Source organism: Xyrauchen texanus, chromosome 47 (assembly GCF_025860055.1).
Source record: "Xyrauchen texanus isolate HMW12.3.18 chromosome 47, RBS_HiC_50CHRs, whole genome shotgun sequence".
Taxonomy (NCBI): Eukaryota; Metazoa; Chordata; class Actinopteri; order Cypriniformes; family Catostomidae; genus Xyrauchen; species Xyrauchen texanus.
This window is the reverse complement of record NC_068322.1, coordinates 12,133,713-12,275,445: the sequence shown is the minus strand read 5'-3', so window position 1 is coordinate 12,275,445 and position 141,733 is coordinate 12,133,713. Positions and strand designations below refer to the sequence as shown.

At 37.5% G+C, this 141,733-nt stretch overlaps 7 protein-coding genes across 10 annotated transcripts in view; 2 read left to right on the top strand and 5 right to left on the bottom strand.

The window, feature by feature from the left end:
• The window catches only part of LOC127638802 (nuclear respiratory factor 1), a 22,481-nt gene extending 995 nt beyond the window's left edge, over positions 1–21,486 (top strand). Inside the window, exons 2-11 of the mRNA XM_052120544.1 lie at positions 1,967–2,216; positions 2,433–2,547; positions 2,744–2,870; positions 3,313–3,456; positions 6,124–6,282; positions 9,190–9,384; positions 12,646–12,747; positions 12,882–13,039; positions 14,698–14,822; positions 20,058–21,486. Of these exons, the coding sequence (XP_051976504.1) occupies positions 1,991–2,216; positions 2,433–2,547; positions 2,744–2,870; positions 3,313–3,456; positions 6,124–6,282; positions 9,190–9,384; positions 12,646–12,747; positions 12,882–13,039; positions 14,698–14,822; positions 20,058–20,218 (1,512 nt within the window). The 5' untranslated portion in view covers positions 1,967–1,990 and the 3' untranslated portion in view covers positions 20,219–21,486. The remainder of the gene's footprint in view (positions 1–1,966; positions 2,217–2,432; positions 2,548–2,743; positions 2,871–3,312; positions 3,457–6,123; positions 6,283–9,189; positions 9,385–12,645; positions 12,748–12,881; positions 13,040–14,697; positions 14,823–20,057) is intronic.
• A 20,859-nt stretch (positions 21,487–42,345) lies between these two features.
• LOC127638810 (ubiquitin-conjugating enzyme E2 H) lies at positions 42,346–79,696 on the bottom strand. Its single transcript, XM_052120555.1, has 7 exons — positions 79,450–79,696; positions 54,431–54,507; positions 50,863–50,937; positions 50,546–50,585; positions 48,778–48,830; positions 47,754–47,882; positions 42,346–46,059 (listed from the first exon to the last, which is right to left on the bottom strand). Exons 1-7 carry the CDS (start codon positions 79,500–79,502, stop codon positions 45,935–45,937), a joined length of 552 nt encoding a protein of 183 aa, XP_051976515.1. The 5' UTR covers positions 79,503–79,696; the 3' UTR covers positions 42,346–45,934.
• Positions 79,697–80,106: 410 nt separating this feature from the next.
• Positions 80,107–89,557, bottom strand: LOC127638803 (zinc finger C3HC-type protein 1-like). Its single transcript, XM_052120545.1, has 10 exons — positions 89,416–89,557; positions 88,804–88,891; positions 88,356–88,506; positions 88,188–88,271; positions 87,968–88,095; positions 87,674–87,822; positions 87,292–87,547; positions 81,606–81,809; positions 81,168–81,380; positions 80,107–80,949 (listed from the first exon to the last, which is right to left on the bottom strand). Exons 1-10 carry the CDS (start codon positions 89,547–89,549, stop codon positions 80,878–80,880), a joined length of 1,479 nt encoding a protein of 492 aa, XP_051976505.1. The 5' UTR covers positions 89,550–89,557; the 3' UTR covers positions 80,107–80,877.
• A 2,749-nt stretch (positions 89,558–92,306) lies between these two features.
• Positions 92,307–105,817, top strand: LOC127638804 (kelch domain-containing protein 10-like). Of its 2 annotated transcripts, XM_052120546.1 has the most exons (10): positions 92,307–92,625; positions 97,947–98,039; positions 99,159–99,380; positions 102,149–102,303; positions 102,441–102,589; positions 102,807–102,891; positions 102,997–103,063; positions 103,166–103,213; positions 103,316–103,455; positions 103,760–105,817. In XM_052120546.1, the coding sequence occupies exons 1-10, from the start codon at positions 92,541–92,543 to the stop codon at positions 103,967–103,969; spliced, it is 1,254 nt and encodes a 417-aa protein (XP_051976506.1). In that variant the 5' UTR covers positions 92,307–92,540; the 3' UTR covers positions 103,970–105,817. The 2 variants fall into 2 exon arrangements, with proteins under 2 accessions (XP_051976506.1, XP_051976507.1); XM_052120547.1 differs by lacking the exon at positions 97,947–98,039 and having other exon boundaries at positions 92,308–92,625.
• A 470-nt stretch (positions 105,818–106,287) lies between these two features.
• LOC127638799 (uncharacterized) lies at positions 106,288–116,818 on the bottom strand. Of its 2 annotated transcripts, none has more exons than XM_052120539.1 (20): positions 116,591–116,818; positions 115,314–115,469; positions 113,118–113,230; positions 112,881–112,989; positions 112,323–112,439; positions 112,150–112,211; positions 111,776–111,958; positions 111,068–111,253; positions 110,778–110,877; positions 110,476–110,617; positions 109,474–109,657; positions 109,249–109,348; positions 108,109–108,227; positions 107,970–108,007; positions 107,759–107,877; positions 107,502–107,647; positions 107,190–107,284; positions 107,036–107,114; positions 106,844–106,952; positions 106,288–106,625 (listed from the first exon to the last, which is right to left on the bottom strand). In XM_052120539.1, the coding sequence occupies exons 1-20, from the start codon at positions 116,658–116,660 to the stop codon at positions 106,552–106,554; spliced, it is 2,301 nt and encodes a 766-aa protein (XP_051976499.1). In that variant the 5' UTR covers positions 116,661–116,818; the 3' UTR covers positions 106,288–106,551. The 2 variants fall into 2 exon arrangements, with proteins under 2 accessions (XP_051976499.1, XP_051976500.1); XM_052120540.1 differs by having other exon boundaries at positions 112,881–112,978.
• Positions 116,819–118,084: 1,266 nt separating this feature from the next.
• Positions 118,085–126,985, bottom strand: LOC127638796 (smoothened homolog). The gene is made up of 12 exons (XM_052120537.1): positions 126,143–126,985; positions 125,321–125,529; positions 124,982–125,191; positions 123,423–123,595; positions 122,982–123,201; positions 122,294–122,417; positions 122,122–122,214; positions 121,894–122,002; positions 121,296–121,481; positions 121,015–121,163; positions 120,714–120,848; positions 118,085–119,836 (listed from the first exon to the last, which is right to left on the bottom strand). Exons 1-12 carry the CDS (start codon positions 126,465–126,467, stop codon positions 119,265–119,267), a joined length of 2,505 nt encoding a protein of 834 aa, XP_051976497.1. The 5' UTR covers positions 126,468–126,985; the 3' UTR covers positions 118,085–119,264.
• Positions 126,986–130,953: 3,968 nt separating this feature from the next.
• Positions 130,954–140,475, bottom strand: LOC127638808 (tetraspanin-33). Of its 2 annotated transcripts, none has more exons than XM_052120550.1 (8): positions 140,174–140,475; positions 135,719–135,773; positions 135,087–135,214; positions 134,282–134,356; positions 133,759–133,854; positions 133,487–133,615; positions 133,131–133,292; positions 130,954–132,939 (listed from the first exon to the last, which is right to left on the bottom strand). In XM_052120550.1, exons 1-8 carry the CDS (start codon positions 140,270–140,272, stop codon positions 132,838–132,840), a joined length of 846 nt encoding a protein of 281 aa, XP_051976510.1. In that variant the 5' UTR covers positions 140,273–140,475; the 3' UTR covers positions 130,954–132,837. The 2 variants fall into 2 exon arrangements, with proteins under 2 accessions (XP_051976510.1, XP_051976511.1); XM_052120551.1 differs by having other exon boundaries at positions 134,282–134,320.
• Between the last annotated feature and the right edge of the window lie 1,258 nt (positions 140,476–141,733).

Genomic DNA, 141,733 nt, shown 5'->3' with positions numbered 1-141,733 from the left:
AAAGTCTGTCTTCATTTAATGTCAAACACCCTGAAGTTAATCCACACACTGCTTGCTGTCTGTTACATTTATTACAGTGTCTTTTTATTCAATAAAACTTAAAAAGGCCCTTCTTTTGTGTCATTTAGTTTTTGTTTTTATTCAAGAATTCATTGTCTGCTTTAAATCTTTTAAATAAAGTTTCTACATTATTGCACTTTGCATAATTACTAATCTATGTAGGCCTACCAAATGCATAAGCTGTCACTTAAAAATATATTCTGGGTTCAATACAAGTAAAAGTTAATTTGACTGTAATTGTGGCATAAAATTGATAATCAAAAATGTATTGAAAATGTATGTAAAAAAAATGTGTAATAAAGTGAATGGGGCCAATCTGTAAACATTCAAATACTTACTGTTTCACCAGTATTGCCACAAGATATAAACAGTATGTAGGCCTGTGTGTTAACATGAGTTCAGTGTGATAGAAATTGCTTGCAAACCTTTTCTGTGTCAAGTTACAATAATGTGCAAAAGTTTTAGGCACTTAAGATGTTTCAGAAAAACATTTGTCTTAAGATGGTTATTTATATCTTCAGCTTTAGTGTGTCAATAGGAAATAATAATCTCCAAGAGATTACTTTTGCAAATAGAAAAGATTAGAATAGAAGAACAGGGAGAGATGGCATTGCCCTCACAGTGCCCCCCACTGAACATCGTGTCAGTCTGAGATTTCATGAAGAGACAGAAGCAGTTGAGAGAGCCTAAATAGATAGAATAACTGTGGCGAATTCTCCAAGAAGCTTGGAACATTCTATCTGCCAACAACCAAGAAAAACTGTGTGGTGCTGTTTTAAAGGTAAAGGTGGCCACACCAAACATTGATTTAGCTTGTTTATGTTTACTGGACTTTGTGTAATGTTACTTGATAAATTAAAACTATGGTATTATTTTTGAAGACATCCTCACTATACAACATTTCTCACAAGTGCTTAAATTTGCACAGTACTGTATATCCAGTTGTACAACTTTGTTGCCATGATAACGTGACACCATAAACACTAATATAATTATTAAAAAAAAAATACATCTAGAATAGACATGTTTTAATAATTAATGTATGGGATTTTATAAAATTATAAGATTTGTGTTTCTGCCTTTTAAACCCTCCAAAAATTGTCCCCATTCACTTCCATCTCTGTCCCTTGGAGGGACAAGTTGAAATGAATTTTTGTGGTATACAATATTATGCCACAAATGCTGTCAATTGAGCTTAGCTTGAATTAAACCCAGAATATTGCTTTAATTAAGATTTATTATTTGCATGTCATGTTAGGTGAATACTGAAACACTCAACTTTACAGACTCTAGCCAAACCTCCCAAAAATTAGTAGCCAAACCTCCCAAAAATTCAATATATTACTGTAAAATGTAGTGATTTGGGAAAGAAAGGTTCAGTACAACACAATAATAGTTAGTGGCCTCTAGTGGAGGGATATTAAAATATTAACTTTACAAAAAAAATAAAAAATTATGAGGTGCAATTTTGAAAACGGTTCACATAGGAACACAAGTACACATGTTTCTATGTTTTGCACCATAATTTAGTTGGCCCATCTATAAGCCCTTTTTCACTTTTTTGCCATTTGAAATGACAGCAGATGATTTGTGCAAGGCCTCTTTTAACTACCAACACATTAGACTGTATTAATAGATTACCTTGTTTGACTCATTGACTGTCATTCAGGTTTAATAGCAAGCTGATCTTTTTAACACTTTAAATAGAATTGGGAGACACTCAGATGTCTCTTTGCTATTAAAAGCTGAATAAGGTCGGTATAATAAGACAGTTGTTGTTATGTCAACTTTTTAAACTGCTCTTCAGGTGTTTACAAAATATGTGAATCTCATTTACATGATTTTAAGTATACGAGCTAGTTGCTCGTCAAGTGTGTGTGTGCTATTGTATTTGTGTATGTTTCAGTGTGTTTGGGAGAAACTGTACTGGATGATGGAAGACCACACGGTACATCAAACAGAGCACATGACCACCATCGAGGCCCATGCCGTATCTCAACAGGTCGCGCAGGTGCACGTCGCCACTTACACAGAGCACGGCATGCTAAGCGCTGATGAGGATTCGCCCTCCTCGCCCGATGACGATGCTTATGATGACACTGACATCCTCAATTCGACGGGGACAGATGAGGTCACCGCACACCTGGCAGCTGCAGGTAGGTTTCTGGCCAATCTGTAGTTGTATACTTGCCTACTTTCAAAATTTTCGACAGGTAGTTATCAAATTGACCACCAGATGGCGCACTTAAACCATGTAAATACGTGTAGTCTTCTGCTTGGGTTGGTTGTGAATGTTTTTACATTTCCAATGAGATCTCTGGTCCTTCGATTTAACCTAAACAGCTGATTTGATGCCCTTCATAATTTTTCAGGGCCTGTTGGCATGGCAGCAGCTGCTGCCGTGGCAACTGGGAAGAAACGTAAACGGCCGCACATCTTTGAGTCAAACCCCTCAATCCGTAAAAGACAACAAACTCGCCTGCTTAGGTGAGCCATATTCTTAGTATTGTTAACTGGTCTCTTTGCATTGACATTATTATGGATTGTATAACTGTGAATATTATTGGCAGCTTTGGTCAATTTATGACCTTTCTGTCTCTCTCTAGGTCTGTATCTTTGTATTTTTTTTAAAACAAATATAAAATGTATTACATATATATATATATCCTTGCTGTGTTTGCAGGAAGCTGAGAGCTACTCTAGATGAGTACACAACACGAGTTGGCCAACAGGCTATTGTTTTGTGCATCTCTCCCTCTAAACCAAATCCTGTATTTAGAGTGTTTGGAGCCGCTCCACTAGAGAATGTGGTGAGTATTTGTTTTTCGTTACATTTATATCTCTAATTCTCATTTAAAGGGACAGTTTACCCAAAAGTAAAAATTCTGTATTGCCAAGCTGTGGTCTGTGTTTCTATTAGACACTTATATTTTTATGTGATTTCAAGTTATGTTAAATGACATCAAGCGACTATTCGACAACAGAATTATTTTATTATTATTGCCGAGATTTGTAGTTACACATGACAATCCACCGAGTGAGTGTTCAGGGGCATCGAGACTAACAGTCTGCCTAACAATCTTTTGCCTTCTACAGAAGGAAGGAAGTCTGGTTTAAAACAACATGAGGATGAGTGAATGACGACAGAATTGTCATTTTGGGGTGCACTATCCCTTTTAAGTGCAGTGTCTCTCGTTTTAAACACTTTTGTGTTTTTGTTTTGGCCTGTCCTGTTTCATGTCTTGTGATTAGGTGAGGAAATACAAGGGCATGATTCTGGAGGATTTAGAGAATGCTCTGGCTGAACATGCACCCCCTGGTGGTGGAGAACTTGGCTCTGAACTTCCTCCACTGACCATTGATGGCATACCAGTGTCTGTGGACAAGATGACACAGGTAGGCACCAGGTGGCACTGTGAGGCAAGGATGCATTATTTTATGTTTTTGTATGTATTCAGTTCTCAAAACAATGCTTGTGGAGCAGTACTAAACAGAAATAAAAGTAATCAAACTGAAATCCAACCTATCTTTTTACATCAAAAGCTGAAATATACTACTTCTACTTCATATGAATAGAATTGGAGGGAGAGGGGGATAGCAAATTATTTTATTGTTATTATTATTATTTAAGTTAACATTGAAAATAATTTAGTGTAAGAAGCCAGTATATTTTGCTGCTATAAGTTTTCTGTGTTGGAGAATTTCAGAATCATGCAGCTGAAGTTGAACTGTTAATAATAGCTTAAAGGGTAATAGTGGACATGTGCATGATTTTGGAAATTGTTTATTTGTATAATTTTTCTAGTTACGTTCTGATACATTTCAACACCTGAATATTGCTCTTGATTTGAGCTTATGTCAAGAAGAACTTGTTCACAAGCAACTGTTATGTCAAATTTGTGAGCTAATCTTTTTTTCTTTTCATTTTTTGGAGTGTTTTTATTTATTTATTTTTAGTTAAATGAATATGTTCAAATAATATGCCCTCATTTAAATAAAATTGCACCTTGAAAACAACTCCAAGGCCCCTTAATTGTTGGTTTCTGACACTGCCCACTATGACTGCTTATTGTAAATTGGAGACGCCCCTCTTTATTTTTTTTCCTGTTAGAAGCCCATATAACTATTTATATGGCAGTATAACCAGTGTATTTACAAACTCACCCATTGCTCATCGCCCCTCATGGTGTTTGGGGGCGGGTTGCATACAGCTGATATCCCTCAGGATAGACATCTTGCTAGGTTTGTGGCAGTTGCAGGCAAGTTTGTGCAGGGATCATCAGGTGAGGCTTGTGCGTGCAAGTAATTATCCGGCACATTGTGGCCGAGCACAGAGCTTTCTGATTGGCTCCCAGGTGGATTAAGAGCAGAGGGAGGGATCGGGCAGCTGAGCGGTGTGTTTGGGGCATGAGATTCCTCTTAATACCTTTGCAGCATAATTAGGCCATCTGCACAAACACAAGGAAGAGCCTGCTTCTCATGATGCTGGTGTAGGCAATCTGTTGCATGGACTTTAAACGGAGTACTTAACATCAGTATTTATTTAGTTTAGTCATTTTACGTTTAAGCAGTTGCTATTAATTATATTTGTGTGTGTGTGTGTGTATATATATATATATATATATATATATATATATATATATTATAAGTGTTTTTATTTGATAAACAATATAATTGTATAGATATATTCTAAAAAGGTAATTATAAATACTTTGATTTAAATTATATGAATTAATATCTTGAAGTTGTGTAAAGTCAGGAAAATTTCTATTGTAAATATATATTTTGTAGTTTGTTTTTTTTGGGGCTAAAAATAGCTCTTTGTGAGTGCAATTTCAATTCAGAGGATTTATAAAAATAAAAACTTATCCAGTAATAATGAACAACAAAAAAAACATTTGATCATGTTAAAAGTTAATTGACAAAAATGTGTTGGATCCCTCCAATTATGATTTATATTTTAATTATTTCCATTTGGTTATATCAGATCTTTTTTTATCCCTTGTGCTAAAATCCTTCTCCCATGGCCCTCTGCCATGTTGTCGTCTGTTACTGTCCAATACCAGACTGACAGGAAGTTTGTTAATGTGTTTGTGAGAGATTGGGAGGGAGATGCTCTTTTGGGAACTGATTTATTCCTCTCAAGCCAAATTTAGCCTGTGATGTCGAGGTGAACAGACGTTGCTACAGTGCACAGGGAAGTACAATCCCTGGTTTGCCCATGCAATTATCAAGGGCACAGATTACACTGTACTAAACTCCACCCTCAACCTGAGGATGGGCCTGTCTCCGGGCTAGTGGTCTGCCACATAAAACTCAACTTGGATCTAAAACCAAGAAGACAATAATTATCTGATATTGAAAAGATAAACACAAAATTATTACAGTGCTTTTAAGGCAGAATTGCTTTGAAATTCATCAATCATTCTATTTTAATTCTAATTGAATTTCTTCCCCACAATTTTCAGCAATTTATTCAGCTAGAATCTCTTATAAACTTCTTTCAGGCTTTGTTTTGTATGTATTTTCTGTTTTAGTTATGTAAAGTAACCCTAAAACATTTATGAAATGAATGATTGAAATTATCTGATTGACTTGCATTGTTATAATGAACCCATTTAAAAACTAATAGAACTGTAATGGTTGTGTTCTTTATTGTTGTTGTATCAAAGATACACAGGTGCTCTGTGATTATGGACCAACCAGCATAAAAGTAAACTTTTTTTTTTTTCTGCATAAACTTCTTTATATTTTAGAGTTAGACTGTCTGCTGGGTTTGTTTCATTAGAGACTAGGAAATCTTTTAGAGTCATTCCTCAGTCCTCTCCATCTTTTGCAGTCAGACTGCGCTGGAACCCATAGATTGGTCTTCGTATAGAAATATAATAGACTACTTTTAGAAAGCTATATGTGTGTTGAAGTACGAATAAAAAAATCAGTGGCTTGCTTTTTTTAAACTCATTTTCACATGCATTTTTCCAGAGGGCACAGTGCTCTCTACCACTCCCAGTCTAAAATCACCTGCATTTATTGTTTGTGTATTCACCCTTTGTTCCTTTGTAGGCCCAGCTCAGAGCATTCATTCCAGAAATGCTGAAGTATTCTACAGGCCGTGGGAAGCCTGGCTGGGGGAAAGAGAGCTGTAAGCCCATCTGGTGGCCAGAGGACATTCCCTGGGCCAACGTGCGCAGTGACGTCCGGACAGAGGAGCAAAAACAGAGGGTAATGTTGACAGAAAGAGGCTCCCACTAAGGCTTGTGGATAAATTTCAGATTTATTTTTCAGGGTTTGACAAGAATACATTTTTATTGATATATTTACAATTGAAGTCAGAAGTTTACGTACACTTTGGTTGAAGTCATTAAAACAAATGTTTTACCACTCCACAGATTTCATATTAGCAAACTATAGTTTTGGCAAGTCGTTTAGGACATCTACTTTGTGGATGGCATGAGTAATTTTTCCAGCAATTGTTTACATACAGATTGTTTCACTTTTAATTGACTATCACAATTCCAGTGGATCAGAAGTTTACATACACTAAGTTAACTGTGCCTTTAAGCAGCTTGGAAAATTCCAGAAAATTATGTCAAACCTTTTAGGCAATTAGCAAATTCGCTTCTGATATGCTAATTGGAGTCAATTGGGGGTGTACCTGTGGAGGCATTTTAAGGCCTACCATCAAACTCAGTGCCTCTTTGCTTGACATAGTGGGAAAATCAAAAGAAATCAGCCAAGACCTCCGAAATACAACTGTAGACCTCCACATGTCTGATTCATCCTTGGGAGCAATTTCTAAATGCCTGAAGGTACCAACAATAGTATGCAAGTATGAACACCATGGGACCATGCAGCCATCACACCACTCAGGAAGGAGACACATTTTTGTTTCCTAGAGATGAACATAGTTTGGTGTGAAAAGTGCAAATCAATCTCAGAACAACAGCAAAGGACCTTGTGAAGATGCTGGAGGAAACTGGTAGACAAGTATCTATATCCACAGTAAAATGAGTCCTATATCGACATAACCTGAAAGGCTGCTTAGCAAGGATGAAGTGGCGGCGTGCTACAATTTGCAAGTGCACATGAGGACAAAGATCTTACTTTCTGTAGAAATGTCATGTGGTCTGATGAAACAAAATTGGAACCTTTTGGCCATAATGAACATTATTTTTGGAGGAAAAGAGTTGAGGCTTGCAAGCCGAAGAACACCATCTCAGCCGTGAAGCATGGGGGTGGCAGCATCATTCTGTGTGGGTGCTTTGCTGCCGGAGGGGCTGGTGTAATTCACAAAATAGATGGCATCATGAGAAAGTTCGGTCACAAATGGGTCTTTCAAATGGACAATGACCAAAATGGCTCGAGGACAACAAAGTCAAGGTACTGGTGTGGCCATCACAAAGCCCTGACCTCAGTCTGATTGTGGGCAGAATTGAAAAAGCATTTGTGAGCAAGGAGGTCTACAAACCTGACTCAGTTACACCAGTTCTGTCTGGAGGAATGGGCCAAAATTCCAGCACCATACTGTGACAAGCTTGTGAAAGGCTACCCAAAACATTTGACTCAAGTTAAACCATTTAAAGGCAATGCTACCAAATACTTACAAAGTGTATGTAAACTTCTGACCCACAGGGAATGTGATGAAAGTAATAAAAGCTGAAAGAAATAGTTCTCTCTACTATTATTCTGACATTTCACATTCTTAAAATAAAGTAGTGATCTTAACTGACCTAAGAGAGAATGTTTTCTATGATTAAATGTCAGGAATTGCAAACTGTAAAATTAAGCTGAGTTTAAATGTATTTGGTCAAGATGTATGCAAACGTCTGACTTCAACTGTATGTATTTGCTCTGAAATGGCTTAAAAGAATGTTTTCTTTTCCCAGTAAAACCATCATCAACCAAACACTATTAGAACCAAGTATGTCAGATTTGTAATGCAAGAAGTAATTTACAGGATAAAATTTAGTTAAAATAATAAAGGCATGTTTTTCCACACTGTTTTTCACTAAATTAACACAAGAAATAATGATGTTTAATATGTAATTATAAATGCATTTATGTAATAACTTAATCAACAGCAATATTTAGCTACATATATATTTACTAAAACTTGAATGAATCATCAAATCACAGTTTTCAAAGGATTTTGAAATGGACAGTTTGAACTGAATCATGGAAATCGAAATGAAGTATGTATATCCCAGAGACATACTAAAACATATCAGTCTTAACACTCATACTAAGACAAGGAATGTGAGATGTTAATACAAGCACAAAACTCACTGCAATATTTGAAACGTTGCTTAAAGGTGCACTAAGTACGTTTTTGCTAATTAAAAAAGTTTTACATGTAAAGACACAAATAGCATTTTTTTTTAAGAAACATTTTGAAAATTATGTATAATTATACTTACAAGAAAGCCAGAGTCAGCAGTGTAGTCCAGAGTGATTGTATGGTATTTATAAAGAGGAATAAAATCAACCAGAGTCTGAGCAGAATGAGTGCAAGTGGACAGATAAAATGTCCAAATAAGAGGACCCTGCTGGAGTCATGTAACAAACCACTTTAACCTGCAGCTCACGAACAGCAAGTGGGAACACAAGACAGTTTTCAATCAGGGCAGAGAGCTCTGGAGCCGCGGCTGCACAGTCTAGCATGCAACAATATGTGAAAATTAGTTTGGATTGGATACGAGAATGTCCATTATAGGGATGCGTGTATTATGAGACAGATAAAAACACAGACAAAAAATAACGAAACAAGATAACACATTTTGTGTTAAGTAGCAGCATTTGGTAAACAAACCTCCAGTATTCAGGATGCGGGGTGTCAGTAGAGTCCAAAACCACAAGTATTACTGGGACTAACAGGATGACTAAAGAGCTAGCTAAAATCTTACTTGGTGCACCTTTCATTTTAAATTGACAGCTACATTATAACAAATATTCATGAATATTTAATTTTGCCCAGCCCTTTCACCTATGTAGTAAGAATGCAGACTTGGACCATGATTAGGTCACACCATAATTTTGCGTATTATTCACAAAATTGCAGCTGAATTGAAACAAATGAGCTATAACTTGCATCAAATTGTCTTATTGAGGGTTTATTTCCATTGAAAACAGGTGTCATGGACGCAAGCCCTAAGGACTATCGTGAAGAACTGCTACAAGCAGCATGGGAGAGAGGACCTGCTCTACGCCTTTGAGGACCAGGTCACCACACAACAAGTTACCACACACAGCATTGCGCACCTGGTGCCATCACAGACAGTGGTGCAGACGATCAGCAATCCTGATGGAACCGTATCGCTCATACAGGTGAGCTCAGATCACTGCTGTGGGAACAGCTACACAGTTGTTTTATTGCATACTACCATTCTACTCGTACTATTTCTGCCATAGACACATATGGCAGAAGTAGTAAGAGTATTATGGGTAGTATGCCATTCCGAAGTCAGCCTCAGACAAGTCAAAATAAACTGTAAGCTTTAAAAATCAAGTTTATTGGGTATAGTTTTAATATGAAGTATAGTTTGTATTTATTAATCAAGTGTTTTTTCTAATATCTAAAAGCAAATATATATAAATATACATTTAAACAATATATATATAAATGTTCTTGAAAAAAATACCTAATAATAAAGTCAATGTAAAATAAATGTTGACTATTTGCTTTAATGCACAATTCTGGTCTTAATTTGCATAATTGTTGTGCAATTGTTGCAAATAATTCCAAAGAGCAAGGTTTGTCCTCTTAATCTTCTATCAACATGTCATTTTGCAACTCTGCCCTGTCATATAAAGATCAATTATATCCAATAAATTCCTGATAGATAAAACCATGTACTATTCTACTTTTAGCTCATTTTAAAGGGATAGTTCACACAATTTAAATTCTCTCATCATTTACTCATGTATGACTTTCTTATGCAGAACAAAGATTTTTGAATATTCGGCTCTGTTGGTCCTTTCAATGTAAGTGAATGGTGACCAGACCTTTGAAGCTCCAAAAATCACTTAAAAGGAGCATAAAAGTAATTAATTTGATTCTAGTGGTTAAATCCATGTCTACAGATGTGATATAATAGGTGTGGGGAGAAACAGATCAATATTTAAAGGGGTCATATATTGCCATTTTTGTACAAGTTAATATGAATCTTTAGGGTCTAAATGAAAACTTTGTAATATACTTTTATTAAAAATTCTCATTAGTATTTTAAGAAAACACTCATTTTACCTGCTCAAAAACAGCTCTATTTTCAGCACTGCGTTTCAGAGCATATGACTTTAAATGATAATGTGCTTTGGTCACCCGCCCCTCCGTTCTGGAGTTATTCTCCGTATAACTGTTTTTTTGACATTACTTCTTAATCAGTAACATACAAGTAAACCAGGTGTAACTTAGTGTTACCATGTTAACTGTAACACCTGCGTACACAGTTTTTAATAACACAATAACCATAACGCGTTGTTCATTATAAGCGTGGGATTATGAATTATATTGAGAACGTCAGTAACGTTATGGAAAACATGCCGTAATGTACCCTGAGTGTAAACATTAGCCACATTCATTGTGAAGCGTGCAAGCGATTTGCAAAGATTAATATAAAGGTTAATAAAGCGTTACACTTAATTCTTCTGGAGGTGCAGAGGGAATATAAATAGTTGGTACCGAATCTTTTTTCAGCAGCAGCTTCTTAGCAAAACCAGCTTTATACTGACCCTCGTTTATAAAGCAGTCTGGTGAAAAATGATTCGCGCAAACATGAACGCATTGACGTTGCTCATGGGGAATATTCCCATCGTAAACAAAACTCAGCCACTGCGTCTTCAGCGGTTCAGATTTAGGAACATCAAAATGACTGCTGTGTTCGTTATTACACTGAAGAACAGAACACCACAATCGCTTAGGCGCCATTCTGCTCCAGTGTATCAACAATGATGACGGACTATGATTGACAGCTCACTCACGAGCGAGGGCGGGTCTGTGTTGAAACACTGCTGTCAATCAACAATCCTGGGAGGGGCGTCCGACCGTATGACGTCACACAGTCGAACGGCTCGATTTGAGGCAGGGGAAAATATATAAGGAGATTAAAACAAAAACACTGGATGGATTTTTATCATAATAGGATGGTTGTGTACAGGCACAGCAACACACATTTCAGTACAATCAACTTGAAAAAGTGCATGTACCATTATATGACCCCTTTAAGTCCAGCTTGTGAAAGAAATTGAAGATGGGAGCTCAATGGGAGCTTTTATGACATCCCATTCTAAATCCATAGGCATTAATATCAAGTTGGTCCCCCCTTTGCAGCTATAACAGCTTCCACTCTTCTGGGAAGGCTATTATACAAGATTTTGTAGTGTGTCTGTTGGAATATTTGCCCATTTTTCCAGAAGAGCATTTGTGAGTTCAGACACTGACCTTGCTTTGTGCACGGGGGCACAGTCATACTGGAACAGAAAAGGGCCTTCCCCAAACTGTTTCCACAAATTTGGAAGCATAGAATTTTCCAAAATGTCTTTGTAAGCTGAGGCATTAACATTTCCCTTCAGTGGAACTAAGGGGCCTAGGCCAACCCCAGAAAAACATCCCCATAGCATTATCACTTCTCCACCTAACTTTAAAGGCACAATGCAGGCAGGAAACGTTTTCCTGGCATTCGCCAAACCCAGACTCGTCAATCAGACTGCCAGATAGAGAAGCATGATTTGTCACTCCACAGAACATGTTTCCACTGCTCCAGAGTCCAGTGGCGGCATGCTTTACACCACTCCATCCGATGCTTGGCATTTTGCTTGGTTTGTAAGGCTTGCATACAGCTGCTCTACCATGGAAACCCATGCTATGAAGCTCCCGGCGCACCGTTTTTGTGCTGATGTTAATGCCAGAGGAGGTTTGGAACTGCAGTTATTGTTTCAGCACTCGGCGACCCCGCTCTGTATCTTTACGTGGTCTGCCACTTCTTGGCTGAGAAGCTGTGGTTCCTAAACATATCCACTTTGCAATATTACCACTTAATAATTATCAAAAAATTATCAAAGAAGAAAATGTAATTTAATTTCTCAGGAATCTTCCTTATTATGGTCCAGGGACATGATTAATTGCATGAGTTATTTTATAACATTAATCTCACTGAATTAACACATTCAATCGACAGCCCTAGTACATATTGATCTGTTTCTCACCCACACATATCATATCACTTCTGAAGACAAGATCTAACCACTGGAGTAGTATAGATTACTTTTATGCTGCTTTTATGTAATTTATGGAGCTTCAAAGTTCACATTCACTTGGTTAGTGTGGCTCTACAGAGCTGAGATATTCTTTTAAAAATCTTTGTTTGTGTTCAGCAAACGAAAGTCATACACATCTGGGATGGCATTTGAGTAAATAATGAGAGATTTATTTTGGGTGAACAATACCATTAAATCCTATTGCACAAAAAAGTCCCATTATGGAAGTAAAATAGGTTGTGAATGGGTTTGTAAAATGGGCGATGTAAAAGTGTTTTTTTTATATTTTTATTTCTTTACATCCCAGCGTCTAAATGCTTCATTAATCAACAGGTTGGCACTGGAGCCACAGTAGCAACACTGGCAGATGCATCAGAGTTGCCAGGTACCATGACAGTCGCCCAGGTGAATTACTCCACAGTGACGGATGGAGAGGTAACATCAACACAAACTGAGTGTACACTTTCTAGTCTGAATATTCAGTCGACATACATACAGCATGATCACTAGTTAGTGTGCTGTACTACAGGTCATAACTCTGTTCATATCAATTCTTCTTTTTCTCTAAGGTGGAGCAAAATTGGGCCACAATACAGGGTGGTGAGATGACCATCCAATCCACGCAAGCATCCGAGGCCACGCAGGCTGTGGCCTCCTTAGCCGAAGCTGCAGTCGCTGCATCGCAAGAGATCCAGCCGGGGGCAACGGTTACCATGGCGCTCAACAGGTACTCATTGGAAGTAATTGGGTTGGAGAAAGAGTAAGTGAGAGAAAATACTCGCACAGCAGCCTTTAGTTCAGTCCCAAGCACAGGTACATGTCCCTGGGGTCTTGTTAAGGGGCTTACCTAAGCACACTCTCCTGTTTATCACAAGCTGGTTGCAGCAGCAGCCTAGAAACACAGCACCTTGGGAACAATTGGTTCCTGCAACATTCCCACAACAATTATGCAGTGGAGGCATTGTTTTGTGCTCACAGCAGCAGTGTTCATAAAGCATTAAATCTATCATTTGTTTGCTGAGCACAGTAAGAACTAGGAATGTGCAAAACAATTTTTTCGATTAGTCGGTGCGTTGCCTGAATGACTAGTTGGCTGGTTTTGGGTTAAACTGACAAAGATCTAATGCAGGTTCTTGCATTCAGAAAACAACCACTGTAGAGAGAACGAGTGAGATGCGATGGAACGGCCAGAAATGATCATCTGTATGCATAGACCAAATATCTGTAACGTTTCAGTGCACAAAACTGTCATAGTCCTCTCAAAAAATGGGGACCTACAGACTATGCAATAACCTGCAATTTGAAGTCTGACAGTAATTTTCTTGAAATCTTTGGTTAAAGATGGTGAATTAAGGCTCTATTATAGAAGCAGTGTTTTTATGACTGTAGCATCAATGCTTTAAGGGGGATGAATTTAGAGAGGTAACATCTCAGACGGTTTTGGCACGTTAAAGCCCTTTCAGAGAAGTCTTGTCTCTTAATTGATCCTCTTTAAGAGGGCATGACATGCCTTATTTATTATTTTAATATGGTTCACTTATTAGTAAAGTTTTTTGCACAAAAAAGCTGTAATATATTTGTAAATATGACCATTTTCCACCCTTATTCTGACCCTCTGTCAGAAACACTCTGTTTTGGTGCTGCTTCTTTAAGACTTGACAGTAAACGCCCACTGTTTTTATTGGCTCTCTGCTCTTGACTGACCTGTTCTCTCCTTGCCATCTCACTGCTCACCACTACTGGGCGGGGCTAAGTAATAAGGTAAAGTAGGCGTTGATATGTTGTGGAGGCAGTGAGATGCAACCACAGTCTCTACCACAGTGTGACATCACAATGTGGAGGGAGTAAAGAACAAGTCGTTTTGGCTGCTTGGTTTAAAAAAAAAAAAAAAAATGTGCAATGAGGTGGACGTTTTGAGATCTGAAACTTACGTTATGTTTTTATAGTACAATGACCTCTTATATGTTAAAAGGAAAATATGATTCCTCATGTCATGACCCCTTTAAAGCACCGCTACATAAAATATCATGAGTAACACTTTACAATAAGGTTCAGTTTGTTAACATTAGTTAACAACATTAGTAAACATGAATTACAATACTTTTACAACATTCATGAATCTTTGTTAATGTTCATTTCAACATATATTAATACATATTATTACATATAGTTGTTTTATTAGGCCCATCATTTGTAGGCCATGTACCCATTATCATTCCCTAATTTAGTGATTTCCTGCACTAGGGGGCAATAAACACCAGTTTGTCTATCAAATCCTGGATAAAACCTTTTGTACTTGCAAAATATTATGTGATTATGCAAGCTGTGCTAATGTAAGATGTGTTTATTGCCTCAGCCTAATGTGTTTTTGTGTTTGTGTTGCAGTGAAGCAGCAGCTCACGCAGTGGCGACACTAGCGGAAGCGACTCTTCAGGGCGGAGGGCAGATCGTGCTTGCAGGAGAGACAGCGGCGGCAGTCGGAGCTTTAACGGGAGTTCAGGATGCCAGTGGTACAAAATCTTGCTCTATCACACACACACTACATTCACAGTGGTGTTCCACCAATGCATTCACACACTAGCAAACAAGCACAACCTATTCATCCTATATAACCATGCCATTATCTCTCTGATATCGAAAACACTCATGCAAACATCTGACTTATGTATAATAACAAACCTGTGGAGGTATTATGCACAGTTAAAGCATGCACATACTTGATGATATATTATGAAATATTTTTATTCTGTAAACAATAAACAGGAAAGTTTGAGGTGGTCAGATGTATTCATGACGAAACATCCTTTCGTCATCATGAATTTCACGTCTCGTATAGGTGTGCACACATGTGTAAGGTGATGTGTGAGGAAGTCTGTCGAGGTCTATTGTAATCCCCAGGGTGTTTGTGGGACAGATGGTGTTTGTGTGTGACCCATGTCAGCCTCTGCACTTTTCTCTAATCCTCACATTGCCTCAACCACTAAGCGCGCCGCATATGTGCAGCACCCTCCAGTACTCTATATATACTATGAGTAGATGGTGCTTCACATGCATTAGATGCTGTGTTACAGTGCTAATGTGGACTACAGGCATTTGTTATAGCATAATGAACTGGCACATTTTAGCCACAATTGATATAAAGAGTCAAAAGATATATTTCCGATGATATGACTGGTCACCATTCCACACATTCCCTTTTTTATTTTTGCTTTGTGCTAATTGCATCCCTTAATGGTAGTTCATGACCCAAAATTGTTCTGTGTGTAGTGTCCTGGCTTTCCCCGGTGACCAAACCAAAGCCCCTCCCCGAGGAACCCTCTTGAAGGGCTTTGATCCTCTCCATTATCAGTGCAGAGTCTAATCACTGAGCCAGCTGTCAGCACCGGGAAGCCCTGTGTATGAAACACACACACTCGCATGAACTTAATAGAATAGACAGGAGCGCGGGGTGTATTTAAACATAAAAGCTGATTAGCGAGCATTATATCTACATTTAAAGAAATGAACATCAGCCTTCCACCATCTTGGTATAACAAAATGAGCACTGCTACTTCACCACCAAAATACTAGGGATACTTTGAAACAAAATAATTTTGTGATATTATAAGCAATATTATAATATTACAATGTTTGTTTTGTTTAGAGTTTTACGATCTTTTGTGTTTAATGCAACAAGTGCTTAACGTGTGCTGCATTTAGCCCTAGAATTTGTGTAGATAGAACGTAGTTATGTCAGTGTTTGTGAAAAATGTCATGAGGGTATAGCGTACCTTGGTTAAAATGTGTAATCATACAAAAACACTTGCAGTCTAGCTGTACGGAGGATCGGTACGTACATCTTTACAAATTAAACCAGTTATAGTTCTTATAGTATTCTCAATACTTCTTATAGTATTCTTTGCTCATTCTATGTTTGCACTTTGGTCAAATAATTGCTAATTCAGACTAACAAACATACTAAACCACATGTTTTGGTCCTGTGGTCCTAGGGGATTGTATACTCACTATCTCTTGATTGACCATCTGTTGATGTCTCGTTTTTTTTTTTTTTTGGTGAATGAAGACAGAGTTGCTTGATGAGAAGATGTCACTTTATATAGCACTGTACTGACTTCATCTAGAAAGGTTACTAGAGGATGCAGGGATTGAGTACTCATACGTAAACAAGCAATCTGCACTATTAAACATAATTTACGCTTCAGCTCGGGGAGCCTGGTGAGAGCGTAGGCAACAAAAGACACTTGATGGGTTGCCAGCGTTTATTGACCTTATTCAATCAGTAAAGTGGCAGTGCAGGCGCAGCTTTGAAGTGGGTAGTCTGAGGTTGTCGTGACTTATTTACGTTTCCTGGTTCAGTGCCCCTCTTTTGCGCCGTAAGCCTGGTAGTAACCCTCGATGTCAGAGTGATGGAGGGTTAGTAGGCACTTCACCCAAAAAGTAATGCTTCAGATGCTCCCCGTCAATTATTGAGACTAGATGTGATTGCGAGAAATCAAAGCATTTAGACAGATTCACTTGTAGCTGCCAGGCAGGCTCAGGATGTGGAGTGTGTAGGAACCGTTTTTTATTTGTTCTTTTTAAGGGGTAAGTCTCTGTAGTCATTGTTCACCCCAAAATGGAAAACATATTAATTTTTTGTAACACTTATAATTAACTTTAGTTAACATGAACTAATAATTAACTATTCTTTTTCAGCACATATTAATCCTGGTTAATGTTCATTTCAACATTTACTTTAATACAATTTAAAAAAATAAATAATATTGTACACCTTATATGTTAACATTAGTTAGTGCATTATGAACTGTCAATAAACAATTCAGTCTTTATAATTCAACATTAATAAAGATAAATGCATATTATAAAAATAGTTAATTTTAGTTCATGATGCCGAATGCATTTACTAATGTTAACAAATAGAATCTTATTGTAAAGTGTAAAAAAAATTAAAAATAAATCTGAAACCCATCTGAATGAATACCTTAAACAACTCGTTTCCATCACACACACCAATATATAGAGACGGATCAAAGTCTGGAGATCATGTGTCGACTGCATATGTGATCAGTCACCAAAAATGTGGAATAAGGATCCCCAATCAGTTACATTTTTACAGCAGCGACCATAGCTATTATTCTAGCACTAGATCAGATTAAGACAACACAACAGAGATGTTTTTTAATAATAACAGATTCAAAATCATGTAGTCAAGCTCTTGCATCACTCAAAAATAACCAGCCAGCCCTTGTAAAGATTCTAACCAAATTGTCAGCTCTGGAGGCACAGCATTTTAAAATGTACTTTTGCTGGGTACCTGGCCATTGTGGAATCTTAGGAAATGAATGAGCAGAATGCTGCTAAATCATTTTATACAAATCTTTAAAAGGCTCCATACCACCTCAGATCTGAAACCTACCATAATCTCTTACATCAACAAATGGCAAACAGAATGGAATTAATGAACTACAGACAAAATGCTTGAAATCAACCCTGTAGTGTCCAAAATATGCATCTTTAATTTCAGGAATGGCTGGGATCAGATCATTTACCACAGGTGCCGAATAGGACATTCCAGACTCGCACATACGTTTTTAATATCAAGATCCACCACATGTCAGAATTCAATATCTTTGAAGCATATTTAATTGGATTGTGCTGGTTTTATTTCTTTTAGGAATTAATTTGACACAGCAAACACTTTTGAAGAGATTTTTAACCAAGTCAAGCCTGAGTCAGTTTTCTTATTGAATTGTTTTTAAATACCTTATTTAGGTTAGTAATTACGCTACCTTTTAACATATTTGTACATGTTTTAAGCCATGAAAATAGCCATGGAAGCTGGCATGGCGTAAAAATCTCTAACTATTGTAAAGTGTTAATACATTTTTGCATTAAGAAAATGAATCCTGTTTTTTGTACCATTTTTGCATTTAGACATACTCAAGACAATTGACAACTAAGCACAACCACACCTCCACAACCCTCCTCCTCCAAATCTCACTGCTTTTATACATTTTAGTTTTTATTATTAAAATTAGCAACAAGAGAAAAAAAAAATCAAACAGTAAATATTATAATAATGAATAAATACTTGTTAATTGTTTTTATTTATTTATTTTTTGCATTATCATAATATTTTGGTTTTATTTATTCTGATTTTGGGTTGAAAGAGGACCCTGACATGATCTTGACAGGTTTCATAAGATTCCCCCTTAAGTTGATGTAAGAGTTCTGGGGCTATCAGATAAAATGTTTAACATATTTCCAAAGTCTGACTGGCAGGACGGTGGATTTGGTTGAAATATGAGACATTGCTTTGGACTTTGGGACAGAGTTGTACCATTGTGACTCAAAGACCATTCAGTAGTTTTGGAGCCCTTACAAAAAGAAAGTTTTCTGGCAAATCCCTTTGGCAAAGTCTGGTGAACATTTCCATGGAGTTTGCCAGGGAGCTTACTACTGCATGATGGCACCATTTCTTTTCAATATGTATAAACATGTAATTATCGTGGCCTGTGGAAACACCAGTAGTCACTGCATGGGTTAACCTACCTTCCACTTTGACCATACGAGTTTGTGGCCAGGACAGATTGGCCACCTCAATACACCCCATGTGACTGCAGCAGTAATCCAGGCTGCCCTGCTCACAGCTGGTCATGGAAAGACAGAGGTAGAGTGGGAAAGAGACAGGGGTACAACTACTGAGAGAGAGAGAGCGAAACAGAAGCTGGGAGCGGTCGCCTCAATTACTCCATTGTTCCGCATTGCAGTGTGATGCAGTAGCCCTGCCCTTGGCCTCTATCTAGAGCCAGCCCTCTCTATGTAGTGCACAGACTCGAAACAAGTAGTCTACATGGCCACTCAGCTCAACGTCCAGCCTACAGTCTTGTCCGACTGCAAAAGTGTCCTACACTCCCCTTCATCCAGCGGTCTCGGATGACAAGCTGTGTGCTGCTATCATGGCTGTCATGTGTCCCAAACCAATAGAACATCTTCAGTGGGTGCTTTGTATGCTGGTGACATCACAGTTGTAACTGCTTTGATTTGGGTGTATGATGCATCTTAAGCATCCCCAACGATTGGAATAGGAACAAAATTTTGAACTGAGTCAGATGTGTATAATGTGGAGACAAAATTGCCCCAATAGTAAATTCTCTTTTTAAATAATAAAAATATTTTATCTAACATTTTATGATTTTCATAATATTCTATCTAGCCTGACTAGTTATTGATTAAAATGGCTGAAAATAAAACACTCCCTATAACTTATTTTTTTTTAAATGTTATTATTTATATGTTCTGTAAATATATATTATAAATATAGAATTTGTAAAATATATTTAAAATTATTTAAAAAAATGTTTTATTATATTCATATATTTGTGTATTAGTTAAATATAAATATGTGTATGTGTGTGTGTGTATATATATATATATATATACACATTTTTTAATATAGTATTACAAATTTATTCCAGCATTTACTGTTATGATATCTTGTGCATTATTTAGAACTACTTTTCTATTTGTTGTCGATTTGACTTTATAGATAACTTATAATTGTTCAGATTGAGAATTGTTGATTCAAGTACAGTAGTTGATATAAGTGGGTGACATACTGTGTGTTTTTATATGGTTAGAATATAAATATCTTATGAATGTAAAAAATATTGGCTGTTAAAATACACTGGTTTGGACCAATAGAAGAAAACACATATTTCTCAACATTTGTTTTCTCATTGCAGGTCTTGTCCAGATACCAGTCAGCATGTATCAGACTGTCGTCACCAGTTTGGCGCAGGGAAATCGACCTGTTCAGGTCGCAATGGCTCCCATAGCCACACGCATTGACAATACAGTAACGCTTGACGGACAGGCGGTGGAGGTAGTGACCCTAGAACAGTGACATACACTGCCCCTGCAGATGTATGGGACAGGAAGTTCTACAAATACATAAAGGAATTAGCTGCTGGAATATATTGTAAAAAATTATATTTTAACCTGTTAACACATCTGCAGGGGTCAGAAGGTTTTTTCTGGGGGATTAACCTTGTAAAAAAATTATTGTCTTGTTTATTTTTCTGCTATAGTGTTGTTAAATTTATTAACATTAGTTCATTTTTAGCTGAAGTTTGATAAATGTACTATTGTAAAAGAGACTTAGAATAATGAACTAATTCTTTCTCTACAATTACAGCAAAAAAATCTAAATTTTCACCTTCAAGATCTTAGTGGCATAATTAGTTTTCTCCCTCCGTTTTGGTTCTTTTCTCCCCATATAAAGCATTAGTTAAGTGTGCTCTACCTTTCTCTCACAATATCACTGACCCATTTTTTTTTTTTTTTTTTTTTTCTTCAATTTTCATCTAGGTGTATATGTTGTGACCCATCTTGTGCCACAGATAGAAATGCATGTTTTTTTATTTGTCTTTTTTGTTAGACTGTATAATGTAGAATTGTCAATGAACGCAGAAATGTGAACTCTCACTCAGCGCTATCTATTGTCTTTCACTGAATTGTACTATTAATAGATGACTATAAATGTTGACTTGGCAATGACAAGGCGGAAGATGTAGCAGTCCATATCATACTTTTTATACTTCAGAAAATAAACACAACTTTACATTTTCAAGGCATATAAGCATTTTGGAAACGTATCCTACATATTATTAAACTGTTTGGGAACGTGTTTTATTTATTTGTATTTATTTTTGCGTTAATGTTTTTGTTAGATGCGCATATCCTTGAAATCATACACAAAAGGACATGTTGTAAGTGGTGTCAAGGTTTTTGAAGTCGACAGAGAATACTGGTGGCATTGTATATGCTGCAAATTAACTAAAAATGTATATTCTATGTCTCTTTCTCTGTTTTTGTTATATTGTATCTAAAATGCAACCAAATATTCATTTTATGGTACTCTTTGGCAAAAAGTCATCACCTGTATGTAAATTTACTGATTCTGCTGTTTCCTGCTCCTGGACAGTTGACATTTTTATACGCCTGAAAGAACACATCAGAAGTCAACCTTTTTATGTAAAAATTGTAAAATATATGGTTTGATGAAACCAAACTTTCCTATGTTGCTTGTGAAAATGGTGGTGACATTGTTTGGCACCACATGTCAGCATTTGTCTTAACCTTTTTATCCACTCTTGGAAATAAAATGGCAACTGTAATGGAAATTCTGTCCTCATTCAACTTTGATTTTTTTTCTTGTCAACTTTGAATGTAAGCTTTAAAAGAATATTCCGGATTCAATATAAGTTAAGCTCAATCGACAGCATTTGTGGCATTATGTTGATTACCACACAAATTCATTTCAACTCATCCCTCCTTTTCTTAAAAAAAAACAGTGAGGCACTTACAATGGGAGTGAATGCTGCAAATCTGTAAACAAAAATTCTCACCGTTTCAAAAGATGTAAATAATGTACATGTTAACATATTATTTAAAAACTTACCATTTCTTTTGTTTGGTCAAATTGAGAATCTTTTAAAAACTTACAGAAAAACAATTACTATTGCTATATGAAGAATAATAAAGGCAAGTAAAGCAATGAACTAAATAAAGGTCAGGTTGATCAAAATCTTTAAGAAGATTGAAATCGTAGTATTCAGATGCCACCCGTCTTCTGTCAAGGTCACTAGACATTGGCCGCTTGTTTTTATGAAGTTCAGTAATCCCATCATGAAAACTCACTGACCTCTTTATAAAACACATGGTCATATCTGCACCCCACCTCCAGCCTGTCAATGGAGGGGCTCTTGTTGCATCATAAGCCCTGATCCCTCCCTCCTGGATTTAAGACCTGTGTCCTTCTGCTGGGGGAGGAGGAGAGGCACAAACTAATCCATCAGGCATCCCACACATCCCAGCATCCACTTCCAGATTATCAGTGCCGAACAGCCTGATCAGAGAGAAATAGCAAGCATGCAACTCTAATCTCCCACATAGCAGCAGAAAACATCCTTTCTGAGCTGGCCACAGCGAGAGGAATGTGGAGATGTTAAGAGAGGCGTGAGAGTGTGCTGCATCTGTGTAAGCGAGAGAGTGGAGACACTGAGATAATTTCTGAAAATAATGTTTGTTTGAGGGCCACATTTTTGACAATATTCTCAGAAATATAATTAATCTTTTAATAACTGACTTGTGATTTGAAGTGGCCCTCATTATTTGAAAGGCTCATAATTGGGCCATTTCATGTTTTGCTTCAAATCTAATAATGTTAACTGGTTTCTGTAAGAGGTTTAGGGGTATGGTATGGTGAACAATATTTTAGGTCCTCACTTATGAAGCTTCTCAGGTCTGTGTGTGTTGATGGTTTCCAGGTCATAGTAGCAGCTGGCAGGAGATGCTCAGAGCATGCGTGCGTCACTCGTGAGCTCCAGATTAAGGGACTCTTATTAGCACGCTTTCTGAGAATCTCCCCGTGCCCCGCCCTCATCCTGGCCAAGTGCTCGGCCAATCTGTTCCTCTCTCTGTGTTCACAGGACAGTGTTCAGACTGAGCTGTAATCCGAATACGTAACCTCAAATCTAACTCAACATTTCAGTGTTACGTACCCAGTTTAAGAGTGATGTAATTGGTAAGACCATTGGCAAGTTCATGCTGACCTTATACATTTACGCTTTTAACCCAAAATTACTTCTAGTGCATTTATCGCCCATGAGCTTTGCATTGCTAGCCTAGCACCATTGTTCCATATAATATATATTTAATTACTAGAACTTAGTGAACTCAAACCAACCAGGCCAAAGTTACTTGTAAAGTTAACTTTTATCATTTTATGAGGGTTGGCATTAGCTCAGACAACAGTAAATGGCCGTCTGTTGGTGTTGTGTTAATCCGGGAAGTATGGGGCAGATGTATTGATTGTGTTAAGGAGAGGATATGTCTCTGACAGGGCTGAAGGCTCCAGTCTCTGCGGGGGGCTCGTTCCTCCAGCCTGGAGCTGCACAAACTCTGACTGGGGCAGAGCTTTAATCTCTACTAATCGTATCTTAATACACACTACATCCCTCTGGCCCTCTCTCTTACACACACACACATATGCGTGCATGCAAGCAGTTGATCTGAACTAATGGATTATCTCCTCTCTTATACCCAGCACCCTGCCTAATAGCCAAGACGCTATTTTTAGAAATCTATCTAAACACCCATCCATCCATCATTGGCGTAACCAAATATTCAATATCCAAACCTATATTGCTCAAAAACTATTCTGAATTTTAGGGTTACATGTTCTATAGGTAAATAGATTTATCCAAAGCAACTTACAAATGAGGAACATAAGCAATTTGTCTTACAAAAGTGAACAATATATTCAGTATCGCACCGCTAAGTTCTCACAGTGGCTGGAGTAGTAAATAAGCTAGCGCAGAAGAAAGAGACAGACAAGGATTTTTTTTAATTGTTAAATCGTAAGTGCATTTATTATGTATTGGTTAAGTGCTCTCGTAACACATGTGTTTTCAGCTGGTTCTTGCTGAGATGGTATCAGCAGATCATGTGGAGGTTGAATGGCAGAGAGAGTGAATGGCTGTAAAATGGATTTTGCCTCTTTGCAACTGGACCACCAGGCGCCGCTCGTTCATTGACAGCAGAGAGCGAGTTAGGAATTGAAGTAAGAGTGTGCTGTTCCATTGGCTGTCTTGGAGGCCAGAGTCAAAGCCTTGAATTTGATGCAGGCAGCTACTGGCAGCCAGTGGAGTGAAATCAAGAGTGGGGTGACATGAGCCCTCTGGTTGATTGAAGACTATGCATGCTGCAGCATTCTGGACCATCTGCAGTGGCTTAATCATGCTAGTTGGGAGACTGGCTAAGAGGGCATTACAGTAGTCCAGTCTTGAAATGACCAGAGCTTGGATCATGAGATGCGTAGCACATTCAGACAGGAAAGGTCTGATTTGTAAAGCACGAACCTGCAAGACCGGGCGGTTAGAGAGGTTGTGTTCAACAGACGATAGATACACATGTATATATTCTATACACAGATACTTAAGCAGGTGATGTATTTTTATTAGTCACCATCGTCATTATGATCATCATTACCACTTTTGTGCATTGATGATGTTCTCATCATCACATGCACCTCAATTCTCCTCGGCACCAAATTGTGCGCAAGAGAGATGGACCTTAATCTCATTCCACTAATGCTCTCTTTATATTAGAGTACAGACCAACCTCTGTCTCAGCTATGCACTTCCTCTCTCTCTCTCTCTCTCTCTCTCTCTCTCTCTCTCTCTGTCCCTTGCCCTCCTAACCAGGGATTACTCACTGAATGGGAGAGAGAGGTAGAAAGGGGTAGTTGGTACAGAGGTGGGGGCCTGAAAAATGCTGTGTAACCCGACCCATGCAGCCCACCTGGAGAAGGCCCACATGGACAGAGATTTCCCACAAAGCAATTACTGCAGCCGAAGTTTCGGCAAGAATCTGACACAATGTGCCTTTCTACTCCCGTTCACATATTTGCATTTGGATTTTCAGAAACAGTCAGGTAAAAACATAAAAACACAGGTGAAGAACAGTGTGAGAGTTACTAAAGATCCCGTGTTGGTTCAATGGTTCTTCAATTTTTTTCCCATCCTGTTTCCTGTCTCCACTCTTAATGTTTCCTTAAATACTACTTATAATAAGAAATAAATATGAATATAAAGATTAATTTCATCAAAGTGATTTGGTTACTGTGAAGGTTGGGGAGTTTAGAGAAAGGTTTGATCAAGGTAAAATGAACCATGTTTTTAGTAGAGTAATATTGTAGTAACCATTTTTTTTGGAAGAAACCATAGCATTAATGCAATTAACCATGATGTTACTACAGTTATAGGGTGATAATATAGTAACCATGTTGTAATTTTATGGTTACTATGATTTTACTACCAAATTACCATGGTGATATATTTACCATGATGTTTATTTTTGTAAGGGAAGTTTAGGGTTAGGGGTAGGAGTTGGGTGTCAGTGGGACTCTAAATAAACACAATAAACATGTTATAGTGATGCCCTTGTACTGTATGTTAATATTTATTTAATTGGATGTACAAATCGCATCTAACACGATTTGCACTTAGTGAAAAGAAGATGCTTTTGGTTGCTATTTATACCTTTTCACTTAGTGCAAATAGCATCTGCTATTTTTAATGTCATTGAATCTTCTGCCCAGGTTCAAATTTAGAAGCCATGTTCATGCCATAACAGTACCATTCATCCATCAACCATTCAATAACAGATGTAAAGAGAATGAATGGCACTAGGGGAAAAAATAGCACTTCAATGATAGCCAGTGTTTTCATATTGTCATTCATTCTGTATGAATAGATTGATGCAAAAGGAGATAAAGAGGACTTAATCCACCAATCCGCTCCTCACCTACATTAGCAGCCCCTGACCCAGATACAGGGCCGGCTTCTCCATTTACCTTACAAAACACAAGCTGTTTCACACAAATACCACACCACTGAGTTCTCTCTGGGTTTCAATCAAATATTTTTATTTATTCACTGTAAAAATAAATATGGACATGTTGGCCTCAGGAAATGTTGATTGCCTATAATACACATTCAAAGCTTCATTTTGGAAAAAACAGCTTACATGATAAAAAAAGGGAGGTAAAGCTTCCTTGACTTTACATTACAGCTCCCTTATCAAAATACGCACAAACTGACCTCATATTGTAAGGTTGGGTAAATGAAAAAATATTAAGAGATTAAAAGTGGCACTAAAATCAAAACCAAACATGGCAGACCCTTGTCATTCAACAGCTCATATCCAAGACTGAAGCATCAGGAGCTTTGAGACTGTGGTGTGCAAGGGGAATATTTAAATTTCAGCCCAACCTGCACTACTCTCAGTCACTCACTCAGGGGTGGAACATCATGGCGGAACCAACGGCATCACTGAAACGCAGTCAGGGTTCTAAACGTGTTCTGAATCCTTCTTCTTATCAACCATGACCGTATTATGAACCTATTCATAGCTTAGAGTTGCTTCACAGTGGAGATTTTCTCAGGTAGTAGTTGGCAAGTCTAGAACCACCGGATCTGTCTACCTCACCAGTGTGAGTTCTACCATTGCCAAATACCGTCGGAGAACGTTCTAGTCTGTCCTTGAACTCTCAAGAAGAGGAGACAAGGGCCTTTTCCTTGTCAGATGCCACAACAACATGTTGCATTTTGTATTACAGTCCAAAGAGATTTAAAAGAGCAAGATTAATAAATGTCTTAATTATGTAAGAAAAATACAATAAAGCTCAAGTAAACAGCTCATACTAAGGGAATAAATAGGCATAAAATTAGGCCTCTAGAAAGACGAAAACCCAATGGCACACCATCTTAGCCTCCAGTATAGCATTAAATGAAAAGATAGCAAACTGAAAAATAAAATTTGAAAGCACATATGATTTATTGATTGATGAAGACGCAGTTGCGTCTAAGAGGAGACACAGATAGATACGTGTCTTTATGTCCTCTACTATGATGCTTCACAGTGTCTGATGCAGACAAACCATTTTAGTGTCATAATGTGTCCACGTTTATATGCACAAATCGTCTTTGTGCAAAAACCTCATCAGATTACTATGGGGTTCCAATGCAGTGATAGAGAGGAAGATTTCCTCACAAAGAACTCCAAGATTATTGAATTTTTGGCTTCCCACAGCAAAGTTCACTTCTTATGCTATATGGCAGAAGAACTGAAAATAGATCATGACTTGTCAAAGCTGTCTGAATAGAATCAATCAAGCTGACGACCTGCTGTCTGTCCTTTAGCTACATGTACATGGTTGAATTTAGCTGCATTTCTATCTTGTCCCATATTGGCACTACACATAATTGCTCAAAGTATATATAAAAAAGCAAAAATGTGCTAGTGCCAAAACAGGCAAAGAAGAGGAACAAAAGAGCATCAGAGGGTTTCGAGTCTGTGTGGCCTATGTGATAGATGGAGAGATGGAGGAGAGACACGTGTCATCATGTGGTTCTTTCTCTGCTCTGTTTATGGCCCTTTGGTAATTCACTGATAGCGTGCTTTCACAGTGAATTCTACCAGTGCCATACACAGAACAGGAGTCTGTCAGTTTCAACCCAATGATCTCCCAGGCCAGAAAGCTGAAGACATCAGCCAGCTCAAGACTACCTGCAACCTCCAGCAACACCATTGACAGAGCAAGAGAGTAATGGGGGAGTCAAGGAGGTTTGACTTGATTTGGTCAAGGAGGTTGAGAATAACCATTATTCCTACAGGGAAAGAGAGGGAGAGATAAAGACAGAGAATGTGAAAAAGAAAGGAAACACAAAAGTGTCAGAAAGACAGCGTGCCAATTAGGATGGGATGCAGTACATATAAACCCTATTTAATTATGAAAATTTTTGAATAAGTAGAGGGAAAGATTGGATAACAGAGCATCATTGTGAGTCCACTTCATTGTCAATAAAAGCGCTCCTAATTCTTCTTAACTCATATAATTTATTCTTCTCTGTGGACCTCTGTGGATTTGATTGTAATGGCCATTGCTAATGCAAAGAATAAAGATGAAAAAATCAATCACAGCGAAGGACTTTCAAGGCCTTTGATGGATGTATTTCCAAGCTATTTCTTCTGCTGTGTTGTCGAGGAAGCACATTTGGTTCTATGGTTATCGCAATATACGTTTACAGAATCTCCATTATCCAAATGGTTTGTTTACACTTGGTCAAACACTGGTAAAGAAATTGGTTCTGGAATTATCAATGGTTTCTTTACAGTACATTTTGGATCATTACAGCCCCTTACCAAATACACAAAAATGCTGACATTATCCTGATTTGTGTGCTCAACCAGACATTTTAATTAGCCGATGAGGAGATTATCCAAAGTTATAATAACACGCAATAATGTGCTTTATGCTGAGGGTGGCACAGCATGGGCAATCATAAGAGCTTACATCTCTTTAAGAACTGAACAGCCTCTTCTTAGATTATCTTTGCAGATTATGTAAAAAGCAAAAGCTTTCACAAAAGTTCTGGATTTATTTAAAAAAGGATGATCCCTTTACAGTGAAATAGACTATATCCACTAGTTTGAGGGAGCAATACTGCATGACAGTCCACATGGGGATTCATCTCTCAGTGTCATCAAATAAACAATATGAAAAAAATGTTTCCTTCCAAACACAGCAGACAATTTCTGAGAAAATAAAGCCTGCAGAAGGAGATCCATCAGCTTCAGCTAAGAAAGATTTGAGAACAGCGAAAGGCCTGAACATCAACCAGGTCTAAAACTCCCACTGAATAAAGTGACAAGGGAGGGTTGCTGGGTTCACTTGACTTAAGAAATAAATAAATAAATAAATAAATGTTATCTACATTAAATTACTAACACACAGCACCCCAGAGAGCTTGATGCTTTTGATACCCCATATCTTTCCCTCTCTCTCTTGCCTCTGCACCACACAGATTCAGGTTATATGCCATCTGCCATGGCAGAAGCCACCAGACCAAGAGCACCCTCCTCCCTAAAGTGAATCCAGCAGCCCCACCCAGGATGGCCCTGAAACAGCTATTAGCTCATGCTCCCTCTGCTTCTGCATGAGATGGAGGCCAGATTGATTCCAGCTCCAAAATGATGTTCTAAGTGATTTTTCAGATGCTCAAATGGCTCCCGGAGCAGGACTCTTCTTGCAATTTCCTGGAATAATCAATACCTCTAAAAAGCCAAGTTGAAAAGACAGCATAGTCAAATTGGTCTGGCTCGTTTTTGTTTCCCCCACCCCTGCATAATAATGAAAGATAAATGTCTAATATGATAACATAATAACAACTTAATGGTCTATTTCCGTTTGCTTGTCTCTCCACAAAGTATAATTAAAATGGAAACCAAGAGCTGAAAAAGTTTTAAGCAAAATGCCATCACTCTTGCACAAGGGCTTCCTAAAACTACAGTGCCAAAGGCAAAGCCTTATACATAATCCTAAAGAGGTAAAAACATTTACTTTATCTAAAACAAATGCTCAATGTCTGTTAACCTCCATAGTTATCTGTAACCTGACCAAATGGGTAAGGTTTATATAAAACAACTAATTACATTTCTGTATATGTTTTTACTGTAAAAAAACAAATATAAAAAATATTATTTTATAGTTAGCTATTGTTCATATTATTATCATTATTATTATTATTTAGCCTATTTAATACAAATTTATGGAGTATTTTCTGATATAAATTTTACGTCATTCAGGTCAATCAACATTGACTGAAAGAAAACTTTTTTGTGGCATTATTTCTATAAATATTTCTATTTTTCGTTTAAGGAAACCCAAGATTATTAAGATTTTAGAGACTGATCTTGAATCCAGTGTTTTTAACCCTACATGGCATTGTGCCTGCACTGCGTCATATTCGTGCCCTAATGTTTTTACAGTGAAAACAGCCAGAGTTATCGAAGCAAACCCGTTTTTCAATGGTTTGAAGACATTCGTCTAATCATTTTTATCATCACTAATAGCAGCTCCGGTGTGCGTTGGTCACCTTTCTTTAAACTCAATGACAGTCTCAAAGCCTCCCGGTTAATCGCATTTGTCTAATTACCGAGTATCTCCTCGAGGTTCAGTTATTTCAGGAGAGGTTTGGCCAGACCAGTTCAGTCTCCCCCAAAAGGACACCCGGGGCGACTTGAGTTTCTTCAAGGTGATTGAAAGCAAAAAATCATAGTGTATAGCTTGCTGACAGACTGATTCTGAAAATAAATAAATAAATAAATAATTGGATTCTGGGAAAATGATTAGTCTATATATCCTATATAAATAGCGTATATTAATTGTGCAGCAGTCATTATAAAGTGTTGCTCCTGAGAACTCCAATAAAATTCATTTTTCAGGTTGGCTTTAAGTTTAGCAATTTAGCAAAAATTAGCAGTGTAATTATTTTAAAATAAATTGTTATAAAATAAATATCGGGTATCAGTATAAAAAACATAACCAGGCATCTTGCGGTTGATTGTGAAATATTTCGACGATCTTCATAATAACAATTTACCCGCTAAACAAATCTCTTTAAGCCTATGCAAATGATGCAGGCCTAGTAACTAAAAAGGAAAGAAGAAAAGGAAGACAATGACATGTTGTTAGATTTAACCAGAACCCTACACAAGGTGTTTATCCTGCCCTTTAGGCTACAATGGGATGCTGCGAATGCATTTTCACGCACGCGCATTACTTTTGTATATAAACTAATTATCTTATGTAGTTAACAGCTGAAAAGCATAAGCAAAAAAATAAAATAAATAAATTATCACTTTTGGTGCCTTAACAGTAACAGAGAATGCATTCAAAGGTTAATGCGCAGGTAGCATTTCAAAAAGAGCACAGTAAAGTACACGGGCTATTATGAAAAGACTAAAATAAGCATTCGTTTTCAAACAATTATTTAGGACCTTACCTGATGCGTCCGTCTCAAAAATCCTAATAAGCTATTTTTTCAGTCTCAGTTTCTTCCTTCATGTTTTTTTTTTTTTTTTTTTCGGACACTCACACACAAAAAAAGCGCTTTAAACATAACCAAAATCTAAAAGCCGGTCTTATCTCCCATATAAGTATAGATTCGAAGTGCGCGATTGCTATATGAAAAACTACTTGACCTTTCCCAAAACATGCCACGCCAGACAAATAAGTCGCCTCCACCGAGCTGCCGCTGTTTGTAAAATCATGAGTGACTCAAATAAATAGGAACAGTGACTTATCAAGCTCCTCGCCGCATAATCGTGGATTTTTCAATGAGACAAAGAAGTCAAAGCGTCGTCACTGACTTCCTGAGTATCAAATAACAAATGCAGCCCTGTTTTCCCTCCCTTACATATTCTCTCTCTCTCTCTCTCTCTCTCTCTCTCTCCTCTATTCAACCGCCTATCTCTTTTCCACCTGGAGAGTCGCTGTATACCTGTGCGACGGTTTGGAGGCTCCAGGTGCTCAAACAACTTCCCCGAATTTCAGCTTTTCTCTTCTCAACACACAAGCACAATTAAACGTCGCTATATGCACAGAAGGTACCCCGCTTGTTTAGTCTGCAACAGTGAGGATTTGCCAATGGAAAAGATAATTAGTTGGTAAGCATCTTACCCCAGTGCCGAAAGAATAATCCAACCCTCCTCTTGTCATGTACATTTTGCGATGTCACTAACTCAGGTGCTTTTTTTTCTTTAAGGGTGGAGCCGACGGGAGGCGAGGCCACCTTAAACGCAATCTGTTTGAGCTCTAGTGCAGTCTAAGCATACAGATGTCACTGAGTTACTTGATCTTCGGATTAAAAGATTTCAAACCCGAATAATTCCGGAGACGGCTTTGTTTGTTATTTTATCTCATAAAAAGTATGATGCGTACACATTTTTATTAGCAAACGACATCACTTGATAGCCTATTTGTACGGCTTGGGGATATAACTTGGTTTCGTGAAAGGCTATATTTCGTTTGGCAAGGGGGTTAAAGAAGCATTATTTGAATAAAAGTTCCAGATGGTATTGCTAATTCTTTGATTTAAACAGTGTATTTGAACTGTGTGTGGCTCATCCGTATGCTTTGAATGGACCTTATTCAGAGTGCCGTTATAGGCCTATTTATTTTTTTGACGGGAATGAAAAGCTGTGAAGGACAAAATGAACGGTCTCTTCAATGGGTTGTATACTGTAGTTTAAATGTATGTTTGGGGGTGCAGGTCATCAGATGAAACACTAAAGCATTTTTTTATTTTTATTTCAGTAGACAAAAAAAATTACAAAAAATATCGAGTGTCAAAATTGGGTGTTCACAGCCTCGTTTTCATACCCGTCAAAAATTAAGGACATTATTATGGCATAAGGCGTAAATGCCTACATTTAAAAAGAATAGAAGAGGTTTAAACTCTTTGACTACCTATTTTATAAAGGCCTACCTGATATAGGCCATATAGCCTTTTTGCTTTTATGTATTGCGAATTATTTTCTTTCTAATTTGTCCTTCAGTTTAGCAAGTATGGTCACATACTCGCACAAACATATCTTAGTCCAAATGTGAAGTGTTGTGTCAATAGAGGGCCAAGACAGGTGTGTACCTGTATACCTGCAGACAAAAGGAGCTTGGTCTCTATTAAGAGAAAGAGAGAGAGAGAGAGAGAGAGAGAGAGAGAGAGAGAGAGAGAGAGAGAGAGAGAGAGTTAAATTTCTGCAGATGATCTGGTGCTGCTGTCAGCTACTGCACAAGGGCTACAGCAGCATCTGGTCCTGTTGGAGAACTACTGTCAGAACTGGGCCCTGACAGTCAATCTGAACAAAACTATTATGATCTTCCAGGAAAAAAAGCCAGATTACAGGACACCAGATACACATTCACTCTTGGGAACACTGCAATAGAACACACCCGACACTACGACAAACTCTGTCTAAAAATGTGTGCTTCAGGGGGTTTTGGTCTGGCAGTGAATGCACTAAAAGAGAAAGCTAGAAGAGCATTTTATGCTATTAAGGGCACATTTACCCAAATAGACATTCCTGGAACAATTTGGTGTAAAATATTTGATAGTATTATTATTCCTATTGCTCTGTACGGATGTGAGGTTTAGGGGTCCGCTCTGTATGGCAGATTACTCGAGATGGGACAAACACCCCATAGAATCCCTGCATGCAGAATTCTGTAGAAACATTCTAAGAGTTCAGAGAAGAACACCTACTAAATCATGCCAGGCCAAACTAGGCAGAAACCCCCTTATTATACATACTGAAAAATTATCCCTCAAATTCTGGACACACCTAAGTTCAGGTTCCCCTAACACACTGCAACATGCCCTTAAAACTCAAAATTTGAAGCCTAAACCCAGTCCTCTTTGTCAGCTGGTTCTGAAACTCACAAACCCACTAACAACTAACAAACACCAGTTTCAGACCAGCACTGCTGAACAAAACCAAATCATAAAAGAAAGCAAAATTAATATTTGGACCATTGGAAAAATGAAGGTAAAAACAAGCAAACTGGAATATAATCAGAGCATATAATCTGGCAGAATATCTGCACACTGTTAGAGATCCAAAACAGAGACGGATCCTCTCCAAATACAGACTCAGTGATCACAGTCTGAACATAGAAAAAGTCTAACACAGACAAACATGGCTTCCAAAGGAAGAATGAGTCTGTGCTCACTGTGACACAGAAATTGTGAGAAATTTACAGAGGTGAGAGAGAAATACTTTGACAAACTCTCAAACCTCATGCCACAGTTTTCAATTCAGCAGAAACAGATAAAATGCAGGTGTTACTCGTGGAGGACAATCATGCATCAGTTGCTGCAAAATGTATGCTTGAAGAGCACATCCTCAGAAACCAGTTACTGCCTTAAAGTACTTCATTCACAGTATTATTATTATTATTATTATTTTAATGTTCATAATGTCTTGTTAAATGCTTATTTTATATTGTATTGTTATTATAGTTTTATTAATTACCTGGCACCTTATTTTAATTCTATTTTTATTGTTATTTGTTACTGTTTTATTATAATTTTTTGTCTTGTCATTGTCTGTTTTGTGTAATAATGCTTTGGCAATATTGTATGTAAACACAATCATGCTAATAAAGTACTTCAAAAATTGAAATTGAAATTGGGAGTGGGGAGGGGGTGGGAGATTTGGAATAAGAGAAAAGAGAATAAGAGAACATTTTCCTGATCATTTATCTATTTCGTGATCATTAAAATAATAACTCAAAAACGCAAATAAATAAAATATAGAAATACATCGAAAAGAAAACTCAACACAATTTAAAACACAAAAAGCGTTACATTTTTCTCTTAAAGTATAATACCTAACGCAAAACCTATCAGTAAAGTGGGTAAAGCATTGCCTTGCTTTAGTCAACACCCCCTCCCGTATGCCTTGGGTTTTAGGATCAGATGACATCATCCAGATGGCCAGTAATGAACAGGCGTTCAAACGCACCATTTCATCTGCGCTATATGCCTGCAGGCCCTACCAGCAATGAGCATCCTTATGCTCTGCAGGTTACTTGAACATTTAAAAAAATATTCTCTCGTAACCCTAAATATTATGGCATGCTGTTATAGATTTTAAGGCACCATTTGTATCAGTAGAGAAGCATAAACCTACCTTCCGATTCTGTTAATTTTACTAATAAAATGTTCATAAACAGTATACCTGCGTCGATCTATTTCTACTTCCTACTTGTTTGGCCTATTTCTGTGTAATAATCAAGGCGTTTAGACCAATACCTGTCTGTGTGTGGCCCCATGGGAGGCATAACCTAAATGACAACTGCCTAGAGGACGGAATTGCAGCAGTCAATCCTGAATCACAACTGTTATAATAAAATTAATCTGAAGTTGAGCAGGTATTTTACGCATTACCCCATGTAGGCGTCACTGCAGAGAGCATCACTCCATCCTCGATGACGACAGGACATCTTTAGACCAGCCGCAGTGCAGTCAGTGCATCACAAGACAAATACTTCACTGAGGGTGCAAGTGATGCTGCCCTCCATTGGATCGCTCTTCAAATATATACCGATCCACGTTACACACGTAACCCCAGAGTCCACTTACCTGCTGTTGATAATGGAAGTCTATACCGACACCACAGTGGAAAAAAACCGGCTCCATATTTTCAATTTATGCCCGTGGCGCTAGTCTGGCGGCTCTGGTTACATCTTTTCAAACCCAATAGCCATGGTGAAATCTATCCCAGGGCTCTTTGTTGTCCAGTCCCTGGTCGAGTCCTCCCCTCACCCGTCCACTCTTCACCTGATTAACTTCTGGAGAAGTCGAAACACGAGCCACAGATCACCTGTGCTTGGGCCACATATCAAGCCTGGAGAAGCTCTTGAATATTTAAAATAGGCCTAGTCATTTCGTTGTAGACTATCTGTCGGTCCCGGTTCCATATGACGTTTCAGCCCTCCCCACCTGCCAGCAGCGGGTATCGGGTGTAACCGGGCGGCTCTTCTGGCACACTGGCCCTCATCTAATGATACCTGATACGGGCGCGCGGAACAAAGAGCGCGCGGAAAGAGTTGGAGGCCTATGCGCGCGTGCTGGAATAGTTTACTGGTGACCAAGGGAGCATTTTATGTATTGATAAACATTAACACACTGCATAAACCTCGTCTATATTGGGGTATTTAAGACTAAAACATCGTGTCACTGGAACACATTTCAAGCCACTGTTTGCGGTTATTATTCTATTTTATAGTTACGATAACCAGTTCGTGCTAAGTAGATTTTTATTTAGTGAAGGCTTATGATTAATCCAGAGTGTGTTTTATCAAGAAATCGAATTATTATGGAGTCTGTTTCACATGAGAAAAGGCTAATTAGAACTGTTAAATCATTTGAGAAAATTAGTTTAATTTGAAGTATTTTTAAGATCCAGTTAATCATATTAACTCATTAATTTGAATTGGGAATTTGAAATATTTAATACTAAGTTTTATAGGCATAATTTAAACTAGATATATGTAAGTCTATTTCTTTTTTATTCGTAATTTATAAAATTTTTAAATATAGGCTACTGAAACAACAGATTAATCCTACACATTTTGTTCACTCATAGACGGTGTTATTAATAACAATAGAGTCTGATAATACGACAGCTATAAACAGGGAACAGTTTATATATCAGAGGTCATATTATTTATGCCCGGTTTTGCAACCCTGTAATCCGCACTATACCGGATTAGAGCGGAAATGATTCATCTTGATAAGAAAGAAAAGCGTTCTAATGCATTCAAGATGAACCACACACCATAAGAATAGCCTATGCAGAACCGTTGTAATTGCATCATTGTTTTGAATATATTTTCACAATTTGAATTAAAGAAAAAAAATAGAAAATAACAAAACATATTTGTGCGAAAAATGAGTTGAAGACTGTACTTGAATGGAATAGACTATAGTCGATTGGAAACAAAATATTATTCTAAAGAGCCGACTGAAAACAACAATGTAAATAAATACATGTATATACAATATATATATACAATATAGCCTACATATATATATACAATATATATATATATATATATATATATATATATATATATATATATATATATATATATATATATATATATATATATATACATACATACCGTTGCTAATTCAACACATTTTATTCCACTATTATTTGTGAAGAATATTTCGGAGCACCTCGTTGCTAAAAGCTTTAAAACAAGTTGCAACAACAAGCGCATAAGAATGTTCATTACTGATCTAAAGCCTTATTTTTATCATTCTGTTGGGAATGTGATGTGAAAAGAAATCGAAATTCTCACATAAGAATAGAAATAAACGTTATTTCAAAAATAATCGAAGAAGGGAAGAAAAGAGGCAAACTGGTTTATGAAGATGTTTATGCACATTATTGTTATTATATTTGAGAAAGGATCTTGCAAGTAATCAAGGCAAAGTAAAAAGCAGGTATTGACTGGCTTTTATAGAGAGAAATTATAATAACATTAGAAACAAAAATGTTATTATTTTACTATTTCATGTCCGGCATGGAGTTTATGTCCTCCATCTTCTCATCACCTTCCGTTCATAAGCAACATTTGACTAAGTTGGCATTAGAAGTCTCCATGGAGACGGTGAGTCAGAGCGTCTGCTATTTGCGCCTTTATTTCAGGCGTTTTTAATCAGACGGTCATCCATTAATAACGGAATTGGGTTGGTTTAGTAACCAAGTCTTCGACATGAGAGGCACTCAATCAGCCGTCTCACATGTCAGCACCAGGATAGCATTTTACAGCAGGAGTTTAAAAGAAAATAAGCCAGTGGTTTAGCTAGATATTTCGTTTCTTTCTTTATTTTGTTTCATTTTATTCCACTGTACAAAGATGTGGTCATATTGGCCTATCTGTATGTCCCTCTGCCATCTTGTCATATGATAATTTGATAGAACAAATGATAATCGTGGGTGTATCTACCGACTCATTTCAGTGATGAGGGTTAAAAAGGACAAGGGCTGATTAGATGGATACCTATGGATATCTATCCATTGATAAATACATCATTTTTAATGATTACAAAGCCACAATCTTAAAGACATACTCATATAATTAGTAAATAATACAATAATAATTGACCTTGGGAAGCACTCTATGAAGCATTTTCCATACCTTTTTGTATGTCTTTCCTTTGTTCACCCAAAAATGTAATTTATATCAGAATTTACTCACAATCTTGTTGTTCCAAACCAAAATGTTTTTGTTTGTTTTTTTAATGGAAGGAGATGTTAGACAGAATTTTAACCTTAGTCACCATTCGCTTTCACCACATCATTTTCAATGAAAGTGAATGGAATGGTGACTGGGTCTAATGCTGCCTTGGGAAGCTCCTACCTCATGCCACGCATTCAAGTGGGAAACAAAATACGGAAGAAGTTAAACTTTAAAAAATACACACTGAAAGTCAGTAAAAGCTCCTTTTCTGTTGTACTAATAAACATAAGTGAATAAGCCTGCATCCCTTATACATAATATATATTATTTGTATGGTATCTAACATATAATTAATGAATTTGCATAAAACAAGCCACAAAAGGTGAGTCATTAGTTGACTGTTTTTACAACAAATTAATACTATTGAAATAAAGTACATCAGTTAAAATAATATTGCAAAGTCAATGGTTTCCATAATCTTTCATGTAGATGCACCCCTTACTTCCCAACTCTAAAACTCGGGTACAACTTCGCTTAGTCATTCATGTTCTCTCTGACATCTCCTTTAGTGCTTCACGAAAGAAAGTCTTGGTTTGGAAGATATGATGACAGATGACCAACACAGTCTCAAGAAAATTCATACATATTTTTAGAGTTATTACACATGATTTCGTACAAGTTTGTTTGTATAACTTTGTACTATTTCATCACGTGCAAATACCCGGATGTCTAATGCGGAAGTAAGCGCAAGTTTCGCGAGAGGCGTTAAGGATATTATCCCCTTACCCAAATCCTTTATCTAAGCCTAGCCAATCAGTAGAGTGTGTAAACATGACAGGAAGCTGTTGTGTGACAGAACTAAGAAATTAGATGGAATCTTTGTCCAGCGACGTCATTGGCTGTAGTGAAAGTTGTACGAATTCAAATGAGTGCAGTCGTATGATAACATACGAATTAGACAAATTTTCTTTACTATTTCGCCATGAGAGTGTGTTGCAGATGACAGAATTTTAATTTTTGGGTGAACTGTCCCTTTAATTGTGCTTCTGTGTACATCACCCCAATACATTGCCTAATAAACACTGTAAGTGAAAATGATGGAGACTAACAAATATAAAACAGGGCTAATGGTATCAAGCTTCAACTGTGAGTCCATTGAACCTCAGGGACTGGTCACATGACAGTATAGCTTTGATTCTAGCCAATCACAGCAGCCGCTTGGGGCTGGGCATTACATCATATATGCCTGTAGACCTCTTGACCATGGCACTGCAGATAAAGCCTTCTAAATATTTCATTGAGGAGCTCATATTTCTCCAGAACTGGAGGTCAGGTCTTTAGAAAGCACTGGCATTCACGCTGCCACATCTCAACCCGAGTCTCATTCTCCTTGGATAGGGAAAGATTCTGCCTCAGTGAAAATGCTGAAGAAGGATCATTCTCCTGTGGTTGTTGGAAAGATCAATATGAGAGTAAAGAAGCAGTAAAACAGGAAAGGAAGCTGAATTCAGAAGCAAAGAGGAGGAAATGTATCTAGAGAATGACAGAATGGAAATTAGCAGATGAAGGGGTAGAGGTAGAGGGCAAAGCCAGGGACTGCAGATGAAAATGAGACTGTATGGCTAAATCTGGCACATTTACACGATGGACATAAGTGCTCATGTTAATTAATGTGCATTGCCTCTTTTAAAACAATAATACTAAAATGTGAGGTAGAGTAAGGCATGTAGGATTCAAGGATTAAATGTGGTTCAAAGAAACAAGAGTATCACACAGTCACAGCTGCTAAATTTCACTCAGAGCCCGAGTTAGATTAACTCTGGAAACTATTTTAATCAAAAAAGGAAGAAAAGACAAATTGCATACTTTAATTTCACCTCGCTTTCCTAAACCCGAAAGAACAAGAGAGGACAGATTGGTGCGTGACTGAGACATTTTTGGTAGAAAGGATTAAATGGCCGTATGCTACCCAAACGGTTTCCTCCCTTGTAAGAAGATTGATATCGCCCCCTACAGTCCACCAAGAGTACTACAGTTTAATTGTAATTTTTTTTTTTTTTGTGTAGCTGGAGGGATAAGCTGTTGGTGAATGAGTGTTCATATAACCTTTGGAATCATAATAATGTAAAAAATTGTATAGAATAAATATTTAAGAAATCAGACGACCCAAGTTAGCTACCGTCTATTAAATTCTAATATATATATATAGTGCTGTGAAAATGTCTTCTTTTGTGTTTTTCATACTAAATTGTTTTAGATCTTCAAACGAGATATAACATAAAACAAAGGCAACCGGAGTAAACACAAAATAAATGTTTCAAATATATATATATATATATATATATATATATATATATATATATATATATATATATATAAAATTATTTTTATTGAAGAAAAAAAAACAAAGTTATCCAACATCCATATCACCCATGTGAAAAATGAACTGCCCCCTTAAATTTAATAGCTGGTTGAGCCATCTTTAGCTGCACAACTACAACCAAATGCTTTTGATAACTGGAGATCAGTCTTTCACAACGCTGTGGTGGAATTTTGGCCCATCTTTCCGGAACTGCTTTAGTTCAGCCACATTGGAGGATTTACGAGCGCAAACTGCCCATATAAGGTCCTGTTACAGCATCTCAATCGGGTTCAAGTCAGGACTTTGACTTGGCCACTAACAAACTTTAATTTAGCTTCTTTTGAGCCATTCAGAGGTGGACTTACGCTTATGCTTTGGATCATTGTCTTGCTGCATAACCAGTTGCGCTTGAGTTTCAACTCACGGACTGATGACCGGATGTTCTCCTTTAGGATTTGTTTGAGCAGAATTCATGTTTCCCTCAATTACTGCAAGTCGCTCTGGCCCTGAAGCAGCAAAGCATCCTCACACCATGCTTGAACGTAGGTATGATGTTCTTTTTGTTGAATTCTGTGTTTGATTTACACCAGATTTAACAGGACCCTTGTCTTCCAAACAGTCCCAGTTTTGACTCATCAGTCCACAGAATATTCTCCTTAAAGGTCTGAGGATCATCAAGGGTTGTTTTGGCATATTTCAGACAAGCCTTAATGTTCTTCTGGGTTAGCAGTGGTTTTCACCCACCACACTTCCATTAATTTTTCCAGCTGATCCCCATTATGAATTAAGTTTGATAGATTTGGGGATTTATTAACTAAGGGAAAATATGTAAAAACTGTATTTTGTGTTTACTCAGATTGTCTTTGTTTTATGTTATATTTTGTTTTAATTTTGTAAACAATTTGGTATGTGATATACTCAAAAACAGAATAAATCATGATGGGGCAAATAATTTTCACAGCACTGTATATTGCTTATACAACAGTTCAATGAACAAGTACATTTAAAAAATTTGAATAACCGAGAACGGTCATAAAAACGCATTTGTGTATGGAACTACTTTATTACGCCATGGATCAGAATCTGCCGTTCCTGGTTCAGAACAAATGTGTCCAATCCTTCATTAGTAATTCAAAATGTTCACTTCAGAAATAGTATCACAGCAAGTTATTGTATAAACAAGGATAGACGGCTGGATGGGTGAGAGAGAGAGAGAGAGAGAGAGAGAGAGAGAGATATGGAGCGTGTGCAATCACCTACTTTGGCGCATCATTTGTTTTGAACCAGCAACAGCATATTCTGATCCATCGCGTAATAAAGTAGTTCCATGCACAAATGCGTTTTTATGGCCGTACTCGGTCATTTTTTAAAAAATGTACTTGTTCATTGAACTGTTGTATATAAGCAACGGCCTGAGGCCAAATCACAGCAGTGCTGCTGTAGGGCCATATCGCACTCTTGCTCGAGTGAAATTGCTTAAATATCCTACATATGCAGTAATATAATAAAAGTAAAATACTGCTTTATGCATTTTGTTTTTAAATGGCCTTCGGCACAACCTTCCTTATGTCTCCAGTACATTGTGTTTTATGGTTTAATACACTGTGATGTATAATACCTATTTTGCCAACACAAATGTGAGTCTAATGCAGAAGACTTCTAATGTTTTTGCTAAAAACCGTAAAAATAATAGTTTTTAAAAGGAATGCTTCGGGTTCAATACAAGTTAAACTCAATCGATTGCATTTGTGGCATAAAGTGGATTACCACACAAATTAATTTCGAATTATACTACATATATATCCATTTTACTATAAATGTTCCTCCCTGACCTGTAAGTGGTGATATTCATGAAGAATGTGAATCACCAAAAATAAAAGAACTCTTTTATGGTGGGCAGAGAGTGGACATTCAAAGAAAAAAAACAGACCTAAATATTGATCCGTTTTTCACTCACAAGTATCATATCAATTCTAAAGACATGGATTTTACCACTGAAGTTGTATGGATTACTTTTATGCTACCTTTATGTACTTTTTGTAGCTTTAAAATTCTGGCCACCATTCACCTGCACTGAATGGACCAACAGAGCTGAAATATTCTTGTAATAATCTTAAATTGTGTTCAGCAGAAGAAAGATTATACATATCTGTAATGGACTGAGGGTGAGTAAATTATGTGAGCATTTACATTTTTGGGTGAACTATTCTTTTAATACATGCCATTCTCTCCACTTTTTCTAAATGTATAGGTCAATATAATCCATTTACACCTGTTTTGTGTTACTTATCTGCCATCTAGTGGAGGAACAGAGTAACACCATCATACAAAGAAGGTTGGGAAGCTGATGATCTTTTTACTTTCAACAAGCCAAACTAGAACTTGTGCGGAGATCTTGGGAAGCCAGTTTATATATTTGATATGCCAATATTATAGCAGTACAAAATATTTATATAATATTTTGAAAAAGAAAAAAACAGAAAAAAAGAAGCAAAGCAGATTGTACACATATTTAATATTTTATTAAAAAAGAAGTTTACAGTTTACTGTACACAGCTATTTAAGAGATTATAATCCTATAGATAAAGAGCATTTGTCCTTTGTAACAGGCATGCCCACTTCACAATGCAAAAAGAAAAGAAATAAATGGCAAAAAAAATAAGAGAGAAAGATTAATGGATAAGGAAAGAAAAGGGGCAAATTACCATAATACCTGGGATTTTCAAAAAATGTAAAAACAAAAAAAGTGTGTATTTTTCTTTTCTTTTTATCAGCGTATCACACACTAGGTACTAAATACAGATACTACTTAAAATAAAAAAATCCATGCTGTGTGCCCACATTAGCCCCATGTCTGTGCACCCTTTTGAAGCGCAGGTATAAGGGACTAAGGGAGTGGACAGCCAGGACTGAACTAGACTCGACTCTACCCCAGACGCATGCAAAGTGCACTGGAGAGCTCTTGTCAACACAAATGCAAGAGGAAACATGATGCCATTGGCCGAGAGGGCCAGCAGGGAGAGCCCCTGAGGCCATGGAAGGCAGATCTCTATTCTTCCTTTCTCTCAGGCAAACAAACAGCTTTATACCTTGACAATAATAACTGCTATCCCCTGAATGTGTATGTGAGTGTTTGTGTGTGCACATGTGTAAGCATTGGGGGCTTAAGGGTGCAAAAAACAAAGGACAAACTGTAATTATGTATTCCACCCCACCCACTAAACTAAAAACAGAAAAACTCCCTCCCAAGAGCACACTCCAATCCCAAACACCTGTGCAGATACCCTCAACTTACTGCACGTTACCTGCTCCAAATGGGTACCCTCATTGTATTGACATGGGGAGAAAGGAATCCAAAAATTAGTAAAAGGAAAAATACATTCACAACAATTTCAATATAATTTCTAATTAAACTTGTAAATGGAAGCACACTTATACATTTGTTTATTTGAGATTCTCAGATTCTTTAGTAATTTTACTCTTTGACATGACAGATAAAAACAAAGAAAAAAATATTTTAACTAAGTTTCCACATTTTGTCTCTCGCGTTACACTTTGTTAAAGTTCAGGGGGCAAAAATAAAACTGAAATGAAAGAGAAAAGCGGAGTTTGTCATCTCGTCTGGCCCACACATAGGGTGTGTTGCTATACATTCCAAAATGTTTACCATAGCAACCAAACCACAGCTGAGAAACATTTTGTGTCTCAGACATAAGGGAAAGCTGTGTTGCATGTAAAACAAGCCGTTTCTACACGTCATGCTGCCACATTTATAAAATATATCTCTCCCTCAGACTGTGAGACACAGGTGCATTTAACCTTACGACTATTTCCAACATCTCTCACACAAATACCCCTCTTCCTTAGAAAATCTAAAACCCCATCAACAGTGTCAGACTTGAGAGAGAGGAAAATATTTTAAACTGAGATTTTCTCCATTGCACTATTCGGCCAATTCTTGACTCGGGCTAAAACTCATACTTGCCCATAAAGCATTGATTTAATTAGAAAATACAGGAAACAGGAAAGAACGCAAAAAACAAACAAAAAAAGCCACTCCGCAGGATAAATATAGGCAGCTCAGGAATAACCACATAAGCCAAATTTTGAACAGAAAAACCTTCCCTCTTCTGCATGGCATACATCAAATGGACTTTGACCCTGTTTTATTCAAATTGGACAATGAATGAATTTGCAAGGTCACTCTGTTGTCAGAATGAGAGAATTAGTGAGAATACTGAAACACACACACAAACCAAATCTGGTTCTTAATGTTTCATACCAACATGCCACGGATGATATCTGCAGGTGCTTTATGAAATTCAAAGCTCTTTAAACAGAAGATATCTGCCCTGTTATCACATCATCTCAGCAAAAAATCCACCCCCATGGTAGTAAATGTTACTCACTCCTCCCCAAAAAACACATATTGTTGCTTGTGTGTCCTAATCGATCAAGGCAGATCTAACCAAATCTAATCCATTGGATAAAATCTGTCTTCAGACAAGCAGGATTACATAACCTAAATCCATATGAACATCTACTTTGATTTCACCACCCAGAAAACTAACTAGATCTACATGAGGTCAAACAACAGCTATCATAGTTATGCACAAGCAATAGGAAAGATGATGAACTCTACAAATGTTCAGAAAAAAATCATTTCTCTTTAACATTTCTTCTAGGCTAGACCAACAAAGTCCTGCACAACTCCACTTATGCATCATACCACAATGTACAAAAAGATATTTGTAAATAAGAGTTCAAAAGAGAGAGGTGCAAGACAGGGAGGGACAAAAATAGAAAAAGACAAAAGACTTTCATACAATATTATTACAAAATAAAAGTGGGAGAAGCCAGGTTGGGCAACAGACAACACTGTTCCTCTGGTTTCTTTAGGAAAATCTTTAGAAAATTAAGATTTGCACTCCATTCTTGGTCATTTTGTGATCACCGTGGAAGTTCAGATGGCATAGAGTCATAGAATCCAGCCACGTTTTGAAGTGTAGGACTTCCACAAGGGACAACTGCCAAAAAGTTTTGAGCAAGTGGAGAAGTTGTGAGCTTCTGTTGAATCTCTGTGCACTAGCCTCTACATCTACATCCTCTTAAAAAGACGCCAAAGTCACGATTTTGGAATTTAAAGGGAGTTTAACAGATATTGTCTGCAGTAAACACACTGGAGCACTACCGTTAGCTTGACTGGTTAGCAGAAATTGTGCAGCGTTCCGTAAAATCCTGATGATCATTTCAACAAACAGCATGGAAACATCTGCATTTCCCTCCCAAGGTGAGACCCAAATAAAAATATTAAATGGGAAAAGGGGTCATAAAATGGATCCTGAATCTGCCATTCCTCTTTTGGCGCTTGCATCTTAATAAAAAAAAAAAGAAAGAAAAAAACATTTTAAAGAGAAAACAATAAAGAATAAACAAACAGGACAACCAGGGAAGCAACGATAATTCAAAATGACTTGTGCGGGAATGATAAAAAATAAATAAATCAATCAAATCATTGAGGAGGGAGGAAATGAGAAGTATGTCTGGCAAAATACGTCCAATTGCATCCTGAAGACAAGCTGAAGACTGTCCTTGCAATAGGTCTAAGCTGAGGGGACTCATATTAGAGTGAAACCAGACCCCTCGGTTGTCTCTGGTACGTTAGTAACATCACAAGGGGAAAATGGGCACCCCCACATAAATAACAGCCTCGGCATCAGTAGGCCCGTTTAGTCCATCAGTCTGCGTCGGAAAAAGGTGGATTAGGGAGGTGATGACATGCATTCCAGCTATGCAGCTACCAATGTGGAATCAAGCGAGAAACACTACAAGCCTTTCTTTTGGTGGGGTGATGGAGAGAGCGAGTGAGAGGGTGAAAGAGAGAAAAAAAACAACCACCAAGAAGTAGAGATAGCACACCTAAAGAGGGTGCCTTATTCATCGTCAATGCTAGATATCCATAAAAATCCTGGTTTAGTAATAATAACGATAAAAAAAAAATCACCTTGTTTAAATATGAATCTTTTATAGTCTGCTTCGCATGGTTAGGAAATCATATAGTCTCTGTGGTAAAGGGGAGGAACTGTCGCCCTTAACTACAACTCCATGTCCTGAGCTTCATCCTCTGAAAAGTCAGACATGGAGCTTTCTGAAGAGGAGTCACCTGCTCCTTCCTCCTGCTCTTTCAGAGCCTCCTCTGTTGCATATTTCTGGATGTATTCTGGATAGAAAGACAGAGAGAGGCAGGAAAATGGAGTCAGACACAGGAAGTGCATACTTCTATGTTACAAAAAAACTTCTGTATAACAGAAATATTGTATCACTTACCTAGGCTATGTTCAGAATGGAATACTAACATATTGCTTACTTAATTCTAAGTACTTAATAGTATAGTATAATATAATATACAGTACTGCTGCTCCCTATATGCATATTACGCAGTCTGCGTAGGCCACCAACTCCCTAGGGGGGCACCAGAAACTCCACCGGCTGCCTTTGCTCGCATATTATACGCTATTCAACGACCCGGTAGCAGTCGCGGAACACCCCGAAATGGCAGATTATGTTTTGACATCAAAAGCAGAGAAAATCTCACAACGCTTGTGCGATTTGTACAAGTTGTCAGAACGCTGGTAAAAGTGTTTAAAAGGAATGCGAAATAAGGGAAATGGGAAAATAGCTATGCTTGCCCATCGTTTTTTGCTTAAACGGGTTATGACCTTACCCTGATAAAGAAAAAGTGTTTAAAGTGGTTACATGACCTTACAGTTTGTCGACTTAATAAGCATAATCTGTGTGAGATCATATATGTAAACATGCTCACATTTCATTGTTGTCAAATGACCTCGTTATATTTGTTATGTGACCTCATTAAATGCATGTTAAAATTCAGCGGTGGTATCTAGTTATATCATAAATAAAAACGTTTTTTTTTTTTTTTTAATAGTTATATCGTGAATAAAAAAAGTTTTTAATCAAATTTGTGTTAAACGTGTTTTGTTTTTTTTCTCCCAATTTGGCATGCCCAATTCCCAATAGGCTTTTAAGTCCTTGTGGTTGTGTAGTGATTTGCCTCAATCCGGGTGGCGGAGGATGAATCCCAGCTGCCTCCGCGTCTGAGAAAGTCAACCCACACATTTTATCATGTGGCTTGTTGAGCACATTGCCATGGAAACATAGCACGCGTGGAAGATTCACACCACCCACCGCGGCATCCACGCTCAACTCACCACGCGCCCCACTGAGAACGAACCACATTTTAGAGACCACGAGGAGGTTACACCATGTGACTCTACCCTCCCTAGCAACCGGGCCAATTTGGTTACTTAGGAGACCTGGATGGAGTCACTCAGCACGCCCTCTGATTCAAACTAGCAAACTCCAAGGGTGGTAACCAGCGTCTTTTACCACCGAGCCATCCAGGCCCCCTTTAAACATGTCTCATCTTTTGGAAGTCCAATCAAATAATGTGTCATGAAAGAGATGTAAAAAATAATCACTGCTGATAATCCTTTCTTTTAATTCATCACGCTGTAAATAAAAAGGTCAAGCCAAGTCCATAATATCATGGGATAAAGGTCATATGACAACAATGTTTGAAATGTTTAGCAATGCATTCCATGCTCACACAGTGTGCTCTGGTTGTATCTTGCACATTTTGACAAATGTAATACTGTAGGTCATTCGGGTATTTCACGAATGCATAAAACATAAAATCTACTGTAGATAATGCATACAACAAATATAGTACGAGTGGTATACTGTTCCAAACATAGCCATAGACTCAAACGCACACTTTTCGGAGCAGAAGGCATCTCTGTGTGATGATCTGAAACATGGTGACAGTTAAAACCAAAAGGCCGGATGGAGGTTAAAGCAGAAGAACAGGGAGTCAATCGACAGTCTTCGAGTCACCTTTGATTTTCTGTTTGTAGTCCTCTGGCCGGTGCAGGTACATGGCTGCTGCATCCCCGTTCAGAGGGTCGATGGGGTTCGGGTAGGCCAGCAACTGTGGCAAAAATGACTCAAAGATATTGGTGAGATCTATGAGGAAAGAGAAAGGGAGCAGAGGCTTTAATACAGGGCCAGAGGTCTTGTGTTCCAAGCCCAACACACAGCACAAAATGGAGGATTTTGGTAAGTGACATGATTATGGCCTAATCTCCCTTTCAGTGTGGGGGCTCTAGCAATAGAGCGCTCTCTCTCTCTCTCTCTCTCTCTCTCTCTCTCTCTCTCATAGGCAGTACTGTATGATCTAGCCGTCACATTTCTGTACAAACACACAAACTGGACAATGGCACAAAGCAGCTGAGTACATCTATACCAAGTTAGGGATAATGTACAGTCAGCCACAAATGGCCATTATTGCAAAATAAACACAGACTGTGTGATCAGGGCCCTGCTACTTTTACATGTCTGTTTACCAGATAAATAAATGGACATTAAATATAATTTTTATATATTTTAGAGTTGAAATTGTTGTATTACACAAGAAGAAATAAACCGCAATGATCTGAGAGAAATATAATCTAGTGCAACTATGTAGGAAATCGGTTGTGTGGGACAATGGTCAAACAAACAGTTTATTAAACATATTTGACCACCGCATGCTGAATCAGGTCAATGGTATTTATAAAAGTACATCATCAGAGAAAGGAACTGAGAGGCAGAGTGTGACATCTGCACAAAACACACAGTGGAGGCATGAATGGATGGATGATTGCTGGCAGACTGGGACTGTTTAAGTGTGACTGTCAGGTGAGCTGATGCTGTTTTCTGACCTTGCAGGTATTAGCTCATTCAGAGCAGGTAAGAGGATTACAGTGCACCACTATCCTAGCGACCAGAGATTTTATTGTACTCCTCATGCAACATCAATGCAAGCTTCCTGCAGGCCTGCACTAACATAAAGGTAGATGCATGCATAGTGACTACGTACCATATAGAGCGGTCCATGTCTGGTTAATCACATCTAAACAAACGGTTCCTGACCTGGAAATAAGAGTGTTTGCATTAGACACATATCTAGAAGTGAACCTTTAAAATCTAGAGCTGTATAGGTGCTGTAGGAAACTTCAAGCATTTTGCTAACTTCAACCACATGCAAACCAGAGCAGGCAAAATGATTCAAAGGCAGAGAGCAATTCTGATTGGCTAGTGTTCTGATTGACCATAAAAGTGCAAGCCACTCCCCTCTTTTTTTTCCCAAAGAGACAGATGTGCCTTGACAGCACTTGTACATCACCCAGAAGTCTATTTGATATGTGTGCTTTTACATCTGGTAGACGTATTTCTTAGATTGTTTGCTCATCCGAAATCAACCTTGAGATGTTTCCTCTCGGATGTCAAAAGTAAAAATCAGCAGATTTCTTGACATGTTTATTATTGAGTGTTTGTAAATCTGCTCTTTTTAGGATGTTTATTAGATGTTAATTAGGATGCTATGCTTTACGGATAAAATGCTCTTAAACAGACATCTCGAAGACATACGTGTGCTATCTGGGTGATTTTTTCAGGTGATATCTGTCAGGTAAAGGGACATTTTAAGTGTGCTGTTCCAGAAAAAGAATAATAATAATAATAATTAATATACAGGACCTTTAATAATCAACCAGGCAGCTCTACTTTTTACCCATTATTTTGCACAGAACACAATATGCCACTTAGTGATATTCCATGTTCAATACAAGTTAAGCTCAGTTGACAGCATTTGTGGCATCATGTTGATAACCACAAAAAATGGATTTAGTCTTGTCCCTTCTTTTCTTTATAAAAAGCTAAATCTGTGTTGTAGCAAGGCACTTACAATGTAACTGAATGGGGGCCAATTTTTGAACATTAAAATACTCACTTTTTCAAATTTATAGCAACAAGACAAACAATATGCACATTAACATAATTTAAGTGTGATAAAATCACTTACTAACCTATTCTGTGTTACTTTATAGCCAATTTTACAACTCAATTGCCATGATGTTGTAATTTCAACAAACTGACGATTTAAACAACTTAACAGCTCAAATAATACATGAGTTAATAGAAGAATTAATGCAATTGCTTTCAAAACATTACAAGTTTTTATATGCTTTTAAACCCTCCATAAATTGTCCCCTTACACTTCCCTTGAAAGTGCCTCACTATAAAAAACGTTATTTTATTTATTTATTTTTTTAAGAAAAAGAGGGATGAGTCTAAATTAATTTGTGAAATCAACATTATGCCACAAATGCTGTCAACTGAGTGTAACTTCTATTGAACCCGAAATATTCCTTCAACAAATATGAGATAATTATTAGATGTTATGACAAGGAAGGGTACAGGTCTATTCACATCGAGTGCAAATTCGGTGTGTGAAAAGACAACAAAAGAAAACAACACAACGCATTTGGACCAAAAAGTCTCCTTGCGACGAAGCATAACTTTTACAGTAGACTACTATTATAATCATTACACTGTAATGTAATGTGAAACTGCAAGTGAAAATGAAATGTGTATTGATAGAAAAATTGTATTATGCATTAAAGCACTTTTGCTCAGATATGCAAACTTTTCTCAGAGACTGGAAATAAATTATGTCTTGCTCAGTGTGAATAGACCTTAAAAATAAGATTTTTGTTTTTGTACTCAAAACCCCTCTAAAGAGACACTAATATAAATAAACCACAATCCTGGAACTTTTTATCCTATTTAATTAAAATGTGACTTACGCTTCATCGATGTTTGGATGAAAAATCTTATTCATAAATCCTGCAGAGAGGAAAGATGTGAGTGAGATCACGGACAGAAATAATAGCATTTGATTTCACAACACTGGCTGTGCTCAACTTTTTCTCCATCACATCCAGTCGCCTTACAGCGACTATTCAGCATGACATCACATCAAAATATGTATTTATTCCATCTTACACATCTAAAGTGTGACTGTTTGAATGTGCTCTGCCCATCATTGAATGACAACACCAATTAGTGTGGCTTCAGTAAAGCACTCTTTGCCCTTTGAGATCCACATGTAGTAACACATTACCTATAGATGGCGATTTGAAGGGATATTTGTCTGGAAGATCTACTCGCACCTTCCAGACGCCTCCTTCATACGGTGCTGAAAGAGACAAATGACCGTTGAAGATATAACCCACATCTACTAAAATGTAATAAAGGCTTTGAAAAGACTAGCATTAATACCTAAATACATCTCTAAATGACTAAGCGCAAAGGTCTTTGTATTCAAAAGTGACAGTGTGTGGGTGTAGCAGTAACACTTAATAAGCTAATTATGAATTGCACATTTAAAAGGTACACACTCGTGGGTGTGTATAAATGTGTATAGGGGAAGTTTTGCTGTTGCAGTTGACATGGTCTCATCGGGGCATAGTGCAATGTGTGCTCACTCCAAGAATAGTCTCTGCAATTTGACCCTGTTTGACCAGCAGCTCTAACTAGGAAAGGTGAAGCATAGCTCTAGAGGTTGCGGTTAAGACCTGTTTCTACCAGTTAAAATGAAAAGCAAAGGAAGGCCCTTAAAGATTATATAATATGACAACTAAAAAGGAACAAGAACTGTGAAAATATCCCACCAACTGATTGTTTAACAATAAACAATGATGGCATGTCCAAAAGGAGTATTTGCATGAGGAGTGTTTAAATTTGCAAAAGTGTCATCATTGTTTCATGCGATAGCTAGGTAAAGAAATCTGTCTAGGTGAAATCTGACAATGCGCCGACTGGGAGAATCTCGCGAAACCTGTAACGAACACGTGTGTGTCATATTTCCCCACAAAATCAAAAGAAAAAAAATTGGAAATTATATTATTTTCCTCAAAGAAAATGAATCCTTTTTTAAAGATCATTTAAAAAAAGACATGTCACAAACAAGCACATTTCACCCTGAATTCTTCTTGCATTATCCAAAAAATCCTTATCATTACTGAAAAGTGAAATATATATATATATATATATATATATATATATACAGTGAGGAAAATAAGTATTTGAACACCCTGCTATTTTGCAAGTTCTCCCACTTGGAAATCATGGAGGGGTCTGAAATTGTCATCGTAGGTGCATGTCCACTGTGAGAGACATAATCTAAAAAAAAATCCAGAAATCAAAATGTATGATTTTTTAACTATTTATTTGTATGATACAGCTGCAAATAAGTATTTGAACACCTGAGAAAATCAATGTTAATATTTGGTACAGTAGCCTTTGTTTGCAATTACAGAGGTCAAACGTTTCCTGTAGTTTTTCACCAGGTTTGCACACACTGCAGGAGGGATTTTGGCCCACTCCTCCACACAGATCTTCTCTAGATCAGTCAGGTTTCTGGGCTGTCGCTGAGAAACACGGAGTTTGAGCTCCCTCCAAAGATTCTCTATTGGGTTTAGGTCTGGAGACTGGCTAGGCCACGCCAGAACCTTGGTATGCTTCTTACAGAGCCACTCCTTGGTTATCCTGGCTGTGTGCTTGGGTCATTGTCATGTTGGAAGACCCAGCCTCGACCCATCTTCAATGCTCTAACTGAGGGAAGGAGGTTGTTCCCCAAAATCTCGCAATACATGGCCCGGTCATCCTCTCCTTAATACAGTGCAGTCAGCCCTGTCCCATGTGCAGAAAAACACCCCCAAAGCATGATGCTACCACCCCCATGCTTCACAGTAGGGATGGTGTTCTTGGGATGGTACTCATCATTCTTCTTCCTCCAAACACGGTTAGTGGAATTATGACCAAAAAGTTCTATTTTGGTCTCATCTGACCACATGACTTTCTCCCATGACTCCTCTGGATCATCCAAATGGTCATTGGCAAACTTAAGACGGGCCTTGACATGTGCTGGATTAAGCAGGGGAACCTTCCGCGCCATGCATGATTTCAAACCGTGACGTCTTAGTGTATTACCAACAGTAACCTTGGAAACGGTGGTCCCAGCTCTTTTCAGGTCATTGACCAGCTCGTCCCATGTAGTTCTGGGCTGATTTCTCACCTTTCTTAGGATCATTGAGACCCCACGAGGTGAGATCTTGCATGGAGCCCCAGTCTGAGGGAGATTGGCAGTCATGTTTAGCTTCTTCCATTTTCTAATGATTGCTCCAACAGTGGACCTTTTTTCACCAAGCTGCTTGGCAATTTCCCCGTAGCCCTTTCCAGCCTTGTGGAGGTGTACAATTTTGTCTCTAGTGTTTTTGGACAGCTCTTTGGTCTTGGCCATGTTAGTAGTTGGATTCTTACTGATTGTATGGGGTGGACAGGTGTCTTTATGCAGCTAACGACCTCAAACAGGTGCATCTAATTTAGGATAATAAATGGAGTGGAGGTGGACATTTTAAAGGCAGACTAACAGGTCTTTGAGGGTCAGAATTCTAGCTGATAGACAGGTGTTCAAATACTTATTTGCAGCTGTATCATACAAATAAATAGTTAAAAAATCATACATTGTGATTTCTGGATTTTTTTTTTGATTATGTCTCTCACAGTGGACATGCACCTACGATGACAATTTCAGACCCCTCCATGATTTCCAAGTGGGAGAACATGCAAAATAGCAGGGTGTTCAAATACTTATTTTCCTCACTGTATATATATATATTATATATACATACAAACACACACCAATCAGCCACAACATTAAAACCACCTGCCTAATATTGTGTAGGTCCCCTCGTGCCACCAAAACAGCGCCAACCCGCATCTCAGAATAACATTCTGAGATGATAATCTTCTCACCACAATTGTACAGAGTGGTTATATGAGTTACCATAGATTTTGTCAGTTCGAACCAGTCTGGCCATTCTCTGTTGACTTCTCTCATCAACAAGGCTTTTCCGTCCACAGAACTGCAGCTCACTGGATGTTTTTTGTTATTGGCACCATTCTGAGTAAATTCTAGAGACCGTTGTGTGCAAAAATCCCAGGAGATCAGCAGTTACAGAAATAATCAAACCAGTCCATTTTGCACCAACAATCATCCATGCGATTATCTAATCAGCCAATCTTGTGGCAGCAGGGCATAAAATGTGATCTCGGTGATTTTGACTGTGGCATGATAGTTGGTACCAGATGAGCTGGTTTGATATTTCTGTATCTGCTGATCTCCTGGGATTTTTGCACACAACAATGCAGGTCGGCGCAGTTTTGGTGGCACGAGGGGGACCTACACAATATTAGGCAGGTGGTTTTAATGTTGTGGCTGATCGGTGTATATATAATTTAAATTATGTATCCATCATAGCAGTATTTGTTGTAATCCCTTTAATTTATGATTATTTGATAATAGAATATCATTATAATACAGTAATATTTTAACAAATACTGTAGTACAGTAATGAGAATCATCATTGAGAATAATGCAAATTGCAGAAAAACTAAAAAGTAACGCACTTGGATGCTTTACAATCATTTTCAATAATGTAACAATGGAAACAAATCTTAATTGGTCCTAAAAGCAGATTTAATTTCCTTGATGCTTAACTCTGATTCAATCTATTCTGATTTATTTAAGATGTTTTTGAGAAATGGGACCTCGACATTTTCACGAGATATTCACCCAACTGCTTGAAGCTATTGTAACAAATAATAAATAAAAAAAAAAAACTTACTTCCTTGTGGTCCATAAAACTTCACTACAAATTCGTTGAGTCCACTTAGGATTGTGACTTCATGTTTACTCTCAATGCTATACAGAGGGTGTTAAGGCAAACTCAGGAATTTTGATAGAAACTAAACCAATTAACAATGCAAAAACAAGCAATAAATCCACAATTCTCTTTAGACAAAGCATCATAAAAAGGGCAAAGGGGAAAAGTTGAATGAATTTAAATCTGTGCCAAATGAGATTGAACGATGAACTTAAAGTAATAAATAACCTCAAGTTATGAAGGGCAGGAAAAGTTATTTACCCAGTGTGTCGCAATACACAACTAGCCAGGACTCACTGAAACAGGGTTTCATCCTACAAAAGGAACAGATCAATGTGTTGGAACCGTGATGTGTCCTGTGGATTGGTGAGACTTTAACCAGTTGAGTGCTAGTCTCAAGGGTGTCTGTATCAAATCACGATTTGTCGCACTTCAGGGAAATGGGGCTGTCAATTTCATGTGGTGGTCTGCCATGGAAGCTGCTCTCTTTATCAGATTTTTGCTTGTTCTGGCTTTTCGACACCAGAATCTCAAGTTACAAGAACTTAATGACTGTATTCATGCAGAAATTTCTCTCAAACAAAATCTGACACTGAGTCATTGAATTCTATATCACAAAAAGCTATTGAAAAATCACTTTCTGTATTCTCTTGGAACCAAAAAATATTTTAAACATGAATATTTAAAAACTGAGGAAAAAACTTCCTCAGACCAGGTGTTATATGAGACTAGGAGTTCACACTTCCAAAAAAGGAAGAAATCAATTTAATCTTAAAAAAATAAACATTTACATATATCAGTTTTCAAAGAAATAGACATTTCAAACTATGTAGAAATATTCATATTTAATAATGAAGTTAAAATGTAACAAAATACTAAATCTAAAATACTAAATACTAATTATGATCTAAAAATAAATGATTTTTTAGACCATTTATTAATCCTGGTTCATGCTTGTTCACAAATATAGTATTGTTTTAGTAATTAATATTAATCGAAAATAATTATTGCTGTATAAGTATTGTTCACTGTTATTTCATGTTAAATAAAAAATTTAAAATGCAACATAAAATGTAAAATTTAATTCAAAGTTCATTGTTTGCTCTCACTTAACTGTCCGATAACATTTTTAACCTGGAAATTGTTTAAAAAAAATTTTAAGTTGCATCTAAAAATGATTAGTATCACTTTACAATAAGGTTGAATTCATTAACATGAGTAAACTACAATAGTTAAAAAAAAGAAAAAAAAATCAGCATTTACTAATTTTGGTTAATCTAATGCATTTACAAATGATTTCAAATATAACCTTACTGTAAAGTGTTACCACATGATTAATATTTCATTGTTACATTTAACTACATTTTAAACATTATCAAATTTATTCTATTTAAGTCTATTTATTCATCAATTTAAAGTGATTTACTTTTTATTAATAATTCATAAATTTTATACTGATTACATATTTTGTTAAAGGAATGTTCCAGGTTCAAAACAAGTTAAGCTTAATCGACAGCAATTGTGGCATAATATTGATTACCACAAACATTATTTTTAACTTGCTCCTCCTGGACTTGCCCCTCAATCAATATTATGCCACAAATGCTGTCAATTAAGCTTAACTTGTATTGAACCCGGAACATTCCTTTAAGTGGCACTTCACTGTAATATTTGAGAGACCTGAAAGAATGATTGTGTTAGCTGCATCTGGTTTTTAGTCTGTTCTTCAGTTACCTCTCTATGCAGCTGTGGTTACGGAGGGGTTAAGCATCAAGGGTTTATTTTTGTCATTGAAGCATCTGCAGAGGCAGGAAGAATAGTGGAAGCACCCAGGAAGAGCGTGTTTCTGCACAATGCTTTAATGGTTTTACACTTACTGATTCAAATCTGAACAAGGTAACACCTTCGCTGAAGTTACCCAACACAGAGACAGACGGCATAAACAAACACGATCCTCAAGATCAGACTGATGACTTGTGCGTAATAACCTCAATTTTTCAAAGGCTTGTTTCTTTAACACATGAGATAAGATTCCAATTAGGAATGCTGCAGTCTGGTAGCCTGTACAGGTTGCTCTCGACTAGACTTGGAAGATAAAAGAGAATTGTGAGAGTGAATCCCCAGCAACCTGTTAAAGAATCTGTGCCCAGAGCTGATATCATGAGACCTCCAGTAGTGAAGCACCACACTGTGCCATCTAGCTGGGCTCAATGACAATTGGTACTTCTCTTGGCCTGTATTTTGAGGCTGTTTTGGACAGACACAAAAGCAATCGCTCATGCATATACAGGCACACACACACATGAACACATGTACAAACACCTGAAAAGCATTCTACAGGGTTTTTTTCTCTATTCCTCATGTCTTTGAGGCACTTTTATCATCTGGCCTCATGTTTCCTCCCATCACAAGGACTGCACAGGAAAAGAGGGATTCATTCTTTCAATATAGGAGGAAAAGAACAGGTCATATTCTGCTCCACCTTCATATCATTTCCTCCACCCTTTGATCAAAGGATCTTAAGTCATCTGTTAACCTCTCTTAATTTGTACACAAGGATAATACGTCCTCCATCATTCTTTGTCTGCTGCACATTTCTCCAAGGTAATGGTGACACAGATTTAAAATAGATCATAATTAACTGTTCATAAATCCAGTACATATTAAAGGAATAGTTCTTTTATCTAACCACCCTCATGCTGCTCCAAGCCCATGTGATTTTGTTTCTTCCATGGAACACAAAAGGAGATATTTATTAGAATGTCCAAGCTACTCGTTTGCATACTTCAAAGCCCAAATGTACCATAAATATGGTCAATGTAATTTGTCCAAGTCTACTGCAGCCATACAACAGCTTTGTGTGAGGAACAGGCCAAAATTGAAGTCAGTATTTACTGAAAATATTGCCCTCTACCATGATTCTTAAATCTCATTTACACATCCATAAATTCAAACTCGGTGCATCGCACAAGGTTTGTCGCCAATGAAGCTAACCGATTGCGACTTTCCATATTTTCATTCCAAGACAACTTGCATGAAGCATGAACATTCTGTCTGACTGTCAATGTTTGGAAAACAAGAGGGTGAGTGAATGTTCATATCTGGTGAATTTATTTACCAAACACACAGGCAAGTAAAATGCTGACAAACTTCTGAAGGCACCTCTGATGCCGTTCAATACACACAACCTTTAACAGAGCGAAATGTTGCTAATCAAGCGTATACCTCAAGCCCAAGGCTCAAACCAGCCACTGACAAAACACTCCAAATGTGTTCACTTCTCACAAGAAAAGTGGACACCAGAAAGTGGCTTATTGTAAAAAAAGAAAAGTGGGTTATTGCGATAAAACAGTGTTCCAGTTTACATGCACTGTATAAGTGGCATACTCTTCACTCCCATACATATGCAGCTTTCTCCAGTCCACGGCAATGTAATTTTCCCACAATGCTTGTGTAAATAACAAACATGGGATCCGAGGAACACTTTGCTAATTTAATCTCCATTGTGCCGCTTTATTTTCAGATATTCCAGAGTTGTTGGGGTGTTTGTTTCCTTAAATTTGTATCGCAACCTACAGCTGAACTGCACTGCAATAGTGGGGATTCCCTCTTATGTAAAACTATGGATTTCCCAAATGTATGATCATATTTATGAGAGAGGGACAGTCAATATTTTACAAATGTTGCTTGTCTGAATAAACAGGAATCTTAATTTTTACGCCTGGAATGGAGAAACTATTTTAACATCACAATACCCCTGCATTTTGTAGTGCTCAATCAAGCTGTTATTAAATGCAAGATTGTGTCTAATGTAAATGCCCCTTAAGAAATTTTTGGAGAAGAATGAAAACAGGGGGCAGACATCTATTGCCAAGGGACAACAGCGAAGCAGCATGTTCTTCCTTCAGACTGTTTCATTCATCAGAGACAAATACGAAGAGCAGGTATTCTTGTTCCGCTGACAAATTATGCTAAAAGCTGGCCTTGGGGTGCAGGCAAAATATTTACCCACTACCAACAGGGTGGAAAACACAGTCTGCTTGTTAGCTCCACATTATTTACAGATAATTAAAGACAATACATCACTGGCTTTTCACAGACCTGTTCTCTTTCTGAGTGTCTATATAAGAGTGTTGTGGTCTAAACTATTCAAGTTGATGCCAAGGGCTTTGGACATTATGTCTAGAACGTTTGTAATCTGTAACCCACTTAGACACACCTCAGTCCACCTACAGTGTCAAAAACCTGGTGGAGCTCATGGCAAACATATATAAAACAGTTTGGACAGGCTCAAGTCCTCCTACAATACAAATAAGCAAAACAAGAACTTGTAATTACAATTTTTTTAAACTTCATATTAAGTGTAAAAAAAGCGCAAAACAGTGAACACTTTTGTTTTAGCAGGCTTGGATTTCGCAAGTATTTTCATTGAAGAATTCTAAGCCTTGAACCATGCCAAGCAGCTGCATGACAAATAACAACATTACAACATTTGAAACAACATAAAACAACAACATACTATATTTAACCATCATAAGGCAAGTATGTGGCTAACTAGCCACAGTCACACTAAGCTTAATAAAATTATTTCGGACACCGCAATAGCCAAGATTTTGTCACTCTGTAGTAGGGCTGGGCAATATGGCCAAAATATTATCACAATATTTTTTTCATAACGTTCGATCACGATATTTATTACAATATACATTTCATACCATTAATGGGTAAGAAAATACAATCCACATGTTTGTTAGACCTCAAGAATTAATTAAACATAACTTCCAGATGGTAAGCTGGTTATAAAGTATATTTGGATAAATAAAGTATGTGACCTCTTTTCGATTACATTTCAGCAATTTCATCATCTTCAGCAGATGTTTGACTGGACTGAAAGACTTTCTTGTGACGGTCCACACATTGCTGAATTACCAACCACCAATAAACATCACAAGAAGTAGAAACACTTTCTTGCCTGTGATAGCACTATGGATCATGTGGAACTATAAAAAAAAAAAACAGCAATGGTGTTGATGTCGGAGTTGCTGTTGTGTTCAGTCGATAGCTGTATATTGTCCTCTAGACATAGAACATTGGCTAAATATCGGAAATTAATCAATTTTTAGCGATATTGAACATTAATTTTTTCAGATAAATTTCTATAGCATTTTATCACTCAACCCTACCCTGGAGGGCTTATGTTTTTAATAGGGCTGTCAATCGATTACAATTTTTAAATCTTTTTTTAATTATATGGTGTCCCAATTAATTAATCGTGATTAATCGCATATACAAATTTGCTGAGAAAGCCCCTCGTATAACAATAAATCAATATATAATGATGAAATAACTATAGATAGTTATCTTTAAAGATATATATATATATATGTATAAAATAAAAAATATTCAGATAATTAAAATGCATTACATTCTTGTAGCAGAAGAGTTAATCATTGATAAGGCAATACAAAAAAGCGGCTTTAGAATACAATGTATTGTTTACACAAGTCAATCATTGGCATACAGTTCACAGCAATCCATTTCACAAGTGAATTTGTCAATCAGTTGGAGATTTATTATGAGGGCTTGTTTAAGGACCCCTCAATTTACACCTGCGTCAGACATGCTTGTGTAGCGTCTCGGGTGCTTTGCGTCATAAACATAAAATGTTTAGGTCTCTGTGCCAAGTTAAATATAGTTTAATACTCAATCTTTAAACGCATCTTGAGATCCCTTAATTCGCATTTGTGCTCCTTCAAGTGTTTTGAACGCAAGAACTTATGCATGTTTGTGTTGTTCTGCCAACTGAAGTGTTGTTTTCTTCAATGTATAAACTGTGCGTTGCCCATACAGATGAAATTTCACTTACTGCCCTCTAGAGTAAACACAAGGTGGTACTACAAGCTTGCATTTCTCAGGAATCATACTAATTATGGTCCGGGAGCATCGCAATTAATTGGGTAAATTTCTTTTAAGCCTTATTTTTTGTCAAATGAATTGCACCGAATTAACATGTTAAATCGACAGGCCTAGTTTTTCATAATAATAAATCACAAATAACAAATTGTTATATATAAAATGTTAAAATATACCATCTACTCACTTTCCTGCAACTATAAATACATGATCTTCTATTAGCCACACGTATTCTAGTCCTCCGAATTCACAGGTGTGACTTTGAAATTTAGCATGCAGCAGAATGCAAAATTTCTTCTCTTTCTGTTCTCCTGCATTCGTATGTGTTTGAATGGAAGTGAATGGAATGTGAAGTGTAGTTGACCATGGCTTAATGCTAGTTAAACTAAGCTAGCTACCTAGCAAGCCTCCACTAGCCAGCAAAAATCGAACATGTCTGCTTTTCGCAATACCTGTTTCCATGGTATCTGCAACTTCTCTCATTGGTGAATCCTAAGCGTAGTGTAGTACTAATCGGTCTAATTCTAAAATTATTCTAACTAAGGGCTTCTACAGAACCACATACCATCACTTAAATTCAAAGCTCATGGTAGAATTGTTTTAAAAGGTTTATATTATACATTTATTGCAAAAATCACAAATTATCCATAAAGTTAGAAAAAGGCCCTTTTGTGAAAGATGGCAAGAATTTCTATCGCTTGCTGTCATTCACTCACAGACACACACACAGCATTTTGCTCAAGTTGGACAGATGAAAGACAGGAAGTGTGGTAGTTTAGTCTGCTCAACACACTAAGAGGAAGTACACCAGTTCAATGCCGGAGAGACAGAGAAGAGGCACCTTTCATTTTAAGTTATGAAAGTTTCCATTCAACCAGTTATCGAATATGGGCCACAATTTGCATCTGGTTAAAGAGGGTAAAAAAGGCTGACGTAAAATCTGACATGAAGCCATTTATGGCCAAGTATCCCTAAAACAACTTCCTATCCCAGTGTAACCTCACACCCTTGCCCAGCTGCCTGGCTCAATGAATCGCTGTGTACTCTGCTCTATTCTGGAATACAGTAATGCTATGTGTGCAGACTCCCTCTAATGTCCCAGTGGAGCCACATGGCTGAGAATTCTAGAATTGTTCTAGAACCAGGAGTTCTAGATAGGTAGACCTATGCATTCCAACAGTGGATTACCGTGACCTCACAAGCGTAACAACTGCCACAGCAAACGGATATCCCTGTAACACAGCAACGTTTTCAAGAATGGACACTAGTCAGGAAAGTTACCCCATCACACACAAATGCACAGATAAATATGCCATTAAGGCTCTAATTTATTCTCTAATTAATTGGCACTCATTTGGTCAGCAGGCTGGGGACAGGGCTAATGGTGTGTGTGTGTGTGTGTGTGTGTGTGTGTGTGTGTGTGTGTGTGTGTGTGTGTGTGTGTGTGAGAGAGAAAGCAGATGAGTGAGGTAGGAGGGGAGGGGGATCACGTTCTACCAGTCACCTTCAGTAAAGCACAACTCAAAGCCTTAAGGGCTAAGAGTGTTTACCTGCAAGATTAGCAATCTTGTCCGCACCATGCCTCATAGTGTCAAGTTAATAATGGAGACACCCAGGGCCCGCCCTGGAAGCACATCAAGAAATTATTACTACTGGGTCTCACCATTAACATTGAGTTACATTAGAGACACACAAAACTCAAGTTAGTTCTGCAAAAACTGGACAGGAATCATTTCAGTCGGAATAACACGACATTTTAAAAAGACAAATTATAGTTTTTCTTCCTTTAATCCAACTTAAATCAGCCCTTTAAAGTGCATGTAAATGCACTCAATGGGAGCATGTCTTTACTAAACAGGCTTGTGAATCTAAAACTTAGCATGGAAATAACTAAATACATATGTATATGACCTCTACATTAGCTAGTTGTTCTGTTACCATGAACTGGTGGAAGTGCTGATGGCACTCATGCCAGTGTGTCCAGCTGACCTAATGGCTTATGTGGAAAAAAACATACACTGACCTCTAAATAAGGGAAGTTTTTGTAAAATAGCACTCAAGTGACGTGTGTGCCTTTTTAAAGAGTCAAGTTTAGTAGTTAAAGCAGCTTCAAAGCCTGAACTGGAGACAGATTCTACACAATAATGCTTGCAGTTGGCAATACTGGAGTACAAAAAGCTAGATGCAGTAAGATTATGTTTGCTCATGCTAACAGGATAAGCTTTGAGAGCTTTGAGTCCTTTGGCTCCAATAGGACATAGGTTATTTATTTCAAAACATGTGTGTGATTTGTGTGAGGGATAAATGAACACATACATCTAGTCACCTATGTACTAAAGAGAACGGGATGAGAATGAATGAGTTGCGCACTAAACAGAGTTGGAAGTAACACAATTGATTTGATCATTGATCAGTGCTTATTCCGCAAACACATTTTATCCAAAATAATAAACAACTACATCAATGGTGCATCAGTGATTTTGCAGGTGGCTTACATCTTCATAAAAGTATAAATCTGTTGCAACCTTAAGGACAGGAAATGACATCATGGAGCCTGACATGGCTCACATTTTCTGCAGTTAAAACAGTTTCAGATGTGCAAGACTCCAGCATTACTCTCTTACATTAACCAACATCATGGGACCCCAAAAAACCTTTGCTTTTAATCTAATAGTGGCAGCTGACTTCATTACCCTTCTGATTAATTTGATGTAGGCTGATTTTTCACTGCAGGGGAAATGACTGGTTCTCTAAAAATATTTCCTAAAAGCCATTTTCCTATTCAAGACAACCACACAAAAACTGATCACACACATCTTCCAAACACATTTTAAACATAATGAAAATTATAAATGAAAAAAGTTGGTAATTTGATACTGCCACGCTAAGGAATGCCACAAACCCAGTTAGCATATCAAAATTCACATACGGCACACCGTCAGGGTTGAGCGGACCACGATTTGCCAGGACGAGAAACCGAAGTAGTATTCTAATATACTGTAGTGCTAAATCTAAATCTGTTTTGATTTAAGCTACGCTGTATGAAAGCAGCTAACTTCCACTCCGATGTCACAGGTTTCTTATTTCAAAAGGAATGTTGCAATCTGAAGTAGTCTGTTAATTTAGGATGAAAACTATTATCCCAGATGTCTCAACGAAGTCAGTGAATACTGATGGATCAAATTAGACAAGGAAAGAAAAGCCTCAAAACATTTTACATATCAATGTCTGTCTGAACACACAGTTCAAAGGCATTGAAATACAAATGATATGTCCTCTCGTTTATAAAACTGCAAACTGTGCAATCCCACGTTTGACCCAAGAATGATTTGTGTGCATGTGTTGTGTAATTTAAACAAAGGCATTACATTTTTTGTGTACAGTTCAATTACATTTCCACAAAGAGCAGAAAATTCAGCAAGAAAAGAAAGTATTCTAAGAGATCATTCTGAATGAAAATGCTGTCATCAATTACCTCTTTATTGGGTAACCTATTCCTTTAATATTAGCATTTTTTATTTAGAGTATATCTAAAGTTTGCTGTCAAAATTGCATGCACTAATGGGGAAAGTTATGCTTGCAAATGCAAGTTTGAAGTGTGTTAGAAGTTCCAAGTAAACTCTAGAGACTATTGTGCTTAAAACAATACAAGGAGATCAGCACTTACAGAAATATTCAAACCAGCCCATCTGGCACCAACAATCACGTCACGGTTGAAATCACTGAGATCACATTTTCCCCCTATTCTGATGGTTGATGTGAACATTTACTGAAGCTCCTGACCCATATCTAAATGATTTTATGCATTGCACTGCTGCCACATGATTGGCTGATCATATAATCGCATGAATAAATAGGTGTACAGGTGTTCCTAATAAAGTGCTCAGTGAGTGTATATACATACACATACTTCTCAAACGTATTCAGAAAAAAATTATGTGCCAATCAATTATGAATATGTCAACTTTTTTCCAGAGTTGCAGCTGGGCGCAGCTGACAGACGGTGAATGGCAGCGCCGTTGTGCGTGTAGATTTAATTTTTTATTTATTTATTTTAAATACTGATGTACATAGAAAATCATCGGGAATGTTTTTGTATTATTATTGATGAGTGAAATAGGCATCGATTCAAGCCTAATATATACACAAAAACCCACTTTATGTGTGTTTTAGTCTATAAAGGATGATGAGTTAATAAGTTGTCTTGTAGTAACAGAGGTACTAACTACGATAATGACTTGGGGTGGGCGATATACCGGTAGAAATTTGGCAACCGGTATACATTTAGGATGATCGTCTGTATCGTGGTAATGCAAAACAGCCACCACGTGAGAATAAATGTGCACCTCATTCCATTTATGCAACACATAAGCGGTACACATTCTGCCTGAGAAATAGAGGAAGATGATGCGGCTTTAAGTGAGACTGAGAGAACTGAAGAAACAGGGTTTTCAGGTACGGACCATTTTTCAGTGGTCCCCCAAGCTAAATTTCGGGACAAAGGAGCAAATTCAAATTACATTAATCTCACATTCTGAATATGCTTCTTTTTCATCAAACACACGCATCTGTGTATAACGTGATTTTCGTGCGTGCTATCTCTGAAGCATGAAAGTGCACGTGAGTTTAGCAGGCTTCCAAATTGGGCTCCACAGACACTTGCGCTACTCAATCCGGGTTCTCTCTATTGTGGAACAAACTTAAAGATTTCGTGACCCATTTGAATTCTACAGAGGTTTGGGTTTGTTTGTCTCAACATCTCAAACGGTGAGAGAGCCTTACATTCTAACCAACACTAATGAGGAAAATGGCTAAAACAATGAGTCATACGCAAACAATTTTATGTCATCTGTCATGCAGATTCTTTTAAACTACACATCATCACCCATTATAAAATTTGGTTTGAATGATATTAGATATTTGAAAACAAACCAGCTTTGCTTTCAGATATTCAAATATTGTCTACAGAGATGACAAATCATTAAAAGCCTAATTAAGTGTTTTATAATTATAATATAGTCAACAACATCAGACTGAAATGTGTTTAACAATGTGATATGGTTGATTACCACTTTTTGTATACCACCAACTGTTTTTTTTTTATTACTCTATGTTTGTCAAGTTCCAAATAAAAAGTACATAAGAGGAAGTCATTTTTATTTATAAAAGTATTTAAGTCAATGGCTGAATTTTTTTTATAGCAATTACAATATGGTTATTTAATATATAAACCAATTTATTTATTTGACAATTTAACTATATTGTGATATATATCGTTATAGGATATAACATTTGTGATATAATATTTAGGTCATATAGCCCACCCCTATAATGACCCAACATGTATGATCAGCCTGTAAAACAGCATTTTTTTTTCTTTTGATTTCAATGGGTGCGGTTTCTCTTTCAAACGATGAGACGTGCTAACATTTGTATTTCAAAATAAAGTAACATCAGAAGCCAGATCTGTGTTTACTGGCTGCTCCAAGCAGGTTTCCCTGGGGTACAAAAGGGCAGAGTCCATCAGCATGCAGCACACCATGGCTCAAGAGAGCATATCACCTCAAACATCCTAGAGTGGACTGATAAAGTGTCCTGTGCACTCAGCTGATTACACGAAAACTCATAGTTTCACACAAATGCAATACTTCAAACTTCTCCGTCAAATAAGAGAGACTAAGCTTGACATACCCAGGCTCTAATTAGGCATTGCTTAAGCAAGACATTTCAATATAGGTCACAGAGGTAGTCACATACATCAAAGATCATCTGATTATCTGGAACAGTAGTGAACATCAGTTTATCTCTTGCATTTAGACGTTAACATTGTGTGTTTTGGACTGTTGCAAAATGCGGTTCATCTATTCTCAAAAGGAAGCCCACAAATCATCAGACAAAAAGAGGAACTTGGAGTCCATCAAATTTTGGGCAAATTGGCAAATTAACATTCATACACAAGTAATTCTTACACATAAAAACAAACTGGCATATTCATCTCAATTACATCATGTCTGAAAGTTCAAATTCGTGAATGCTTAGAATTGCCAACAACTCACCCTCCATAGGCCATTCTGTCATGCTTCAAGGGCTGAGAAAGCACTCATTCATTAGAGGAGCAGTGTATGTGTGATTGCCTGCATGCTGCAAAAAAGATCAGCCCTAAATCTAGGCACGATCGGCCGATCACCAATCACAGATTTAAGATGCATATCGGACGATTTTGATCAGCAGCCGATCGATCGGGACAGCTCCCGATAAATTGCAAAAATGATAAATTGCAAAAATGAGTGCATTTACATGTACACCAATACGCTGTTAACTAAAAATGTAATCTGGTGCTAGTAAAAATGTTAGCAGGGAAAATAATAAATCTGAATAACTGGTCCATTCAGGCCAGCAGAAAAAGTCATTACTGTTGAGCCATATTTTGTACATTGCTTGTAATTAGGGCAGCACAATTAATCAAAAGAATAATCGAAATTACAATTACGGCTACAGAACTGACTAATTGTGAAAAGTGACAATTACAGCATTCCATTTAAATTTTCAGTGGTTGAGCATTGTAACCATTGTAAATTTGCAGACATGTTTGCCGAGTACATAAGCCTATCAGTAATGGCGCAACAAAACTAGAACACTCCCAAGATAACATAACGATGAAACAGTGATAATTTAGGAATAAAGTTCTAAGCTTGTTTTTGGATATGTGGTTTACATATAAAATATGGATTGTAATTTGTCCCACACAAAAAAAGAATTGAAATGTAAATTCTGTTAATCAAAATGAATAATCCTGATAACAATATCAAGGGAAATAATCAACAATTACGCTGATCACCATGCTGATGCTGAACACCAAACATCAGTCCTATTGAGTAATTTCAGTTCAGCATACATACATTATAGAAGAAAAGAGGAGAATGATGTGGAATATGATTCATAAACAGCTGACAGACACGCAGTCAGGCACTAACACAGCAGTGGCGCGGCCATAAGACTCCACCATTGGCATATGAAAGCAGACTGGAGCATTACGGATATCAGCTCACACATAAAGAGCCTTTATCACTACAGATAAAGCCCAGGATTGGCCATCCACGTTGGGGCCTCTGCCTCAGCACCACAGGGATCCGACACACACGGGGTAGTATTTCAAATCTCCCTGGAATACTTTTGCTGCTTCCTGCGTCTTCACTCGTCTTTGCGGAACAATGGATCCACTAGGAATTCCTGCTCCGAGCTGTTCCATAACATGCATGTTCAACTCCTCCCCCTTCCTGCAAAGCTATGCACCACATACAGTACACATGATGCTGAAGTGTTATGAAGAACCTTGAGGCTGACAACAGCTGGTATTATGATGGAGTCTCCGAGCCAAGAAGCATTAGAGAAAAGCAGCATTCCTCATGGCGAGGTGTGATTCAGTGGTGGCTTGCTTCATAGCATTACTAGTCAACCAGCAACAGCCTTCCAGGGGGAATATATGCAGCTGAGCTCATACCATCAACAAATGCTGTTTACAAACAGTGATGCCTGGGTATCTCAGCGAAGGTGGGATTGCATGACCCTCTTTGTAATAGTCTAAAACTCAATCTCTTTATTTTTCTGTCCACAATTGCAGAAGCAGTTGGATAGAAATGAAACGCATTCCTGAAACTTGTTTTCCATTAATAATCTGCAACAGTTTCTTAGTATTCAAGATTAACCAAGAAAGACATTAAAAAAAATTAAAATATTTACAATTCTTGTTGCACTTAAATCCGTTTTGTATACTATTCTGATGATAGTGAAACTTTGTAGTATGGCACTTTTCGTACCACTGTCTCCTTAAGATGATTCGCTTATGTTCTCCTCTTTTGTAAGTCGCTTTGGATAAAAGCGTTTGCCAAATGAATAAATGTAAATGTAAAGACTCATGTAGGAATACAAAGACAATTAGATGAGATCAAGAAATGCTTGCATTTAAACTACACCTATGAGAGCTGCAGGCAATCCCAGTGGCCACCACTGGTACTCCCAAACAGGCCATAAACGTGCACTTATTTCTCAAACAATTACTCACAGTGAACGTAGGTTTACAATAATCATCTGTTGCCCTTTATGATCACATTCAGCACAGAGGTTCCTTGATTACAGATCAACAACTTGAGCTATGAGAAGCAAGCAAGCACTCATAGTTCTATAGCACTTCTGTTAAGAGCATACCTCCACAAACAAAGCTCTAACCCTGTCCATCAAATCAACTCACCATTGAAAGCGAGGCCTTGCCAAATTTAAAACAACTTAACGTGGTCTATGAGAAAGCCCCTTTTTCTACAACAGAGCCTTAATCATACTCGACAACAACAATTTTCCAGCAAGAAGTAATTTGTCTATTAATACTGAAAGGGATCACAGTGTGATGTGGCAAAAAACCTCAAAACATTTGATATTTAACAGTGACCATCCACTTTTTTTCCCCAGCTGCCTTGGTTTTGGGTATTTATGGGTATTTTTTCCCATAAATTCTTTCCTGAGGGATTTTATCAAATCCTTCATAAAAGAGTTCTAAGCCATGAACCATGCCTGACAGCTTGGAGGTCAATCACAATGTTACAATATAATAGAACAGTCCTAATATTTTTATTTCTAAATATGGGGGGTCCTGGGTAGTTCAGCGAGTATTGACAATGACTACCACCCCTGGAGTCATGAGATCGAATCCAGGGTGTGCCGAGTGACTCCAGCCAGATCTCCTAAGCAATCAAATTGCTAGGTTGTTAGGGAGGGTAGAGTCACATGGTGTAACCTCCTCGTGGTCTCGATTAGGGGTTCTCGCTCTCAATGGGGTGCATGGTAAATTGCGTGTAGATCGCGGAGAGTAGCATTAGCATCCACAAGCTGCGAGTCTCCGTGGTGTCATGCACAACGAGATAAAATGCACGGATTGACTGTCTCAGAACTGGAGGCAACTGAGACTTGTCCTCCACCACCCGGATTGAGGTAAGTAACTGCGCCACCACAAGGATCTACTAAGTAGATTCCAAATTGGGAGAAAATGGGATAAAATAAAAAAAATTCTCTAAATTTTATAATCCCATAATATGCTAAATGTACAGAGATAAAGATATAAAGTATAGGGTTGGGTACTGAAACAGATTTCCCAATTTGATTCTATTCCGATTCACAAGGTCTCGATTCAATTCCGATTGGATTCAATATCGATTCTTATGGGTATATTTCAGCTATTTTGTCCACTTTGCTTACATATGAAAGAAATTCTCTACCAGCTAACGGTGTTAATTACATAGGGGACCTTCTAACTAGGTACATTATGAAAATATAAATGTAATAATAAAATTGTTTATTTTACATCATTTGCACATTTTAGCTTTTTAAAATAAACAAATCCATATATTCCAAATATATAATATTTATATATATATATATATATATATATATATATATAAAATTGTGTTTACATGCAGAGTTTTAACTATTTACAAGAATTTAAATTGATTTGTTGAATACAAGCTAAAAGCAAATACTGTGTCTAGGGCTGCACGATTTGGACAAAAAGTAATATATTGTGATTGGAACTACGATTATGATGGTAATGTTTTCCACATGTTCAACTGCAAAAAGGCTACTGGGTTATTCACTCTTGAGCCTTCTTAAAAAGAACCAAACTGAGACCTTTTTTCAGTTCAACCACAAATAAATATATAAACAGTGAATCAAAGTCTTCTTCATATCCAAATGTTACCATCTACCGTGTACCTGTTTTTATAAATTTTGTGATAGGGTCTCAGCCCACTAATCATCAGTTTTTGAAACAGTAAACTTGAATATTAGGGATGCTCCAATCAGGATTTAAACATCCGATACCGATCTCCAATATGCATCTCATCAATCGATGCTGATCATTTCACTTTTTATCAGGAGCTGTCAAAACTGGTTATATGTAAGTTTTCTGCTCAATGTCACTGTTAACTAAATTTCCCTGTTGGTAAAACCATAGTTGTTGCCTAGTTTTGTTGTCAAAAATAATGTTGGTTGGTTGATAACAAAATATAATTTTAAAATATAAATGTTACTCTTTATTTTAGGCCTTAAAAACTATTAGGCTTATACAAACTATTATTTAATGTATATAAGATAGTCCTAAATAATGAGGCTTAATGTGAAACTGAAGTTGAACTGATTGGTGTAATTAAATTTTAAGTGAAAATTTTGGTTAGTTTGTCACCATTTCATTTAATTATATGTATTCATAATTTTATTATATTTGAGTTAGCAATGCATTACATTATAGTAACTAAATATTTGATATAGATTTATTATATGTATGTTCCTTTTAATTTTGTTGGATGTTGGTAATATTAGTTCCGCTTTCACTTGTTTCCGCGGGGAGTGACATGCTCTCTCGTGAGGGAAACAAATAAAAGGAGAATGAAGAGATGTTTCTGGACTCTACAGGTGTTAATGTTTATGCTGTTTGCTCAACAATCATTTAATAAAGATGTTTGAATTATACCTCATCTTGTATTCTGCGTTATTATTATGATACCTGTGCCTTGCGGAGACTGAGATGCTGCTACCGCAGAGAATAATAAAAAATGCTTCACGCCGGAACCGAACTCAGAGCACTTCTGTAACTCTTAAGCATGAGAGGGAGTTGTGCAGTACAGAACCACTCTGAAAACACTGTAATTTAATATAGCCTGAACAGAGCAGCGGAAATAATCTTTGAAGGGAGCAGACTATTTATTTATTTAAATCGCAGCCTTTGCAATTTAATTAATCGCAAAAGGTCATATCTCGGTTTCGATTTCATTTCGATTAATTGTGCAACTGTGTCTTTAAGAAAACCAGCTGTTCTGGAAATAGCACTTGTAAATAAGCACGTTAACGACAGAGGACTCTTACCTACTCCATGCCATGAATCATTAAAATTAAATATTTTTTTGTTGTTGTTTTTTATAAAAAATGTGCTGTAAAAGAACAAAGCTGTTATTAAAAGAGAGATTATTCAATGAGAAACACGCATGGAAAAAGGCAAACCAATCTCAACACTGTGCTGAACATCTTCCCCACTATACTACACAATAACTGGTGAGTAAAATCTTAACATTTACAGTGGCTAATTACGGACATTTTAGTTGCACAGCCTGAAATTTGGTTGCAAATGAAAGTGATTTCCTCTCACTGTAGTAGAGGGTTGCGCATTTATCTTGGGAATTAAGAATCGATATAAAGATCTATAACGATATAAGGAAAATATTTTTTTATATAAAGTAGTTTGAGAGTGTAGGGAGACCAACTCGATTGCATCATTCGAAGTGCATTATGGAAACGGTGTTCACAGCAGAGCTTTTTTTGGTGCACTTTGTTCACTGCACAATTTACCCTTCACTAAGCCCCGCCTTTAAAGCACTTCTGACCAATCCTGTCTTAGCAACTGTTGCCCTGCCGGCATTACGGTGCATTCGCATACAATGCGAAAACAATTTTTGCCTCGCATTGCTTGCGCAAGTTTGACTGCTGGATTAAATGTGTTTAAACTTGCGTACACGGGAGTAACGTGAACCCACAAGTATTCCTCCTTCTCTTCCAGAAAAAGACAGGAGGAGGGGCCTCTATGTCAACTTATCTTTCCGCCATCAACCATGGCCTATATCACAACGATGATGCTCTGTATCTGTTGTGGAAGTCCCAGTTACTTTGATGTTGTGTCATACAATTCCAGTTCCCTTTCGCGAGGTAAGTAGCTTACGCTATGGGAAAACTCAGTTTCTCGAGAAATATTGAAGTCTTTATGTAAAACGCATTGCAGCTGCACAGCAGACAGCAATGAGCGAGGCAGCTCGGTCATTGGCTGTGCTGCGGCAACTTGCTCGAACCAATGACGGGTTGACTCTGAACGCGCGACCAATGAGCGCGCTCGCGCACTCAGAGCCCGCCAAGATGGCCGTGGCTAAGGCTATATATTAGGCGCCCCGTCATGAGAGTTCTTTAGATTTAATTTCCTTCAGCAAAGACCTTCTCTTCGCTGGATCCTCTGGATTATTGGAGTCTTTTCGCCCGCCGTCGACAAGCCTACAGCAGAACTGCTACGAGGACGCCGGCGACTTCAGCCGCCTTCAAAGCCTTCTGCTACGCCATCCGGCGCACATCACCTTTGATATCCTTTTACTGAAAGCTACTTTGCAAGTGTTCGCCTCTGCGACGCTTTTGTCTTTTAGTGAAAGAGCAAATTCGAGGCGTTGTTTCAAATGCCTTCGACCTTTGATGCTGCATCCGACGACTGGCCGGGCTCGGCCTTCGACCCCGCGCCGTCGACATTAGCGGACACGAGCACGGGCACCAGCATGGACTCAGAGATCGTCCGCATCCTGTCTAAAGCCGTGGAAGACCTCGGGCTCGACTGGTCTTCTCCGGAAGAACCCACCCGCAGCCGGCTGGACGAGTGGTTCCTGCAGGGGCGCCGGCAGGCCCCTCGACAGAGACCCTCCCCTTTCTTCCCCGAAGTTCACGACGAACTCACAAAGTCGTGGAAAGCCCCGCACTCTGCTCGCCTGAAGCCTTCTTTCTCTTCCTCGCTCTCCTCGGTAGACGGCGCGAGAGAAAGAGGCTACGAGGGAACCCCGCCCCTCGAGGAGGCTGTGGCCAACCATCTGTGCCCACCCTCCACCGCTGGATGGAAAGCCAAAGCTTCTCATCCCTCGAAGCCCTGCCGATCTATCTCAGCTCTCGCCGGTTGCACATACGCCGCCGCCGGCCAAGCTGCTTCAGCGCTTCATTCCATGGCTGTTCTGCAAGTCTATCAGGCCAAACTTCTCCGCACCATGGACGAGTCTGGACCTGAACCTGAGGCTTTCAAGGACCTGCGCAGCGCCACTGATGTAGCCCTGCGAGCCACAAAGGCCACCGCCCAATCCATCGGCCGGGCCATGGCTAACCTGACTGTCCTTGAGCGCCATCTGTGGTTGACGCTAACAGAAATGAAGGACGCGGATACGGCGCCATTCCTCGACGCGCATATCGCTCCAAGCGGCCTGTTCGGACCGGCGGTAAGAGAGTTCGCTGAACGCTTCACTGAAGCCCGGAAGGATTCGCAGGCTATGCGTCACTTCCTGCCCAAGCGCTTCAGCTCGTCAAACCAGAAACGGACGCTCGACGCTGTTCGCGTTCCGCTAACCGAAAGCAGCCGCCTGAGCGACGGGGACCTCGGCCAAGATCGTGCTGAACCCGGAGCCTCGTAAGTCTTCCTAGCCATAGGAAAAAAAAAAAGAGAGAGTGCGTGTCTCGCAAAAGCAGGACCACTCTCTCCAAAACGTGTAAAACATTACCCAGTCCCCTTACAGGCGGCTGGAAATGTCTGTACAGCAGTCAATGGGCCAGTCACAGAACACGCTCACCTGCAATCAAACGCCGTTTTAACGGCAAAACACAGAAATCACAAAAAGAATCATTTTCTGCCTGTGTCACTAAGGGGTCACGTGTCCACACTGAAGTGCGCATTCCCACATATCAATACTGTCCAAACAGTGCCGAATACTTCCCCAGCTCAAGCTGGACGCCCCATAAATGTAGATCGTGTGCCTATTGTCATGTATGCACCACTACACACAAGCACTGTTCCCACATTTATAAACACTTCCCCAGTAAAAGCGGGAAATACTATAAAGGTAGCGCGCGTGCCTGCTGTCATGCATGCACCCCTACACACAAACACTGTATGCATGGCCAAAAACCCCCCGCTGCGAGCGGGAGGCTTTATGAAAGTGGCGTGCGTGCCTACTACAGTATATGCACCCCCACCCATAAGCGCTGCCCATACAGTTTCAAACAGTTCTCTTTCTCATGCCGCAAGCATCACAGATGCGACGCGCGAGCCCAGAAACTCCCCGCTAAGAGCGGGAAGCTTTATGAAAGTGGCGCGCGTGCCTATTACAATGTATGCACCCCCACCCGTAAACACTGTCTATACAGTTTCAAACATTTCTCCAGCTCATGCTGCGAGCATTACGAAGATAGCGCGCGTGCCTGTAATCTCACACGCACCCCTGCACTCGGCACTCAACAAAGCTGCTCAGCGCACGCCCGCGCCTCTGAGAGCTGTAAGCTCAGTGTTAGCACAAGGCGATTCGCCGGCGGGGCCCATACGTCACTGCGACACGCCCCCAGCCAGCATTCAGCCCATATCTGTGCGAGCAAAAGCCTGGGAAAAATCCTCGACATGCCGAAATGGGTTTTGAACATAATAAAACACGGTTACTCGCTTCAATTCGCCAGAGACCACCCCGCTTTTCAGCGGTGGTCGAGACGAAAGTGAGGAAAGATGTTTCACATGTCCTACGCACCGAGGTGCTCAAACTGATAGAGAAGGGCGCTATAGAATCTGTTCCTCCCTCTATGAGCGAGGCAGGTTTTTACAGCCGCTATTTTCTCGTCCCGAAAAAGGACGGTGGCCTCCGCCCCATCCTAGATCCTAGATTTGTTCAGACATCTGAACAAAGCTTTAATGATTCGCTCATTCAGAATGTTAACGACCAAACATGTCCTCGTGCAAGTTCGCCCCGGGGATTGGTTTCTCTCAGTGGATTTGAAAGACGCTTACTTTCACATTCCGATAGCGCCTCATCACAGGCCATTTCTGAGATTCGCTTTCGAGGGACAGTCATACCAGTACACAGTACTACCATTCGGCCTATCATTGGCCCCCCGTACATTCACGAAATGTATGGACGCAGCACTTTCCCCACTGAGACAGCGGGGAGTGCGAATACTGAATTACCTTGACGATTGGCTAATCCTAGCACAATCAGAGAGTCAGTTAACGACGCACAGATCTTGGATGATCAGCCATCTAGAATGCCTGGGTCTGAGAATCAATTTTGCAAAGAGCGTGCTATCCCCCAGCCAGAATATCTCATTTCTGGGAATAGTGCTAGACTCAGTGCAGATGACGGTGCGCCTCTCATCAGAGCACGCGCACGCTATTCGGCGCCTTGCAACATCATTCAGAGCGGGCGCGCGCGCCCCCGTCAAACGATTTCAAAGGATGCTCGGTCTCATGGCCTCGGCATCAGCTGTACTCCAGCTAGGATTGTTGCACATGTGTCCTCTCCAACGCTGGCTCAAGAGCCGTGTCCCCACTCACGCGTGGCGCTCGGGCCACTTTTTAATCAGAGCGAATCACGGCTGTATAAAAGCCCTGATGCCCTGGAAAGCCGTCGACTGGTATCAAACCGGCACAAATTCACGTCTTTGCACTGAATTTGTATGCATCGCGCCGTGCGAAATGCTCGCTTAGCGTTGCATGTGAACGCACCATTACTCTGACATGCGTTTGCTATTTTTCAATGAGAGACTGTGGAAGTAATGTGTGTTTGAGTACTTAAGCGGGATTTTATTAAAATAATCAAAAGTAAAACTCGTTTTTTTCCGGATCATCTGTAACAGTGAAACGAGTTACCCAGAGAAGATACCTGCAGAGCATGTGATGGATTAAACGGTGTCAGCCCTCATTCCAAAATTAACATATAACACCTGCAACAACACCTACATTTGCTCCAAGGTAAAGCAAATAACTGAACGGTAATTACTTAATGTTTTGATTCACATCAGTAAATAAACAGTTCACAGCATCAAAATAAGTGTGTTATGAGACATTTCAAATTGCTTTGTTCGCTTATGCTAATATAATTAGATGTCTAATCATGATTCAAATAAAGTTTTTCTCTTTTCAAGTGACAGTGAATCAGAATCAAGGCAAACGATAATTACAGTCTCCAAAATGTTTAATCAAATTACTATGTAATTTAACAATTCCTCTTACAAAAAACTTCAGATAAATATGAATTAAAATGTCACTCTTCATACCAGCCCACGTAAAAGTATTATCCATTCCATTTATGAGAATATTTTGCCAAAAACCGCATCCTTCACGACAATCTCCCATTCATTCCAGTTGGGAGTTCTGCCGAGCTTGTCAAACCGAGCAATTGTAACCAAGGTGACAATGACTTCATGAAACTACTATTAGAATAAAATTTAAATTACTATAAAGCAAGGCTAAATTTCAATGCTAACAACTTGATTCTAATAAATGTAGGTCAAAAAAATAAAACGTGGTAAATAAGATTAGTCAACTTTTTGGGTGCTGAGTGAAATCTTATTACTGAAGATTTCATAAGAATAAATCATTACTCACATGGTAAATTGACCTTGTTAACTACTGATGTGTACCAAAGTCAGTGAAATCGGTATGAAGTGAGCATTTCTGTTTAATTCAGCTAATTAGATCAAGATGTTTGGCAATATGAGAAAAAAATACACAAGATAAGATCCAGGTTGAGCTCAGTCCATGCTGATTATATCAGGAGGTCTTTGAGGTCCAGATAAATAAATTCACAAGACTACATCCCTCAGTGGACAGGCTAAATGAGAAGTGCAACAGACGTTACACATCATATTGGCATTATTCTATTCCATTCTGCTCTGTCAAAGCCAACAGCCAGCTCTGACCTGTTTGAGCATGTTTCAAAGGTATCTGCTGATGTCAAAGACGGGTCATCATCTCTCTCTCTCTCTCTCTCTAGCTTATGAGGTGCTTAAGACAGATCGGCACTGTGAGGTCATTCTGACATTCATTTAATGAATTCCCAGTTGAGCATACACCAGATCTGCAGCTATCTGGTGCCTGCAGCAAATTACAAAGCATGGATCGCAGTGTCTGATCATCAGACCAATACTCTTATCAGGTCCTGTTGTCTTGACTGTCCTTCATAAAGTGGTATGAATTTCAGGTTCTGGTTACAAAAGGGGAGAATGCTGTGATGACTCACATAACAAGCAAAACCAATGCAGCAAACAATAACGACACAAGGAAGACTCCAACAGACCCGGCCCACATCCCAGTTGTAAACATTTGTCCCAAGCAACAGGAGGCACTCTGGAAACCTGCTCCCAGTTGTCACATGCTTGTCTGTCTTCTCTTAAAGGATTGGGTTTTGCAAACGCTTTAAGCAATATGGAAATTTACTAGTCTACTAAAGTTGTGTCATAACTGCCTTTGCATGATTAAAAATAATTAAAATCAATTAATTTCCACTAATGTCTATGGTGGTGCAGAACTGTAAAATTATTGTTCATTTGGCAAGGCAGTCTGAACAATAAAAAAAGCTGTGGCATCCTGCTGACCAAAATAACACGGTAAGCCAAATTACATCATTACTGTATTTATCTTGGTGTGTGTATGTCTGTGCATTCCTCCTCCAAACAAATTGTATTACTTTTTGAGGAACCTATTTGGTCACACCAGCTTGCCATCAGCTGTTTTTAGTAATTAAAACCATTTACGTCCTCCACCCAAGCCCTGATCACTAACTAGGAAATAATGTCACTCCACTGTTTAGTCCCGCCCAACTGCAGTTTCCGGGTAGTAACAGACTGGCCAATCAAAAGGCAAGTTCCTACTGCTTAAGACAAAAACATAACTAGACAGCCCAAGTGCCTTTCAGAATTTTTCAAATATTTCATGTAACGTTTTACAACCGACCTGTTATATATACACACCAGGCCATTGTCATACACAATATAGAAATAACAAGAAATTCTCTCACAAATCGCAGTATAAGTTTTGAGTCGCGTGAGTACAATCTGAAACACGAAAACTTTCCTGATCTTTAAAGCAAACAAATCTATTATTTAGTTCGACACAAGGCGACATCAACGTGGAGAAACGTGGAAAACTCGAGTCACAGATGTAAAAAAAAAAAAAAAAACTTACACAAAACTGCGAGTTCTAGATGCTTAGATAGACAAAAACAAATACATAACAAAACACTGACAGCACAGGCAAACCACACTCCGAATAAAGGCATGGTTACACACAAAATAACCATGCCACATTTGACCCGGATGGGGCAAGAGTGGACGAAAAACAAATCGACAAAACTTCTGTCGTGTGTCAGTCGTGTCAAGTGAAAGTAATGGGATTATTATGTACTGGGTGACATGGAGACAAATAATACCCACACCCAAGGACTGTACAAACAACTCAACATCTCTTCTTCTCATGTCAAAAAGGCGTTAAAATCAGAGAAAGAGAGGAACAAATAATTTCGTCAACACATTTAACCCCAAACGAGAACATTCGACCTTACACAAAAGCCAAAAAAACAAGATGGATCCTCGATGCAAGAAAGAAAAACATTTGCACAGACATCATTATATTGCATACGAGGGTTATACAGTGACATTAAATCTTAAGTTTGTGTCATTTCTGATCTGTTATTATTTAAAGTGCTTTGCTGGATTATAACTGAGCGTCGTCTTACTGTGTCTTTTTATTATTATTTTTTAAATCAACAATCTGTACATGCAGATCTCCAATGTTTCGTAATGTAAAAAGAGCTAGAAAGGCTTACGCATATCTATTTTGAGCAATAATCGCTGCCAAAAACAAATCAACAAATAAATAAATAACTGTCTGTGATGTTGGTTATGCTAGCTCGCTAGCAGGCCAAATCTATTAACCGTAACATTCACTATTTTGAGCGAAAACAAGTCTGTTTTAGTCAGCCATTATTTCAATACATATATTTGAACGTTATCTGAACAAGAAACGTGTTTAAATTCAGCGGATGCCCAGAGTTAATGTGGATTTGACAGCAGTAAATGCCAAGCGACGACAAAAACACTGAGGACACAGAGCCATATTTCTGCTATAAATAATCCTCAACATTTCTGCCTTTGAGCACTGACAACGTACAAATCCTATCGAGTAAAATCAGATTTGACCGTTGAGTTTGTGAGTTATATTATTAGAGACCTGAATGCCTATCTTCGCTTTGTTGCTGGCAGCACTGACAACCATCAAAACACTTTTGTTGTCAAAAGCTGATCACCATCCAATAAACGCTTTTACTGGCTTTGACAACTGTTTTTCAAACCTGAAAAGCACGCAGAACGGTTTAAATACAGTAAGAGGTGTGTTTTCGGCCGGTTGTATCCAATATTTTAGATATTTTAGGGCTAAAGCGTTACAGAATTTGTGTTGTTTATATTTCAAAGGATACAGTTTCACCACGTCGGTGTCCATTCGTCTTTTGCCCGGACTTGGAGACGACATCTTTATGACTCCTCTTTTAGATGACCAAAGCTCAAATTTTCTGCGTCTGATTCTCGCTCCCTTGGCCTCTATCGGAATTGTATATTTTTGAACATTGGCATACGGAGAGCTGTCGCTTCGAGTTATTTTTCGCCTTCCACTTTCTGTCCGCTGCGTATAGTGCTGGTAGTCCTCTGGCCGCGCTGCTCGCTCTCTCTCTCTCTACAGATGTATATCCCTCCACCAATGACGTCATATCGACACGACGAGAGGTGCCCCTCCCAACACGGTCTTTCAGATTACGTCATAGAAAACCGACGCCTCGGTTTTGTAGTCTTGACCTATAACATTGCATTTCTTTTTTACGATAACCGTTTTACCACTGACCCATTTGTCATGACAATTGAAAGTATTAGTGGACTTCTTTTTATTATGGTCAGATGTGTTTTTTTCCCTACGCATTGTTTACCAGTGGCTCAATATTTCTAATGGTCAGTACTGGGTACTATATGTATGAATGTACTTACAATAACATTGCTTTTTTCAAGTGTTCACGCTGCAAGAGCGATGTAATGTGGAACTGAAGTAGTACATTGGGAAAACCAGTAAAAGGAATATGTTTTTATTGTTCACACTCAGATCAGAATTACAGTACATGCATAATGCAGGGAACTACAGATGGCAAAAGAAAGTGATCCAAAACCAAAGCAATTTAAATTGGCAGTCTATTTTCTAATCATGGCACATCTATTTCAGCTGGCATGTGGACATAAGACAGTTTAAGAATGGTGTTTGGTGCATTCACACTTATGGAAGTCAATTTCATACAACTACTTCAACAATGCAGAAAAGCACATGAAAATCTGCAAACACCATTTCTCCTTGGCTGAACTATAATCTGAAAAATGTCCAGTGATGATGCAACTAGCATTTCTTCCAGTGTGGGTCTAGGTGCTTCACTAAAGCTTCCCTAAATATAGGCCAGTTCAGACCCTATAAAGCCCCATGTGTAGTGAAGAGGCAAGGACTATTTGGCAGTCCCTGTGAGGTAAAGCATGCCAACCACTGGTCAGTTGATGTCCATAGGCCAAATGTGGTTAAGAGGTTTGATGATACCACCACCATGACAAGCCCAAATTTGAAAACAGTGTGCTAAAGTTTTAATTTCTCAGAAGAATTGTGCCAGGCTTTCCTGCTCCAGGGCAAGGTCAGTCAGCGCAGGTTGCTTGATCCATGTGGATTTACTGTCCCTTTCCCTACCAAATCCAATACTGTAAACAAGACTCACATGATCAAGAATCACTCTGATATGAAATCACTGTCATTACAACATAGGACAGTGTACCACCAGGATAACTTCACTAGGGCTTTCCAGTCCTCCTTTCAAGAACACGGCTTACTGAGATGGGGAGGATACCTGCCATTGTCGGAATATCGAGAATACCCTTTTCGATTTGTCATGAGGACCCTGGAGGAAACAAAGATGGGTGGTGGATGCGCAAGACAATTGATTTTTAACTCAAATAGACAAAGGGCAGCACCTGAAATTTTAAACTTACTTAGACAGTTATACATTAAATGTACTATGTCCATCAGGAACAGATATAACTGCAGTCAAAATTATCTCTTTATCTTGCAAGAACTAACCGATAAGGCTTTCATACTGTAATATTGCATTTGGTTCACCTGCGATGTACTGGCTCCTACTGGACTGATGTTCCTTTTCAAAGACAAGAAGAGGGTCATTGCGGCTTTCCAGCCAGGTTGTGGGAGTTCTGCTTCACAGCCTACAAAGACAGAGCCATCCAGATTCCACTTCTCTAGTCCCAAACACACCCAAGGACACCAGTCCCTGTGCTGGGCTACTGGGTCAAACACATTCCTGTGCAAGGGCCCCTCCTGAAACACCCACAACAAAAGCTTTTCAGTATTTCCATTGTAAAAAAACTAAACTTGATCCTCATAAAAAAAAAAGCTTTTTTTCTAGCAATATCGGAGTTTAAATGTCTTTATAATATTTATGTAATTATTCCTATGAGCCTTCTCACTACCGCTTACTAAAAACTGAGCTATATAGTAAGGAGCAATGGAGATGATACATTAACATAGACTCCTTGTCCTTACAGGGCCACTGGCAGAGGAGAGACGTGGGCGTTTTGTCTTTCGCTGTGGGCTAGAGGGCACGTCCACTGCCAGGTTCTCTCCCTGGCCCCTCCTGCGGGTCATGGGTCTTTTGCCTCTGGACAGGGGGCTGGGTAGCTCCTCATGCGGGATAGGGGAGTCCCTACTTCTGGTGCGGGGAACCAGTGGGGATGGGGTGTTTTCCGTCTATATGCAAAAGCCAAGCAAAAAACAAACCATGCAAAAAAAAAAAAAAAGGTTGAGGTTCATCAGCTTTAGAGCACTTTAATGGGCACTTTGGTTTATGTTTACATTGAAAGTTTATGATCTCAAAAAGGACAAATAAAAATGGCAGTACACACTCAGGCTATGTTCAGACTGCAGGCAAATCTGATTTTTTCTCAAATCAGATATTTTCAGGCAGACTGTCCGCACTATTAATTGCAAGTGATCAAATCAGATTTGCATGTTCAGACGTAACCAACCTGCATGGGTTGCTTTGGTAATGACGTAGGCGTACCCACGTGACGATGCTTTAAAAACAGATGCGGAAAAATGGGCTGCCTCTCGTTTGGAAGGCTTCATGCTAGGTAGGATGCATCCATTAATGGCTGCAGTATACAGTGTGTCCTACTTTAAACAATTCTCGTGGGACAAACGGAACGTAACATGGTTGCTATGACAGTACGCCACACTTTAACAAGTGCGAGCGCTATGAGTGAGAAGGGAACAAAGTTCCTCAGGTAGGGAATGTATAAGGTACATTTTAGGAGATTTATAATGATGTAAAGAGAGAAGAAAATAGATTTTAAAGGTGTAATTTTAGTCTAATACTTTATTTTTATTATATATTAAATTAATTATACATATTATATACTCTGCACCAATCAACTGATGTACTTCAATTGAGAAATATATATATTTTTTTTATATTTCCATTAAAGCAAATAATTATGGTTGTGAGTGCCCACGAAGGATACACCTCCGAATTCCTGTGAAAGGTCACATTTGAACGTTGTATTCAAAGTGTCCTACTCACTTTTCTGAAATAAGACAGCCTTGATGACGTATGCGGCCGACAAATGCGACCTCCAGAGAACGCATCCTTCCAAACGAGACACAGCCCATTGTGATGTTCCATGCTTCAGTCACCGATTTTTGACATCATCGATGTGTGTCGTGCTAAGGGTGACGCAAAGGACCATTTTAAATCCGAATTGAGCAGCCAGAGCGTCCAGACTGAGACACATCTGAAAAGAATCAGATTTCAATTGCAATTGAAACCACCTCCCGATGTGGTTTGAATCAAATTCAGAAAAATCTGATTTCATGTGTTTTTTTTTGCCGTCCAGACTATTAAAAATGCATCCGAATACAATCTGGATATGCCAAAAATCTGATCAGTGACCACTTTATTAGGAACACCTGTACACCTATTTATTCATGAGATTATCTAATCAGCCAATTGTGAGGCAGCAGTGCAATTAATACAATTATGCATATATGGGTCAGGCGCTTCAAGTAATGTTCACATCAATCATCAGAAAATGTGATCTCAGTGATTTAGACTGTGGCATGATTTTTGGTGCCATAAGTATTTCTGTAACTGCTGATCTCAGGTCAAGTGGTTTTTATTGTCGTTCAACCATATACAGTTAGTACAGTACCCTGGGGGGTGGGGTCCAGTGCTCAGTGTGGTGGTGGTGGAGATGCTGTTCCCGATCCGGACTGACTGAGGTCTCCCAGTCAGGAAGTCCAGGATCCAGTTGCAGAGGGAGGTGTCCAGGCCCAGCAGGTTCAGCTTTCAAATCAGGTGCGGAGGAATTATTGTGTTGAATGCTGAGCTGAAGTCTATGAACAGCATTCAAACATAGGAGTCCTTTTTATCTAGGTGGGTGAGGGCCAGATGGAGGGTTGTGGCGATGGCGTCGTCCGTTGAAACGGTTTGGATGATACGCAAACTGCAGTGTGTCTAGTGAGGGGGCAGCTGGGTCTTAATGTGCCTCATGACGAGCCTCTAGAAGCACTTCATGATGATGGGTGTGAGTGCGACGGGACGGTAGTCGTTGAAGCAGGACACTGAAGACTTCTTTGGCATGGGGACGATGGTGGTGGCCTTGAAGCACGTTGGAATGACGGCGCTGCTCAGAGAGATGTTGAAGATGTCGGTAAGAACATCTGCCAGCTGGTCTGCACATCCTCCGAGTACTCTGCCAGGAATGTGGTCTGGTCCAGCAGCCTTCCGTGGGTTGACTCTACGTAGAGTTTTCCTCACATCAGCCGTGGTAAGACAGAGCAAATGATCGTTGGGAGGATGGGTGGTCTTCCTCGCCACCATGTCGGTCTGTGCTTCAAACCTAGCGTGGAAGTCGTTCAGCGCATCTGGAAGGGAGGCATCTTTGTCACAGGCAACTGATGTTGTCCTGTAGTTGGTGATGGCCTGGATGCCCTTCCACATGCGCCGCATGTCACCGCTGTCCTGGAAGTGACTGGATTCTCTGGGTGTGTGCGTGCTTTGTCTCTCTGATGGCCCGGGACAGTTTGGCCCTTGCTGTTCTTAGGGCAGCCTTGTCGCCTGCTCTGAAGGCAGAGTCTCGGGTCCTCAGCAGTGCACGCACCTCCGCAGTCATCCACGGCTTCTGGTTGGAGCGTGTGGTGATGGTCTTGGAGAAGGTGACATCATCAATGCACTTGCTGATGTAGCTGGTCACTGATGCTGTGTATTCCTCCAAGTTGATAGAGTCGCCATATGTTACAGCCTCCCTGAACATGTGCCAGTCAGTACACTCAAAATGGTCTTGAAGAGCAGAGATGGCTCCTGCTGGCCAGGTTTTCACCTGCTTCTGGAGCGTTTTTGTGCGCCTGACAAGCGGTCTGTAAGCTGGAATTAGCATAACAGAGATGTGGTCCGAGTAGCCGAGGTGGGGGCGGGGCTCTGCCCGGTACGCGCCTCAGATGTTTGTGTAAACAACATCAAGCGTGTTCGCCCCTCTCGTTGCAAAGTCTGGAGAGCACTGTTTTGAGATTCGCATGGTTGAAATCTCCGGCGACAATAAACAGTCCGTCAGGGTGAGTGTTCTGCAGTTCGCTCATAGCCCCATACAGTTCACGGAGCACTTCCTTAGCATTAGCGCTGGGGGGGAATGTAAACTCCGGTTATAATAACAGTGGTGAATTCCTGTGGTAAATAAAAAGGTCTGCATCTAACAGTCACAAGCTCCACCAGTGATGAGCAGTAACTAGAGACTAGCATAGAGTTATTGCACCATTCCGTGTTGATGTTAACACACAAGCCACCACCACGAGTCTTACAGCACAGAGCTGCATTTCTGTTGGCACGAAACGAGGCGAGCTGCCTAGCTGAATGACAGAGTCCAGAACTGTGTCGCTGAGCCACGTCTCCATGAACACAAAGATGCAGCAGTCTCTAAGCTCACGCTGCGTAGTCTGCTGGAGTCGGATGTAGTCCAGTTTATTGTCCAGGGAGCAAATATTTGACAGCAGGATAGATGGGAGAGCCGGCCAGCTAGGGTTTGTTTTTAGCCTAGCATGGACCCCCACCCTCTTGCCGCACTTTTGCTTCCTCACACACCACTTATGACGTCCCCTCCCTGGGCACCGGCATCAGGCGATGCAGAGGACTGGAGGCCTATCTCCACAGCAAGCAGAGTTCGCGTAGCAACTCCTTGCAGATCATCATGCTGCTTGGTTGTTGCATGAATCTTATATTTTAACAGTGTCTGGTGATGGTAGACACGAACACCGATTGCTCCGATGTCCATGTGCTGTAAAAGTCGGGCTAAGTGACAAAAATAGCACCATTTTGGATCCGAAGTGGCCGCTGCATGCTACCACGCCGCCATCTTGGATCATCTTTGGATCTCCTGGTATTTTCATGCAAAACAATCTCAACAGTTTACTCTTGAGTGGTGCGAAACAAAAAACATCCAGTGAGCAACAGTTCTAAGGACAGAAATACCTTGTTGATGAGCGAGTTCAACGGAGAATGGCCAGACTGGTTGGAGCTATCAGAAAGGCTACGGTAACAAGGATAACCCCTCTGTTCAATTGTAGTGAGCAGAACAGCATCTCAGAATGCTCAAAACATTGAACCTTGAGACAGATGGGCTACATCAGGGGAGGATCACATCGGGTTCCAATTCTGTCAGCGAAGAACAGAAAGCTGATGCTGCAGTGGACCAGGGTGTTTTTCCACTCTTTTACTGACATGGTCTTCTGCTGTAGCCCATTCGCCTCAAGGTTTGACATGTTGTGCATTCTGAGATGCTATTCTGCTCACTCAAAGAGGGGTTATCAGTTACCGTAGACTATCTGTCAGCTGGAAATGGTCTTGACCATTCTCAAGTTGTTGCCGTCCTTAGAACTGGCGCTGACTGGCAGTTTTTTGTTTTTGGCACCATTCTGAGTAAACTTTAGAGACTGTTGTGCATGAAAATCTCAGGAGGTCAGCAGTTATAGAAACAACTGAAATAACTCAACCCAGCCCGTCTGGCACCAACAATCATGCCATGGTCAAAATCACAGAGATAAAATTGTTCCCCATTCTGATGGTTGATGTGAACAAACTAAAGATCCTGACCTGTATCGGCATGATTTTATTCACTGCACTGCTGCCACATGATTGGCTAATTATATAAATCGCATTAGTAAGTAGATGCACAGGTGCGCCTAATAAAGTGGTCACAGAGTATAAATTAATTAAGGCCCCTGCACACTTACTACAACATTGAAAAACGATCATATGTGAGGGTATTTAGAACAAAATCTGGCCAAAACAAAAGGTGTTTTTGAATTCATTTTGGTGGTTTGAAACAGGCTACCAGGGTGAACATTCAGGTAAACTTTGTACTGGCTGCTAAACACCTTACTACCATTGTTTCATGTCATTGGTAGGTGTGACCTAGAGCTCCACCTACTTTTGAGGTTGAAAGCTAATTCCCATTCAGTCAGTTAAGATAAGTCAACTGAACACACTGGTGTGCAGAGTTAATAACTTGCTGGCGCAAATTTACATCCTTACATCTGTAGGATCGTTTGTGTTGAGACATTTTCCAAGAACATGTAATGTATTTTTATTAGTCTACAAAAGGAATCAAATCTACTTGTATACTCCAAAGTGCCATTCACTAATGTGTCATCCATTAAAAAGAAATCTGCCCAAAGATATGCCCATCATAGTTTTGTCTGTATTCTACCCATTAACACTCTTTTATACACCCATTTATGCAGTAGTATCAGTGTCAAAATAAAATACAAACAGTGTAATTGGCACATATTATGGCAGCATATAACACTATAGCAACATGAATGTACAAAGCAAACATGACAAATTACACATTTTCTAGTACATTTACTGTATATTACTTAGTCAACCTTGAACAGTTATTTTTAATGATCTCATGTGAATTCCACTTTTGAGTAGAATTCACATGAGATCATTAAAAATAACTGAATGAGGCACAAAGTTATTTTATGTCATATTAGTTGATGTTTTACATGTAGTCTTGAGCGTCCTCTAAACACTCAGCACCGTGGCGTTTTGCAACCATATTGCAAACAGTATGTCACTGCTCAGCTGTTTCAAATTTGATTTTGAGCGAAGAATGGAGAAGCACTTTGCCATGAAATTGCTGGGACCTTAAGTCAAACAAATGCAACCAAGACTAACCTGCTCGGAACGAGTGGTGTCCTGACTACGCAGCTTCATGCGACATGGAGTGGGGGACTGGGATGGTGAGGGGGGAGTCCCCTTCTCCCCACCTGTGCACTGAGATGTAGTCAAAGTGGTGGAAGATGTTGGAGACTGTGGAGGGTTTTCGCCCTCCCCTAAAACATTCTCCATTTGAAAGAAGTTCCACAGCCCCACTTTCCTCAAGCAGCATGAACAGGTGAGGATGGGCAGATTCATAGCATGGAGGGCTGGGCTAAAGGGGAGCACAGAACAGCAAAGAGTGACATGTATTCCACTTCATAGAAATATGAGGTTTGTGACATCAGAATGCAGATTGTTCTGCAAAGACCATCCATTCAACAGTTTTTTTTTTTTTTACCTGGCTGCCCAACCACAAAGGGCTACAATGCATGCTGCCACTTGTACAGAGATTGGATCCGATGAGGCCTTTGTGGGAGAGCCTCCCAGCTTCACTTGCTCATCTTCAAACAGCTGTAGGAGGACACTTATAACATCTTCAGTCAATGTCTAATAAAGAGTAAGAGTAACATTCAGAGATTGAACCAAGAAAAAAAATGTATGAACGCATGAAAAATTTTCACATGCCAATTATTTGAAACAAATCATTGTTGGACTTTTCTTTAAAAATGAGTCATGAAGGAACAAGGCATACCATAGCTTTGAGCTGCTCTGGCTTCATAGCAGGCAGCTGCTGTTCTAGAAGACATGCACTTTTGAACCGGTCTAGAAAGGCACCAAGTAGCACTGTAGGCTCATTAATAGGAACCATCCAGAACCGATCTGCAAAAAAAACAAAAAACTTGTCATTTCTGATTAAGAAGCCTTACAGACACAAAGCAATCAGAAAAGTGCTTGAGAACTTCTCAAAATACCTGGACATGGATAATCTGGCCATGAACAGAATTTCTCATGTTGCGTTTGAAGTTGCTGTAGCAACTCCGAAATCCGTGCCTCATCTGAAAGAGTAAATTAGATGACAGAGAGATTTGGGTATATGAGCAGATTCAAAAACTTTTCTTGACTCTAGAATAAAAACTCACATTTCTGGAAGTCCAAGGTGGCTTGAATGGATGCACAGAGGAAAGCCTGGCAACTAGAACACTTCAGCATGTCACAGTCTACATTGATCCAGCCATACCTTGCACATCTCAATGGTGAGAGAGCACTTGGCTTTCCAGCCCACTTTAGACTGTGCTTATGTTAAGGACATATTTTAAAACATATACAGAGAAAAAACACAGAATCAGAAACATGCAACATGTTTTTTGCACATGCAATACATTTCTGTCGAGGTTTTTGATCTTCCATGTCATGTAATATCTGGTTAATTTAAAACAACTGAATGTGAGATTAAACTACATGAGGAATCCAGATGTTTTCAATCAATTTAAGACGGAAGACATATTGGTTATTGGTACAACTCTAGACACTGCTGTTTGGGGAAAAACCCCATCTAGATGTCAAAGGATCTGAATAATAAAAGGATATTGAATACGACTCCACTCTGTTGAAAAATGCTTCTTTGTTTGCTGCCTCACAAGGGGCTTCACCAAGGCCATTTGGATCCTGCTGTGAACTAAGATATAGAGAATATCAACCTAGTACTAAACATTGCAAACTTATAATGTTCCAAGCGAAACATTAATACACATTTTCCATACATTAAAAAAGAAACAGTGTCATTGCACTGTATACCATATCATATATATATATATATATATATATATATATATATATATATATATATATATATATATATATATATATATAATTATTATTATTTATTTTTTAACAAAACATGCATTATACGCTGTAGATGTGGTTAACGTACAGATTCATGCACGCGATCAATAGAATTTAGGCAAACAAATTGCGTAATATGCAGTGCATTTACACGAGCTAATTAAGCTGATGGGGAACTGCTACATACATATAATTATTTATGAATAGACAACATGCATTAGTTCACCAACATGTGCAAATCATTCATCCGTTTCCAGTTAAACTCGTCTTTTGCCATTACCGCCCCTACCCTGCTTTCTTCCCGCCGCACACACTCAATTCTTCGCAACTTCTCTCTCAGTATAGTGAAGCTCTTACCAATTTAACACGTTGTCTTCCGAGGCAATCCCTTCATTGAGAAGTTCTCGTACTTTCATAGGCGAAACTAGAGGAGATTTGCTTTGTTTTTCACCGTTTTCTGGACGATTTGTACGGCTGCCGAGCGCCGCCATGTTCGGTGTCTGCCTCTAAACCCTCCCGCTGGAAGATATACATTATCAAAATTGTTTGCACAGTTCCGCCCCTTCCCTTCAAAAATATACAGTAGTTACCGTAGTAACTTGTAATTAAACCACAATATTCCTTTAACTGTATCTCTGTTGCCGATCCGACTCTTTATGAGTAAATGTCTCAACTGGATGTCTGACACAATGGAGTTTTAAAGTGATATTCCGGGTTCAATACAAGTTAATGTTCAATTGACAGTTTTTGAGACATAATGTTGATAACCACAAACATTAATTTAGACTTTCCCTCCTTTAAAAAAAACAAAAATCTGAGTAGGCTAACAGTGAAGCACTTACAATGCAAGTGAATGGACCAGTCTATAAAAGTTTAAATACTCACTGTTTATAGTAGCCACAAGATGTAAACATGCAGTATATGCATGTAATATGCAACAATATGTGTGTTTTAGTGTAATAAAATCGCTTGCCAACCTTTCCTGTGTAAAGTTATATCCAAATTGACTACTTAGTTTCCATGGCGATGTAGGCATAAACCCTAAAACACCAGCATAAATTATTATTTAAACAACTTTACAGCTAAGTTATAAAGTTTAATCAGAATCATTAATGTAATTTCTTTTTTTTTAATTATAAGCTTCACTATTCTACCTATAAACCCTTCAAAACAATTGGCCTCATTCACTTCCATTGAGTGTACCTCACTGTAACCTCAATTTTTCCTTTTTGAAAGAAAAAGAAGTGTCGAGTTGAAAATGAAGTGCTACCTCATACATATCTGATATAATTTTATAATTATAATATAACCTTCTTAATATTTTCCAGGTCAAGTTTCAAATTTCACAAAAGTGCATGTACTACACAGTGTATTTGTGTAGGCTCATTGTAAATAATATTACTGAAATATGAAGACTAATATATATATATATATATATATATATATACATATATATATATATATATATATATATATATATATATATATATATATACTGATAACTGTTTCTTTTTTTTTTTATTGAACACAAGAACAGAACAAAAAAATAGAATATACATCTATAATGGCATTGGTAAGTACAGATAAATAAGTATTAGGCAAGGCACATATCAGTTAAAAAAAAAAAATACAGAGGGGTCTCTTTATTCCTCTTTTAAGAGCTCAAGGTCTCTTATTATTCCAGCCAATTTCTGGGCCTTTTTACTTTTTATACATTCCAACGCTGGAAAGAAATTACAAATTAAGTCTCTTTTAAATATAAAAAAAATAAGGTTTCGTCTTCATACATTTTGACTTATGAATAAAATATTTGCCCAGTATCAACATTACATTAATAAGAAAATCATTTCTTTTCTCTTCCAACATAATTCCAAACATAACATGTTCCCTAGCAAAAGTGGGCAGTGATCGAATCTTTGATTCCAACCAATAGGACATATTTTCCCAAAAAGTATTTGAAGACAGACAAGAAAAAAAAAGATGATCAGTTGTCTCTATGTCAATTTGACAAAAAGTGCAGGCATTTACTTCAAAATTAAATCGTTGTCTTAAAAATTCACTTGACGGGTATACCCCATTGAATATTTTAAAATGAGTTTCCTTAGCTTTAGGAGCCACTGGAAAGCTAATAGGCCCTGTGTTCGCAATTTTCTAATAGTTTGTTTATCATAAGATTGCAAAACACAGTTATTATACAGAAGTGTCGGATATACTATAGAATTGAAACAAGAGCGGATAAGTTTGTTGGGAAGCATTGCTCTGAGGTCATTACCATTGAAGAGAAGGGATGGAAGTTCACAAGGTCCATCAGGTATGTTGACAGAAGTGTTTTGTACAAGATTTATAAAACTTTTTGGAATCGCATTTAAGACACGCTCAAAATGTTTGCGTTCACATTGTATATTATATTTAGCACAAAAGTCTTTAGGATAACTGTTTCTAGTTAATCACACATTCATGAGTGTGAGGCCTTCATCGGACTGCTGTTCATTTAGAAGCAACAAAACAGATCACAGCTCTATAAAAAAGACATGTAAAATAAAGCAATTTGGAGAGATAAAAAAGTATAGATTTGTGATCGATTTATATATATATATATATATATATATATATATATATATATACATATATATATATACACACACACACACACACACACATACACACGTCCATTTCGGGTCATTTTGTAGAATTTCAAACTAATTTATCGAATAGTTTATAAGTAACAACAACTCATGACTGCCAGCATGTATTTTATTGCTTGAGCAATAAAATACTTTTATTTTGAAGTGTGTGTAAAAAAAAAAAAAAGTGTAATTCTTCTTCACACTCTCGGTTATGGAACGCGGAAGTAAACGTTTGTAGGGTATGCCATGAATGGGAGACCACAGCAACTATTATTTTCAATTACCTATTTGCTCCAAGACCAAAAGAAAAAAATTACTATTACATTTGAATTACTTTCCAGAAGAGGAAAAAAATAGAGAGCGATGGGTTAAGACCCTGAAATGGGAGAAGATGCCAAATTTACTGTCAATTTCTCAGCATCTGTACTAGAAACCCCATCACAGCTGTGGTAATTCGTTTTTTAAAAACTTAATCCAGCGTAATTTAAGACAAAGCATACTGTTTTAAATTTACACTCAATATTAAAAAAATTATCAAGCATAAAATTATTTTGCGAGATTTATGCTGATAAATTAGGCGGAAATGCGTCATCACAGTCTGTGAAAAAGGTCTATTATGTCTAATTATTTTCATAGCTTGTGAATTTTGTGGCCATCTTGAAGGTTTTCACCAGCGTTTCTGCCTTCACATTCATTTAATAGGACACCCGGTCAGGGCCATGTATTTCGTGTAAACGGCTCTTTCCGGGGACAATGGGCTGAGTGATGCTTTGTTTTGAGCCTGTATCTGCCGCATGAAGCCCCGTTGACTCTGAGCGCGTGTAGGTGGATGATCTCAGAGTGAATTTTGGAGCGATGTCTGCCGCAGAAGGAGCGCACAGCCCGGACAGACTCAATCAGTTTGAGCGGCTGTCTGGAAGGCCTCCGCTGAGAGCTGCAGGTCAGTGGGGATTCTGTTAATAGGTTGAATTAAGAACAAAATAATAAAAAATCCTTTAAGACGATTTAAATGTCTATCGTGTTGCAAAGATATTTTGCATTTCGCATCGTTCGCGCTGCTAGCGTCTGGCGTTAGCCTGTGTCGCTAATGGCTATGATTTGCTGACAAACTTTTAAAGTTCATGTGTATTAAATGTTAATGTATACTTATAAATAAAAGTGTGCGTTTTAGTCGCTCTTTGATGTTGGGATTGAACAAAGATATTTACTGTTATCCAAAAATTGGGCAATCAATAAATAAATAAATACTGTTAGCTTCTGGATGCAGCTTGACAACTTCATATACATTTGTCAACAACTGTCTTGATGTCTGTATAATGATTTTAATACATTTCATAAGTTATAGCTGTGTTAATTTAATGTCTTTGGAAATTAAATAGTTGCTCTGCTTGTTATTTGATATTTAAGTTTCTCTTTTCTCATTAACAACTATTTTTATTTACAGTAAATGCGTCTGTTGAAAGTTATCAAAGTGATGTTGTAATGATGAGATATGTTGAGTGATGGATTCTGTTTATACTTACGTGAAATCTACAATAAATTGAAGATCTTCAACTGTTATAGAGTGAAAACAGAGCCACTATAGGCTAATTGTTCCAAACTATTATACAGTATGTGTTGATGGTGCTTGAGCTGTCTGCCACTGGTTTCCAGTTCTGCTTCAAAATGTAATTATTTGTTCCATTCTGAATCAACAAACCTGTTTGCATTAATCTTGTGTTTGCTGCATAGTGGTCTAATTAAACCTCTTGTTAAATACAATTCATTTTGAGAGTTGTTTAATTTACTTACATAGCTAGACAAGATGAAAAAAAAAAAAAGAGGCCTGTTTTAATGTTAGGATAAATTATTTGAAATGCACGCCACCAGAAATGTTAATGGTTGTTTTTACGTAGAATAACTCCTCGCTCAACTGGGTTTATAGTTCAGGGATATATTTCACTCGGCTATTTGTTTGGAATGTAATAGTGTCACAGACCAGCATGTGGGTAAATTATACACCCCATGGGTCATTAAAAGCCTTGCTCTGTCATTATGAAGTCGGACAAATACGATTATTTAGACATACTTCAATAATTAAAATATTGTTTAAATTATTTAACATTTTATACATTTATATTTGACTGTCATTTATTCATTTTTGAAGCCTGAAAAGGAAATCATATACCCTTATTTTATTATATGACCCAAGCTAAATTTGTATAAATGACTTTGTTGTGTGCATGATGCACACATAGTGAAGTAATAAATCGTCATATTCGTGTATTTTAATTCACAAAACAAGAAGTTACCAAACATAAAATCAACAATAAAAAACTGTAAATCAACCATGCAAGCTCATTAATTATTCAAGCGCACTGCATGCTGGAAACACCAGCTTTGAAAAGTTAATTCAAATGTACTTGTTTAATTTTCCTGTGAAATTTACTAAAATTAGTAAATAATTATGACAAGATTTTTTACTTTAGGATTGAAACATAATGATGCGTTGTGCAGATAACATACAATTGTTAATAGCCTAGAATTTACTTATAAGCATTATTTTTGTATATGTAGAATCTTCCTGTTTCAAGTTCATGCTTTACTAATTTAGTCAGTGTAGAAAGATCTTAATCTTTCCAGCTAAATTGAATTCACCACAAAATACATTTTTGCCAGTGTAGTAAAACAGCCTATGGTGATTTTTTTTCACTGTAGTGTCTAAAAAAACTATTGTAAAACTGATGAAACCTGCCACATTAGAACATTAATGATATTCACACCACACATAATGTAGCCTTCAGCTCAAGCCATCTGTATCCTTCTTCCTGTTTATATATTTTGAGTGATTAAAGGCCTGTTTATACTTGCGTGAAATCCACAATGAATGGGATTTCCGTGATCTAGAGAAGTTCTCTTAACTAGCAGCATATTTGTTTCATGTAATGCAACATAATAAATGGTATGCAAAGTTGGTCATAAACATGTGTTTTGGAGCTACTGGGTATTGTACACATGCATAATGCGTACTTCTCATGCAGCTCATCGAGCTTGCCCAAATGGTAGCACAATCGTTTACCAGTTCTGTATATGAAGAGCTGGTTTATCATTTATTCACTGTAATGGACATCAAAAGAGCCCTCAGATAATGTTTTGCATTTTTGAGAATCTCAAATGTAACCATGTGACCTGCTTTTCAGTTGGTGCAATATTAATATATGCTGTCATGACCTCCCGTATGTTTTTATTTCTTTAGTGGACATCTTTAAATGTGCCTTTTGTAGGAGTTTACTGACTAAGTTTACCACCGAAGTTCTGGCTTTATTCAAGTGGTGGCAGACCATCGTTTGCATTTACATTTACTTTTATCCAAAGCGACTTACAGTGCACTTATTACAGGGACAATCCCCCCGGAGCAACCTGGAGTTAAGTGCCTTGCTCGAGGACACAATTGTGGAGTCTGTGAGGGTCGAACCAGTGACCTTCTGATTACCAGTTATGTGCTTTAGCCCACTATGCCACCACCACACTTACATTGTTTCCAAGCATTGAATTAAGACATATTGAGGAACACCCTAACTATTTTTTTCATTTGCTTCAAAAAGGCTCATTTGTCCATTTATATTTGCTGATTTCTGTATATGATGATAACTTTGCTGACCTTGTTTTAGGGTATGTAAATCTAAAAGATTCCCCAATGCATCATGTATAATTTGATCCAAAACTCATCCTCACTATCAGTTAATTTTAACAGTGAATAAATTGCAAGGTCTTAAGTAGTGGTGCACCAATCAGGAAATTTGAAGCAGATTCTTTTTTTTCTTTCTTTTTTTTAACACAAAGATTGGCCCTTTGCCACACTTTTGCAACTTTAACACTGCAGTTATTTTTTTATGCCCCTCAAAGTAAAATTACAGTAACACTTTACAAAAGGTTCCATTTGTAAACATTTAACAACAGTACAGTAATTAACATGAACTTGATGTTAGTTACAACATATATTAATACATTTTTAAAATCAAATGTTGAATTAGTTCATGCACATTAATGCACTATGTACTAAAAATTAACAATTGTATTTTTTATTATTTAACATTATTATTAATAAATGCTGTAAAAATATATTGTTCATGGTCTGTTCATGATATCTAGGCTAATGCATTAACGAATAACTACTGAAATTACTCTAGAAAAAAAACAAACCGGCATATTTATGTGAATTACATCATGTCTGAATGTTTAAATTAGTGAATGCTTAGAATTGTCAACAATTCACCCTCCAAAGTCCATGCTGTCATGCTTCCAAGGCTGAGCAAGTGCTCATTCATTAGAGTAGCAGTGTATATTAGGGGTGTAAATTGGACGTTTCATCAAGATACGATCTTATATCGATTCTCTTGACCTGCGATCCAGTATTTGCAGATACTTCAAAGTCTGCCACGATACGATTTCTATTTGATTCAATTCCATGCCCTGCGGTCGATATTTGGGTATTATGTGCCCATTTTACACAATCAATTAAAAAAATGTTGCCCTCAAATGCAACTAAAATATAATTTGAATATTTTATTGAGCTCTCTGAAAAGTGCAAATTTAGTATCCACATTGGGATATCCACAACAAAAGGTACTTCAAATGTTGACAAAAATGACTGAAAAATAACGTCTCACACAAGTGGTCATCAATTGTTTGATTACAGCTTATTTTTCAGTTTAATCCAATTCAAAGTACTTACAAACCCATGACTTGTTTCCAACTATTCATGCTGTCTGTGGTTTTCTTGGCTACAACTTCCACAGTTGTAATGAAAAATTATGTTACAGTTAACTGGGATAAATGTTAGTATGGGTGTTGATGTGTAAAGTCTTATAACCAGGGTTGGGGAGTAACAGAATACATGTAACAGGATTACATGTTTAAAATACAAAATATAAGTAACTGTATCCAACCACAGTTACAGTTTAAATCAAAAATAATTAGAATACAGTTTCATTCAAAAAGTGTTTTAATTACTGAAGAGGTGACTTTGCATTTGATTGGCATTTGTTTGATTTAATATTTAGTCCTTTCAGATGGAAAACATTTATACATATAAATGATGTGATCCAGAGTGCATTTGAACAGTGGTGAAACACTTCCTTATGATGACATTCATACAACAGACAGTGACAGTATGAAGTAAGTTTGGAGCAGAAGAAATAGAAATGAACCTTGTTTAAATTGTCATCTTTACGCTAACCTAAAATGCTATTTCTAGTAATTTTACCAGGCACAATCATATTTTTTATCAAGAAAATTCACGTTGGATCATAATCAATTTTTTCCTAGTAAGACCTTTGATGTGAGCCACTCTGCTTAAGGAGCACCCAGTTGATGTGCTCGCACTGGTCCTGTCACTGGTCTGGAGCGGGAAGCCCGGTTGACGTGCGTGCACATATAGCAGAGCGCCGTTTGATTCAAAGACCCCGTGCACATCTGTGTCCCACATGAAAAGCGTATTTAGCGCTCGTTAAATTAATTTGTGTAGGGATGTTGCTGACATGAGAGAATTAAAATAAATGTACATCTGTTAATGCATTTCTATATCGATATTTAAGCATTGTATCGATAACATCAGATCATTCAATCGTTACATCCCTACAATGTATGTGTGATTCCCTGTTTGCTGCAAAAAGGATTGGCTCGAAATCTAGGCTCGATCATGATCACTGATTTAAGACGAATATCGGCCAATTTCGATCAGTGGCTTATGGATTGTTGCACCCCTAATCTGAGTTTTGTGTTTTTCTGTTGCCATACACCTCAGGTTTCTTGTCATTCCTGGTTGTGTTTTCTGTTCTGTGTGGGCTCCATTGCACATGTACATGTTTTTCATTACATGCAATAGCATTTAGTTCCAAAGGCAGTTTATGCCCCTTTGTTTTAAAATAATCCATGTAGGTCATGTGCAGATTAGGGCTGCTATGTAGTTGTAGTTCTTTGAAGTGAGATTAATGTGTTCCATGACTGTTGCACAAATGACTGTAGGATGTGCCGAAGTGCATAAGGAATTGCAGAGGTTCAGGAGTTTTGTGCATAGAAAATGATACACCACCTCACCCAATTATTCATTTGTTTTTATTATTTAAAAAAAAAAACCTTTGACCATCTGAATACCATCTGTCAGTGATGGTAAAGGTGTTCGTCCAGTGTGTGCGTGTGTTTATTTCTTTATTTTGCCATTGTTCTTTTGTTGTTGCTGTTATTTTTTTGTCTGTCTGACTGCGGTAATTGTGGTAACAGGCTCTAAGAAGAGAGTTTGCTGGCTACAAGCTCGAAGAATCCTCGGCCAACCCTGTCCCAGTCTTCGGATCCCTAACAGGTTTTTAAGAGAAGGTGGGTAATAGGCTTGTCCGCCTTTTGAACCTAAAAAAGAAAACGCAAAGAGATCCCACAAATCTAGACCACAGCCTGTGGGGGCAAATTTGAAATTCCCCATGCTGTCCCCAGACTCCCCACCCCTCTCTTCAAAACCCCCTCTTCTTCACTGTAGTGCAAATAGGCCACAACTCTTTCGCCTGGGCTTTTTCAGCTAAACTTTCATTGGGGCAAACCTGGGGCAGGATGGCTTGGTTGCTACAAAAAAGGAAAGCATGCACCAAAGTCATCACACTGTTGCTCCCAAATCAATATAATAAGCTAATTCATTAAATCAATCATTAAAATTGATTTAGGAGCAACAGTGTGCCAACTTTGAGATATAGTCTAGTCATGCACCTGCATCAAAATATTTTTGGAGGTGCATTTTTTGATAAAAAAAAAAGGAACGGCTAAAGTTTTTGTCTAGTGTGTGTGAGAAATGTTTTTTTGATTCCTTTTGTTTCATTTATTTGTGTCTCAGTATTTTTATTTCCCTCCCATCTTTGTTAGTTCATCACTGCGATTTCTCACTCGGGTGCAACGTCCGGGTTCCAAGGCAAATTCTGTGCCAGGAAATTTGCACGGGTGAGGCTGCTGGCTTGCACGTGATGTGAGAGTAGGTTCAGTGATCTTTGGAATGGGCAGATCAATTCTTTTCAAAGATTTAATGGCAAAATGAATGGCTCAACCTCAAGATCTTTTTAAAGTTTTGTTGCCTTGTTTAGGAGTAAAAGTCTTCTCAGTTCAATTTTGTCTTACTGCTGCCTCATCTGCCTTTATTATAACTGAATTTACAATGTAGTTTATATTTAATCCTACAGGTGACTTCTGAAGAACTCTGGGGCAACTCTGTCTTCTGTCTCCTTCATTTTACAGAACCGTGGATGCATGAATATTAATGAGATTTTCTTGCTATATTAGAATATTGTTCCAGAAGCAAAGATTGGATCAAATTTTTCCCCCCATATTAAATCTTCCTTTTTACCTTTCGAAAGATAACCTGACATAATATGGACTGTTCTGATCTTCACCACTTCTGTCTAGCTGTGAATCTTTCTTGTCTCATCATCAACATGCTGCTGTCTGTTTCTATAGGTCATAGAGCCCCTCCGGCCCGGAGTGGCCATCGCTGTGTGGCCGACAACACCAATCTCTATGTGTTCGGAGGGTACAACCCTGACTACGATGAATCAGGTGGCTCAGAAAATGAAGACTATCCACTGTTCAGGGAGCTGTGGAGGTTCCGCTTTGCAACTGGGACATGGCAACAAATCCGCACAGAGGGCTTCATGCCCACCGAGCTGGCCTCAATGTCTGGTAATATGAAACTAAATTACACACTTTCATCTTTTAATTATGTTTTTAATAGAGGTCAACCGATAACTAAGCTAGTGGAAAAGGTAAAGGAAAAGATAACAATTAATCAGCTGATATACAGTGCATTCAGAGAGTATTCACACCCCTTAATTTTTTTCACATTTTGTTATGTTGCAGCCTTATTCTAAAATGCTTTGTTATTTATTTTTCTCGCATCAATAATGACATAACCAATAATGACAAAGCAAAAAACAGATTTTTGATAACATTGCAAATGTATTAAGTGATATTAATTTTTTTTTCTTTTTAAGTATTCAGACCCTTTGCTATGACACTTGAAATTTTCCTCAGGTGCATCCCATTTCTCTGGATCATCTTTGAGAGGTTCTCAAAGTTCTACACTTTGATTGGAGTCCACCTGTGGACAATTCCATTGATTGTACATGATTTGGAAAGGCACACACCTGTCTGTATTAGGTCTCACAGCTGAAAATGCATATCAGAGCAGATCTGGAGAGTTCTAAAAATTTTTTTTTAGACTGTATTGAATGTTCCCAAGAGCACAGTGGCCTCCATAATTCTTAAATGGAAAAAGTTTGGAACAGCCAGGACTCTTCCTAGAGCTGGCTGACCCATTCAAACTGAGCATTCGGATGGAGATTGGCCTTGGAAAGAGAGGTGACAAAGAAACCGATGGTCACTCTGGTTGAGTTTTAGAGATCATGTGTGGCGATGGAGAAACGTGCAGAAGGACAGCTATCACTGCAACACTCCACCGATCTGGGCTTTATGGCAGAGTGACCATACAGAAGTCTCTCCTCAGCGCAACACACAAAAAAAGCACCTAATGGACTCTAAAACTGTGAGAAACAAGATTCTCTGGTCTGACGAAATGGAAGATTGAACTGTTTAGCCTCAATTCCAAGTGTCTTGTCTGGAGGAAACCAGGCACCGCTCATCACCTGCGCAATACCATCCCTGGGACAAATGTTAAGCACACCGCCAAGACAACGTAGGAGTGGTTTAGGGAGAACTCGAGTTGAAAGTCATTGAGTGGCCCAGACTTGAACCCAATCGAACATCTCTGGAGAGACCCGAAAATGGTTGTCCACCGACAGCCCCCATGACAGAGCTTGAGAGGATCTGCAGAGAAAAAATTCAGAAAATCCCCAAATCCAGGTGTGCATAGCTTGTCGCATCAAACGGACTGTAATCGCTGCCAAACGTACTTTGTTCTGAGTACTGAGTTAAGGGCCTGAATATTTTTGTCAATGTGATATTTCTGTTTTTTCTTTTAAATAAATTTGCAATGTTATAAAAAAATTTGGGTTTTGCTTTAAAATTATGGGGTATGGAATTTAGATTAATTAGAAAAATAATATTTTAAAGCATAACAAAATGTGAAAAAAATGAAGGGGTCTGAATACTTTCTGAATACACTATATGTTAAAGTTTCTTATCTTTCCTTACTGTCACGGACATAGACATAAAGGCTACAGGAGCCAAACATTTATAAAATCCCAGGTGCAGTTTGTTGTGCAACCAAAATCCCAATATTAAACTATTTAAAAAATAAATAAATATTTGGTCCATTACGATGGACTTTTAACTATTAAAAAGCACAAAACACAGGGGATTTTATTTTGAAATGTCTGTGATTTCAGCTCATACAAACACACAAGTGACACAAAACATGCACTCTTACAATCGTCTACAATGTATCACAATATAAACTCTATAAAATAAAAGTTGTCATTTTGGCTGATAAATTCTGAGTAATTCATCAACAGTAGATCATCATTCATCAACTCTAGCTTGCCATAATTGTCCAGTAATCCAGTATTATACAAAAACAGATTTTTATTCCTTTTGTTTAGGGACTCAATCAAAGAAGGTTATTTAAATAAACATTCGATAAGATCTATATTTCATATGTATCTTTTCAATAACATCTCGTATTAATAATCATGCATTAATCCAGAAACAGTGACATGACACTTGGTTCTGTTACATTGCTCTATAAATATTCACCAAATTAAGCCTTTTATAGCCTATACTGTATATATACCAGATGAAGGGTTTTGTATGTAAATTTCTATATAAAAACTATTGGCAAGTATCACCGTTCATCTTTGCAGATAACCTTTGGTGATGAAATGCAAGCATCAGCACCAAATTATCGGTAAAACCAATATATCGTTCGACCTCTATTTTTGGGCCTTTAACACTTGTGTCCTAACAAGGCATGACACGAAGAAGCTTCAAGCGATTATCTCTTCCAATCTAATGTGGTTTTGTTCTAACCAGCAAAGACATTTTGTTGATGGCTCCACCAACAGTGAAATCTCATTGGTCCACAATTCAATTCACTTTAGTAAAGTAAATTACATCACTGTGTATTAAACATCAAATATGTTCCACTGGCTGTCTCTTTGTGCTTCAATGAACACAACTTGTTGGGTCACAACTAGTTAGGACATTGTGTATAAAAAGGGGAATGCTTTATTATTTGGGTTTATGATCTATTTATAATAATGAAAAATTAGATAAGATTTAAAGTTTAAAAATGCATTACAATCAAGTTATGATTCTTTTATGCAAAAACAAACCAAAGCATCTTTTCCTTTTTCTCATAGTAGACCCTAATGATGTATGGTAATGTATTGGTACTGTTCGACGATAGATGTGTTGAAAGGCTGCACATCTGTTTCCAGTAAGACAAGTATTTTTAATACCTCCACTGACCATCATCTGTTTGCGTCACACAGCTGTTTTGCATGGAAACAACCTTCTTGTGTTTGGCGGTACTGGAATCCCATTCGGTGAGAACAATGGAAATGACGTTCATGTCTGCAATGTTAAATACAAACGATGGTCCCTCCTCAACTGCAGGGGCAAGAAACCTAATCGAATATATGGACAGGTATAAGTTGAGCAAATTCTGTGATGTAACTTTTTGAATGATAATTGGTTAATAATAAAAAGTACAATCATCTGATGTGTTCTAGTAAACATGCTCCATTACTTTAATTGAGTTGTCCCTGTTTTTGTGCTTTGTAGGCGATGGCCATAATCAATGGCTTCTTGTACGTATTTGGAGGTACAACGGGTTACATCTACAGCACTGATCTCCACAGACTGGATCTAACAACACGAGAGTGGATTCACTTGAAACCCAACAACCCTCCAGATGACCTGCCCGAGGAGCGGTGAGTGACCTGATCTTTGGCTTGTGGTTCGCTAAAGTTAAATGATGGGTAAAGTATAAGACAAGGATGCGAACTCCAGCTGCAAAGCTATTTCACTTAGTCACGTTGGGTAAATGCAACAGCTGTCACGCTATAATGACTAAGCCATTCTATGTGTGCTGAAATTTAAAACAAGAACTGATATGACTAACGTCCCTACTACATTTGTTTCTCACAGATACAGACATGAGATAGCCCATGACGGACAGAGAATATACATCCTTGGAGGGGGAACCTCCTGGACTTCCTACCCATTAGACAAGGTACACCTGACGGTATACCTCCTAGCAGTGTTTACTTGTATAGTGAAATTCTTTTTCCTTTTTTTACTTTAAGTTATCACTCCAATGTTCCAATGTTTTCATCAGATACATGCTTATAACCTCGAAACAAATTCCTGGGAAGAAATCACAACAAAACCTCACGAAAGAATAGGTTAGAAATTAAGTTCTTTTGTATATAGACATCAGAGAGAATGGAAAAATCAAACATTCTGCATTAGGCAGTTCTTCAACAGTGTTTATTTTTTTTCTTCAGGATTCCCAGCCCCTCGTAGATGTCATAGTTGTGTGCAGATTAAAAATAGTAAGTAGTGATTGATATTAACATTGCCAACAGAGATACATCATTTTTGCGGCACACTTTTCTTATAGAGCTCATTATGATTTTGCTTTGGTTCTTTGTCAGATGTATTTATATGTGGAGGATACAATGGTGAAGTAATACTGGATGATCTGTGGAAGATCAACCTGCAGACATTCCAGTGGAATAAACTACCTGCAGTGATGCCTGAACCTGCCTACTTCCACTGTGCTGCTGTTACCCCGGTCAGTCCACATAAATCTTTAGAGCATTAAACAATTTATTCTGCAGGTAGTGAAATATCAGGGAAATCTTAAAACTGATTTCTAGGCCTTATAAACATTGAGTTTATAAGGACTTTATCATGGACTTATAAAATTGAGTTCATAAACAAATATCTAGTTATGCACAGCTTTACACTCTTTCACCGGCTAGAAAACATCTCCAGTAATTACAAACATCTGGAAAAATCATGGGAATTCATTGGGTCAAAAGGTGTGGGAACTCTTGTGTTTGGAAGAACAACCTGTCCTTCCTCTTTGCTTTCAGGCCGGTTGCATGTACATCCACGGTGGTGTGGTGAACATCCATGAGAATAAGCGGACTGGTTCCTTGTTTAAGATCTGGCTGGTGGTGCCCAGTCTGCTGGAACTGTGCTGGGAGCGTCTGCTTAAAGCCTTCCCACACCTGGCCCAACTCACCCCGATTCAGCTGCTAAATTTAGGCCTTACCCAGGAACTCATTGAACGTTTGAAATGAAGAGAAGGGGAGAAGTGCTTGTGTATACCTTTTTTTTTTCTTTTTTTTTTTGTGGAGATGGTGGACAGTACGACACTTGAGCCAACGTGCAGACAGAAAGAACATGATGGATTCTAAGGAAGCCCATCAACACAGCCCGCCTTAAAACCAAAAACTATAGGATGCCTTTTTTTTTTTTTTTGTTCACGAATGCATCATTTTAATGATTTCAAAAATATAAATCATAAACATCCAATAGAGAGAAGGTTCTTTTCTCAAACACTATGGGTCAGTGACCTTAATTTTTTATTTAATTTTTTTCCTTTCATGAGATTGTAATGTTATTTATTGGCCTTCTGTAGTGGTGTGGGGGGCTTGAGTTGTTTTTACTGATGTATTGATATTCATTTCATTTTTATGATTCACCATGAAAGTTCCCCACAGCATGAATATTATTCAATTGGCAATGATGAATTTGGGCTTTAATCTGGACAAACGCACGTTTCGCTGCTGGACACGGGATTACGCTTCAAGGTTTTATGTTACCGATTCAAGAAAATGGTGCAAAATCAGTGCTGAACAAGTGTTTCAAAGTTGAATGTTTTAGCAGTGTAACAAACATTTCTAATGGTGAGTTTGACGTTTTCTGTGAGATTGTTGATTTTAAGGTTCTTAAGATGCTGTTGCTCAGATTTGCAGATACTTCTGCACTTAATGCACAAACACAGACCAATGTTTAAACAAAAGTCATAGCAAAGCTGTTTCCATGTTTCTCTCAGCAACTCAGTTTTGTAAACCAATCGTTACATCACTGTGAACAAGGTGCTCAATTTACTTTTAATGATTTTACTGAAATAAAATATACTTTTTGTTTTTCCTTAAACTGATAATCCCTCATCCAAATCTTTTAATTATATTTGGCATATTGAAGCCAATGGCAGACACATTTAATTGATTAGTGCCTTTCCAAGCAAGACCTTATAATGTGCTAAATTGATCCGTGATATAAAGCCTTGCTAGACACACATTATTATTTTATTTAAATTATGCTCCTGGACAAGCTGACCTGAATAAAAAAAAATACATAAAAGGTGAACACTTTTTCCATCAAGCTTTACAGTGCTTGATACATTTACAGTAAATTGTTTAACAATTCATGCCTGGTCAGCATAGTGCAAATAATATTGACAAATCGTTTAAGCCTTTGTGTATATCTGTACAGTTTAACAAAAAGAAAATCTCCCTATGGATTAGCAATAATGTAGCAGAGCATCTCTTTACTATGCTGACCTGGTACAATGATCAATCTCTGAATTCAAAACATCACTGCTTGAAATGCCAAATACAGTATCTTGAACTCAAGAGTTGATGCATTTAGACTTGTTGGGTTACTTAACCTTATGGTCAGTTCTACGAACATACACATTTTATAGCCATTTAACTACATTATCAGGCACCATCATCAATTGATGTAGTTGAGAAAAAAGTTAAAGGTTCATAATTGCAATTATATTTCTGCACCTGCTGCATCCGTATATAGTTGCTGCTTATGTCTTTGTTTCTATTATGTTTTCAAAGTAGCTTATCTCTAGAATATTACAGGTCACCGGCATGCCGGTCTACACACCTTGAACTTAATTCTGCATGACTGGCTCCCTGTTTGCATGGGTCAAGACTAAGGGTGCTTTGCCATACAGGCAATGTGCAGACCATGATACTACAGCACAGCTGTATCGATTAATAAGAGTCCCTACATTTCTTTGTGTTTTTGAGACAAGGAGTCTGTTAGGACTTCAGTTGTTCAGCAAATGTTTCAAAGGTTCACACAGTTTTGTGTTTTTATGGTTGGAGAATTAATAAACTTGTTCAAACTGGTGTTGTGTTCTTAGTTTATATGTGTATATCCAATACACAGTGGGTTCAAAAAGAGATGGGATTCAAAATCAAATTTAAGCATTGAGGGGTTTTTTTAACACCAAAAAGGCTGCATGATATTTTGATGTAAAATTAATAATTATAAGATTCTGCATCATATCTAAAATGTCAAATGAGCAAATGTTACATTAATAATGTTAAATTGTTTGTTCAAAATGTTAAGATTGCCACACAGGATACGCAACATTCTTAAATCATGCTGGGATTACATGGATTACCAGGTTTTGCATAAACTTGTATACCAAATACAAAAGAGGACCTCCAATTTACAAAAAAAAAAGTGTCAACTCTCCATTTCATGCTAATAATATAATTTATGGTCAAATTAAGTTGAATTATATAGAATCTATATCAAATATGGCCACACTTTAACTTCAACACAAGTTAATGAAAAGAATGCTCAATTTATTTAATCCTGATAGGTTGCTACATCAATTCTGGTTAATTAATTTTGTGTCACATGGAATATACATTTATACATTTTCTGTGTCATAAGTATACATATAGTGAAATTGCTCTCAGCTTTAATCAAGCTCACAAATAAGAGCTCACCCTTCTTGTGCTGGAAAAAAACAACAACAAAGTGAACTATAGAATATATGAGAAACACACAATCTACAGCCATTTCAACAAGAAAAGAAAAAGGAATAGGATTAACTACATTTTTCTCAGCAGCCGAGGGGAGCAGGTGCAAAAAAGTACAAGGCCAGGAGAATGAGGTAAACAACCACCAGAGCTGTCCCTGCACAAGAATACAAAAATCAACTTGTATATTTGTTCATGCCACAGACAGTAAGGATTTAGTGTTGTAGAATGTACAATTTTAAGCAACAAAGAAAACTTGTCAACCACAGACCCATGACATCAATAAACAATACTACAGAAACTTCTCTCAAATCAAGCAATGTACATTAAGAAAATGGGTATAGGTTAGTAAATCGTTGATAAAATAATTTTTACCCTGAAAATAGTCAGACTTTCCATCCATAAATATGTAGTTGACCAGAATAACACTGAAGATGCTTGCCCAGAGGTGTAAATCACTGAATATGAGGACGAATCCAACATCCTTATGAGAAACAAACAAGCAAATTCTGAACCACACTGCAGAACTAAGTTGATAGCGCTTGTGTTATTTTGAGATTTACTTACATAAAAAGCATTGAATAAGATCAGCAAAGGTATTTGTAGCATGCACACTTGAACAGCAATGCAACTTCCCACTTCCAGGCTAGATAATAAAAAAGCATGTTAGATGCACATCGAAGTCACATAATAAAAACAGTTCTATTTTAACTGTAAATGCCTGAGACTGATGTTGTTCTGAAGAGCAAACTGGACCCCATTGACTATCTCCGGAAGCTCTGGCACCATGGCTAACACAGTAACTCCAATAAAATACTGTGACAAGAAAACACAGTTTATGACAAGATCTGTGTATTTGAAGCATTTCATGTACTTATGTAAAATATACATGCATGTTGAAATATAAATATAGAGAAGTATTTAAGTAAAGCACATTTGAAAAGTGAAATACTAAGGTTTAAAAGATACACAGGACATGGTGACAAATGATCAGAGATGAACATGTATATAACATGAAAGGTATAAGTATTACCTGCGAGACACTGGAGTTAGAAATGATTGGCTTGATGTGCTCAGTGCTGAGATCAGCACACGCTGCCATCAGTAATGTAGCCAAAATGAGCACCACCAGAGCCCTCATTCTCGACCAGTGAACCACTGCACCATGATCACTCATAACTGGTGCACAGATAAAGATCAAGACATTAAATACAGAAAGAAGAACTAAAGCTGGTTACCACATGACATAGTAACATAATACATAGTAAATGCCTGCTTGTTGATGCGCACCATGGCAGTGGCCATCACTGACATGGATGTCATAAATATGCGTATGAGTTTTCAGGGTGAAGATCAGACCAATGAGATAAGCAGCAGGTAACAGGACAGAGATAGTGTACACTAAAGGCCTGAAATCATAAGATTGGATGAGACAGTGATTTATTTGTTTTTATTTTATTTTTACTTTATGCAGTAAAAACAAGTGTGTTTCAGCACTCACTCGATGTGACTCAAAAAAAGAGGTCGGTTGTTTTCGCTCTGCAGGGAAATGTCAAGAATATTTTGCTTAGCATAAGATATAAACATTCTTTAAAATCTTTTCAATAGTCTTAAGTTGATTTATGAAGTAAAATGCATACCAGGTCATAATGGCAATTGTTACATATGAAGGGCTTTGAGGTGTTACCAGGTGAATTGTTACAGCCCTCACATATAAAGTTTCCATAAGCCTTTGAAAACAGCGTGGGGGCAAAAACACCTGTGATCAGACAAAGAGGTCAAAGATCAAACATTCTTTTAACTCATTGCTCATTCAAGTGCACATTCATGCCGACTGAAATGACAAGAGAACAACACTCGATTACAAAAATTACAGGGATGGTTCACACCAAAAGAAAAATTCACATCATTTCCTCACCCCAATGCCATCCCAGATGTGTATGACTTCATTTATTATTTGTTCTGTTGAACACAAACTTTAACAATATCTCAGCTCTGTAGGTCCATAAAATGCAAGTAAATGTCATATCAATTCTGAAGATATAGATTTGACCACTATCATATGGATTACTTTTATTATACCTTTATGTGCTTTTTGAAGCTTCAAAAATGTTGCACCCATTCACTTGCATTGTATGTCCCTACAGAGCTGAAATATTTTTCTTCAAATCTTTGTATTCAGTAGAAGAAAGTCAGTCCTACACATCTGGGATGGCACGAGGGTGAGTAAATGGAGAGAATTTTAATTTTTGGGTGAAATTTCCCTTTGGGTAAATAACCTAAAATCATTACTTATCTTTTATCAAAATTTAACAAAATCTTAATGTACAAACTTGAATATTACAACAAAAGTGATGCATTTAAATAATTCAAGATAAACTGCCCCATAAATAATAAAGAGAAAAGATTTTAAAACTCTTATTAACAATAACCAGCAATGTTATTTAAGAAGCAAAAACTATAATTAGGGGTCTCTACCTATTTTTAAAACATATTGCATTTGCTACATGACCTAATGTCAATTCCAGTACATGGCAGTAGAAAGATGCTAACCAATGCCAATTCCATTAACAAAGGTGATTTTTTTTTTTTTTAATTGGCTAATGTTTTTAATGTTTTCTGAAACTTTTGTTACAATAGAAGTTGCAAAATATTGTTGTGGAAAGTAAAAATTGTTAAATCCATGTCTGTAGTATCCATCCATAATATTCTAACCTTTACTTAAGTACTGCAAAGCACATAGGTGACTGTTTTCTAGTGTTGCAAACTGGTTCTCTCACCTCCCACTGATATGAAGAGCAGGGCTGAACTCACTCCTGCTGACCTGCTGTTGAACCTCTGCTCTCTGTGCTTACAGCCCCCAATGATCATACAGATCCCCTACAACACACTCAACCATCACGGGCAAATCAGAGAAAGAATATAGCTCAGGTTAGGGAAATTGTTTGATGTACAACATGTATGTGTGTGGGCGCAACACACAATACACAAACACTCGCTCTCACAGGTATGAAGAGGATGCAGCCCAACAGGGTGCCGGTTAGAGCAGATTTGACGATCTCTGCGTAGCACTTGTTTCCTGCGCGGTGGCCCTGCAGCAAAGCTGTGATGTAGAAAGCCATCTCCGTAATGGACCCAAAGGTGGCATTTACAACCGCACCCACTGCGAAGTTACTCTGGGCTGAAATACTACAGAGAAAACATTTTACAATAAAATGTTATTGCAATTTAAGGTTATTTATTCATATTGATTACAATAAAAAAAAAAACATGTGTAATTAATATGTTCCAGACTTGGATGAAATTTGCTCTATAGCAGTGGTTCTCAACTTTTTGAGGCCCCCTGGCCGAAACTAGACATGTCCAGTTAAATAATCAATCGTGGATCGTTTTTGTTTCAGAAAGAGTCTGTTTATAATTTGTGGGCATACATCTTAAAGTATTTTTAGCACTTTAAGTTGGATTATTACAATGGTTTTTATATTTCTTATTTTAAATTAATTCTAGTGAGTCTCGTCCCCCTGGTTGAGAATGACTGCTCTATAGACCTTATTCACGCTAGCACCAGTTTTGATTTATAATGGGCATTACGAGGCTGTGAGGGATAGACTAACAGTCTCTTTAATTGTCTGTACTGCAGTTTAAAGTGTTTTTGGATAGTTCCACAGACTAAACATTGATAAAATATCTGTTCAAGAACATTTAGTATACATAGAACTCCAGACAACATGAGTTGTGGGAAATCAGATGTGATCTAGGAGCTTCATACAGCTTTATACAGTTTGTGCTCTGAGGAGATGGTAAGTCTATCCTTCACAGCCTCGTTGTCATTCCCATTAAAATTCAAAGATGGCGCTAGCGTGAATGAGGTCATCTACAACGAACGCCGAACAATATCTCATCGTTTTGTTTCACTGAAATACATTTAAGAATTGTTGATTAATCCAATCAAAATGTGCAATTGTGCCCAAAACAACAGTACATGTACTCCATAAAAGCAATTGTACCTTGCTATTCCCATTCCAATGTAATAAGACAAGGGGATAATAGAGCTCACTGCTGTGGCAAACTTTGTCTCGGAGCTCACATAATAATTGTCTTTGTCCACATATCCAATCACCAGAGTGATAATAACCAGTGGCAGCAGGTCTGAATAAGTTTTTTTTTTTTAAAGACTTAAACAGTTAATTGGAAACAAACAAAAATAATATCTGCAATAAAGCATTATAAGAGGTATTTATTAGTACCACAATCTTTTATCTGAAATGTGAAGAACCATCTGAGAAATGGCACTTGTTATAAAGGATACTGACAGCAAACACATTTATTCCATCCACAGTGTATTTGTAGTAATACCAGTTGAAGGCATTATAACAGCAAAGCAGGACTCTGGTCTCACAGCCTTGTGGCTAAAGAATAGAAAATTTGAAAAACATTATAGTACATCCTTATATAGTTGCATATTAGTTTACAAAAGTGCTCTAGAATGGAGTAGTAACATCAAATATGCTTAACATATTTACATTTAGAGAGAGGTTTACTTCCATATAAATTAATATACAGTATAAATACAAATAAAAATAAAAGATCTGTGCTCACCTTTTTCACTGTGCGAACTATAACCTCTTCCGGTGGCATGAGCAGGATTGTGCCCAAGGTCCTGGAATTCATCTTTGAAACAGGGATGGTGAAAACTATCATCCATGACAGGAAAATGGCCAGGAAATGAATCACAGCCAGCAGGGGGTATCCAAGCACCAGCCAAACATATGTGCTTACACGACACTAATTTTAAGAGCATATTAGGAATCCTAAATTTATAGAGGTACATATGTTCACTGAATTACTGAAGGTTCATCTTAAGTAATTGGAAGCTAATAAAATATTAGTCATTTGTTTAATTATACTAGTCCAATAAACTACAAACTCTGCAGATCTTGCAAACTGATTTACAATTGACTTTATTCATGCTAACACCATCTTTGGGGAATGACAATGAGGCTATGAAGGATAGACTTACGGTCTCTTCAATGGCACGAACAGTATAAAGCTTTATAACGCTCCTAGATCACATCTGATGTCCTGCAACTCATGTTGTCTTTATGTACTAAATGTTCTTGTACAGATATTTTATAAATGTTTTGTCCGCGGAACGATCCAAAAACACTTTAAACTGCAGTACATCCCTTTGAAGAGACTGCAAGTCTATCCCTCACAGCCTCGTTGTCATTCCCATTAAAAATCAAAGATGGGGCTAACTTGAATAAGGTCTACAATGGTCATACAGCTTGATGCTGATAGTCTCACCCAGTAACGTGTCTGCTTGGGTGGCGTAGTAGTCACAGGTATTTCTGTGATGATGGTAGGAGCGGAGCGCAGCAGAGGTGTAGACTCTTTCACCTCTGAGGAATCCTTAACCTCGTCCACTTCCTCTGGAATGGCCTCGCAGTGGGGGAATTTTATACAACATTTCTTCACCAGGCTACTGCTCTGAAGGACAAAATGTGAAATTGTGCATTCACAAGAGAGAGGTCACATTCTGATTTGAGAGTGATAAAAACTCAGTTTTGAACTAGAGCAAAATATGTTTAGAAACAAAATCATACAGTACTAGGATGGAAGAGTGACATTTCCTCATTCGATGAACCTTAGGGAACTGTGAACAGTTTTGTATACCTTACCTTTTGTAATGCCTTTCCAAACGGCCATAAGAAATAACCTGACAACTGGAAACATAGTCTTCCTATCATAAAGCATAATATAACAGATTTAGGGAAGGCCACATGATCATAGTGAAGTTAAAATTTGATGATAACAATAATGACAAAAGTACCCTTGAAGATATCTGACATACCATATGGGACTCCAGCAATGGAGCAAAACATCAGCAGACTGACCAAGAAGTAAGATAAGGAGATCCACCAGCCAAAGAGTAACACATATACAACATTCCCAGCAGTGACATGAGATCCTATGAACAGATGAGATCAAAACACAAACTTCAAATAAGAGAGTACACAAAATACAGTACTGTTAATAGACTACAGTGGCTCCAAAAGCATTTGTACACTTCAGTCACTTATATTATAAATGGCATTGTATTAGATAATAAAATATAACACAAGCGATGAGACCTTTTCTCAGAACAAACTTTTCTGAGCCACTTAATTAGTCATTTTTAATGGATGCAAGTCTGTTCCCCTCAAGTTCATACAGGTGTCCGAGCAGAGAAACCACAGTAGTTGATGGACACGTTCAAAAAATATTTGACAACCAGAAAAGTGTCTAAATACTTTGTTCTAATTTTGAACAGCATCTAATACGGTTCATTTATTTTCATATATTTTTTAAGTGTGGCTTACATGTACAAATACATTTGATGCCACTATATCTATTTCGTTTTTTTACAAACCTGAATGATGTTTGATGTAGTTGAGCTCGGAATAAAGCTCCTTCACCACATCGGATCGGTCCTCAATGGGTCGCTCAGTTACATGACTCTTCCATTTCCTGAAACCAAACTTGCAAACAAAACACAAACAAAAATGGAAACATTCAATTATTCCAAGAATTTTTGGTATTTTTCTGTTTCTCTCGCAAAACAGACTGTTAATACAGGGTGGAATTTTTAATGAGCACATTTACACACCCTGTAGTTGTTGGCAAGCTTTTGTGCCTCCACCTCGTTTTCTGCTCGGATGGTTGTTCGAATACTCGCTTCCTGCCAAATGTCATCTGTGCACCTTGACTGCAGGGAATGCCCTGAAAAGAACAACTTTATCAGTAAGCATAAAACAAGAAAAGCACCCAATGTTTGTGCTGAAATGGATCTTTAATCACAACTTATAAGTGTTCGATAGCTTCATTTATATGTTGCAATTGGTCAAAAACAATGAAAATAGGGTACAAAATGGGGCCTATATACAAATCTCCAAATAAAATAATTTCCTTAAAATTGTCAGTGACAAGAGGTGCTTAACCTTCAGACAATATTGATCATAACCTTTAGGAGGTCATAACAAATATTATAAGACATTTTTTGCCCATTAATTCTAAGGTTTGCAATTTTGCTAATCTGTTACAGAATTTTGGGACACGTAAAAAAAAAAAAAGATAAGTTAGTTTTACTTTGCATATAGTTTACTGTATCTAACTTATCGTATGTTTCAAACAAAATTCAGGGTATATGCAGGTTCGAAGGAATGAAATTTATAACTTTTTAAGACTTTAAGGCCAAATAAATAAAAATTTAAGACCACTTTCGCAATAAAACAAATTAATCAATTAGCTGAAAAATACAAAACCACTGAGAATACTTGGATGTCTCTGGACATGTTTTTTATATTTTATAGTGTATTTGTTTTCTCTTTAGTTAATACAACATTAAAACTCTAAATTAATTCATTAAGAATGCACATAGCCTAAAGTATGTAGCCTATATTTTGACCCTTCTCTTCAGTCACTTGCTTTCCAACAAGACAAGATACATTAGACCAATGCTTTGGCAATGTCACCGCTTATGTCAAACATGGAAGTGGTGGCAAAAACCATGCATAAAAAGTAAACGTTTATCAGATTACGTTGATTAAATTTTTTTTCGAGGGCTCTCAGTGGCTTGAGGACTGAGGAGATCATTTCAACTCACTTTGCAGCAAAAATGTATAGTGAACATGATTACATGTTTGTTATTAACTCATTTCATTATAGAAATTGTATCGGTAAGAATATGTTTGTATTTATGATGATTTTGTCTCACTTTCATTTAATCCTGTAATCTGTCAAATCTAACAAAAATCAGCGGACTTTCTGCCACCACTTACTGCACATGCGCTGACATTTATGTAAATAAGAGGATTGGTCTATAGACACTATTCCCAGTAGTGCCTTGTTTGATTTTTAATGGGAATGGAAACAAGGCTGTGAGGGATAGACTTACCATCTCTTCAATGGCATGAACTGTAAAAAGCTCCAATATCCCATCTGATTTTCCACAAATCATGTTGTCTGGAGTTTTTGTCTACTGAGTGTCCTTAAAAATATATTTTTTCAATGTTTTGTACATGGAACGATCCAAAAACACTTTATAAATGCTGTACAGCCCACTGAAGAGACTGTACGTCTATCCTGCAGAGTCTCGTTGTTAGATACCGCTGCTGTGAATAAGATATAGCATGTGCTGAATAACATTTAGATATTTGTCTTGGCAGATACCTTTAACAAATACTTTAGCAGGTAGTAAAAGGGCAGTTCGTTTAAAAATGACATTTCTGTCATCACTGGTCACCCTTATGTCTGAATGAATGTTTTTCTGTCATGGAACAAAAAAGATGTTAAGCAAATGTTTTTGTTTCAGTCACCATTCGCTGTCACTGCATGTAGTTTTTCATTCAATGTAAGTAAATGGCGACTGATTAAATAAAAAAGCAGGTTAAATGCCTTGTGTGTGTTTGTTTACATTGTAATTTTTGACAGTTTGAATTAAACAAGCATTCCGTTAGCATGTTCCATCAATGTAAGGCTATTGGGAATTTTTGATTGCCTGGTTCAGGGAAACTGCAAGTCAGATACGTTCAAGCAGTCTGAAGGTCTATGCCAAGTTTGGTGAACATACCTTGAAAGTTGTAGGAAGAGTCAAGTTTAATTATTTTGTTTTTGTTCAGGGGTTTTATAAAACCTTGAACCAAGTCTGTAGAATAACAGCATGTTGGCTTTGCCAACAAATCAAACCACTCAAATTTGTTCCTTGACTAATTTATAAAAGTATCAGGAAACCAAATTGTACCCTATTCGTAGAACGTGCCACTTATGTAACTCAAGAGTGGACAGTCAAAGGAAAGACACTCACTGTGGGCAGAGACACATTTTGGGGTGTAATGTCCAAAATACTGGGAGGTACAAGGGGAGGGAGTATCCGGAATCTCATTGTATGCCCCAGCCACACACAGCCTGTCACATTGGGAGCTACAACGGCGACCTTTGGGGTCATGGTCCCAGATTGGCTCTAAAGGTCAGACAGAGAAAGAAACCAATGTCTAGGTGAATTTAGAACGCTCATGCTCGTTTGAGGTCTTTGGCTCGGTCCCCGAATCAGTGTGGAACTAACACAAGACTCCTGATAGTCACATGAACATCAGTCTACCACAAAATATCAGGAGTGAATCCGCTGTGTCTGATTGCATTTTTAATGGATATCATGGCCTAAGTCTCAGAAACATCTACAAAGCAACAACTTAATCCAGAAGATATTTACAACCATATTTTAACATGAGAAATCAAACGTTACATGGGTTGTTGACATGACACGTCAAGCAGTGACAGCAGTGTCCTGGAGTGTGACATACTGTGCTTCACATAAAACTATATTAAACAAATTTATTTTATTTTATTCTTAAATCACTATACATGAGGATATATGACCTCATATTAATTGAGAGAAAAGACGTACAATATGTGTACATTTAAACATGAATTTGTCACTCCACAGAACTAATTAAGTGAACTGCAATAAGGAGAATAATTGTTGATTATTTACAGCATGCAAATATACAGTATAAACATTCCCTTAAATCACAGACTATGACCTATTTAAATTTTAACGTAAAATCATAATGTTGGAATATATATGTCCACGTTCAACAAGAAATTGAATTGAAATTGCTGGTAGTTTAAAGGTCACAAAATAAGCTGGACAACACACTGGACAACATTTAAAATTAATGCAATCTTTTTTTCAGGTGGGTTTAATGTAATATTGCCTTTAATTATAAATGTTTGACATATATAGCCTATAAAAACAATAAAAAAAATAAATCAGTCTCTCTTTACAGGTGTGCCACATTTCCAAAGTTCCAGAGCAGTAACAAATCAGACTAGTATCTTACATAATGTCTAAAGTTATAGCATCGATTAACATTTGTCAATGATCTCTAATTTTAATAACTTACATTTTTAACAAAACTCCAAATCGTTTCTATAGATAAGGAAAGGCACTGGTGCCACAGGAAACAATCAAACAAACACTCCAACATACAACAAAACTCAAAACAGTCATAGTTAATGTGTACGGTCAAGTGTTTGAAACTCTTAATTAGTGCAACATCAAATACTCATTAAAATACTCGCCTGAACTCTCAGTGGACCGTCTCCGTCGACTCTCCACATCAGCGGACATCGTGTGTTTGATGAGTGCCATCCCTGCTGCAGCCGAGCACTTCTCTACCACGAGTTCATCCTTTAGACACGTCCTGCGCGTGCCACCGTCGAGAAGGGTATTGCTGTAGGCATTGCTTCAAAAAAAGGGGCGGACGCTCCAAACCACCATAGTAGATTTAGAGAGCCCCTAACCTAAACCTTTCCCTAACCTTAACCGTAAGTGGAAGTGACGCCCCCTTTTGGAGTTGGTGCACCATGCTTTTGGAATAAACACGCCCCTTTTGGAGATTTCGCCTCCATTTGAAGGTCCTCGGCCTGCTGCTACATAGACATAATAAATACATATTATGTCTATGTGCTGCTATACCCATAGATATTATATACCTACTTGCCACTGACGCCTCACGGGTACGTGGTTGTCAGCACTCTCAATGGCAACTGGATTCCTTAGTTTTGGCTTCAATAAATAAACAAATAAAATATGAAAAAATGAAATGCATCAGTAGAGAGCCTTTTTTAAAACAATATACATATAAAACAAATAGGTATAAGCAAATAAAATATAAATATGTATAATTGTATTATTTATTATGTACAACTTTATAGTAACTTTGTACAAAATTAGTTTAGAATCGAACTACTATTATTTTCTATCATCTATCTATCTATATAATGGATTTAATATATAGCAATATCTTAAAATCACATATTTTTCTGCTGAATTCATGGGTTTGCGAATCAACCATAACACAGACACAATAAACATATTTTTCATTTTATTTGTACAAACTATTTACAAAATATGACCACTCTTTTAAAACATTGCCAGCTATCAACTGATGAGATGTTATGAAGATTCAGCTCTGTAGTAAATCGGTACAGAAATAACAAAGAGAGAAAGATAAGAGTTTTTAGAAGTTTTATAATATATACTTAGTGACATCTTTAAACCCGATATAGTCTGATGTAACATGGGGTAACGAAGCATCTATTTTTTTTTTTATGAAAACAGCCTTGTAACTTTTAACATTTTACTAATTTGAATCCTTTTCTTGAACTTTTCAACACAATGTATTCATTCATGATGGTATTTCAATACTTACATATTCGGTCTGAGACTGATAGGCATGAAAACAGCAAGATTACACTCACAGACACACATGCGAAAATACTTACAATTTATTTTGTGTTGGCACTAATAGAACACTCTTTGATGAAATACTCACCCTTATGTTGGAATTAAAGCAACAGTGATGTGAAAATTATCATTGTAGTCACAGCACAAGCATCTTCATTAAACCCTTTCTTGAAATACATTCTTGAAGGACAGCTTTAATTTGTCTATGAAATGCTGCACAGATGCCATATTGATATTCACAAAGACATAAGACAAATTTAAAATATGCATATATATATATATATATATATATATATATATATATATATATATATATATATATGTAAAAGAACTGAATCATCTCAAAAATGCACAACAAGAAACAAAAACCTATGAAATCTCCATATGTGCATGACACAAAGCTTGTAAAAACCAAACATCACTCGAAAGGGTATAAGAAACAAAACTATGATATCAAAAATATGTACATTATGACAACATAAAAATGACCGGTGGAAAAACAATCTAATGTACAAATATTTTAAAAAAATTCAAAGCACTGTACAGACATTACTGGCAATGGAAATCTTTTTGTAACCATTGGCATTTCCACCTATATCTTCTTTTAAATGAATGAGAACATGCTCTTTACAATCCCTTATTCTTTGAATGAAAGAGGTGGACTTGTTTGTGATTGCACCAGGCAATTTAAATTAAAATAACAATAATAGCTATGAATAAATTCTCTTTTTTCCAAAGTACCACCGCTTCTGTCAGTTACTTTTCTTTAGGTCTAAAGAAGTGTGGCCAGTAAAGATATGATCTGTTATAGTGGGATTAAAACAAGTTATTCTACAGATGATTTTTCTCCAAACCATCATCCAAACAACAGATGATACACATTGCTTTTTCACTATGGGGACATGTGTATTTGTTTTTTTAATACTTTCTCCTATCCCAGCTAATATGCAGAGACTTTAAATAAGCCATATCATAGGTTGATTTTCCCTGAAAAGTGTGGCTCTATAGTGCTTTCAAAACATTGCTGTTGGTTTGCGCATCCTGACCAGAACGACACAGCAACATTGACTCAACCAATGGCATGAGTTTGAGGTGGGACGACATGTTTTAACCAATGGCAGATGGAAAGAGTAATGGGGAAACAGTCATTAGTTTCGTAAATCCATTTGGTGACTGTAGTGCCGCAGACAGTACACGCTTCACGTTTAAGGCAAGATCAGAAATTGTCTAGCCCCATGACAGACTAACGTGTTTAATACAAGTTGACAAAATGATGTCATAGTAGCCCAGCTAGTAAACAGAAGAAATTGGCACCACGGAACAATGCAGAATCATATATGGCATGAAAGCCCCAAGCTGCCAATTTTTGAACACATAAATGTCTGACATCTTAAGTCAAATCAAATAACTGCAATATCCTTTAAGAAAATTGGAGTCAGCAAAGCAAAATAATCCAACAAGGAAGATTTTCGCTTTTGCAAATTGAGCACCAACAACTCTTAAAAATCAAGAGTCTGTGTCCATTAGCTCAGCCTCCATAAGATTGGTTCTGGAGTGTATTGGTACACCCATCCTGCCATCCGCTCGTGGCAGAATCGCAGTCCTACCAGCATCCATTACACAAGGCTCCAGGCCAAACTGCCGGAAAACCCTATTAGGTTGCCATGATGACTGTTGGAAGCGACTCGAGTCGTCTTGCATGCTGTCCCTTAGCATCAAGGGATTGGCAAGCGGAAGGCTAGATGGTTTGTTGTGTGATTTGGAGGGAAGGTATCCCAGCCCATCGTACCTCCTCTCCTGGTAGGGAAGCGGACAAGAAGTCCTAAATTCTGGATAGGCCCCAGGAAGTATTTCCTGTTCTTCCTGGTTAGCCACCAGACTCCGGTGACCGGGCAGCTTTGGGAGGCGTGGCACCGCACTGGCGCCAAACTCTCTACAAGGGTAGGAAGGATACCCTTTATCCGTTGTAGGATGCGCCTCCTTCTTTCTCTTTTTCTTCTTCTTCTTTCTTTTCACCATTTCAGGAGAAATTTCAGCATCAACCATCCAGAGCATATTTCTCTCTTCTGGTGTCGGAACTGTAGGGAGAAATGCATGATATTAAATTATTTTAAAAATGCCATGATTTCTTTTTAGCTACTACTATTTTTTATCACTTATCATTAAACAATTATCATCAACTAGGTTTATATTGCCAGCTGGAAATAGGATTGTGCTTGCAAGGCTGCAAATAATTGCATTTAAGGCTTTGCTTCTGCATAAAAGAAATGCAGCAGCAGAGTCCCTTTGCTGTTGTCTTGTCAATCAGAGTGCGTTTACATGAACTCCAATATGCTGATAACTACCAAAAACCAGCTTATTTGAAAAATGAAGAACAGCGCAAGAACAGCAAGAACAGCGCAAGAAAAACACTTTTACATGAGACTTGAAATCATTGGATAATTCTCTGCTTTTGACATCAAAACATAAAGAGGCATGCACACAACACATATGCACATTGGATAAGCTAGAACAAGGGTTTAAATGCAACACAAAATCGGGTTAATCTGCAAAAATCTACCTGTGATGTTTTGTTTGTCTTTTGCTTTAACCTTTTATAGAAAGACTTTTAACACATTTTCATGACCTTACATGTTGTCGGCTTATTAAGCATAATCTGTTTGATGTAAGATTGTACGTGTAAATGTGTGTCACTGTGCAGTGTAAAAGTAGCTATAAATGGAAGTAAGACACCAATCACGTTTCATTATGCATATAAATATAAGAAAGAACACCAATTGCAATTCAGTATGAAAATATTACAATGATGTCATCATCATAACCTTTTTGAAAAACAAAAAAAGGTTAGGGGTTTAGAAAAGCCATAACCAGAATGTTGGAGAAATATAAATAAAGTGCTGGTTTTAATTATTGTTTAATAATGTTGTGGCTCAAAATTGGAAGTAGGGTGCCAACCAGATGTTCCAGTGGGTGTTACTGAGACGTCTTGCGGTAAGATTGCCCCTCTTCTAGCCACCATCTTAGTCACATGTTGAGCCCATGTAGATGACATTTCCATGGATGGCTCATTCAGGTCAAAGTTGATACCAGCTGTGCAAGAGTAAAAAAAAATCAAACATCAATATTTGTTCTTATGTCTACATTAGGGATCTAAATATATTTTAAACTCTAGTTTGTCCGGTTTCTTTTCACATTATCATTTTAAGTACTCTTTGGTCCAGACAATTACTCATATATGTTTAAGTGGATTTCTTACCAACAGGTCCCTCGTGAGAGACAGTGTGCATGCTGAAGGACAGCTCTTTCTCTGGATCCTTCTGCAGTTCTTTTCTCTTTGAGAATGCCTTGGCGATCATTTTACTCTTCTTGATGCGTTTTGGCTCATCATCACTACGTCCAATGATTCTTGGATTGAAGGACAATACATAATATTACACTTATTATTATTATTTCTGAAACTTAATGTCAATATAACATAATAAAAATAATACATTTAAGATAAAAATAAATATTTGGCTCTGCATGCAAGTTACCTACCGGCACCAGGTGCGTTTCCATATAAGTATAGTGGCCTTTGTCCAAACCCATGTGCTCATTGCAATGCCTGTGCCGAACATTGAGAAGAGGTTGATCTTCTCCACCAGCAGACTGGGCCTGTTCTTGATGACACACTCTGGAATGGGCTTCTTGGTCTGGTGAGCTATGGTGACATTAGCTTCACATCTGGATTAAAACATTTGATCTTTTAAATAACAGTGCTAGTAGCCATCTATGTTTTTACAATCACAAAATCTAAAAAATGTAAAGTAGTCCAGGCAAGAATACGTTCATACATGCAGTTATATCAGGTTTTTGCGTAGTCTTCATCTGAAGGAGCATGTTTGCATCTTCAACTCAAAAGCCAATTGTGGTCTGACTAACGTGTATACATGCAGAACGGTACAATTCAGCCAGACCTGGATGATTTCAGTCGGTCTAAAGCATTTACATGACATTTTTATAAGATTAATAATTGTTATAGTCCAAGTGAAATCAAACTTTTTAAAGTGCGTGTAATTGTACTGACTGTTACCGTAAATACAAATGTTAGAAAGTGCTTTCAGTTAAAAATCTGGATAGAAGATAAAGGACTCACAGTACATATTCCCTGAAGCTTTTCTCCCACTCGGCTTGATTGAAAAAGTCATAGAAATGGCAGCCAAATGTAATTAAAACAAAACCAAAGGCCAAGAATCCAAATATACCTGAGAAAAAGAGAGAGACCTTGAAAGACAGAATCTACTGAGACATAAAAATTAATTCTTGAATTTATTATTTTTAAATATAAAATTTGAATATTTAAAAAAGAAATTCCCAAACTTACCAAGCCTTAGCATGGTCTCATTGATTTTACTAGCAGCTTTTTCACTAAGCAGGCCCGGGTGGTTACTCTTAATGGAAAACAATGTCATAACCCCTGGAAAACCAAAGCATTGGATCAGTCCACACTGATCTATACATTTAGCTTCATACCATGCATAATTTATCTCTCTTACCTCTTATCAGGAAATAGCCGCCAACAACAAGAACCACCCCGATGGGAGCCAGAACAAACCCAGCACGATATCTGTAGTTCTTATAGCCGACAAAGCAAATGCCACTAACAGAATCGCCATCCACCTACAGAATATTTAACAGTGTCAAGCAACCATCAAGAATACTGTGATTTAAAATGTTCTAGAAGAAAGAGACCTATATTGGGTTTGACCAATATTAGCTACAAATAACGTGTTCACAGGTAAAGTGACTTGCTCATATAATATATGGTTTGCATAATAATTTTTATAGATTTTTTTATCCAACTCAAGAGAGAATTGCATAGAATTTGAAGCTTAACAGTAAGACATATAGTTAAAATAAAAATATATTGCCGACCATTTAGACACATTTTTGTAGATAAAAAAAGCACATTTTTGACAATTTAGTTCACAAAACACCTTTTATAAATATACTACCATATATAATAATCATAAATTATTTTCAATATTATGAAAATATTCATAATGCTTTTGTTTTTGTTGTTGTAGCATAGTGAATATTTGTTTATTATTGTGTCAAAAAGCAAAAAATAAAACCATATTTAAAATTTGATACTGCTTATCGATCAGACACTTAAACAAAAAAATTATCAGTATCAGTTGTAAAAGTGCAATATCTATTGACTCTATACATAAGCAGCTTTACCTCCGCAATGGCCAGTATGGCAACTGTCAGTACGAAAGGAATAGACCACGTGACCAGGTGGAAATAAGAGGTTTTTCCCCACAGAGGCTGGTGAGTGGTGCCCAAGGCTTTGAATGATGTGTGCCAGGCATAGGTGAGCATAACAAACCAAATGACCCCAGACATAAGAGAGTAATACACAATGACGAAGATAATCACACATGATAGTGTCTCAGTGGACCTGGAGAAAAATAAGCCATGGAAAACACATTATTCATTCTAATCCATCTGAAAGATTTGTCATAACACTTATCATATCCATACTTAGTGTTTAGTCTTATTACTTTTCTTGGCTATCAAATGTGTCTGTCAGTCCATATGTGTAATATACAGTGTTGACAATGATATACTGTAATCTGACCTCTTGGTAGGTGGATTTTCCGTTGGCTTCATCATACTTACGATGGCTCTCCAAGCCGCATGGTGTTGTCGCTTTTGCACACGATCTCCTTGCGGGCTCCATCCATGAACTGAGCGAGCCATCCAATACTTCCGATAAAGAAACATGCATTAACATAAAACAGGATGACAGCAGGGTAACGGTTGGAATTCTTCCAGTCGGCAAGAAATGTGGCCTGTGGGAAATAGTAAGTAGAAATAAGATACAAATGTAGACTGCAGCCGAAGCTTGAGCTACATTCTAAAGATAGTGCAAACATAGCTGAGCTAGAGAAAGTGGTTTCACTATCTTAAATGTTCTTTCTCTTTGTACACTGTCTGAATTGGTTCAAATGTAAAGAAAACTCTACAAACTTCTTTACAGACCATCATCAAAGAGACATGCATATACAGTACATGAAGGAAAACACTCAATTAACCTCTTTAATGTATACCTCGGGTCTTCAGTGACCCGGGACACCATTTTACCCCTGTACCTCATGTTTTGGACTATGCCCACATCTCTTCACGTCACTTTTTTTTATCTTCTATAAATCATATTTTTATGATTATATCATATCTATATGCATTTATTATATTATTCTATTCTATTAACTTTTTTTTATTCTTTATTCTATTTTGTATTATTTCTATCTTGTTGTATTGTTGTGCACTGGAAGCTTCTGTCGCCAAGACAAATTCCTTGTATTCCAGGAAATAAAGCTCATTCTGTTGCTGATTATACTTATCACAGTACATATTTTTATTTATTTATTTCAAGACAAATGAGTACTATATTCAAACAAATAACTACTATGTCACGTTGATTTTCTGTGTAAAATTGGTGAATTATCAGTATCCAATATGTATGTATACATACATATTACACATACTATTAGTTACTCAAAGTGGTGCTGTTGTTTAAGTGATTGACTTTATTTACATTTGACATTGATATATGACGAAGAAGGAAAGTGGAATTAAACTATAGCAAGTGTAACATATGAACAGTATGATTTGGCTCTTGTCATTTGAGTGTACTTCTGAAATTATGTAAGTTGTGCATCAATTTAGACTCAAAACTGCCTGAGAAAATACATATGTGTAGCTTACAGTGTGTGTTATGCATAGCTCAATATGTGTTTGACAGCCAGGTGTGTCTTATGAAATTTAATTGTGGAAGTAATTAATCCTGTTCTATATTTGTTGCATCGTCTCTTTAAAATATAAAAAAATAACACATCAAAATATATCTGAATATATTCTATTCTATTATTTTTCAATTGTCTTGAAATGCTATCTGAGCATTTTGTAGATCCATTTCTGCAAGATAAGCATGCCGGGTCTCTAAAGACCAGAGTATGTAAGAATATTTTGCGAAGCCCCCATGCATTTAAGGGTCAACTATTTAGACAAACTAAACTAGAAAAATATTAATTCACTATAGAAATTTCAGAATTTTCCATGATGTTTAATATTTTATTAATTTCCACGATTTACCAGGCCTAGAAGACCCTATTCTAAAATACCCTCATATTTCCCTAAATGTCTAAATGGATCCCTAATGTCTTCTGTTCACCTACCAGTGTGAAGAAGGTACAAAGGAGAGTAAGGGAGCCAAAGATGGCGATGTAGCTGTGCATGTCAGAGTGCTCGTCCTCTGTAAACAAGGGATTATTGCACTGTATCCCACAGCCCTCCACATCCTTGTACCAGCTTGCCTGGATATCAGTTTTGACCAAAGGAGCCTCACAATGTCCTGATGTATTGAAATTGATCTTCTGGACCTCATTCTAAGAGATAAAGTCAATGCAGTCACATTTTAGGCAAAACCAAACCAAACCAAATTTTTGGGCATAAGAAAATGGATGCCATTTTTGTTAGCACTCTAACGTTTATGTCTTATCTGTACATTGTCATACCTGGCAACCTTCAGGGAAGTTTTCCTTATTTTCACACTTGAGGAAGCTTGGCCAGCCCCTCTCCTGCTCAACAATACTACAAGGTGTGCGTGTAGCTTGGCACAGGTGTTGGCTGGGTAGTTCCACCTTTCCATTCACACACTTAGGCATGTAAACCGCACACAGCAATGGCTGAATGACGGCCCAACAGCGAGGTGCATTTCTCAGCCCTGGATTGGAAGAGAGTGCACGTTAATCATTATTGTCTGCCCAAATGGCATTTAATTCACATTGGTTGACTAGTTATGATAATGTAATCCATGCATCTCGTGCATATTGAACAGATACAATGCTGTTATTTTTATAAGGTGTGAATGTGATAGGAAATGGATGGATTGCTATTTATGGGGTGCATGAGAAAAATTAAGAACAGGATGACTTCCCATTATAACTGATGTTGAAGTCATTTAAGACTGTGCTGTACTATTTACTATCAATAAATGAGTTTAAGATTAAATTCAAAACCATTATGGCAAGTTTGTTAAATCTGTGGAAGGAGTAGGCTATTTAATGTTCTCTCTAACTTTCCCTTGACTGCAACATATTTGCTTGTGAGCAGCATGGGATACATGTTGAGTTAAGCAATGTAGGCCTATTTTGGGTAGTAATTATCATAATGTGTTTAGTTTTATTGTGCAATGCGAAAGGGAAAACAAAAACAATAAAAAAAATCCTTAATGATGGCAGGGGAACTAACGTTAAAGGTAACTGAAAGTGCACTGGCTCTAATGGGGAACAGCCTTGAAAAGGCATTTGTATTAAATACCACAAACAGTAACTCACCAGACCACATGGCCAGTTTCTCAAATGCCTCTTCCTGAGTTTCTGAATCTTCAGCCAGAATCAGAGACGTGTGCGTATAAGGCAAAGGTGACCCCAAACACGTATTGTATTTCAGCACTTCGCAAGATGAGGTTTTCTTACAAAAGTCGTTGAATACAGTTTCATTTGTGCGTAAAATGACCGCCTGAACGACCGTGGAGGTGGCTACACAGATCCAAAGCATCCAAAAACATCCAACAATGGAGCATAAGCGCTTGGAGGACATCTTGGGGACGCGACAATGTAACGATGTTTCATCAAACGTTTCAAAATACATTTTCTTCATTCGTGTTTTATGCGCGCAAAGGTTTCAAATAAAAATGTATACAGCCAAAGTGCGGATATTTCCTAGATTCTTGACGGAACATTTTTTCCATCAAAAGAAATGTCTTTTCGTCCGATTCCAAAGTTTGTATGCCTCTTTTCTGGCCTACACACTATTGAAAAGCTCTTCATCGTACAAAAGCTGGGCGCAAAAGTTCTGCGAAAAGTTGGTAAAAAAAACGTCCAACGCACAATTAAACTCTGTAAAATAAAAGTTTAAAGAAACCAAACAGAGAGTGCACAGACCATCCCCCACTTTTCTGATGGAGAGAAAAAAAATCTCGCCTTGAAAAGTCTGGGACTGTAACTTGATCCCGGGGCTCCGCGCTCCATCCCCTTGAGCGCGCCCCCTTCCACCAGTTTACGGCAAAATCGAAGTGAGAGAAATGGTGTCAAAACTCATCTGGTCATCGGATGGATCGGACGCAGTTAACCTGAGATCCAGTCGTGCTAAATGTCTTTCACTCACTCAAGAATCGTTTGTTTCTCTGCCTTTGGTATGCACATGGTGGGGGTGTACACACACTCACACACTAAAAAAAACTTCTGCTCCACTCCCATCCCCCTCATGCAGGAGAAAAACAATCCTTGCCAGCATACAGTAGAACTCATATTTACATGCTCCTCTCATTCCTGCCCTGATGTCTCATCTGATAATTTACCCTCTGCCTTTTCGTTGACACTTGCCTTTCTTTCTCTTATATCTTAAAATATAGGAGAGTAATTTCTACAATGGCGATTAAACTTTTTACATGATGAAGCAACAGGGCAGATACAAAGATGCAATCTTTGGGGGTACATTTTGATCTTGGTTGTCCCTGATCGTTGTTGTCTCTCATTGGACCTGAAGGGGTCACAAGGAAAGTTACAGCATACAAAGTTTCTGGGGGGCACAAGGAAAATTACAGCGTGCAGATCATTTTTCTAGATGTACTTTCTAGATATGAAAAGGGGTGTAAATCTAATTTCAACCTGAGGGGTAGGGAACCACAAGTATTTGTTTGGTTATTTACCATATTTATTGGAATATTTGATGCTTTCCCAGTGGTACATTTATTTATTTAGTATATACTTTTACCCAAAGCAACTTGCATATGAGAAAACCCACAAGCAATATATAGTGTTATAGTGAATCAGAATAGTGCTAGTAGTGAAGTGAAATTAAAACTGCAGAATAGAAAAAAAAAGAAAAGCACATCACACCAACACCTTATCAGAATCAGAATCAGCTTTATTGCCAAGAATGCTTACACATACAAGGAATTTTTCTTGGTGACAGGAGCTTCCAGTGTACAGCAATACAAAAACAGCAGCAAGACATAGATAATAAAAAAAAAAGAATCATAAATATAAATAATTATACATACACATACATACACTCACCTTCATACATACCCACATAAACACACGTATTGCAAATCTATTACAAATCCGTTATATAAAGAACAAAAATACAGTATATTATGTACAGTGCAATGTATGTAATGGCAGAAGTGGATATGTTGGATAATATAAATAGACTTAACTGTGTATTGCACATAATTATTGCTCAATGGGGCAATTTAAATGTTCATGAGATGGATAGCCTGAGGGAAAAATCTGTTCCTGTGCCTAGCCTCGAGTAATCATGCTAAATTGCCAATTTGGTACTAGAAAATCACTTGCCATTATATCAAACACAGTTGAAAGCTGTTTGGTTTGTTAAATGAAGCTTAACATTGTCCTTGTGTTTGTTTTTGAGTTGCCACATTATGAAATAGGCTGGCAAATCTTAAGGTCAATGTTTGGTAAAAAAAAAATGCCAAAAAAGAAACAGCTTTCTCTAGAAACTTGTCAGTCAATCATTGTTTTGAGGAATAAAGGCTATACAATGCTTGAAATTGCCAAAACTTTAAGATTTCATAAAAAGGTTTACAAAGTCTTCAAAGACAAATGACATCTGGCTCTAATAAGGACAGAAAGAGATGTGGAAGGCCAGATGTACAACTAAACAAGAGGATAAGTTCATCAGTCTCTAGTGAAATAGACGCCTCAAATGTCCTCCGCTGACAGCTTCATTGAATTTTACCCGCTCAACACCAGTTTCATGTACAACAGTATAGAGAAGACACAAAGAAAAAGTCACTTTTGAGACAAAAAGAAAAGGTATGGATCTTAACCCCATTGAACTTTTGTGGGATCAGCTAGACTGTAAGGTACATGAGAAGTGCCCGAAAAGACAGCCACATCTATGGCAAGTGCTACAGGAAGTGTGGGGTGAAATGTCACCTGAGTATCTGGACAAACTTACAGCTAGAATGCCAAGGATCTGCAAAGCTGTCATTGCTGCACATGGAGGATTTTTTGATGAGAACTCTTTGAAGTAGTTTAAGAAGTTCTGATTTGTTTTTTTCAAATTGTAACATACATTTTTCACGTTATTAATGTCCTGACTATACACTGTGATGAGTCGAATGCCAGTTTGGTGAATACAAGTATCATTTTTTTTTCCATAAGAGCAAAATCTTTACATTATTCCAAACTTTTGACCACCAGTGTATATACAGTATATATATACATATTCCAGCCTTGCTGAAGCACCCCCAGATCATCATCGATCCTCCACCAAATTTCACAGTGGAGACACTGTGGCTTGAAGGCATCTCCAGGTCTCTGATCTGGGGTGCTTTAGCAAGGTTGGAATCAGGCAGATTTGTCTTTTTGAAGGACGCATGAATCAAGCCACGTACAAGGTTATCCTGGAAAAAAAAACGTGCTTCCTTCTGCCCTGACAATGTTCCCCAACTCTGAGGATTGTTTTTTCCAGCAGGACTATGCACCATGCCACACAGCCAGGTCACTCCAGGTGTGGCTGGAGGACCACCGGATAAAGATCCTGTAATGGCCAGCACAATCTCCAGTCTTGAACCCCATTGAAAACCTCTGGAATGTGATCAAGAGGAAGATGGATGGCCACAAGCCATCAAACAAAGCTGAGTTGCTTGAATTCTTGTGCCAGGTGTGGTATAAAGTCACCAAAAAGCAATGTGAAAGACTAGTAGAGAGCATCCCACGACGCATTAAAGCTGTGATTGAAAATCAAGTATTTATTTCTGATCTCTTCCTATGTTAAAACATTAGTATTGCATTTTTTTTTTTTAAATGAATATGAAATTGTTTTCTTGTCATTATTCAAGGTCTGAAAACATGGCATCTTTTTTTGTTATTTTGACCAGTTGTCATTTACTGCAAATAAATGCTCTAAATGACAAAATTGTTATTTGGAATTTGAAAGACATGTTGTCAGTACTTTACAGAATAAAACAAAAATTTTCATTTTACACAAACACATCTCTAAATCCAGAGAAACTGATCATTTTGCACTGGTCTCTTTTTTCCAGAGCTGCATATATACTGTAAATAAATTTCTAATTAATAATTGGGGGAATTTTGAATACACAGCATATCGATTTTTTCGCCCAAATATAATGTTTGATAAGTTCAAACTATTCCTCTTGGTGTGTACTGCATTTAATGAGTTTTTATGTTTGTTGTTTGCCATTAGGGGAATTGGTGGTGTGTTTACACTGATTATGATTGATGGCTGAGCTCATCCCATTTATTCGTCTCACATCATTGTCCCCCCATCTTTTATTCCCATGAGGACAGCAGAATGTTCAAATTTGGCAGTTTCCATGGAGATTAAATGGTATTCTCAAGGGAGGGGAATAAACTTTGTGTAGTTTGGTTTATCAGATTTAGGCAGCAGACTTGTTGGTCTCAATGCGGTTGGTAAACTACGCTCTGTGTAGCACAGGGCCTCCTCAAAACCCTGTCCAACATGGTCGCTGTAGAATGAGTCAGAAAGAGGCACAGGCAGGGGACCACACACAAACACACACATGATCAAGCCTCAAACAGAGGCAGAGCCTGGCCCAAAAACTCTATAACTCCCTCTCTCTCTAACACACTCATAAAGTAATTTGCTTTCTTATACATTGACAAAAAAATATCTAGTGTTTTAATATTTCTCCCACTGTCTCTCAACCAACAAATGAAGGTGTCAGGTACATTGTCTGCATGGATTTCCAAATGAATCTTGGATAAAGCCCTGATGAATAACCAGCTCTCACCTGTTCTCACTACACTGCTCTCTTGATATCTCTGCTGAATATACTGCAACTGCATGGTATGCATTTCCTTAGATGTCTATGAATGCTTCTTTGTAATAATGTGTGTTAGAAGTTTACTACTAATAAAAAAACCTGAGCATCCATGTACAAATTGTTTGTTTCTAATGCTCACAGTTGTCAGCTTACAAACTTGGAATGTCCAACAGGTGATTTATTGTTATAGTGCGAGATTCAGAGTAATAAATAATTGTGTTTGCAAGTTTTTGCCACCCTGAAAAAGAGAAAGTCATTAAATAAAACTAAAATAAAGAATATAATGAACATTTATAAGAAATATAATAATTTATTCCTTGAAAACATGACTATTATTACACATCTGTAAATACATAATATTTGGCATATGTAGCTATATTTATTATAATGACAGAGTTTGGTTACTCCAAAGGTTACTGAAACATTGTATAGATTTTTTTTTTTACTCCAAACGAGAGGAAGGCGCTCACTTGGTCCAAGCCAACCATGTTGTGTTTTACTGCCAGATGTTTTTTATGGGGAGACTGATTATGGGAAGATCACAGCCAAATGCCATGGAGTGAGTAGACCACAAGTGAGTGCTTTTATATTATTAAACTAATCAATAACCTTTAAATGTATTGTTTTTGTTTAATAAAGACAGCTTAGTATGGCACTTTATAAGTGTAAAATAATGGAAATTAAGAAACAATTCTTTGGAAAACATGGATGCAATGTAAGACAGGACAGTTTTGTGAAAGTTAATGTTTTAATATAATTGAATTAACTGAATGAACATACTGCTCTGTCTATTTTGATATCAGATGTTCATACTATATCTACCAGTACAAAGGTCATTTTTAAAAATGTCTATACTGGGAATCAATTTAATTCATTCTAAATAATAGTTTTAGGGAGAAATGTTATTTAGGATTATACTTCTTTAAAATGTATATTATGTGCTCATAAAATACCCCCAAAATAGTTTTATTGATCTAATGATCTTAAGAGTGTCTCACACATTTCATACAAACACTGTGGTTCATAAGATATAGTACATCTCTTGTTTATATGGTCTCAATTGCACATCCCATAACATAACTCGATTGCCTGTTCTTAAGCGTTTTTCTCCTTATTCAAAAATCTGGGGCCATATTCACAAAACATTTTATCTTACCACTAAGTGTTCTCCTAAATAGCAGTAAAAGTTCTTAGGTAAGAGTTTCCTCTTAAAACATATTCACAAAGCTGCTGAGACCAACTTTTACTAAGGAATGGAAGAAATCTGAAGCTAAGGGTTGACCTCGTTGCTATGGATGATGTCAACAAGCTTTCTAATTATGCCCACAGTGATTGGCTGATAGGGGATGGGTCTCTGTCAGTGATTTAATCATAGAAACATTGTAGAATGAGTTATCATGATGCCATATTCAAATAAAGATTTTAAAATGTAGGCTAAGAGTCACTAATTAAACAAGTAATTGTCAGCCTCTTCCATATCTGCATCTCATAAACTTTTAGAGGATATGCATACAAGCAGCCTTTAAATAACAGACTAGAATAATCATGGCTGATAGTAAGACATGCAAACGTATAAGAAAACCAAACTGGACAAGAACAGCTTGTTGCCCAACTTTTACATGTAAAGAAGGACATAATTAAAGAGAACCTTGATCTCCAGTGCTATTGGTTTGTTTCTATTTGTTAGTAGCTCTACTACTACACTCATTATACCCTCACGATTAAGGTGATACCTTTTTAAAAGCTTATTATCATAAAATGTTTCTAAAATGTTACCGTTCTGAGGCAGATTGCCAGCAACAGCCATTTTAGGATTGTTTGTGATTTGGTCTTAGTGACTTAGGAGTCCTCTTGACTACTCCTAACTTTTCACAGATTTAGGACCTGGTTTTAGCACTAAAATTATTTGTGAAATATTCTTAGAGCAAAAATGTAATAGTCCAAAAATTAGGACTGACATGCCCATTATTTTTAAGAGTTTCTCCTAAATTGGCAAGTTAGTAGCTACTTTTGGCCTTAAGATGTTTTGTGAATACGGCCCATGATCCTTGTCAGTCACTGCAGGCAGCAAGACGTTCCCAAACTGATGACAATCAATCTCAGTTCAGTTCAGCTGAATGTCTACAAAAATGCATACATAGGTCCATTCTGCACTGTTTCAGAGACAGAAACCACAGTACAGTGTATTCAGCTCCAGGGGTCTGAACGATGCTGTAGGTTGTAATTCTGTAATTTAATCTGATCCTGGACTTGATTAATCAGAATTTGAGAGAGCAGGATTCCAAACAGCTGAAAGAGAGGTGAACAAAAGCTGTCAGGTCAAACAAATCATAAATATGTAGATGATTAAAGTAGCCTTAATGAGATTGGAGAGAATCTAATTGCACTTTAAATAAAATAAAGTGAAATGGGCATTATATTAGTCTTGTGCGTGTTCACTGTAATTTAATTATACATGTTATCCCTTCTCTGATTCTGACCTGTGGGATGGTCAGGCCCAGAGCAATGCCTCCCAACAGAAACAGGTTACTGTGAATCCAGTTGACCACTTTATCAATGCACCCATTAGTATGGATGAAAGCACTGGCTGCAAGGTATTCCAACTCCTGCATCCCTTGACCACACATGGTATTTATAACAGCCTGACAAAAGAGCATAATAAAATGAATAGATAGATAGATAGATAGATAGATAGATAGATAGATAGATAGATAGATAGATAGATAGATAGATAGATAGATAGATAGATAGATAGATAGATAGATAGATAGATAGATAGATAGATAGATAGATAGATAGATAGATAGATAGATCGATCTATTCTCTCTGTTCTCACCACTTCTTTGGAGAGCAGACAGCAGGAGAAGGGAACAGAGCAGCGCTCTCTACTAGGGTTCTCCTTAGAACAATTGAAGTACATGTTCTGAGACCAGTCCATGTATGTGATCCCACCACAGCAGTTGAACTGATCATATCACAAGACAAAAACATAATCATTATCAACTATTATAAACAATTACTATGCCATAACTAAGTAATAACTAAAATAAAATTGAAAAGATTTTATCTAACGTTTAAATATATATCAAAAGTGTCTAAAATTCGGACCTGTGTTTGTCCAAAGTCAATGAGGTTCTGCAAGTCCAGATCATCTCTGTAATGTTCGATTGCACTGTCAAACAATTCTGTTACTTTGCCACGTGCCTGTAATGGATGAATGATTGATAAATTAATGTGATTTTTTTTGTCTCTTATTTCTTGTAATGGGCAGGTGAAAAATAAAATAAAAATTTACATTAAAAAAGCTAGTTATTCCATTCTCCAATTCTTTTGAGCCGATAGATGCATTTGGCTGTAAATTGCAAGTATACAGAAAAGTGGCAGACAAGGGCACACTTGTTCTACTAGAAATCCAGTGTGTTCGTAACAGTAATTAAATGGAACAAATAGGAGTTCTTGTTATATAATGTTCAGACTGATTAAATGCTACACTTACACCCCACTGTCTAATATGACTTAACCAAAACAGAAGCATTTAATTGCACACTAAAGTACTACATTAAATCTTACTTAAAATTTACACTTAAAAGATTTGAATTATTTTCCAAATCAGTTTCATGATCCTCTTTACCTTATCTGAGAAGAAAAAACCCAGAACACCAGTCACTAACTGCAGCAGAAAGATTACAGTCAAGAAGATGCAGAACTGCAGGGGAATAAACAGACAATGACACCACACACAAATGAAATCATCAATGGACCTTTTTCACACTCTGGGTTTTGGAACGCAGTAGTTAAAATTGCAGGGTAAACTTCAACAGCGGTGAATGGGAGAGCACAGCTAATTTTATTTTCACTTACACATTTACTCCAAGAGCAACATAAAAAATCCACTATTACATTTGAATGACTTTCCAGAAGAAAAATAATAATAATAGAGCACGTTGGATTAAGACAGTCAGATGGAAGAAGATACCAAATGTGCAGTACTGTCACTCTCTCAGCAGATGTAATAGGAACCTCCTCACAGCTGTGGCAATTCATTGTTTAAATTGAATTCCATTGTAATATTCCACAAAGAATAATGTTATAAACTTACTCTCAATACGTGATCATATAACAAAAGTTTTATGCTGCTGAATAAGGCAGAAACGCATCACCTCAGTCTGTGAGAAAGGTATTTTAGAAAAACACATGTTAATCTCTAGAATGTATGAAATGTTCATTATTTTTTATGCTATCTGATTTTTTTTTAGTTCCGCTAATGGCCTGTCTGAGCTTAATTAAATTATCTTTTAAAAAAATTTACCAAGTCTGTTTTTGCACCCTTATTGCTGGGTTACACTGATACTGGCAAGATTGTGATTCAGCAATTGCACAATCATCTAAAAATGAACAGCGTTCTGCTACTGAAATTTGCTGGACTAATTACTGACCGTCTGCAGTAAACAGATGTTCTCCCTGAGAGAACCCACACAGCCACAGAACGTGATGAAAAACATCAGAACCCCCAGTATCATCAGTAACAGTGCAGGATCCACAGTCAAACAGGCAAGGGCTGTCTCTAAAGAGTAACACAAGATATATTAGACAAACAGATTTGCGGCAGTGCAATCTGAGGAAGAATAAACACTGAGAGATAATTAGAAATGAAATTGAAGCAAGATTTTTTTTTTTTTTAACATTCATCATCTATTAATGTGAAGTGTATATCGATGATAAGCCACTAAAGTGAGGCAAGCTACCAAAATGTTTTATTTTATTTATTTATTTTTTGGATGAGGCCAGTTTACAACACAGAATTCTGAAAGGGATAGTTCACCCAAAAATGTAAATTCTCTCATCATTTAATCACACTCATGCCATCCCAGATTTTTTTGGGTGAACTATTCCTTTAATGTCCTTGTATTCTCTATGAATCCACAAGAAATAGTCAATTTGCTGCTCTGATAAACAGCTTACATGTTAACTAGTATGAATGTTAACCCCTAACCCGTAATATCTTGGAAGAGTGTTACACAAAACACATATCTGAGGCTGTAAACTGCCATCTGTTTTTACCACTTACCATGTTTTTCTATCCTGGAATAAATGCCAATAGATATCAGGACCAGAGCAATTATCTATAACAGAAAAGAGTAAAGGAATATATGAGTCCATGGCCATCAGTTTGTTTTAAAAAGTGGCAAGTACACAGTGGAAAAGGCGGTCACAAAGTGGGAAACTCATGAATATTAATTAGGCTGAATGACGAAGTCTCATGGTAATGTTTTCACCACTTTAAACAATTTACAGAATTTATGTAATTTGCATTTACATAACTTTTAAATCTACTAAACATGATGTATATAATGTGTGTCTGTTTGCATTTTGCTTTGCGATTTGACAGGAAAAGAGCGCAATCTGCGCAATATTGGAGCATTTAGAGGCCGCATCTGCATGCACGAGAGAACATCGCCACCTGCTGTCTCTTACCGCTACTGATAACAGACGCAACAAGCACTCGTTTTAACATAAAGAATAACAAACTTTAGTGCTGGGTTGCCTGTTTAAGAACTAGAGATGTTTTTTTCTGCATTAGACATGAAAGCTATTTGGAAAAAGTGTCCGGGACAAAATTGGCAAAGATAAAATAAACCGATACATGTTACCCCTGTCCCACCCATAAATGATGTCTATGTATGAGTCTAAATGTTAAATCAGTTTCACAGAGCCATAGGGTGTGATTTCAGTTCTAGTCATTCCTCTCCAGGATATGGCAAACTTAAAATCCAAATTTTTCACTTTTCCTAAAAAAAAAATAAAAAAAAAATCATATTTAAATGTATAAGACTGTCAAGTGTAAGTTTTGTTGTTAAGTGTAAGCAGCATAAAAAAACTGAATTGTGAAATAACACCTACACAAGGCCAGAAATAGCAGTGTGGAAAACTCAGAGCAGTTATTGCGGTTATATAAGCGTGGAATAACATCAGCATGTGAGAGAATTCATGAGAAGCAGCATAGGAAATTCTATACAAAGAAGTGAAACTTCAGGGTGCATTTACTCTCCATTCTCCACAACTGAAGGTCAACTGAAGGACACAGTGTAGTCCTGGTGGCACAGCTATCAGGTTACAATGAAACTCCACATCCCATTTTCCTGTGATAAAGCACTGTCCATTTTCTTAGATCCAAATCATGTCAAAGGCAGAAAAGAGGCTACACGGTAACAGAGAGCTGTGATGAGGAGGAGGGAGTGGCCGGACCGAGAGGATGCACGCGCTGCTTTAAGTTGCCCAATCAGTGGTATAGTGATAAAGGAGGAGCCCGGGACGCCAGAGGGAGAGAGATGCACGTGGACGCCCTGTGAGTGTGTCATCGTTATGTTTCCATTTTATGTTGGTGTGTCATTCAGTTCTTGTTGATTGTTAATTCGGTTCCAGCATCCTCCTTTCCTGAACTGTAACAGGAGTTTCTTTTTTAACCTTGCTTAAAAAATAATAATTTATGCTAGTTGTTTAGTTACTTCAAAGAATATATCGGGATCAATACAAGTTAAGCTCAATCGACAATATTTTTGGCATAATATTGATTACAATAAAAATGTATTTTTGACTTGCTCCTCTTTTTCTTAAAAAAAAAAGCAAAATCTGTGTTATAGCTCTTACAATGGAAGTGAATGGGGCCAACTTTAAAATGTTAAAATACTCACTTTTTCAAAAGTATAGCCACAAGATGTAAATTATTTGCATAAATATTATTTTAGTCTGATAAAGTAAACCTATTCTGTGTAGAACTTCTTTTCAACAATCCCTAAAACCCTCAAATGACTGTAAAAAATGATGATTTAAACAACTTTACAGCTAAAATAGTACACAAGTTTAACAGAAGAATCAATGTAAGTGCTTTTACAAAATGATAAGCTTCACATTTCTGTTTTTCAACAATTGACCACATTCACTTTGCAATTGCATCATTGTAACCTTTAAAAAGAAAAGAAATGAATTTTTTTTTGGTAATCACCATTATGGCACAAATGTTGATTGAGCTTGACTTGTATTGGACCCAGAATATTCCTTCAATATTAGATGATGTAACACAATTCTTGAATTTTTTTGTCACAATTTAATTTAATTCAGTCAATGCAATCAATTTACATTTGTAAAATGCATTTTACATAATCCAATTGTATTTGTTTGAATTCATTTTACAATAATTTTGTTGGCCATAACCAGATGTACATGTGATGTCAGGTTCCCAATCATGCATGACCTTGATGTTTGCTTTTTATTGCAGTATTTGCTCTGGTGGTGATGTGTTTGTTGTCCATTTCAGGGCCTTTGGGTTTTGTGAGTGCATCTATTTCCAAAAATGTAATTGTTAAGTGTCTCCATTATTGTGGTTTGTGTGTTGGATGTTACGGGCTCTGCACGCGTGGTTGGAAAGTTTGTCTTAAAACTCACCCACTATTTAAAATGTCAGTACAACAAGACTGATCAAATTCATAAAAATAAATTATTTTGAATTACTAAGTAATAATAATACATGGGAAATGTACTTAATTTTAAGCACTTTTTTTTAATGCTTTTATTTTTGGAGTGTTGATATTACCATTAAAATGATTAAATACCATAAATAATACAAAAATATATAATTTACTAAATGTCTAAATTGACAAAATTCGAAATGTATTTCTGATGGCTGCATACATGCCTGACTGCTTTGATTGATGTGGCCAACTTAAAATTGACCATCCAATTCTCTGTTGAGCCAAAGCCAGAGCTCTTATTTTATTATGATTATGTCATTGAATATACAGTATATTATAAAATAATTCATTCAGTGTATCTTTTTATTTTTATTTTAGCGAACTCAAGCAGCAATTCAATCAAAATTGTTCTTGGGTATTTTTCTACTCTCCAACATGCTTTAAAGGAAGAAAAGGAATCCTTCACAACTAAGATATAAGATGCAAGTTTGCACAAGTTTAAGCATTTCCTGTTAATCTACTGAAGTCTAATGTTGCAGCTATTACTTTAGAATCTCTCTGCAGCCCAAAGCACCACTCCCAGCCATCTGAGATCCGAAAACATCCATAATGTCTGTTACTGTCTCTCTCTCTATGTAATGTGTCTGTATGATGATTGCTGTGTGCTGTATTAACATGGGCCTATATTTCACTGACCACTATCCTGCAAAGCATTTGCAAGGGTGCTTTACAACACTATTTAACTATGTATTACTAAAAACTAGCAGGAACACACATGTGCATTTCAATGAATCGAACAAAGAATGAACCCAATGTCAAAAGTCCTGAAGTCAAAAATTGTATTATACTTAGTGATAATAATGAGTGATTTGTTTTAGAGGCTTTCAGTATGAAATCTCCTTTGGTATTTCCATTTGCATGTTTACACCAGCAAGCATGCAAAGTATTTTATACCACAACAAAACTGTACTTTCACTTATGGTACACACTCTCAAGTTATTGCTAAACATCTAATTTTGTGTTCCACAGAAGAAAGAAAGTCATACCGGTTTGGACTGACATATTTTGGTCATTTTTGGTTGAACTATCCTTTTAACATTGAGGTCCAGTGCTTAGAGCAAGCATTTAAATATTTAGAGAGTTGACCAAAATAATCTTGAATAGCCTTCTGCAAACAACCAAATGATGCCAGAAGTAATTATCCAAGACCGTTTAAAATGTTTTGTGTGTTTGATTCACCTACTGAAGAGGGATTTTTCAATAAGGTCTATTATTCACTAAATGCTAGAGGGCAACAAATAAAAGAAGCATGGGGCCCCCACTCCTCCAAACACCCTGCATCACCCTATCAGCATATGAATCGATGAGACCCACTGCTTAGCAACAACCACAAGTTCAAAAAAGTTTGGGAAAGTAAACTGGCAGTATCAAGATTTTAATAAAAGAGGGGTTTGTTGATGAAGTCTAATGTAAACTCATTATTATTCTAGCAAGATCTAATCACACAGCAGGCAAAATCCAGCCGTTGAATAATGAAATCACAGTTCTCAGTTATTTCTCAGTATATCAACAGGTTAGGCTAATGCAAAGTGTGACATGACATGTTATGCATGTTCTAAAATATTCTGTGGTGTAGTAATACATACTGGTGTTGAGACATGCCCATGGGTGATGTTTTCAGTGTTTGTACATACCCGAACATAGTAAAGGCAGCTTTGTCTATAAGCCTACACATCAAGATGTCTTAAAATCTATAGATTTGAACTGCCTTCAAATTATATAAGTACATGATTTATGCAAAGCATGTCTTGTTTTTGTGCAAAAAAGGGGATATTTCAAAAGTCATTTGGAAGAACATTAATCATGAAACCAAAGCATATGAGGATGAGCAAGAACTTTCTCTTTATATATATATATATATAGATAGATAGATAGATAGATAGATAGATAGATAGATAGATAGATAGATAGAAAATATATATTTAAAAATATCACAAGTGTTCTTAAGTTATTATTTATTAATATATAATCACTAAAATGAGAGCATCACTTACCCAGAATATCATGTTGAAGATGAAAAGGAAATATTTCACCATTGGACTCACTAAGGTGAACTCTTCGTCATTTTTCTGTGTCTGCCTCGTTCTTGACATGATTAAATGTGTATGGATGTATTTAAACCTTTGACGCTTAAGTAACTATTTAAATAGCTAGTTTTTAATCATGCTGAATCGAATCATTCATTCGGCTCTTTCGAAAACGACTCGTCAAATCTCTCGATATTTGTTAACACACACAACAGCGCAACCGTCCATACATAGCGGAGCGGCTGAAGTGACAAGAGCGCATCGAAGTGAATCTGTGTTAGTTGTCTTTAAAATCATTTCCTGATTTAAGAGAGTCAATGAACAAAAAACAAAAAAAAGTCAGTACACTGATTGTATGTGCTCTACAAGCAGTGGGCGTTCCCGTCGTTCTTTTTTCCCTCACTCAAGTCTTCTGGATCTTGAATCTATGCAATATGCAGCCGTGCAAAATCTTCTTTATTAGGCTAAGCCAGAGTTATACGTTCACTCCATATACACGAGGAAAAATATATATAATTCTGTTCAATGTTACAGTAGATGCTTGGAGGAACCAGAAGTTCCCCAAAACCTTTTTGGATTGTAACTCATCTGATGTCTCTGTCAGTTCTGCAAGTGGGACCTAAAGTCCATAATGCAATTTAGTCGTCAAAACGAGATAAAACAAGGTTTAATTTTCATAGAATGCCATCCTCCATACACAAATATTTTCCAATGCCATCATATTCATTGCAATAAATGCTTGGAGCTTGGACAGCTTACCCAAAACATTTTTTTTTTCACAAGAGGGCGCGATTACATTACATTTGTCTGTATAATACAGCATGCGACTGTGATTGCAGTCAATTAAATTGAATTTAAGCAAGAGTTAAAAGTTAAAATATTAAAGTTAAATATAAACATGCACATATACATACATTTAATTTTGAAATATACATATGTTTTATATTTTTTATATTATATAGTGTATATGTAGGCCTATAATACATTTTTAATCTCTTTGTAAAATAAGCAAAACAATATAATTGATAAATTATAGAATTACATCATTACATGCAATATTATTATTTTTTTTAAAAACTCTAAAATATAGAAGACTATATATATATATATATATATATATATATATATATATATATATATATATATATATATATATATATATAGTCTTCTATATTTTAGAGTTTTTTAAAAAATAATAATAATATATATATATATATTATCTTTTAACAGCTCATATCTCAATTTAAAATGTGTAACTTTAAATTTCATAACGTATGTGTAAAACAGGTAGGCAGTTTTCAATACAATATGAACAATATACAATTTTTTATTAATTTTAGTTTTAAGGGGAAAAAACAACATTATTATTATTCTTAGAAAATTAATTTAATTAATAACGGAAAAAAGAGCAACACATTGTTTGCTCAAAATCTCAATTAGGCTGCTCGCTAAAAACTTTCATAAATGTATTAAAACGTTCGTAATTAATCTTTTTTATCTAAAAGTTTTCACATGCATAACCAACTC

What these genes read in the sequence shown, in the direction of transcription:
- LOC127638810 (XM_052120555.1), bottom strand. Translation starts at nt 79,502, where the DNA reads ATGTCGTCTCCAAGTCCGGGCAAAAGACGAATGGACACCGACGTGGTG. An exon ending in GACATGGACCGCTCTATATG is followed by an intron (nt 47,883 to 48,777) that starts GTACGTAGTCAC and finishes CTTTCCTCATAG; the next exon opens with ATCTCACCAATATCTTTGAG. An exon ending in CTACAAACAGAAAATCAAAG is followed by an intron (nt 46,060 to 47,753) that starts GTGACTCGAAGA and finishes CTTTCTATCCAG; the next exon opens with AATACATCCAGAAATATGCA.
- LOC127638803 (XM_052120545.1), bottom strand. Translation starts at nt 89,549, where the DNA reads ATGGCGGCGCTCGGCAGCCGTACAAATCGTCCAGAAAACGGTGAAAAA. An exon ending in CTTTGTGGTTGGGCAGCCAG is followed by an intron (nt 87,548 to 87,673) that starts GTAAAAAAAAAA and finishes GCTCCCCTTTAG; the next exon opens with CCCAGCCCTCCATGCTATGA. An exon ending in TAGGAGCCAGTACATCGCAG is followed by an intron (nt 80,950 to 81,167) that starts GTGAACCAAATG and finishes TGTTTCCTCCAG; the next exon opens with GGTCCTCATGACAAATCGAA.
- LOC127638804 (XM_052120546.1), top strand. Translation starts at nt 92,541, where the DNA reads ATGTCTGCCGCAGAAGGAGCGCACAGCCCGGACAGACTCAATCAGTTT. An exon ending in GCCTCCGCTGAGAGCTGCAG is followed by an intron (nt 92,626 to 97,946) that starts GTCAGTGGGGAT and finishes TTGTGGTAACAG; the next exon opens with GCTCTAAGAAGAGAGTTTGC. An exon ending in AAAACCTCACGAAAGAATAG is followed by an intron (nt 103,064 to 103,165) that starts GTTAGAAATTAA and finishes TTTTTTCTTCAG; the next exon opens with GATTCCCAGCCCCTCGTAGA.
- LOC127638799 (XM_052120539.1), bottom strand. Translation starts at nt 116,660, where the DNA reads ATGGCACTCATCAAACACACGATGTCCGCTGATGTGGAGAGTCGACGG. An exon ending in AAAATGTGTCTCTGCCCACA is followed by an intron (nt 113,231 to 115,313) that starts GTGAGTGTCTTT and finishes TGTTCTTTTCAG; the next exon opens with GGCATTCCCTGCAGTCAAGG. An exon ending in AGCTTGCCAACAACTACAGG is followed by an intron (nt 112,990 to 113,117) that starts GTGTGTAAATGT and finishes TTTGTTTGCAAG; the next exon opens with TTTGGTTTCAGGAAATGGAA.
- LOC127638796 (XM_052120537.1), bottom strand. Translation starts at nt 126,467, where the DNA reads ATGAAGAAAATGTATTTTGAAACGTTTGATGAAACATCGTTACATTGT. An exon ending in CCATACTGGCCATTGCGGAG is followed by an intron (nt 122,418 to 122,981) that starts GTAAAGCTGCTT and finishes AATATTCTGTAG; the next exon opens with GTGGATGGCGATTCTGTTAG. An exon ending in TGAGACCATGCTAAGGCTTG is followed by an intron (nt 122,003 to 122,121) that starts GTAAGTTTGGGA and finishes TCTTTTTCTCAG; the next exon opens with GTATATTTGGATTCTTGGCC.
- LOC127638808 (XM_052120550.1), bottom strand. Translation starts at nt 140,272, where the DNA reads ATGTCAAGAACGAGGCAGACACAGAAAAATGACGAAGAGTTCACCTTA. An exon ending in TTCCAGGATAGAAAAACATG is followed by an intron (nt 135,215 to 135,718) that starts GTAAGTGGTAAA and finishes GTTACTCTTTAG; the next exon opens with AGACAGCCCTTGCCTGTTTG. An exon ending in TTGACTTTGGACAAACACAG is followed by an intron (nt 133,616 to 133,758) that starts GTCCGAATTTTA and finishes TGATATGATCAG; the next exon opens with TTCAACTGCTGTGGTGGGAT.